This window comes from Oenanthe melanoleuca, chromosome 3 (genome assembly GCF_029582105.1).
Source record: "Oenanthe melanoleuca isolate GR-GAL-2019-014 chromosome 3, OMel1.0, whole genome shotgun sequence".
Taxonomy (NCBI): Eukaryota; Metazoa; Chordata; class Aves; order Passeriformes; family Muscicapidae; genus Oenanthe; species Oenanthe melanoleuca.
The window spans coordinates 14,759,915-14,904,093 of record NC_079336.1 but is presented as its reverse complement, the minus strand read 5'-3'; the positions used below and the strand labels follow the sequence as shown (position 1 = coordinate 14,904,093).

Here is a 144,179-nt window from a genome sequence, read left to right as displayed (position 1 = left end):
ATTACTATTTTCATATCAAAATCCCAGAGAAAGAGCTGGGGATTTAAAGCATATTATCAACATTATGGCAACATTTGTAGAACTTGGATGTAAGTAGAAAAGTGGTCACAGAGAAGACTTTGAAGGAATTATGTGAAACTTGGTCTGTGTGCACTGCTGGAATGCTTAATGCTCCTCCAACAAAGTTCCAGTTTAGTTTTACAAGCATGGCAGCCTTTGCACATTAGCACATGTTATGTGAAACACCACCCCACTCTCCCAAAATAGCAGCTCTAATGAGTTTCATGGTAGCCCTCCTGCTGATCAAACATGGGTTTATGAGCAGTACAAGGAGTGGATAGGGTGCCTGAGCCTGTGCATCAGCCCAAGTGCAGGCACACTGCAGAATGGCTTCTGCCCACACAGGCACTGTGTGCTGGCTCATGAACAGGGAGTCTCAAATACAGTCACACCACAGTTCATTAATAAGTTCAGATGAACTCAGACAACCTTTTGATATTGTTCAACAAAATCTTTCCAAAATGTAGTAATCTGGATACAGCTTTTTACTGGAAAACATAAGCTAAGACTCAATGGTACACAGATGACAAAGGCTAAGGCTCTGTCCTCCAGTGGACATACAGGAAAGGGACAAAAAGATTGAATGCTTTCCATGCTCTCCCTTCTTCCACTAAATGCACACAAGTCCCTCCAGAAGCCAGCAGTAAGCCTGGGCTCCACCTGAGGGCATCATCTTGACACAAGGACACACATTAGGTTTATATGCAGTACTCAACCCCTAAATGGGAATATTAATACTTATCTTCTATTCTTTAAGGCCCCTGTAACAGAGCACAGGAGCTGGGCAAAGCAGTATAGCTCATCAGAATATACCAATCATTGGTACAACTGGAACTTTGAAAACCTAAAGATAAATTTCACTGGCAAGGTGGATCACATTGCTTCTGTGGAAGCATGAAAATCAATCAACATGCTGTAACCCCAGCTCCTAACATATCATCAGACACAAACTAGTCTCCTATTCAAAACATCACTGTTTTTCCAGTGACAAGAAACACACACACAAACAGAGAGAGAAGTGCAATGACAAAAGAGTCACTTTGGTCCATGACCAGGGTGGAGGCACATGGCCATAGCCTATAACACACCTAAGAGAGATCCTGATAATTGTGACTACAGCAGAAATATCCCAAGCACACAGCTGTAAATCCAAGAGCCTTTATACCACAGAATCCAACATACTGCCACCACAGAAGGAAAGAGCTTTTCACATATGACATATTATACAAGAAGTAGTTCCCCATCAAGATACCCAGGCAGTCTGCAAATCACTCCCTGCCTACAGCTGCAGGGCCTTTGAAGCAGCAGACTGCTGGCCTTGAGCTGAGAGGATTGATTATACAGCCCAAGTTGGATATGACTGGCAAGGGTTTAAACTAGGCAAACCTACCACAGTAGGACAAAGAAATATTGCCTATCATATGTAGTTTTTAAGCTCTCCCCACCATCCAAAGAAGCTCAGCAAGGTGACCAGTTGCGTTCCCATCAAATTCCCCCACAAGATCTATTTCCCAAGAGGCAGGAACTAGGCTGAGTCACTATAGTCATGTCCCAGTTCATAAGATCTTGCCCTCCTTTCTGGGAGCACATTTACCCTGGTATGCATTTGCTCAGCCTCTCACTATCACACATACAATTAAGTTCAGCTTCTAAAAGTCCTACCTGTAATTGGAGCCATCTGCAACCTTTCTGACACATACTAATTGCCGTAATGATTTAAGTGCACTCAATTCACATTCTGCAATTGTTTTAAATAAAGGAATCTCTCGTACCTTTTCCCTGAGAAAAATCTGTTAATCTTTGCTGCTGACTTATCAAATCCTCCAGTCACCTGTTTGCCATCATTTTCATGAGCTGATAACGTGTTTATTAGAGCCATAATATGCAGGTGGAAGCATAAAGGTCTCATTTGGTGGAGCATGAATTCTGTCTCATACATCTGTATGGAAAAGCTTGGTTTCACCCTTCAGCTGTGCCTCAGAAGAGAATAAGCCCCAAAATAGTATCTTTTATTCTTTTCAAATTAAATATTAGCTCTTTTAAGCTAAGTACATATCTCAAAATACCATTTGGATGTGCAGGACAGGTTGGTTTTTGTTAAGCTCCAGATATCATCACTGCCTATGGTAAATCTATCTAGCCTTAGTTAATTTCCATTTAATTGTATTCTCCTTTTAATTATTTTTCATATATAAAAGCAAGTTCTGCAAAATAATAAAATGTCATGTGGATTCTATAAGGCTGGTTTAAGAGTGCTTCCCACAAACTATTTTAGTTTCCTGCAGAAGACCTGACCTGAGATATTGCAGAAAATACACTTCTGGCAGAATGAACCCAGTGTATCTTCAGAAGTTTTGCTTTCATTTCCATAGTGCTTGGGGGTTATGGTTGGGATTTCAGGATTTTGAGGGGGTTAGATATTTTAGGAGTGGAAGTGTCTGATTGTTTTTTAAGGCATGCTAGGGAAATCACTACAGTCTGTGCAATGGGTTTATCAGTCTACTTTTTCCAGCACTGTTACTCAGAGTGGACAACCAGATAGCAAATGGATGTTCTGCTGCAGCTGAGGTCACTGGCCCCTTGTCTGGCTTATGTGTGTATTGTACTGAATACACTTAGCTCCTGGGACAGCATATACTAAAACCCAGCTTTAAATGGGGTCTAACCCAGGTATCTGCTATCTCCAGAAAGACATTCATAACCCTTGCCTCATCTGTGAGATTCCAAAAAATGTATGGATCAGAATTGAAGTGAGGATGTTCTGCCAAATGTTTTTTAACTATCTAAAAGAGCAGAAAAATAAGTAAAAAAAGAAAATTATTCACCAGCCACTCAAGGAATCAAGACAGATTTTTTTCACATGAAAAAAATAAGCCTGAATCAAAAGAGAAAATGTTGAAGGAAGGAAAAAAATGTTGTAAACAAGAAGCAAAATGAAAATCTAAATTATGTTTGGGACAAACTTTCCAGGTACAAGAGGAATTTAATCAGAGTTAGGATTTCTTGAACTGGCTCTTGAAAATATAAAGTAGGGATCTAATTCTAGGACAGTATGTGGTTTACTATAAAACAAATCTAGCTTATAATAATTTCCTTCCACAATTCCCATGACTTGTGGCACAGACCCAAACCCTCTTCCATGATTCATGTCCAAACCTCCCAGGAGAGATGTGATGGCCAGATTGTTAGTTTTAGTGTATGAGTAGCTTGGGTGAAATGACAAATGCTAGCACTCAGTCATACTGTGGAGAAGCAATGACCACAGTTATGAGCAAAGGGCAGAGCTCCACTGGCAGTTTATTATTACATATGCAGAAAAAAGTTGTGTTTTTTTTAAGGTAAATAACATTTTCCTACCTAACTGGCCAGTCCTCAGGGACAATTTGTTAGTCATTCCACAGCATGAGCCAATTCCTCTTTTCCAGAGAGGAGAACAGAATGTCTCGGCAGATCCAGTAGTCTACCAGGCTGATGTTCCGAGGCGCCTTACAACTCCTAAAGTCTGCTTCTGTGCCCAGTAATCTCCTGAATCTGCATTTTACACAAACTCTGAGCCAGTGCTGACCATGCCCAGACTAACACCTCCTGGAATAGCCTTCCCTACCGCTGAAAACCTTGCCAGAGTAAATAATGTACCAGTTTGCTGATGCAGCCTATTCCAGAACTCCTCCTAGCTTTAACGTTTCCAAATAGTCCCTAAATGTAAAATACAGTTAATCTATGCCTCTGATTCATCAGATAATTCATTCCAAATTTTATGTTTGTTGTTAATTACCTCCTTTTTCTTCCTGTCTGCAGATTAATCACAGATCAATCCATCAAAACATGCAAAGAAACAAGTCCCAGCCTCATGGTCTTTGCTCACAACTCATTGCTCCTGATACAAGACTGATAATCACATGTTATTTCCTCCTTGTCCCGACTACGTGGTTGAAATTCTTGAATTGAGGAGAATACTGACAAGTATCAAATAATGTATGCACCTCTGACACAGCACTGAAGAAAAATAAAAAGGCATTTATACTAAAATTTGTGAGCATTCCAGATTCACTGTTTTTCCTAAATATACCTCTTAGATATCCCAGTATTTGAAAATGAGAAAGAACTCAGAGAATATAAAGAACAGAAAATTAAGAAATAAACAGAAAAAAACCCTTGCAACCTTTGACTGCAAAAGCTATCATTGGAGAGATCACATTATGCAGTTAGTTCTATATAACCACCTCACCTAAAACTTGTGGCAGTTAGAGATAATTCAACAGAGGAAAGCAGAAAGGCAGAAGTCTGCCTCAATGGGCCAGCAACATCCTTTTTTTTCTCTCAGAGCAGTTCCTACTTCGTGTGTGGTGTTCCACATGCCCATTGGACCATGAGCCCTAAGTAGGAGCACTAAGCCAGTTATTCCTGTTTTTGAAGGGGAAGTGAGGGGAGAGACAGGAGGAGGCGAAAATGGTGGTGACTGCTGGAGAAGCAGAATTTGAAGATCAAGATTTCCCAACTGAGATTAGAAGAAAAGATGACTGAAAAATGAACTATGTCTCCTTGGATATTTTCCGACAATTCCCAAAATTTATCTAAACAGCACAGGCCTTATCAGATAGAGTCACTGAGAGATGGATGTGAGCCAGCTGACAGCCATGTGAGCAAAGGAGGGCAAGGGACAAGCAACATGAAAGCTCAGGCTACTGCAGAGCAGGGAAAAGCATATGCTGCCATTTCCCAGGCTGCCCCTCAAGCATGGAGAAAGGAGAGGAATACCACGGAAACAAAGCAGGCCATGCCTGAACCCCTGGGTGATAAACATTTAAGGACAGGGTAGAAAAGAATTGCTTAGAGCCATTAGAAACACAGCAGTGCTGAGTTCAGCCTGGGCCAAGGCACTCCAGCCCAGTTTGCCAAACTTGGAAGTGGCTGCACACAAACCTAAGCAGCCTCTTACCTTCCTATCTGATGGGCTCTTAATGCAGTTCCTCCATCTCCCACGTGTGAACAGATGTAATGTTATGTTCTTACTTGCTATAGGATACCAGAGCTGTAATAGCAGTGTAAAGGCTGGAAAGAAATCTGGACAAGAACCTAAGATTAAAGAAAAATGTATTAATTGTCATTAATTAAAAAAAAAAACCTAAACAGAGTTGCTAGTTACTGTATTTACCATGTGAACTTCCCTTGAAAACAAACAACTTCTAGTCCCCTGAGGACTTTTCCAACAGTCACTGAAGATATCTAATAGAACAATATTTAAGAGACCTAATTATAAGAAAAAATAAACCTTGATAACCATCTCATCCCATGTACAGCTCAAATATGACTCAGAGTTTATTTTAATAATCCTCTCAGGTTAACACAGTACAGTCCAAGCTACACTGCAGCAATGCAGCTACTGAGACATCATGAAGAAGAGCTAGGAAGTCACCCACAACAGGATGCCTGACCAAAGAGAGGTGAAAGAGCAGAGATATGCTATGGAGGGCTGCAAATAGCAGCCTTGAGAAAGCAGGGCTTTGCATTGCAAACCCATATCATTATATCAATTTTGGCCACTTTGCTCTGATCACCTGTGTCAACAAGGCATTTCCTCTGTTCTGTACCTTGAGCCACATTGCTGCACCTGCCCTTGAGGGAGGAGTTATTGGATTAACCCAGCTTCCTCTTATCTGTGTTTACTCACCAAAATTACTCTGCAGAGAAAACTCCCTGAATCGTCCCAGCGCTGCAGTTTCACTCATATGCAAAAACTCAGATGTAGCATTAAACATGCAGGGCTTAAAAAAAAAAAAAAAAAAAAAAAAAAAAAATTAAAAATTAGAAAAAAAAAAAGTTACCTCATTGTGAGTAACCACCACAAGCCACGCTGGGTGAAGTCACTGGGGATTTTTCTTTCCAGCACGCCCACACCGCTGGGACTCTTTCAGAGGGACAGACACCTGCAGTGCTGCTGGGCAAAGGCAAACCTATTTTCCCCACTTTCCCTGAACCAGGGGAGAAGAAAGTGGGGAACCACCAGAACAGACAAGGAAACAGGTTCAGACATGTTACTTTTGCTGCTTGTGTTGGCCAATAGCAAAAAGAAAAAGAAAAAGAAAATTTAAAAAAAGTGGAGTCATAAGGAATTCTGCTTGCTAACACTAGAATTGGCTTTGCTCCAAACCCATGACCCTTACAACATGTTGCTTTAGGAGTGCTGGGCAAGCTGCTAGAGTCACTGAAGCAAGAGAGAGAAATCCCCAGATTTCCTACTGTGTGTAATTCTGCATAGTGTGAGCTAACCATAACCCCCCCTGAGATACCTCTTGGTTTTAGTCTCAAAATGGCCCCAAAAAAGATACACACACAAAAAAAAAAAAAAAAAAAAAATAGAACTGCACATTTATCTTTAAAGCAAGTAAATTCCAATAACCAAAGACAACAGGCTTCAGAAAACTTTGTCACTTAAAGCAGCCTTCCAATGCTGACCTGGGAATAAAACCTTGGAGCTGTGTGCCCAGTTGCTGAGATGGAGAGAGATACAGCTCCTAATGAGTCTTCCCACTGAACAATCGGCTTCTTCAAGGTGAGCAGAGATTTCAACTGAAGGATAAACAGGAAACTGTTAATGACAACCTTAAAAGGTTAGATAAGGAAACAGGTTCCAAAGTACCTTATATTTATCTACTTGGCTTTCACCTGCAGATACTTGTCGCCACTTACTGCCTCCTGTGCAGGCCAATAATGACCCACCATACTGCTTACAGAAGACTTCACAGTCAGTCATTTGTGTGAAAGAACTGTAAACTCATATCTACTTGGGAAAAATTGAAAATATTCTCCTTAAAGGCAAAGAAAACAGGCTACTTCTCTCACCTTTAAATGGTAATTTACATCTACTGAGACCATTCTCTAATAATATAAGCCTGTATTTAGTCAAAACCAGTGACTTGCATCTTAAACCCAGGAACCCCAAAAGAACTCCTTCAACACAGTTGCTGAACCTTTAACATACTGTTTTCTAAGGAACTGCATTTTTTCACAGCATCCTGAAGCTCAGGAAGCTATCCTCACAACATCAGGGCCAATTCAAAATTCAAAGACAAAACATACCGATTTAACTGATGCAAGTTAAAGTTGGATCTTGCTGCATTCTAAGCCCTTGTGCCACTTCTGCAGACAGACAAGCAAATCCTGGTCAAAACCAGCCTATACCCACAACTATGCCAAACTGCAGTTTCAAAGAAATATGCCACCATTTTGCAAAAGTGAGAAGGAGAGAAGGGTATCGGCACACTGAAATATTTTCTTAGCCTATCTTTCTAAGTACTTATAGCAGTGCTTCTGAAGTCCCCTTCTTCTGTCAAGTGGAAAATTTCTGAGATTCCAGAGGCCCACATGTGACTTGGCTAGAAAAATGCAAGGCCCAACCTTTTAGCACACAGGCCACCCACATGAACAGATCACTCACAGGACCTGGGATAAGAAGTCTGAACTCTCAAATAAATCAAGAGTTTGACCTTGGGTAGGTTTAGCAGAGCTTAGAATCAAATCTAGGGAGTCAAACACACATGAGTACCGTGGCCCTTTGCTGCTACAGCTTCCTGATAGGAGAAGACAATGATCAATGTTGAAGAATAACTCAGTTAACAGGAATGCAGAGCTCTGACAGAGGTGTATTGGAATACTAGACATTTTAAGTTGTAGGGGAGAAGAGATGGGAAAACACAATTTCTCACTAGAGGAAGGAAAATTAGGACAGAAATTAAAAAGAGTAATTGACAAATAGCATTCTCAAATATAACCTGCTAAGCTGAGAGGACCTCCATACATAGAATGTTTCTAAGGTGTTGTGATGACTTGGTACCACATTATCTTCTGGTCATTTGTGAGTTTACATAGCTGTAAGACAATAATTTTCCCCAATAAAATCATTCAGCAAGCAGGTTTCTAGTGATTCACTCGACTTCTAAAATAAACACTATCACAGCTGATTATAAGCACTTACCCGTGCTGTAACTGCTGTCATGTTCAGATACACAGGAGTATAACACTACCTTCAATAACAACACCAGAAAAATAACATTCATTTTCTAAGTCAAGCAAGGTCTTACTTTCAGCTTGAGGGCATTCAGCTGTCTGCCTGTAATATGGGAACTTTTCAATGTCATCTCCAGGCAAGCCCAATGTTCAGGAAAAGTTCTACAAATCAAAGCACAGACCATATGATTTTGATGACAACCCGCTCACCCAAAGAGAAAAGTGCAGGATGCATGCAGTCCCTTGCCTCTCCCCAGTCAAACCAATACCTTTATTTCCCCCTGCAATGGTTTATATACTGAAAAGAAAAATAACAATAGCTATTAACCATCTGCTTCTCACCCCATTACAACTAAAATGTGGTCAACTGAATAATTTACTTCTTTTTGCCCTGCCTGGGAGATAAGACTGGCGGGAAGGAAAATTATATTCCCAGCTCCTAGCACAGGAACAAATAAGGGACCTTCAGCAAATGAGAGAGAGATGAGAGAGAGAGATAAGGAGGCCCTTATTTTCTGGTAGAGATGGAAGTGGGGATACAGAAGCCAAGCAGAGAAGGCAAACCTGCAACCAGCAGGAATGTTTGAAGAAGTAGTAGATGGGAGAATAACCTGGAGAGAGCCCCTGGGTGAAAAACATGGTGCAGGGAGGTCTCAGTGCCATATTCAGGGCTGCAGAGTACACACCACAGGGCTGCAGAAAATCACCAGATTTTCAGTATTATCACAGTTTTCTGAAACTAGTTAACAGGGTCCCCTGACAACCTAAGAAGTTTTTTTGAGACAGATTTGGTGAAGTGAGGTGAAATAAATTCATGAGAGATGCTGGACTTCCTCTGAGTCATGAGGAGCACTGGAGAAGCAAAAAGAGATGGGGTAGGCAAAGGTACAAGCCTTGTCACACCTGGGGACAGCCAAGGAGCACAGTGTTGGTCTGCACGTACACTGAGGGCTGGTGCCTGCTGATAAAGAGGCAGCATTTTTACCTCAGGGCAGCCAACATGCATGTTGAGGTAAAATAACAGTGACAATGAGGCACTACAAGTTTTACCATGAGGTGACTTGCCAAGATGAGTATTGTACCCTGCCTGGGGTTGACCTGAGGGAGTTTACCTCTTGGCAAAACTAATGTGTGTTGCCTTTGCTGAGATTTCTTATTCAGACAGTTGACATGTACCTTTGTTACCCTGAGGAAAAACCACTCAGGTTTTTGTGACAGTGAAAATATGATGATTCACATCTTGGTGCCCTGTTCAAGAAACTGAAACCATTTTGCATTTGCTCTGGGTGTCATTAGTAATTTTTCTTCACTTACTTTCACTTAAAAGCATATAATTTGACCAATACACAGATGCATATGCTCACCACACTTCTGCAGATTTTGCAAAGAATTTTTTCATATACTGTGGATGTAATTTACTTTTCATTTCTGCACAGTGCCATGTTTCACCATGTCATTTTCTTGCAAACAGTTACGAGGAAATTAACACAACACAAATTAAATTTTTAACCAAAATCACTCTGGAGGAATAACCCATCTTCTTTTAATTAAAATAAACCTTATTGTTCAGCATTTAAAAAAAGAATTAGAAGGCAACATCCAGGTGAAAACCCTTTCATGCATATATAACTCATTATTCTGCTCATGTGCCAGCATCAGAACACACCAAATAAATTCATATTAAACTTTCCACAAACATTAATTATTGAGAAGAAAGCTAAATTCTTGCATGAGTATTATTAAAACATTATCAGAAGCTTCCACACTAAACTCACTGGGGATCAATTTCATACTCCTTGCATCCCTCCACACATATGCTGGGCAATAACTGTAAGCAATTTAAGGTAGGGAGGGATGGCCCTTCCTTGTTTAGGAAATGGTCAGTACTGTATATAACTTCACTCCTACTTCACTGTAAACAATAACCAGTGAAAATTAATAGCAGTCTTAATGGTTTATAAATCCTTTATAAAGGATTTTAGAGAGAGGTCTTTTAATTAAAGTAATCTTGGCCTCTCTATAGAAATATAGCATAGGAATTAGACTGCTTTTAATATGCCTCCTTCAATCAGGTGAGGTAGAACAGGCTGCTCCAGTTTTCTCTGACCCCCTTCCACACTCTCCAGACTTTTCCACAACTGGTGGATGCTCTCCCATTACAAAACTCTACAAGGCTGTGCATCTGCACACAGCAGTCAGAAACACGTGGTGTGCCTGCATTGAGCATTTTGTACTCAGTGGTAGATAAGCTCTCAGCGGCTGCCCCTGGCATTTCCCACCAGGATAAAAGAACACATCTGCAGGCACATCCTGGCCAAGATGTGACGTCTCACATTTGCCCTGCACCACCATTTCGGGTGCCTCTGCCCTTTGCATGATCACATCAGGACTTCAAGAATGTGGGAGACCTGTGCAGTTACATCAGTCTCCAGGAAGCTGGGTTAAATATCAGGCAGGAGTCAAGCAGGCACACATGAACATCTAGCTTTGGACTTAGATACTCCTCTCAACCCTCTCAAAAGACTAAAACTTCCAGGCTCCCAGCTACACGAACACTGGATATCTGTGCAGAAATAGTTCTGTAGTCACAACAACTGCAGTGATAACAAACACACAAACATAAAAAAAGACCTTCTTATCCATCTCCCAGAGCACTTCAAAGGTCAGAAGTGTTTTTCAACCTGATTAATTTGTTTTCACTATAGGACAAATTTATGGATTACATAGTTGCTCTGAATGTGCAAAAACAGTATTAGCAACCAATGCATTATATGATTGAGTTTCTTCTATTTCAGAGGTTTGGGTAATGCTTCCAACCTTTATTGTACTGATAGAAAGGTTAAAATATTAGTATCCTAGTGAAAGCTGAGATCCTCATTGCCATTACCTTCATTCAGGTGCTAGGAAAATGTCAAATATTACAAGAATAAAAGTGCAAATCACAAGGGAAAACAATCAACAATCCAAAGGAAGACCAAATCTGCCATGCCACACCAGGCCAACCACTCATGTCCAGAATCCCACTCCTAGCAGAAGCATTTAATCACTGCCTCAGATTTTGGGAAAGACAGTAACCCCATAATGCACCTGACCAATTACAAAATGCTGTATATGGATAAGGGAAAATCCTTCCTGATCCCTACAGAGACTAGCCAATGTGCTCAAATATGAGATTTAATTAAGCCTGTATTATTACTTCAAATGTTACAACCGTTCATAACGTTCTCTAGGCCCTTTTCAATCCAGCATGGCATTCACATTTCCAGCCTCCTGTGGCTCAGAAGTCCACCAGCTCAACCTCATGCTGTGAGGCACCTTCTGTGGATGAATGAAATTTACTGGCCCTTTTGCCTCATTTTCATAATACAACACCATGCCAGGCAGAAATCCATAGCTTTTTTGATAATGTTGCCCACCTCAGGCAGACACCTCCCAGTCCACATGGATGTTGGCTGGGTGATAGAGTAGGGGGGTTGAGAGAAGGAAAGGAAATCATTGAGAAGGTGCATCAGGATTAGGAGCACAATGCCTAGATATCCTGCGTTTGCCTGCATGTGCAAAATTACAGTTATATCTATAATGGTGCAATTATTAATAAAAAAACTATAATTAATTATATTACTGCTACTTTGGCCTCCCTTCTGGAACATCCTCTGCTTTCTGCCTCTGCAATCCCATAAAAATTTACTTTTAACATGTTGAAAGCAGCAGATAAGAGAGAAACAAAACCTCAGGTCCAACTATAAAGAGAAAAGGAAGGAAGGAAGAGGGAAGGCAACAAGTTAATAATTGTTCAGAATCAGAAGTCTACAGTAAAGAGGGAAATAGTTTTGTTCTGTTAAACAAACACCTTACTAATGACAGGGTCTCCTGCCCATTTCCCACAATCCTCTGGATAATTAAAAAAAAAAAAAAAAAAAAAAAAAAAAAAAAAAAAAAGGATTTGTAGATTCAGCCTGTGCCTTACATAAAGTAAATTCTGAAGAAAACTACTTGGAGGGGGAAGGAAAAAGGGGAACTTACAGGGAATCCAATTCAGAGAAGAAAATGTGTTTTTGGAAATTCTCCTCCCTAAAATCACACAGTGCCTCATTTTGGAAACTCCAGAGTAATACTTCAGCAGTCCTGGAGCAGAGTGGGAGCCCTGGCAGTGCCAGCTGACAATCTGCCCCAGCTGTGGCTGCAGCGCTGCAGAGCCAGAGGGGCCGGGAGGCCATCGGGGCTGGGGCTGGCTGCTGCAGCCACATCTGAACTGGAAACAGCTTTCTGCAGGGGAAACAGAAACCTCCAATGGAAGTTTTAGCTTTTTGAAGGAATTATGTGCCTTCCTGTAAATCTGTATGACTGCAAAGCAGCTTGTCAATGAAGCAGAGTGAGCTCAGTAGAAGTCCCCCAGCAGCAGAGCACTTGCCCAATGTGCAGGAGCTGAGGGAGATGGGCTTGTCCAGCTTGAAGAGATGGCTTTAGAAAAACAGCAGCCCCCAGTGCTTGTGAGGATAATCAGCGAGGAGACAGAGGCACGTTCTTCACAGTGGTACATAGTGAGAGGGCAGCAAGTGTAAGTTGCAAGTAGGGCTCAGACTGAATTTGAGGAAAAGATTTTTTCACAATAAATCAAGCAGTGAAATCAAGCAGGGGAACAGGGTGTCCAAAGAGGTTATGCAATCTTCATTCCTGGGGGTTTTCAATACCTGACTGGACAAAGCCCTGAGCAACCCGGTCTGATCTTTTAGCTGGCCCCATTTTTAGTAAAAGGTTTCACATCAGGCTGTCTAAGGTCCCTTCTACCGTAATCTTATGATCATTAAAACTCTCTGCCTGCTGCACCATACACAGATTTAAGAACTGACCCATTTTGAGCAGATGAACTCATTCAGATACAAACCACACCATCTCCTTGCATCTCCTTTAAATTGTGTTAGAAATCATTCAGTTTATCATCATCATCAGCGCCCATCTATTTGCAGTTTGTGTGAGTGGAGAGCTCATCAAGTAATTCAGTTATCTGACACTTGTTTATAAACCTTTCTACAGCATTTACAAATGCTGTGCAAACAGTGCACTAACGATAATGAATCAAGGCTCCTGCAACATCCAGACCACACCCTGCAGCCACCGATTCCCTGCAAGGCTTGGAGAGGCTCGATCCCATCCCTTCATCTCTTTTAGTTCTGTGTCTTTATGAATTGTATAACTGTGATGCTGAGGGACCTGTTTGCCCTCCAGCACGGTATTATTAAGCTTTACTATCATTACCTATCTAAAAGTTTTGATAAGTAAGCAGACTAAGTGCAGCAAACCCTTTTAGGTACTAATGCTTTTTTCCTGTTTATGTCACACTTGTGAAATCTGTCAATATCAAACAAGCATATAGTATCTAATGAAAGACTTTGACAAGCTCTCAGTAGTCTTGAGATCAGCCTCTGAAATGTGAGGACATTCAGCACACAACAGTAAATGCACTGGTCCTTATGGGTCCTGAGGTCATTAAAGCCCAACACAAAGTATATGAAGTCACTGCAAAGATTCTAATAAAACTTTACAGGCTTTGGCACAAGCAAACAGAGCAGATTGCTATGATTTTTGAGAGCTCCGTGATTTTCCCCTGTTTGGCAAAAGAAAATGTTAAGAATAGGAATCCAGGGAACAACAAAAGTATAGGATTCAAACTTTTCACTGTCCTATAACACAGTAACATCACACTCTTCAAAGTATTCATCTCTGCAACACCTCTGCAAGGTAAATACAGCACCCCTGTTTTACAGATTTGGATGTGAGGCACTGGAAAACTACGTGGTATGTTGCAAACTATACAATGAACAGAGAACTGAATCCAGGTCTCCCAAATCCCAGGCCATTATCTTGACCTGGTAGACATGGCTAACATATATTTTCTTACAAAAATTAAGGAGTTTTCATCCTCAGAACAGATCTGCAAAGATTTTCTAAAACACTTAAACTTCTCTCAATTTACCAAGATTTCAATTTTTCAAAATTTAGACAAACATTTGACTGAAATTTAACACAATAAGTGTTCAAAGTAGATCAGTTTTGAACACTGTGAAGTGGGATTACCTTGGAAGTTTTTAATTGCATGTGCTTTCCCTACCTTTTTATTTCTATTTTTGTACAAGAATAAACCATTGGTGGTTGAAAAGATGTAAAGACTGGGGTCCTGGTGTCTAGAAACTACAAGATTAGACAAGTAAAATCTACCACAACACCTGCTGCTCTTCTAGATGCCCCACACACAGCACTTTTAGCAAGAATACTGAGTCAAGAGATACCTAATTAGCACTTAGTCTGCATCTGACCTTCTGCATCTGACCCAGGTGCAGAAATTAATATGATAGCTGAAGTTTCAGTTTTCTAGCTTTCTGTTTTTGATGAAAAAACTGTTCTGTCAAGCAAGAGTTTAGTCGAAGTTGTTTTTTTTTTTTTGAGCAGTCCCATTGCCAAGTACTCTCAAGGCCCATTAATTCACCCAGTAAGGGCATTTAGTGGCTCTAAGTGCTCAATACTTTTGTACTTGACCCTCTGGGATCAACATAACATGATACTCAGAGGCAGAAAAGTAGTTCCAAGTAGCACAGAACCTAAAAGTGTTGATGCACATTCACTGGCAGATTTAACTGGGATGGATGAAGCATTCACCATTGCCAGCTGCTGCCTCCATCCCTCTTTTGGAAGCTACCATGGCAGGGAGGCTCTAGCAGAACAAGTATCCTCTATTGAGTCAGCAGGGCTCACAGCCTGAAGGAGCTCACAGGAGGACAGCAGGCTCTCAGCTCCCTGGCCAGGGTGCAGGCACTCATCACATCCCACTGGCCATGGCAGGGCACAGGGTGGGGAGGGCAGGGAGCTGGGAGCTGTTTCTGCTCCAGCTGCCTCTGACTGAACTCTCACCAAGCATGAGTCAACACCCAAAGCCGGTTAGCGGGCTGCAGATACAGCTCTGCTGGTTTATAAAAAGGAATGGCCCTATAAAAATAGTTAGGGCTCAAACCTTCAGCATGCACATCTGCTCTTTGAGACAGACTCTAAGGTCACTTTGAATCACAAAATGAAATACATGGCTAGTGAAATCCAAGAAAAATGACTGCCTTTCCCCTTGAGTCTGAACTTTTATCTGCTCATCTGAACATTTTGCAAAAAACAACAGAAAACCTATTACAAAGATTGCTGGTGCATGAAATGATTGAGAAATATTTGCAGTTTGAAAGCAGTTTCACTTCCTGCCTGATACCACAATGAAGCTTTTTAATAAAGTTAACATTGCTGTTATTTGTTTTACATCTATGTCCTTACTTTGTCTGTTTTATATTTCTTGAATACTTATGTTAAAAGAAAAAAAAAACCCACATCTCCTAAAGCCAGAAGTTCCTGAGTTTTCATTGTAAGTCACACTGCTGATAATGTAATAATGTTTCTAATAATAATACTTTATGCTTGTACTGTAGAGCAGCTTTCATCCAAATACTTCAATGCATCCTACCAATTTTAGCTAAGCTACCTAAATATAAGCATACCATTTAACAGCTGGGCAGCTTAAGAGATTTTGTGACCCTCTTTCCACAAGCATAAAGGCTGAGGAAGTGTATTATGGAGTCCTGAGTTAAAATACTTCAGGAACCATTAAACTATACTGCCTGTGCAGCACCTATTCACAGTAGTTAAGCTCCAGAGCTGATAGAATACTAATTAAATTAATTTTGTGGATGTTTGTGTGTTGTTATTTGTAAGGTTGTGTTCCAATATGCAGACAAGCTGTTAAATAGTAATAAAATGTATTTGTGAGTCGTGAAAGTAATGAATTTCAGCATGAATAACTAAAGTCTGTCCTACGGAATAGAAAACATAACAAAATGCTATCATATGTCCCCTACTATTATTATTGGTTACTTAAAATGTCTCAGCTGCCCACTCAAAACGTGAGCACTATAGTAATCTTGCAGGCTCTGTCTCTTTCTAGAAACTACTTGCACAATGTCCAGAATAAAAAAAGCTAAATTTGTTCATCACATTTTTAATCAATACAGTTAAATACAAACCCAAGTACCATTCTGACCCACAAAAGAGTTGCTACAGGGATGGCTGGCCAGTTGTTCTTGCTTTCCAAAGTCTCCTTTTCCAAAGGAGACTCTCTGGTTTCTTTGACAGCTTCTTCCAAGGTGGTGTAATTGGTAGTGATAGCATGGCCATTACCCTGTTAAAAATCACACAGCCAAACTTTGATAACAGAGTGATAACCCAGCCCATGCTCAAAGGTCATGTTTCTTGCATCTTTTTCTGAAGCCATCTGGGGGCACCTGTTGGCTGTTGGGCTCTGGGCCAGTTTTGCAGGATAATAGACATTCTTATGTAACTAAATAATGTGACATATATGTTAAAAGTCTACTTTTAAAATATTTTTCTTCCTATGTGGTGAGTTAAACATGCATATATAAACTAAAGGCTTTTATTTCTCTAGGGCTAAATGAGCTGCAAGACCAACACCAAAATATGACTATGGTTAGTGACAAATGTGGGAAATACGCAGTAACATAGGGTGTGAAGGGCAGGAAGCAAAGATGGTATCTGGGTGATTCATGTGTGCCTCCGTCTTTCAAACAAAAAATTTATTGCCCAGGGACAATCCCAGAATGAGCTGGTGTGAAACCATCATAATATGTAAATTCCTTCTGCCTAAGTAGACTTGTGTACTTTAGACCCTTCCAGTGCAGCACATTGGAAGGTTTATGCACCAGGACCTGAAACAACTGGAAATAGAAGAAATCCTAGAGAAAGGCTTTTTCTGATGTCAGGAGTTTTCCTTACCCTTGAGTTGTGGCAGCAGTGTGAGGCTTTCACCTTGCCCACTGCCCACCATGACACAGGGAAGGGCTGAAGGGCCAGCAAACACACAGGATTTGCAGCACGAGTTTCCAGGTGGGCACTGTCATTATGGGACCTGCAGAATCTCCAGTGCTTTGCAATTCTGCTTTTATCCTTCCTTCTTTCTTTAAGCACACTATTTCTTTTTGTTTCCTGATCCTGACTATGCACTCAAACCCCCAGAGATCATCAGGTCACCAGGGCAGGGCTGGGCTGGCAGTGTCCCTCTGTGCACACAGACTTGTGCATGCACCTGGCAGGACAACCACGTTTCAAGCAAGACACCAACACTGGACAACAATTTAAGTGGAATATATGAAAGGAAATGTGGAAATTGGAGGACAAATTTTCCTTGTTTCAGCAGGAAAAACAGGGTCAATTCATAACAAGGGACAAGATTTTATAATTTTGGAATTATCTTATCTGTATACTTTTTTCTGGCAATTTCCAGAATTTCTACTGTCTGCAAGAGTATCTTCTATACCCATACCCGTCATCCTTGCATTGCAATCCACTAACCTTACTCTTTCCCAATACCTTCATATCCACCACAGCTTCTTATGCCTGTATAAACTCCATACAGACCTACATACCTGGAACATACAGAACATACAAATCTATTTTCATTTTCAGGCATATAAAGGCAACCCTCCAATTCCCTGAACCTCCTATGTTCTTCAAATCCTCTTCTCTGCATTGCCCAAGATTTAGGGCAAACCCTTGTGTCTCCTTTTAAAAACAGATAAAGGCACAAACTGCAATGTTAAAAGTGCTGTGAATTTCATCTCTCCATACTTGTTTTCCACTACACCTGAGCACTTGTCAGTCAGGGTACTAGCTTGGCTTCTCTTTACTCCAGAGAGGTCAGGCTGTATTTCTTCATCCTCTTTGGCCAACATATAAAATATATATGCATCTATCATATGAAGAATATTGGGTGCTGTAATAAATTGCAGGTTACACAATAAAAACAATGACACATATCATAGGAATAACAATTGGCAAATATGCTGTCTCTCTTTTTATGGAGCATTTCAGATTTTGTCTGGGTTTTACTGCACTGCAAGAAACATTTGCTTTGTGTTAGGTTACTCTTCTCTTTTATTCTTCTTTAAAAAATCAATTAAGATTTGCTCTACAGTCACCAAATTTTTTGTTCTTATCTTATATACTGCTCCACAAATGCAGCAAGATTAACCAGCCAAGTGCAACTAAAGCAATCTTGGAAATAACAGGAATAAAGTGATATAGTCCCCAAGCCTTCCTTCAGTACACAAACAAAAAGTTGCTAAACAGTACAAGCCAGCCAACATGAAAATCTCTATCATTGTTCTCTTCTTGATCCTGATTTAAAAGGCAAAAAAAAATGCATAATATGGGAGAGAGGGAAAAAAGGCATAGACAAGTACAGTTATAAGGACAAAGAGAAATTTTCCTGTAGGGCATTGTATCAAATTTCCAAAGCTTTTTCTGGTGTATACCAAATGCCTCCTCATTGATTCAACTAACAGAGGATATAGCAGTCTATTGATCCTGTTAGCATAGCTGCAAGTTGTATGTAAGTACACAGGCACATATTAAACACATTTGTGGAAAAAAAAAAGTTGATTTTAGTACATCACCTCTCTCAACATGGCTATAGCAATGCTGCCAATTGTGCTGCAGTTTAATATAGATTTCCTATGGAAATTAATTCCACATGCTGAAGGCTTACTGGTTAATGCCAATGAGTCACTCATTTATCTGTTTTGCATTTATTGACTGTCAATGTCACAAAATAACCCCCACCTTCTCTTGTTATGAGACTGTGAATAGTAGCTCCTCATGTTTCCTCTATTCAGTAGTTTCCAATAAGTGCCTCATGCTTCTCAAGGAAATTTTACAGTGTACTCTGTCTTTTTATATAGACCTCCTAACTTGGATCATTACTCTCTTACTTAGTCTATTTTGTTTCATATGAAGTTACTGAGGCAATCAAAGATTTATAGTATAATTAGTAAGCTCCTAAATTGTAGAGTATATTGTTAATATTTTCCTTATCAATCTATTTCTTTGCAGATAAAAAACAGTTGTTAGGTGAAGACATGTAAACATCATTGCTAAAATGAGAGTGGATGTTGTATATTTGCTTTCTCCATGTGATCTCATGTAATTCTGTGGGGCTGACTGGGGCCTGTTAATGTTATAGTTTGGTTTGAGATGCAGTTTTGCAAGGAAAGCATTGTTAACCAAAGCTGTATCCTCTTACTCTGGTTTTTATTCTACTTTATTCTACTTCAGCAAGATTTCACCTGGGAGATTCACAGCTCAGAAACAGCCTGAAGTCATTGTCTCACATTAAGGAAGCATATCTAGGGAAACCAATTTCCCTTCTGTATTATCAGTGCTCTTCGTGTAAGTGATAATTATAGGTCAGGGCCTGATTCTCAGCTTACCACAACAATAGTGGAGCTATTAATGTCCACTGAATTTCTCTCAATACAATAGAGATTTCTAAACCCTGCAATCAATTAAGATAAATATTACAATTTTGTAAATAACCTTCTGAGGATCCTGGTGACCATATGTTTGAATCCTAACACGCATACTGGACATAAACAGCACATTATTTTCAAACAAATTATGAAATTGTTTTGTTAAAAGCAACATTTGGTAAAAAGTCTTTTAGTGAATTAATTTCTGCACTTAAGAAAAGCAAGAAAACAATTGTTTCCTGTAATTGGACAGTTTGATTAGAGGCAGGTGGTGTAGAGCTGAGAAAACTGGAGCCATGAAGCCAATTTTAACGTCAAGTACACTTCCTTTTCTTTAGGATCCAGAAGCATAACATGCAAATTGCTTCCCCAAAAAAAAAAAAATCAGTTTCTATTTATTATCCCTTCTGGTACACTATCCATAGTAAAAGTTTGCAGCTTGGAAAGAGTTGCATACTTGATGCTCATCATACACAAAAGATACAGGTATAAAAATAACAGAGACTTAAGAGAAAAAAAAAAAAGAAAAAAGTGTTTAAGATTTCCTTGAAAGGGTAGGCAAGACGTGGTGTGGTGGCAATGACCTTTTCTTGTAAACCCCAACTCAAACAACACACCCTCACTAATTATCAACTGTAGCTTTATTACTTTTACTACCAGTACTCTGAGGAGTCCCAGTGATGAACCACTGTTCTGGCCAACATATAAAGAAGTACCTTGGACTGCAATAGAATTAAACTTAATTTGGCACTTGCTGAAATCTCAGTGTGTATTAATCTCAATTACCACACAAGTAAATACAATAACCAGGTCTACTCACCCAGCCTCGGCCCACATTAAGCCAGACACCATATCTACTCAAGAAGAAGCTGAAGTCCTACCATGGGATGGGAAAGAGGTTGACCATTTTATATACAGCTGATTTCACGTACACAGAATACTGAACACTGAACTGAGATAGATTTAGTTTTCTTCTTCATAGCCCACTTCACACTGATCATTCATGAGAGTATGGTTGATCATTCATAAGAGTATGGTTTAAACAACTGCAGGATAAAAGCCCCAGGGACAAACTTGCTGCTGGTATAGACCAACATTGACCAGCATTTGGTGTAAGGGATAATTCTGCACAAAGGGAAGTTCCTGCTCAGAGGAGCTGCCAGTGCCAGCAGCCTGTCTGAGGCCGGCTCCCCGTGTGCTGAGGCGGGAGATGCTCACTGCTCCCGCTCTGCCCTGGGACAGAGGACGTGGCCCCATCCACCGCTGCGAGCGAGAGCTCTGCACATCCTGACAGAGCGAGAACAGGAAAAGGCCCCGCGCCGGGCCCGCGCGTGGGAGGAGGAAGCCGCCTTGGTTAGTGTCACCCGCGCCGCTGCAGCGGCTGCACACTCCCACTCCAACCACCTGCACCTCATCTGGACTGAGAGCTGTGCGAGCACACTCACCACCCACTGCCGGGAACGGGAGGCTGTGCAAATGGTGGCACTAAACCACTAAGCGTGCTGAGCAGCGTGCTGGCAGGAAGGAGCTTCTCAAGTGCAAGGCAAAACTTGCAAGGGCCACTCCCAGGCTTGTGAGCCTTCCCTGTCACACTGCTCACAGCTGGGCCCACTTCCCCCGCCTAGCCGTGACCGTGGGCTTGGGCAAAGCTTCATCCAGAAGTATCAGTGAGGTACCTTAGTGAAATGTGCACAGACCAGGGCAGAAGCATCAGCAGCGTGACCACAGGGAGGGCGGACACCTGTGCAGAATACAGGGGATGACTTAAAAACATGTGACAGGGCAGAATAAACCAGCCCAGCTGGTGCTGGAATGAGAGACAACACACATGGATATGTTGGTACTATTACAACAGCAATATTTTCACAAGGAAGATAAGTACTGAACAATATCTTTACTGTACCAGGCACAAACTTAGCTTCAATCAACATCAGCCATGCATGACCTCTTCTCCATCTATTCTTTCCCTCAACAAGGTATTTATTGCAGGCAACAGCAGGCATACTTGCAGGGCAAGTGACTTTTTGCATCAGTACTTGTACCTTTTAAATTAGGGTAACACGCTGTATATTATATCCCAAATATTTACAACTTAGTCTTAGTAATAACATAAGAGTAAGGGACAACAGAAATTCCAAGTGGTTGCTTAAAGCCAGAAAAAATGCTCTTTGTTAAAGAAAATCACTAATTCTGACAGACAGAAGTGAGGCTATATGAAATCTAGGAGTGTATACATGTCTCTTAACACACTTCACTGGTCAGTGCTAATAATTTGTTAGCTCCAGCTCAAAATATCATTTTTTTTCTTAGTTGTCCCAAAATTGTCCTTATTTTGCCATTTACTCTTCCAGAGCAGATCCAGCAAGATGATTATCAAGCCCAACATTGGTTCAGTAGTGACCAGACAAAAGAATTTTATATAATAGGAGGAGTCATTACCTGCAAGATGGGAAATTAAGCACTTTCTGACAATTCCTGGAGCTCATGCCTTCCTTGGCAAGTCTTTAAGACACCCACCAAGATTAAAGGAAAAGGAATTGTTCTGAACGTAACACTCTGGTTGCTGGTCTGGAAGAGGCTACCTAAAACTAGAAACCTGCTCCTCAGCACTGAATAAGTTTGATCATCCTGTGTTACATTTATAATATCCCCTTATTCCATAGGATTTGTAAATTTAATTTTAATCCCAATATCAATCCACCAAAATTCTTTCCATTTCCTCAGAGTTCAAAACAAAACAAATTCTCTTTGGTAGACACATTATTTCACAGGCAATCATGCTGACTATGGATAATCAAATCACACTATTTAAGCTCTCTCATTGTGCTCCTCTTCAGGTTTTCCAGCCTCCTCCATGTGGATGTTTTCACTTTTTATACTACAGTATTTATCTAAATGGTGCAGAAGCACAGGGATACACTGGACAAAACTGAATAAAGTCAACACAGATTTTAAAGATGTTTAGGCATTTAACTCCCCTGGCATTAGGAACAGGACATCTCACAAAACCTGGTTGTTAGAGTGGGACTGGAACAAAACTGCATTGGTTTGTGCAGCTGGAGTCTGATGGTCATGTTTGAAAATGGTTTTTATCACCGAATCAGAGAGAAAGAAGGCACAAATCAGCTGGACATAACATCAACAGCTATGCAAGGGAGGAGGAATTCCTGTCCTTATTTTGTTAAATCCTCAGCAATTCCAGTCTAACTAGGCCTAGTCCAGGAGCAACTGCTACTGAGAAATGCAGTCTCCTCCCTAACCTACTGCTTTCCACTTCAGGCACAAGACACCTCTCTCAGTTCATTGTGTTGCAACAAATTTTCTATAATACACACAATAATAACAACAAAAAGATTCTACTAAAACAAGACCCTCTAAGAAACACTGGCTCTCCTGGGAGAAGCTGAGAGAGCAAAGACACTATGACTGTTTTTATTGAAGGTGCTCAGATACTCCAGCAGTGAGAGTGATGCAGAAACACAAATTACATAGAAAACACCCGCTGACAAGGCTCTGATGTACTTGGATTCTCTCTAGGTCACCACTAACATTGCACACTCTTGCCAGTCCTCCAGCACCTCCCAGTTTTCTCATGTTTCCCCAATTGCCTCAGAATTCAGAGAAACTGGTTACCTAGGCATGGGTTATATCGACCTTGAGAAATTGAGTTTCCAGGCATTTCGATTTCATGATCACCTGTGCAGGTCTGATCCTGATCTTCTCTAGTAATTCTCTTTTCTCCCTTGGGAAATTTCTGCCATCTGTTCCTTTATTCTTTCCTGAAAATGGAGGCAAAAATATAGCTTTTAGCAACACCCTCAGTAAATGTGTTCACTTTCTCTCATAGACCATATCATCCCTTCCAGTAGCCTGTTACTCCAAATGTACTGCAAGCAAGTACATTTAATTGTATTTTAAAATGAGCAAAGGTTTCAATTACCAGTTTCATTCTTGCCCAGTGCATATATTTATTTCAAACACTTATGCATGTTTCCTTTCATTCACCATCTGTCTTATTTTATTTCCATTCATTCTTTCTGTTATGCATTGTCACCTAATGTAGAGCATTATAATGGAAGTCAGGTCTTCTAATTCAACTGCTTATCCCTCAAATTCATGGTGTGACCCTGTGTGTGTCATTAAGCCTTAATAGGCCTCATTTCCTACCTTTAAAAAGGATGTTGTCTGTTTGAACCATTACATAAAAATTGTTTAATTTAATCAGAGTAGCAATATTTTATAGATGTTAGGTACTATTTCCATTTCATGCCAATCATGCCACCCACATTAATAAACTCCTTTGTTCTTACTTCTGGGCTTACACATATGTCAGAATTTACTCTCAGGCTCTGGGTCTGCAATGAACAGGTAAATTTCAGAGTCTTGCTCCTGAACAATTTTCCCTTCTTGGCAACTTTCCTCCAAAAATTATTTATCCTTCATGAAAGCATGCAGAGAAAACATGTTAAAAAGGAACTGAATTTTTGACTGAACAATAGATAATGTAAGTAATTTAGTGCCCTATTCTGCTGATTGCTCTAATTTTTTACTAAGAGTATCTGAGTGAACATGTCCACTCAAAGCATTTTCAACACAATGCAATCAACACTGAAATGAGGAACAAGACCCTAGGAAAGATAATTTAGGTATGGACTCCATCTATTTATTTGTTGCTCAGAGAGATGCAGAAAGCCTGTAACACTCAAATAATGGTAATGAATTAAAAATTGACACTATGAGTTTTGCTTTGGTTTGTTTGGGGTTTTGTTAAAATTTGGTTTTTTAACTCCAGTATGATAAAACTCAAAACAGTTGGCAGAGATAGGCTACTCTTGTTTTACTTTTGAAGTGTGTCATTAATATTTAGCTTCCCAAATTCTAGTTTCTTTATCAAAGCAAAAGTAGCTTTCCTACTCAGAGTAACTCAACAAAATCACATTTGGTTACTGCCACTGGAAACTTTGCAGTCACAAGCCCAGGTGGCCTTCGTGCCTCAGGCAATAATTTGCTAACACCTTTAACATGTCAAGCCCCAGCTACATTCCTGACATGCTCTAAACTCTTCTAAACATCATTTGCACGTTACAACATTCGAGAAATATAGAATCAGACCCAAGGACAGCAGAGCATGTGTTGTACAATTTACTGGGGTAGAAACATCTCAATCATTTGTCCTTGCTTATTGGAGGTTATATCAGCTCTTCAGGTCTGGTAGCTCTAGCACAGAGAATTGCCTATCAGTTGATTTCTATTATAATGTCAGATACTGCTCTGGGCACCTTCAGTAACACACATGGGTGGGAGAAGTTTGTAAGTAGAAGAGTGTGGGGATTTTTGTTATTCCTTTGAAGTACTAAGGCTTGATCAATGGCTTGATCCTAGTCATTGAAAGGACTGGAGCAGAGTTGAGTGCCTATTTCATGTCTGGTATTTCTCTCCTCTGACCAGATAAAAAGGAATAGGGAAAAAACAACAGTCATGACACTTTACCTCAGTAAACCTGTAAGGCAAAATGACTCACATTTGGGCATTTAATGCTCCAGAGCAGGAGCAATCCATGAAACATTAAAGCTCTGAAAATTACGACAATTTCTCTAAGATGTACACCACCTCTTTTCTTTAGTGATTCCTGACTAGATTTTAAAAAGCTCATAGTTACTATATACACCTCTGCAGAAATGCAGTTACTTTTCTGTCCTGGCCCCTTAGATGTTTCCCCATAGCCAACATTCATGAGTTTTTTCTAGGAATTTGTTTGCTAAAATTTTCCTTCTTCCTACAACATCAAAGCACTCTATTTTTTTAGGTCACCTGGTGTCTCAAGTGCTCACCACTAGTTTCCTCCTGTCTGATTGTCTAAACCTCCTGCAGAGATCTCTGCCCACTAACCACGACTAAAGAGCAAGTAGGGGCTGCAGAAGATCTGACACCTCAGCAACTATTTTGTTTGTTTTCAAAGACTAAGTGACTATCTTTCATTCATCACCCAAAGATAATCATACACACTTACCAACCAAAAGAGTACTGCTACACAAATACCAGTGTTAGCATTACACAGATCGTTACATCTATTCAAGATGGATACCATTTATTTCCCTGTTGTCTTCTGCAGGCTTTAATATTTCCTCCATCCCTACAGGAGGATGTTTCCCCCTGTGCTCTGTTTCACAGCAGTACAGCACTTCCCAAGAGGTTATGGATTTATTTGGCAACATCAGGCTCTTCTATATCTTTTGCTCAAGTTCCTTACACCTAGAGCTCAGTCATCATCAGCCTGCTGTGACTTTCACTGCTCTGGCTGCTGCTCCACCTCCAGTCCACTTAGCAGGTTTCTGCTTCCCAAATGAGAAGTGCTGAGTAGCACAACTTGCTCAAACCTCTCACTTTTGCATTCATGCAACTTTGGAGGCCTTGTCCCAAGGCACATCTCCCTGCAGTGAAATGCACATGTTTTTAGACTCACATGTGGCAGACTCATCCCCCAGGAAAAAAAAAAAAAAAAGGAAAGGGTTTGTTTCACCTACAGACCTTACAGGCTCAGCTGATGCCCTGGTAGAGGAAGACATGTAGAATATGTATTGCTGCCATAAATTGTAGGTAGTTAAAAGAAAAAAGAACCCTGTGGAGATATCTGAAATCTAATCTCAGACAGGCAGCAATCTAAAATAAACTACAGCTGGTGTTTCAGCTTTGATTCTGCTGCCACCAAAGGCAAATGGCACAATTCCCATTGATTCCAATTAAATCATAGACTAGGTCCTCTTCTTACTCATCTTTCTTTTTTTGATGCCTCTATCTACTTTTCAGTTGTAAATTTCCCTGGAATACTGCTCTTAGGATCATTAAAAAAAAAAAAAAATCAGAGAAATCCATACAAGTGCAAATCTTGGTACTATTTTTTTTTTAGATAAAAAAAGAGGGAAGATTTTTAATTCTACCAGTTAATGGCATGGAAGAAAAAGCAGCATGGTTTTGTGCTAATGGTTTAGTTGGTTTCAGTTAGGGCTAGAATCTGTCCTAGGAACCAACATACCTTTCGTACATCTCCATACTTCAGAAAAAGGCACTCCTATGACAGTAAACACATAAATATGAGACTGCAAATGTTAACCATTTTGCAGTGAGATGGGTGTTTAATCCTTTTGCATCTAGCTTGACCTTGATATGCCTTAAAGCAGAACGTGCACACACTTGTTTTTAGGCTGCACTCACACACATGCACGGAGGAAGCTGTGGTGCTGTGCAACATCCCTGCATTGGTGCTGCCATTCTTGAGGGAGTTGCATTGCCACAAGTTATGCAGCTTTTTGCTTCTCTCACTGTTCTTACAAGGATAGCCAGAGGGTCTCCTGGTTTCCACTTCAATGGTGACACAGAGCATGACACTGACTCTGTGCTGTGGGCAGTTCAGCTGCAGCTGTTTTGAGACACTTGGGGGCAGTTTCAGGGTTGTCAGCTCCCACAGTCTGCTGGGCTCCTTGTCCTCTTTCCTGGAGTCTGCCCTTGAAACTCTGGCCTCAAAACACAGAGTCCTACAGTATTTTTAAGTGTGACTCATGACTTTTTGCCATGAAGGGCACATACAATTGCCTCCTTTCAACTTCCCTTAGTGCCTTTGCATGCAGCTGCACCTGCAGATGTTGAGGGAGGAGTGCCTGCACTCATCCACCCTAAAGCAGCTTCTTGTATGCAAAAGTCAGCACCCGCTTGCACAGGTGTCACTATTCCCAACGGGCGGGTGCAGAGGTTCTGCTTGATGGGGCTACATGTGTATAAGCAGCTGCCCCTTTGAGCAAACTAGTCTCTGAGCATCACATTTTAGCAGAGTAGCACAGCTTTTTCCATGTGTTCCATCCACAGAACATCTTTTGTAGTAGTTTTACAATGTTAGATATACAGATATCTATCTCGGACATTTTTTTCCACTTTCACTATCTGACCTTTGCAGTTATTTCACACAAAGCCCAGGGCTCAGTTAGCAGTTTCCAATAGCTGCTGCTTTGAGTGCTCAGCTCACAGAGGAAGAACCAGCCCAAACAAACACCAGGGCACAAGGGATGAGAAGTGCCCATCATCATTACCACCAGTCCTCCTCAGCTTTCCCCAGGGCCTGGGGGATGCACAGCCCCAGTACCATAAATGTGGCTGGGATGCTGGTAGGTCAGTTAAGGAACAAGCCACTCAGCCCTGTACCCCATCCCAAAATAATGTTCCCTCCTGACTTCACAGCATGCCAGGGTCATATAGCAACACAAAACCAAAAACTTTTGTAATTTAAATTAATCTTAAGACAGGTTTAAAAAATATATACCCACAAAAATGTCAAAGAACCCTCTCATTTTGCCTCAAAGACATCAAAAGAGGTTTGATCCTTCTCCAAACCAAAAGGTGAGAGCCCTGGCCCCCCAGCAGAGTCCCATCCTGGGATTCTGCAGGCAGAAGACCTTCTGCAAGCTGGCAACAAGTCTATTTCAGGCAGATCACCCAAAGCACCTTGCTGCTTTCAGAGCACTACAGAGGGAGCACGGATCCTCATTTCTCTTTAAACTCCATGGATCATTTAATAAAGAAATGACACCAGGTGAAGACCACACCATGGCAGGCCCAAGGGAATTTGCTCAGAAATGGCCTGAGACAGCTTCAGCACAAAGCTGCCCCAAGAAATCATCTCTGCAGGTACTTTTAACAACAATGCCTGTGACTCAGAGAGCACTCAGCAGAGAGCTCGAAGGTGGCTGAGCATCATTACCCCATTCAGATGGGGAAAACCAGACTCTCTGGGCTGAGTGATTTGCCTGTAGCCCCACAGCACCTGGCAGACCTCAGAGCAGGAACTGGGGCTAGGGCCATGGTGTGCTAATTCAGAGCACAGGGCCAGCACATCCCACCTGCCTCAGAGGGGTTACAGCCCACTTGCTCCTCTGCATGCATGAGGTGAGTGTAGTGTAACCCCACAAATTACTTTGCCTGGAGACAGGATGAAATATAAATTTAAGTGCCTATTATTGCCATTAAATGTGTACCACCAGCCTAGTCCCACCATATCAGTATGGAATACATGAGTACAATGCAAAACAGAATGTTAAAAATTAAAGTATAAGTGGCTGAATTCAGTAATGCCAATAGTTGCATTCAATAAAGTAGCATGTTAGTGATTATGGAATTTTGCTAGACACATTCTGAAGATAACATCTTATTTGTACAATGAATGGTTAGGCTAATCAGTGCAAGGGTTTAAATAGTCCTAAGTACATTAGCATAATCACTCATGAAGCACATGTAGTTTATAAATGAATTAACAGCTACAAATTAAAGAAGAAGTGTCTGCTTTTTAAAGCATCTGCCTTTTTTTTAAGGAGAAAAAAAGGAAAGTTGGGCATTCTGATTTTCAGATGCTCTCAGACTGTGCAGTGTGGAAATGCCTGCTTGCACCCTCCACTCCACAACAAGCTCAGCCCCCAGGAAAATCCAGGGGCAGCTCAAAGGCTGGGCTCTGTGCCTGGATGAAGCTTTGCAGACCCCAGGAACTCCCATCAGTTCTAACTTGTTCCAGTTCAAGATTTTTTACACCGTGTTAGGATTAAACTGTTTTAGATTTCTGAAGTGCTTGTACCTTCCCAGACTTTAGAAAAGGTGTATTTTTATTAATCAGATGATTTTACAGACCTACTGAGTCTTCTGAAGTGAGCAGGATGAATGGTTCCCACTCTGTTCTCCCTCATTCCTACACCTCCTTTTCATGTATTAAGCAAAGAAGGATGATTTCTTCATTTCTCCCTGAGGTCAGACATACCTCAGCCAACCTGACTTCCCATTTCCCTTGGAGATGAGGAAGAAAAGTGCCTACATGGCTGCTCTGCAGTCAGGGATGATGCCACCTTAAACCTATACTGAAGACATCCCAGCTGGAAAGACCCTCTCCAGCCTGCATTGAACATACAAAGGTGCGCATGTGATGGAGGTACAGATGTTCCCATTATCTGGTATAGGAACTGAAGGGGTAGGATTCTTACAAAAAGCAGCATAGGGAGGGGAATGAGAAATGGTCACTGAGAATGAGAGAGACAAAATTGGAATGAGGAGACAGAAACAAAACAAGGTTCTTCTCAACAGAACTGGTAGTGAAATGGAGGAGTTTGTCACCAAAGAACATTGTAAATAGTTTACAATAGAATATTGCAAATAGCATCGTTTCAAGATGCAGTTACACAAATTAACAGCACAGATATCCATTTGGGAATTAGACATAGACTTCAGTGACTTAAGAAAGCAGGAAACTGATAAGGAAATATTCCTGCTTTTGCCCTGTATTCCCCTCTCTAGGCATCAGATTGACCATTGCCAAAAGACAGCCAGACACCCATTTTATGTTCGTGTGTTTTTTCTCCAGAGTGGCACAGGTGGAAGTTAAGAACCACATTTTCCAAAAGACAAAGCATAGGGGAAACTTTTGCCCCAAGGAGGCAGGTTTGTCCCTTAGTCCCTTGCACAAGATCACTTGAACAAGCTCATTCTCCTCCTTCCTTAACACCCACCCCACAAAACACAGCAGCTGTGGGTGTGTTGGGGCTATGGTGAACACCTCTTGTCCCCTTGTTCTCCACCCCAGCCTGCACACAGCCCTGACAGAGGACACCAACAGGCTCATGAATGCTTCTCATGCTGCAGTTCCATTGTGGGCAATTGTCAGCTACTTGTGGCTAGAGTAAAAAAAAATTAGTAAACACATTTCTCTTTTGGTTATACTACTACTACTACTTTTTTTCCCTCTGGAAAAAAATACTAGTAAAGCATATTTAGCCTTTCATACGCACCAAGTCTTCAAAGGTGAATTTGAATTTGCCTTTTATTATGGATGGATTTTTTTTTATTTTTTTTTTAAATCTTCCTGACTGTCTGGGAACCACTGTAAGGCAGTAATCAGGAGCCTTGCACTAGAAGTCCAACCTTCTGGCCCAACTCCCTAGTAAATGTATAGCTATTTTCATCTTAGATTAAGGGCAGCCCAGCTACCTCTCACAGTGGGAAGTATTAAAAATACTTTCCTCAGTTCTCAGAAAGAGAATAATCTAAACTCTCAAACTAACTGAACTGAAAAAGAAAAAAGAAAAAAGAAAAAAAGAAAAAAAAAAAAAAAAAAGAGGAAGCCTTAGCGTGAAGAGCTATTATTATGTCTTCTCACATTTTGCTGTAGCTAAAAGCATGAGTTGTATATATAACTAATGCACCACCCACCCAAGCAAAAATACTTGCTTGAAAAAGTAAAGGCATGCCTGTCAGAACTCATCCTCTTCCATTCAGTCTCCATTGTATATTTTTGTTCCTGTGATAAATTAGCCCACTACTTCTCAGGTGATTCTGGCATTTCAAATTTGAAAATAGGACATGCTCAAGTAAAATCATACAGCAGCTTCACTAGCAGTCTGAACTCACAGGGAGCTCAACAGTACTCTGCAAAGCAAAACCGAAATATGAAGGTAATGGGGTGAAAGTTTGAGGCCTGCCCTCCACTTGCACTCACTCACACACATTAATGTTTCCATCCTGGCAGCTATAAACACTGTTTACCATCAAACACCTGCAACAGATTTCCAATACTCTCATGCTTGCAGTCCAGGTTTGCATGTCATCTGTTTTGTATGCTTGTACACCCTGAGACTGCCCTGGAGGGTTATGGTTTGTAGGTGGAGCTGCCTGGTCACAGCTTTCTTAGTGTTCTCATTTCTGTCTTTCTCCTTCAAAATTCTAAATGTCCTTCTCAGTACTGTCAGCACCAACTGGAGTTCTTTTTTTCATTAAGCATAGCTAACATCTACATCAGCCTAAGCTGTAGTAATTTTCTGGTTGCACAGGCAGACTTTCCAGCCAGTGAATAGGAACACAAAAAGATACAGAGACACCTCTCAGTCAGTCAAATGTGTCTTTGCACAAGCATCTTGCAATTTTAGCTCTAGAACCAGGCTTACATAGATAGAGAGGAAACCAAAGAGATTTTACTTTACCTTTTCATGAAAAGATAGAACAGTCTGTGACCAGCCATGCTTTTGGAAGGCAGTGGAGACAAATTCTTGTAATTTCCTTGAATTGTAAAACAGTGTTGAGAATTTCTAAGCAAGATTCAAAATATTTAGCTTTACAGGTGGTTTTACAAGGATATTCCAGTAGATCTTGTACCTCTGCTGTATACCATTACTAATGCCAGAATAAAGAACAGGTCTTCTCACTAGTTCTGCTGCTTTCAGAATCTCAAAACAAACTCAAGTTCACTGTAGTTGGCTCAGATCCTAGCTTTCACACAAAAGGAAATTATTATCCTGTAACATAATGTGCAGGAAAAGCCCTAATGCCGTGCATTATTCCTGGACTAGGTGACCTCTCCTGCCATCATATGTTTCTCCATCATGCCCTTATGATGCACCCTAATTACTCCTTAATAACCCATGATAGAAACCTGGGTAGAGTGGGATGAGGACATAATTTCCATAATTTCTCAAGTAACTGTTCCTCCAGTATATCTGACATCTAGGGCAATATTGCCTGGGTTTCAAGGGAGAGTTTTAATAAATATCTAGACTGAGTTAGCAAAGGTTTACAATTTGGGAGCAAGATGCTCCAGCAAGTACCATTATGTACATATTTTACAACTGGTAGCTGAGGTCAGCATTAGCACATAGACATAAATAACTGCTTGCATGCAAGGACATAATAAGACATTCCAGAAGATCTCTTCTAAGATGAACTATTTGAGTCTGCTCCCTAAGCACTGCAAGGTATAATTGCATGCAGGTATTCATGAAGTTCATGAAGTTCAAAGTTGTTCCAAGGCTTTGCTGGGTCACAAGAACTGATGGATGTGAAGATACAGTAGAATAAAACCCTGATGCAAGACTTGTGTACTGATTTGATCTAAAACCACAGACACAGCTCTGCTCAATATGGAAGAAATCACTGGGATTATTTCCTGAGTAGGGTTTTGCCATACAGAGCCTATGTTTCCCAGGCTTGGGGTGCACAGGAAGGCTCATGTACTACTGAGCCCTTCTGAAAAGTGGGGTATAGTTTTCCTAAGCTGGTTTTTCTGTTTGTTATAAGTTTAGGGCTTTTAAATCATGCTAATGTGTCTAGAGATTGCAATGGGAGTGTTTGAGAAATCCAAAAATAAAATAATGTAATGCAGCCAAATACTTAATTACCAACATGTGCATCTGTTGTCAAACCATACGCTAAGTGAGTGGCACTGCTCATTAGTTCTGCTTTCAGGAGCTACCAGGCGTTCGTGTCATCACTACCAAGAGTCTTCTGAGTCTGAATCATCCCCGGAAAGGACAGATTCTGTCACTCATGCACTCGCTGTTAACAAGAATGCTGATGGCGTAGCAGGTGTTTCCTCCACTTCTCTAAACCTGGAAAGGTTCTGGCACAGCTTCCCTCCAATTTTCCCTCTTCAGAAAGGAAAAACAATCTTTCTCTTCTGGCTCACATGAGCAGGCAGGCATGTTCCAATAACTCAGGTATTGGATACAATTGCTCCTATTCACTTTGTTGCCTACAATACTGTGTGATTATCATGCTCTGCTAGGTCCTCAGGAAAGAATGCTGGTTTATCCAGTCCCAGTCCAATCTCTTTTCATGCAATAAAACCCTAGCCCAGTGAAACAGAAAGGGGTCTGTGATGCACAGCAGTAAAAAAGGTCCACTTACTATTTAGCTGACCCATTAATTTGGCAGTGGGTTTGAAATGCTCTTCCAAAGTTGCTGACTGATAAGTCCTTTCAAACCTTTAAGGGCATCTGATATTCTGAAATGGACTTGGAAAACTTTCTGCGCTTTGTCCACATGAAGCAAATGCCAGCTGGGACCTAAAGAAAAGAGCAGAGCATTACTACCAGGAAAACAACACCAAAGAAAGCATAGAAAGGATCTGAGCAATCCCAAATATTGGTCTTACTTAGCCTGATAAGACATTACAGTAAAAGCTCTACATAGCTGGCTGCTCCAGCAGACACTGAATGTACATCCTGGTTTGCTCCTACAGTACTGAGGATCTAGGGCTGACTCACCCCATCTAGGGATTGCCCAGGATTGGGGCTGATCCCCATGGCTCATGCAGTCCATGCAGCCTCCTGTGGTTTCAGGTAGGCTGTAGGAGGGCACTGCTTGCCTCACACCTCACTCTGGTCACTGTCCTTTGGCAGCTATCCACCTGTCCTGGTGTGCAAGAGCTGAGCCAGCCCACCCTGAGGATGCAGCAGAGAATCAAGGAGCCACAGCTGGGCTCCATCCCAGATACAGCTTTGCTAATTTCCAATTACATCCCAGACTAGATCCACTCAGTTCTCCCCCTTTCTCTGAACCAGAAAGGCACAACTTAGGTCTCTTCCCTCACTTTTGAAATTTCTTTTGGCCTTTTAGAAAGTGTTTTTTATAAAGGAAAAACTCAGCAGTTAGCCAACACTGAATGTTGCCAAGGCCAAGCTCAGGTAGTGGCATTTGCAGGGGCACAGAAATTTGAGGTTGTCCCCTGGTTGCTGCTACAGAGCTGGAGAGGGCAGGAATTCCCCTTCCTTCCCTGTGCCCCACTTTTCTGTGGAACAAAACAGCCAAATCAAATCCTTCTCTTTTTTTCAAACAGCTGAAGATGGCCCAAGCACTCCTTTCCACTCATAATCAAATACACATTTTCTTTTTAGTACGGTGGCTCCCAAGAGCTAAAGTTCAAGCTGGAATATTGAAACACACAGTTTAAATCACCAGTAGGACACCTCTGGTGCTGACACTGATGTACCCAGCTTGGAGCTGTTCAGGGCTTGGACAGTACTGGCTCTCTGTGCTCCAGAATTCCCCTCTGCAAGCTTTCCTGTCCCTGCCAGCTGCAGCAACCAACACTGCCTACAGCAAATGTGTCACATATAGGTAGGTCACTAAATATCATGCCCAAATGCAACACAGGACCAGATGCCATTAAGAAAAAAAAATCATGTTGATGTAAGCACTATGCTTTTACTTCCCCAAGTCTGACAGGCCTCCTACACAGCCAGCAGCAAGTAGCTATTTCCCTTGTAATATCATCAGCTTCCAGTAATGTTCACTTGCCTGTTTTTAATACCCTCTATAGCCCTTCCTACCACCCTGTGATAAATACCTTCCCCTCCACCATTTCATAACTTTCCAGATCTTTTCCTCTCTCTCCCCACCACATCTGGCTTCTAGACCATTCTCCACTTCTTTCTGTTAGCATTTGCAAAGCTTATCTAGGGCTCAACAGACTTTTTTTCCCCTTCTTGGTGGTGGAGGGAGGAGGAGGGGGGACCTGCTGTTTAGCTGGCTTTGGCAAGCCTGGGCAGCTCTAGCTGAACTCCCCAGCCCTCTGCCAAGAACAGTCTAAAGAGGAGTACCAGAAACATCTTTTAATGTCATTTGTATTAATATTTTTGGAATTAGGCAGACTTGAAATTGCTTTAAAAACATTTAAAAACAGAGGAAAAGGGTTGGCAAGCACGTGAAGCTCAAACTGTATCACACACAGTACTGTCATAACAAAGTGGGTATAACACGAGTGTCCAGGCCATTTGTATCAAAGGACTATTTTTCCATCACTTTATTTAACAAAGATATTCTTAAAAGCAAGACTCTCAGGTTTTGAACAGAGGAAACCATTCCTGTCTTTGCTCATCCTAAGCAATGCACAACAACAGTTCAATGTATGACATGCTCTTGAGACGCAGACCCTGTTCCCTCAAGGTATATCCAAAAGGGGAAAAAGGCAGACCAGGCTGAAAAAGACCTTTGTGCCTTTGGCCTCTCCAGCTCCTTTCCTTAGTCACATTTTCTTCAAGCCAGCGAAGCAGGGTGAGCCTCAGAAAGGCCTTGGCTTGCTACTTACTCTCATCATCAGGCCCAAACAGTTCCTTAGAATTTCACTCTGTCTGCTTTAACCTTTCTTCTGTGATCATCAGAGATTTCCTCTGTACTCACTGGACCACCAGCTTTAACAACTTACAAGATCAGGCAAAGGATAGCATAACCAGCATTTTCAAGGAGAGTTATAGCCAGCCAGATTCCTGGCAACTTCCTTCCTTCTCAGTCTTTGGCTTCAGAGGGGTAGAGACAACACCAAGGAGTAGACTCAAAGATCACCTTCAGAGAAGCACAGTCAAGGTTTTAGGCTGGTTTTCTGATGTCCAAAGTAAATACAAATTATACAAATTAGGCATGAAAATTTCAGGTATAAAGGAACTGGAGACACTTGTCATATAGAAGTGGGGCTGGACAGGGAGAGGGGTTGTTAAGCCTTGGACCTGCATAGTTCACAACTCAATGCCACCTTCCTCTTCTTCATCCCACACACAGTGCAGCACAAAGGCTTCAGACAGTGCTGCCAGGATGTCACATAAGTACCCCAGTGAGAGAAAGCAGATGTCCCCAGGAACAGCAGTCTGCCAGTGGCCATCCTCAGCTTGGGTTTGTGTCTCCAACTTCATGACCTCAATGCCTGAACTTCAGTTTGGATACAGTCAGCAGGTCTACTTTGGGACAGTATCCACAGCAACTTGCAACCACATGTGAAAAGCCTCCTTACAATAACAAAACATAGGTTTAGAAGCATGAAAGAAAGCAAAATAATCTGTAGGAGTAATCTAGATATATATGCACACTTTAGGAGGGAAAACAGATAAGAATCTTTCAGGTGAATTAGAGGGCATGCACTTGCATAGGAATAATGCTTCTTGAGTCTACAGCAATTTTGTGATTAACATCTGCTTTCTTGGCCAAGGAATGCTGGTTTCTATTTTTCCACAGCCCAACCCTTGTTCCTAGCTTTTAGAGGGGTTTTTGCATTTCAGTTGTCTCAGTAGGATAAATCATACTCATTCCAACTCAGTTTGCATTTAATAAATTCCTCAGGCTCTTATTTTTCCCCTTAAATTTATTCTCTCATTTAAAAAATACAGGGAATTAAAAATTGCTAGATTTCTGCTAGACTTCTGATCATCCTTCTCAGTTGCTATTATCAATATGGATCACAGCATAATTCATTTTGTCACAAGCAGAAGAGGAGTCTTTGCATTTCACAATAATTTAGAAGTCCCCCAAAGCTTGAAGAGAAGTTATCGAAGTCTTTAAAATGTTTTGGCCTCATCTTGTGATGTCTCCTTTCTGAAGAGAACTTTTCTGAGGAGCTAGAGAAACTAAAAATTTTCCTTTTTTTTTTCTTTGCATCAAGGTGAACACCTTTCTCCTAAACAAAAACAAAAGCTGCCATACAACAAGTGTCATTTCTTGAAGGTTGGTTTGGGATAATGTAAAATTTGCCTTTGGCTTCTATGATGAAAGGCAGCCTAGTCCTGGAGATCAGTTAAGTGTGTGCCTCATTTACAAGTGTGACCTGATAATCTGCAGTACTGAAAAGCTTTTCTTTCTAGGAAGACAAGAAGGTTGTAGACTCAGAGTTTTCATACTTCATGGGAACTGGGAGAGCTTAAACATGCCTGACACAATCTGCACTTTCCCAGAAAGCAATGAGTTTTGTTTGGCAATTTAATTTCTTTCTGCCATATGCTAAACGTGACTATCATTTTACATTATTATAATATTTTGAGTTGGTTTGATATGCTGTACATTGTTCCTTCTGTAAAACACAATATATGCAGGAAATTTGATAAAGTAATTTTATGTCTTCTATTCATTGCTACTACTTTTGCTTGCTGACAAATTAAATTCCAGTCATCTGAGTCAGCCTCTTATTTTAGATCATTATTCCATTCTCCACATTTTGTCAAATAAATACACTTGTATGTGTAACTACACATAGAAACCTACAAACAATCTACATGACACTCACTTTGCAAATTAGAAGAAATTAGTTCTTCTAGAGCAAGTTACTTAGGTTTCACAATCACTTTCCATCCTACTTTTCAAAGCTGTATCATTACCAAACTTCTATTGCCTTCTGCATACAGAAGGTATTTTATTAGCTGAGACCCACTTCCTTGCTTCAAAGTTACTACAGCCAAAGAGCCTGGCTATGAGTGGGAAGTGGCAGCTCAGAGAATTGCCCTGGGAATGCATCCACATGATGGTCTGTACCAGCACAAGTGTGTGTGTGTGTACTGAGGCAGGGCAGTGACCCTTTTACTCTTCACACACTATCCAGCCAAGCAGCCAGCCTGCACTTCCCACCATGCCCAAGGACTGCACGGCTCCCTCTGCTCATCAAGCAGCCAGTGATGGGCTGGGTGATCTGTCCTGCTCCAGAAGGCAGCTCAGATCCTGGCAGTGCTGCTCTGAGACAAACAAATAACACAAATATCCAAGCCAAGAATTCCAGGAAGGGCTGAAGGAGCAGTAGGATGCAGCCAAGAGTCAGAGGCACATGGGCCACTGCACTAGGCAACCAAAGAGGGCCAGGGCATGGTCCCAAGCACTGGCACAGCATCACCTGCTGCTCCACCATCAGTGCTGTCCTTGGCACAGACTTGTTCCAGGCAACCAGCTCTCCCTCACACAATGCCTGGACCCTCTGAGCAATAACCAGGGACTATTCCCAACACACATTTTGGATGGGCCACCTTGTTAGGGTGGGAGAGGAAAAGAATTTATGCTCAAAAGCAGTGACAGTCCAGCTGGCCTTGTGGCCAGTGAGTAGTTCCCTGGCCTATTTTATCCACTAATGTAGAAGCAATCTTGAATACCACAATTCATTCAGCACAGAGAACTTGCCAGGATGGGAACTGCTCTTACTAGAACTGGCCCAACCACCCCAACATATCAAACTCAGCTTTTTTCTATTCTTTTGCTCCCTGAGACATTTCTGTAGAGTCTATCTAATCTCCCCTGTCTTCATGCATTGTCTGGGCTGGTTTTTAATTGACCAGAAAATTACATGACTGCATCTATTAGGCCAAAGCACTGTTTCACCTTGATGTGGCCCTCAAACAGAAATTGTAGATTGCATCTCCAAGCAGCAATCTTCTACCTTACAAAACCCTCCTCCTCTCTCATGGTCATTCTGCCTCTGAATCTAAGCTTCTCCTATTGGATTCAATTCCAAATACAATAAGTACAAAGATCAGCAAAGACAAGTTATAGGAAAGGTCCTGTTGAAAAGAAAAACAATTTCTGATTAAGGTAATGCTGCTTATTGATTCCTATTTTCAAAGACCTTTACAAACATAAAATAATTTTTACAATAACCAAGGGAGTTAAATATTTAAGCATTTCTATGCATCTTTTGCAGAAAAACAGGTGGTAAACAAGAGGACAAAATCATCTGCTAATTTAGGATTTCTTTGGTTTTTTGAGCCCTTCCATTCCAAACAAAACTGAAGTGTCTCCCATCACAGGCCACACAAAAACCACATCTTGTCACTTTTCCATGACACTATTTCACCGTTGTCCTGACAAGTTTCCACTACTTGACACGTGCAAAAATACAGAACAAGTTAGGCAACTGATGTCTCCAAGCTGATTTATCTTTCCCCAGGCTGTATCTTCTTACCTTTTATAAATGTAACTGATGTCATCAGATAACTTCTACAACAGGAATTGATGTCATTTTCTCACCTTTTGTAAATGTAACTAATGTCGTCAGATAACTTCTACAATAGAAGTTGCTTAATAAAACAGTACTTTGTGTTTTAAGCATTGCATAAGATTATGTCACACAAATAGATATGCATTAGGTAGTCAGAGAATATGTATTAGATAACAAGATTCATGTAAATTCTACTGTATAAAAGATGTAACATTTTGCCCTTTGTTGTGCTTGATTTGTGGAAACTTCCACCTTTCACCCTGCACAGAACAGTGTCTCCTTTCTAAACTAGACTCTGTGTTTAGAGAGCTCCTAAAATCAGCAACAAAAGGAACCAGGACAAGACACCATCAGGAACTGCAGGCACTCAGCCTACAGTTCAAACAACTGGGCAGCATTGCTTTTCACAGCTCAAGAGATTCACAGATCCAAGGGGAGAAAGGGCAAGCATGCACTAGAGCAGAAATCTGCCTGCTGCAAACCAGAGTACATCTGCATTAGGTAAAAGAATAGATGTGTATAAGCACTGAAAAAAGCAAGTGGCTGGACAAACACTGACCAATAAAGATGAGATAGGTTTCTGTGAATGCAGCCCAGGTGTTTTTTGTAAAACTGATCTCACAGGGACTTTCTTATAAAGTATCAAGGTGAAACAATGTTCAGCTTAAAATGGGTTTTAGCAAATGCTGATCAATCAGTTTTCCTGCTTGGGTGCTTATCATCCTCCCTTCCTGTGGCTGCAGTGATTCCTTCCACTGCTCTGCTACCCTGTCCAGAGTTCTGCTTAACTCTGCTGCTATACTTATCAGCCCTGATGCAGTCTGGTGTTTGCATCCAAATGAAGGTGACCAACACAAACTTTCTGCAGACCTTCCTTCCTTCCTTTCTTCCTTCCTTCCTTCCCAGAGCTGCAACCTTTCCTGTGCTGCACTCTCTTGCTCGCCCATGGCTTGAAACCATTAAGCACTAGTTGCAAACAAATGTGAATAAATTACAGTAATATTCAAATAAGGGGGGGAAGAAGAGGACTGACAGAGAGGGCGACTAGGAAATCAAGGAAGAAATGCTAATTAACTCAAATAGATTGATTTGCCCTGTTTGCTCAAAAAATTAATTACCAAAAAAATTGTAAATTAAGAATTAAAAGCTCACAATAAGAGGAGCCAAAAGGTTTTTCTCTGGAATCTATTATGAGTATCTGAAAAGGGACTGTGTCTAATTAGACATTATTTTGCATCAAGATGACCTCATATTATAATTAGAGATATGCTAAATTACTTGGAAATAATTACAATGATTGGATATCCTCCATGACTGCCAGTTTGGAAGCTTTCATGTTCACATTGATCCTACACACCTCAGTTTCTTTGGCTGGGAATTGGATCTTTAGAAGGTATCTAACATGCAAAAAAGCCATCATTCTTCAAAATCTCCATCAGGTGACAGATACTTTAAAAGACAAGAGAGATGTACAAATTTTAATGTAATAAAACCATGATCTAAACACGTGGCAGGTACTCAGCACTATTTGCACTGTTTCCTAAGAACAACATTCACAATGCAAACAAATGTTATTAATTTTTGTCTTTGAAACTAATATATCCACAAATACTTTGGGCTTCTAAAACATACTGCTCTAGGATATTGCATATTGCAAAAATGTTAGCCCAAGTTCTAACAAGTGTCAGTTGCAACTTCAGTCCTCTGGACTGGCTCAGTGAGTCAATCAAACTCCAACTACTTCAGTGGCTACAGAAAGGGAGGGAAGGCACGTCTAGCACCCTGGGTGGCAGACATGCTGGGTTGTGTGATGTGGGTAAGAAAATGCCAGTCATGCTAGAAAACACTCACAAAGAAGCTAGGTCAAAAAGGCAGGTGAATGGCAAGGCAAGAAACTGGAATAAGGTATGGAACAGCTACAGGAGATCCTCCTGTATTTCAGCATCTTTCCCATCCACGTGGAGATCTGGAAGGATAGAGCCACATGAGCTGAAGACACAGAGATAAAAGGGAGCCTGCAGACCCTGAAGTGGAGCCTGAGGAAAGGAACACTTCAAAGTTGCCCACAATGCTTTGAAAGGCACAAAGGATTAGGGCTCACACAGCTACATCAGCCCTTGCATGGGGGCAGCTGCAAATCTGTCTGGACAAAACAAATACAAAATCTCTCCAGAACAAAAGAGCATGCACTAGCCTTCATGTCAGTGTGACAGCCAGATGGGCAAGATGGGAAACTTTGTTTTTGTGGGAACAACTAAGGGTGTCATAGGCTGGGTGCAGCTGACATAACTGGTCTCAGGAAACATGATTACAACATGTCTTCCTTCTCAGTGTCCGCTTTTGAGACCGTTTCACAAGGCATGGATGTGGATCTTCCTGAAGGCAAGCATACAAAGATGGCCAGCACACAAAGAAAGGCAAGAAACTCCAGCAGACCAGCACTACCCAAATACTCAGTAGAAGGACAGGTGCACACAGCTCAGACCTGCAGAGGTACCTGGATGTCTGAGTATCCATTCTGTTCTGTGCCCTGCAATTTCAGTATGCAGAGTAAAAAGTCCTGTGATTTGTGCAGTTGTAAACCAGGCCAGCATGTGAGCTGGGAAGAGAAGGTGCATTTCCCACATCCAGCCACAGGTCTCTGAGTCTCAGCACTGACATGCGTGACTGGTGGCACAGCCCAGCCACCACAGCCTCATTCATTCCCAGATTGGCTCTGTACATCTTGGCTGCTGCAGAGGTTTAGAAACAATGCTTTTAATATTTTGTGGTATTGACTTACCCATTCATTGTGTAGTGACATTAGCACACATGAATAATCATAAAATAAAAAAAGGATAATTAATATTTAACTTTGCCAGAGGGATGTACTTAAGGGAGAAACCATGTTTTAGAAAGAGCAGCTGATATTTGTCAGCTGGAGAACAGGACTAATTAGATGCATCAGGCAGTGGTGACACGAAGTTGAAAAACAGCTTGTCAACTCTGAAATGACTTATAGCAAATGATTATATATAAAGATGCTTTGTTATACTTTCACACACAGGTGTGTTCCTCATTTTCCAAACACTTCCTGTGCCTTTTGTTCCTGTAGTAAAACAGGTGCAAAGCAGATTGCCCACTCATAGATATACCATAACTATGTTTTAGGTAGAGCAGATATGTAGTCCATTTCTTGTGCCCAAACCAACAAGGTGTTGAACATTGAAGTACCCTCATTCTCACTGATTTTGGTGGAAGATGGTCAACAGCTTATAGGATCAAAGGCTTGATTTCTGAACCACATAAGGAAAGTGATGTAGGGGATGAGGCAACAAACCAGGAGGCCAAATTCATGTCTGTTGTAATGTTGGTTGACTGCAGCCAGACAGTTCATTGATCACAGCAAAGGATTTGCCCCAGGGTGTTTTAATTTAAAACAGATTGACATTAATCTGAAGAACAAATCACCCAAATCCTAAACTCTGATCTGATGCAAGTCAGATGCAATATGACAGCAACTCAATCTCCTGGGCAGCAGAGCTGCTAGCTTCAACTTCATACCCATTTCCAAACGGTGCCTGTAAGGTCTCAAATGCTGCTGGAACAGGCCCAGCAAGGAATAATTTATCCAAGGTAGAGGTACATATCCTTCAGAACACACTAAACCTACCAGGAAAGTGAAGCTTCAAGGGGGAATGGAGTGCAGGTGCTGAGAAGGGGAAGGGGCCACTTAGGAAGTAAGTGCTTGATTAGTCAATGAGCAATGTTAATGCTGAGCAAACAAAACAGAAGCATAAATTCTGAGACACCAGTTAAACTGCAATCATTAAGTACTCTAAAAAGCTTATTAACTTACCTAGGAAATTGAACACAAACTAACTGTTTGAATTGAGCTGCTAAAACAATAAAAACATTTGAAATGTCCTGAAAGTAATTTGTTTAATGCAGTATTTGAGCTGTCACAAAAACAAAAGAATTTCTCTCCAGCCACAACAAAATCACACCAATACACACACTCTGGCACCAAAGAAGAATATTTAAAGCTGTATCTAGCACCTGTAATACATTGCTTGTATTTATAGTCCTGGTATGATTAGTTTCTAAAGAAAAATTATATCCACAGACAGCATGTTTTGTTCCTCCTCGTTACTCATATGCAAGAATGAAAGATCTATTACAACATACTCTTCCTTCCACCTGCTTTGATGAACTGCCTCAAAGCTCTCTGGGGAGACTGCTGCAAAGCCTGTGACTTTCAGCTGAGGCTCAGAAAGCAGATACTGGATTGCAAGAGCAGACTCAAAGGTCAGTTCAGAGCACACGGGCAGCAGATTGCAACTCCATTTCTAAAAGCAAAGGACACTGCTGTGGTACAGGTGATACCCCTCAAGCCTATACCCTCACAAAGGAAAAACTTAACAGATCTGCCTTTAGGGACAAATGTAAAAAGTTCAACTTGAAACTCTAACACCTGTTTCACAGAGACTTCTCCATATTGCATATTATTTAAAAATTGCAGTTCACCTCAGGACCATTTCTCACTAAGTCAGTTAATGATTTCTGCGTCTGCTCAATTTTCCTGAGAGTGTTTTGTTCTCCTCAGGTCGATGTAGCATGGCCATCATTGTGATATCTCAACACCTCCCTGCAGTGTGACAACCCACTTCCCTGATGTGCATCTGTCACACCTTGATCTTTTTTTTTTCTCTTCTCCTCCCATGGAGAAATCTTCATAGATGAAAATAAATATGAATATATTCCGTTCACTTTTCAAAAATAGCTATATAATGTATTTATCCTTTCATATATTATATATAACGTTTTTATAAAATGGTTATTGATGCTTGCTATTATCTGTACTTTCAGTACTGAAGACAGAGTTGAAGAAATGCATCTTAGCAAATAGCCAAGTTTCCCGTAGGTCATACATTTTACTGAAATTCATTCCACAGACTTGTGTAAGAACCTGAGAAATTTTAGCAAGCAAAAAAAGGGAAATATTCGCAATAGAGCCCCAGACAATCTATCAGGTGTTCATGCAACACATGTTGTAGATAAGCTCTGAGATCTCAAAGTGGACAAAGCAGATACCCAAACAGAGAGGAAGATAACATTGTGATTAACACTGAGCTTTGTACTCGGCACCAGAGGTGTGACCACCCTGATTTGCTGATGGCACTGACCTGGAGAAGCTGAATGCTTTGTCCTTTGCCACATGCCAGATCACTGCAGGGTTACAAACAGAAACTGGGGCATTAGGACAGAACCTGGTGGTCTAATTATGTGGTAACACAGACTTACATCTATCTGCAAGGAGAGGCAATTGACACACTTCCCATTGTGCTTTTTGCAAGCACACATGTAACTGCAACACTAAATGTGCAGCATCTACACATGGCTTTGAGTATTTCCTCAAATCTATTTTCCTTTAACCCTTTCTGCTGACTGTTGTTAATTACAGCTTTAGAGAGAAACCTATGAAAACACAGCAGTGTATTTCCTAGAGATACAGAGGTTTCAATATACACATCTGTACAGCATTCATCATTTTCCTGAACAGTCCTGCACAAAACAGCATTTCTGTCATTACATTTTTAATATAACAATTCCTATGGGAAACTGTTGATGAGGACTGGGATACAGATGAAGAGAAAGCAAAAAGATTGCAAGATGAAGGGCTGTTCTCAGTCCACAGATGAATGATGGTTCTTATCATTAAATACAGATGAATCGTAGATTCTGCCATTTTTAGTAAAAACTGCTAAACCAACAGGAAGGCTGGATTTGATGGAGGAGTTTTTTAAGTGATGAACTTTCTTGAGAATAAGAAAATGTTTCGGATTTCAGGTGTGGAAATCATCAAAGTCCATGGATACTTCTGACAACAACCAGAGCCAAATGGGCTGTTTTAGCTCCTTTTCCCATGACTGGATTGGCAGAGGAAGTCATGGAATATCTATAGATCACACCCACAGGGGGGTGGGGGAGGACTTTGACATAGGGACACAGGACCATCAGATATCAAAATGCTGTGGTAGCTTAGTCAGATTGAGCCATGGCAAAGCTATTCTACTGCCCCACAAACACTGTTCCAGGGCAATCTGTGCTGTCATGTACATCACTTGTGAGCAGGAGCACGTATCCTGAGAGTTTTCACAGTCCAGTTCACCATCAGTAACTCATTAACTCAAATGCCTGCAACTGTCTGCCCATGACATTATAGTCTGACCTTGGGAAAGCCACTCTCACCTGATTGTGTTAATCTATTAATTGCTCCCTGGCAGGTGCTGATCCTCCTTGTTATTTTCTGAAATGGAGATGTGGTGGATTCAGGCTTTACACAGCATTGTGCTTCAGATTTCCCATCAGAAAAGTGGAGATAATAACATTTACATACCTCAGCAGGTAGTTTGGATGCTTAATTAATCCTTTCAAAGCTTCTTACAATATAGATAAGAAGTAAAAAAAAATTAACTTTTAACATAATTTTTACTGTGTAATTAAAAAAGTACAAAAAGCTGTTTTTCCAAGCAATAAATAGCTATTTAAAAGAATTCAAAACTTATTAAACTATTCATTACTTTAGGACCTGGTGAAAAAAAGAAAGACCCTTTGAGTAGTTAATCTGACCTGGTGTTTAATTAGAACAAATTCAAAGTCAACAAATCATTCTGCTTAAAATAACATGATTTCTGCCATTTCTTTTTATGAAGTTCAGTCAAACTTCACATTTTATAGTTTAAGCCTTTGAATACCTGGGACCCTGGGAAATACTCCCTGTCAGCCTCACATGGAACACAGCCTCAAGAAGTGATGCTAAGGTACATGAAGGACAGGGAGGGAATTTGGGACAGCCAGTGCAGCTTCACCATGGGGCAGCCCTGCCTGACCTTCTGTGATGGAGTGACTGCATCAGTGGGCAAGGGAAGAGCTACAAATGTCATTTATCTCAATTTCTGTAAAGCCCTCCAACATCTTTCTCTCTATATTGGAGAGTTATGGATTCTCTGGGTAGAAATTTATCAGTAAATGTTAGATGGACAAGAAGGGGGTTGGACATTCACATTCAGAGGATTGTGGTCAACAGCTGAGTCCTGATGGACATTAGTGACCAGTGGTGTCCTCAGGGGTCCACACTGGGACTGGTATTTTCAATATCTGCATTAATGACACTAACAAAGGGATTGAGTGTAGACTCAGCAAATTTGCAGATGACACCAGGCTGAGTGGTTGACACACCTGAGGGATGGGCTGCCATCCAGAGGGACATGGACAAGCTCAAGAAGTGGATCTACAGGAATCTTATGAGGTTTAATAAGATCACCTGGGTTGTGTCAACCCTCAGTAACAATCTAGGCTGGGGGAACAGATGCAGAGAGCCCTGCTGAGAAGGACTTGGGGGTGCTGGTGGATGAGAGGCTGGACATGACCCAGCCATGTGCCCTTGCAGCCCAGAAAGCCAGAAGTGCCCTGAGCTGCATCCAAAGCAGCGTGGGCAGCAGGGCAGGGAGGGGATTCTGCCCCTCTGCTCTGCCCTGCCCTGCCCTGCTGAGACCCCACCTGCAGAGCTGCACCCAGCCCTGGGATCCCAGCACAGGAAGGACATGGAGCTGTTGGAGCAAGTCCAGAGGAGGCCACCAAGTTGCTCAGAGGGATGGAACACCTCTCCTATGAGGAAAGACTGAAATTATTGGAATTGCTCAGCCTGGAGAAGGGAAAGCTTCAGGATGACCTAATTGTGGCCTTCCAGTACCTGAAAGGAGCTTACAAGGAAGATGGAGAGGGGCTATTTAAGGGGGCATGTAGTGACAGGACAAGGGGAAATGGCTTCAAGCATAAGAAGAGTAGTTTTAGATTAGATATTAATAAGAAGTTCTTTATCATGAGGGTAGTTAGGTACTGGAGCAGATTGCCTGGAAAAGTTATAGATGCTCCACTCCTGGAAGTGTGCAAGGCCAGGTTAGAAGGGGCTCTGAGCAACCTGATCTATTCAAAGTTGTCCCTGATGATGGCAGGGAGGTGTAACTTGATGGTCTTTAAGGTCCCTTCCAATCCAAGCCATTCTTTGATACTATGACTCTGTGGACCCAACTTAACACGAGCCCACTTAGTGACAAAAGCTGCTTGCACCAGGCACTGTCACTGAGACACAGCACTATCAGCATTCCCATATGCAATGCAAGACATGGCATGGACCCTGGTAGGAGGTCATGAGGATCATTTGCTTGATTAGTCAAAGTTACACGAACTGGCTCAACTGGAATCCAGAATGGTTTATGTAACGCAAGGGGAAACAGTTTCAGGCTGTCTGTCCCAGGAAAGGCCATCATTCAGGTCCACACCTGAATTGCACATCAGCACCATCCAACAAGCCTTGGCCATGGTGAAGAGCACAGAAGGCACATGCAAGGTCCTTTGTGCCAGGAAAGGTAAGAGGGTGCCTGTGGAGGAGCAGAAGGACAGAGGCCATAATCAGCAGCACTGCCCTTCAATAGCAATAACTTATACAAGGTGTTTGTTGTTAATTATTAATATTTGAATATTATTTAACATTGTTAACAGTAACACTTCTGTAGGTATAGAGGCAGGACACAATTAAGGTACAAAAGGCTTTGATAAAATTTTGGGTTTTATCACACACATACGAGCACAAGCTATGGCTGTGTAGGACTGTGGATATGAGAGAACACTGTAAACATTTAACTTTAACAGAAAATATGGCAGGTGACTGTTGATGGAGTAGTAAAGAGGTTTAACCTTGTAATGCCTTACTGCATTGGTCTGAGTATTTGCAAACAGGATAAATGTTTTACTATCCCAAAAGATATACACAAGATCAAGCTGTTTTTCAGTGTATTTGTACTGTCAATGTTGGAGTGTCCAATAAGTTTAGTGATATTATAATGCAACAGAACTCCAGATGTCATGTTTACCAGTAGACTAAGTCAATTGAAATCCAACATGAAGCAGCTAATGATGGTTATAACACCACAATGCCTACAACATTAACTCAGTTTCAGAAATATTGCTGGTTCTCCTACAGGAGCAGTCAGCTTTGTCCACAATAATGTTTACACACCTTAGTAAAGAATTTCAAACCTGGATGTAGCTTACCTAGCCTTTATTCACATCCAACATAATCTTTCTGCTATCTCTCAGTGGCAGAAATCATGATTGAGAGAGGGCATAGAATGGAGAGAACCTTCTCCTGCTCTAGGAAAAAATCTCAGATAGTCCCATTTCTCCAGCCAGGTAGCAGGATTACAGAATCTATTTTGCTTTGGTTTTTAATCAAGCAGGTCTCAGCTCAAAATACCCCATAAATGTCCAGCAGAGCGTTAATAATACAGCCAATAAGTGAGTAGGGGATGCCTGTATGTGGAAATAAAAGCCCAACCTTGGTTTCAGGGGGTGAACACAACACCAACAAGTCCTGAGAAATCCACAACCCACCCCAGCAAAAGTCACCCTGTGAGTTTTTAGCCTTTACACCTTTGTTAAAAAAAAAATACAAAAACCTCCTGCTTTTCCCTGATGAAGTTTTCCATCTAGATTTCAAAGGTATAAAAGATTCCACAGGCTCATGGCACTGAATATTCATGGCCTATATATTTCTGATTAGCTATTATAATATATAAAAAATATTTTACTAATTTGACAGACTTTATTAGTACAGAGGTTAATTGCCTTCCTCTGACACATTTTCACTGCCTACATCTGTGTCACAGCATTATTTGCTTCATTAGTTTTTAAAGTGGAATAGCTAAAACTCAGGTTATTGAAATAATATTACTGTGCTTCTGCACCACACTATTCGCTTGCAATTCAGCTGATGAATCACCTATATTTCAAGGAGAGCTAGCCTTGCATTTGGAGGAATGCCAAGAAAACAGGTCAGTGTTATCAGCTGTAGGCACTGCTACCCCTTTTCATTTCCCTTGCCATCTTCCAAAAACAGTTATTTCCTGCAAGAAGGTATTAAGAGTTAAGATGACAGCAGCTGAAATATTCCTTTCTCTTTATTGGGAAGCTTTATTTCTTATTGCACCTATTTTTCAAGTTTGATTTGTGGTTTTAGCAAAATGCAAGTTTTGGCTAGAAATTCTGGTCTTTAGGCCATTACTCAGAGGAACACATGGTGCTGACTGAATGATTAAGTAGGAAAAGGATTAGTTGACACACACCAGCACCTACTGAGCAAAGGACAAAACAGAAACATAGGTTTCCTGCTGTGAAAATGTGCCTGTCCCAATGGAACATCTCTATCTTGCAGCCCATGTCTGAAAATGCCAGAGGATGTGTCTGAAGTGCTGATGTGATAGTCTGTGTGATACTGGCCCACAGCAAATGATGAGAGCACAAGACCATGGCTGCCCTAAGCAACCAAAATCCAATTAAGGCAGTAAGAGAAAGCAGATATACAGAGAGCAGAAGTAAAAGGTGAAACAACATGGGCATAACACTGCTTTTTTAATTTTTTAATGCTATGCTTGATCAGGAATTAGAGGATAAAATAAGAGCTACTGAGTATGCTATACCAGTAGTCTCTTCCTGCCCTCTGTTCCCATGTCCAATGAAGGCAAGAGTCATGTGCAGCACAGCTGCTGCCCAACTGGGGCTATGTCATACAAAAGGGATTGCTCTCACGCTGTGGATGAATGTGTGAGTCAGCCAGAGCATGTCCTTTCACTTTCTGTCCTAAATGTGCCTCTGTGCACAGTTCACTACCTAACTCAGACACACATTTGTTGGGTATCAAGTCCCACAAAAAATCACCTTTCACCACTGGTGATAAAATGCCTTTAAGCACTCTTGACTTTGCTCCCTTAATTGCCACAGCCCACCTTCATCCAACAATTTCTTCTCTCCTTCTTCTTCCTCACTGTGTTCCCTGTTTAATGTAAGAAGGATTCTATGAACATTTCCTGACCTTTTGTGCCTTCAGTAATGTGAGAGTTCAGAAGAAAAACATCTGGAGGAAAGCCCAGATGTAACAGCCTCAAAAAGTGCCTCCAACCATGCGTGTGGCTTGTCCTGCACGGCTCACGGATGGGTGCAGTGTCAGCACTGTGCTGGTCACATGTGCCCCGGGCCAGCATGTGGAAGGAGAGCCAGCCACAGCCAAGGGGGACAAGTCCCCTCACTCCTACACCCACTCTGCAGAGACTCAGCTCACTCCAGAGCAAACTGTGGATGCAGCAAGCCCATCCAGACTGGCTTCACCCCCAACAGCATGGAGGTGAGCTAGTCTGCAATAACTTGCTGACCAGACGAGGCTTATTCCCTGCTGCTGGTCACAGGGGTGAAATGAGCAACCCTGAAATGCCACCAGCCAGTGTGATGTCAGTGCTGTCATCCCAAGATATGCTGCAGCTGGCATGGCAGCCCTGAGCTGGTTTGTACAAGCTCACTGTGGCACAGACTAAGAGAATCCCAAGAGAGCAGCAGGGAGCTCCCTGCAATCACCTGCCCAGCTTTGTTCCCAGTTCTGAGCAGCTGAAACACAGCTACACATTGCTATGGCTACACTGGGTTTGATACCCAGCTCAGTGCTACCTTGAGCACAGCTAGAAGTGCACCTTCAGATTACAGGAGAAACCCAGCAGAAGCTGCCTTTCGACAGCAGCTGCTCCCTGTGCAGCTATTCCCCTGCACATCCCTTCCTCCACTTTCCACTCACTGCAGAACAAAACCACTGACTACTGTGCACATGGGCAAGAAACATAATTACACACACACTCACACACACACTATCTTGAGCCCTTCATAATTACATTTTAAATTGGTTTACTCAGAATCCTTTCAGCTAATCATTTTCACCCAACTCTAATCAACTCTAAGCACTAAAATAAATATACAGCATCTTTACCTGGTGTAGCCCCTCTCTTCTGCTTTAAGCCCTCACACTCCAGTTTGTTGGGCATTGGGAATTTGGATATGACCAGGTTTAGGTTCAACTTTCATTATGAGCAAGCACTAGGCTTTCATTCTAAGCCACCAAAATGCACTGGCAAAATTCACACGTGCAAACCAGTGGCTGTTTCTGTCTCTGTGGAATCCCACAAATATTTTCTTCGCTTTCAGTTCCCGTGCCTCTGGATAGCTCATAAATGTATGGCTGAAACAGAATGCAAAAACTTGATGATCCAAACAGATGCCTGAGTCTTATTCAAAATCAGTAACTGGATTACTTTCCCTTACAACTGAGTCTGAACCCAAGAAGCTCAGTCTGCATCAAGGGAAGCAGTTCACAGCTTCGTACTTGCTATGCAAAAGTTCTTACACACACAACTGTAAAATCTGCATTTTCATGAGCAAGTCAGCATTTCTTTGAGCTGTCTCTGGCCTACACTTGCCTGCCTGCAGCTTGCATACGCAGTTTAGGAAAGGAGGCTTAAAAATTCAATCCCAAGTATCATCAATTTAACTCACCAGAGCTGTGTACTCTTCTAGCTGCCTTTCATGACATGGCTACTTTCTCTCTCCTTTGCCTTTCAGTGTTGGCTGGAGCCAGGCAGCTGGTGTAAAACCTTGAGAACTGTGAAGGAGAAGGGCAGTCATTTTCCCTCAGCTCGTACACACCCTTACTCTCAGCAGCACAGCAGTGTGAATCTAGCTCTCAGCAATGCTTTAATAGCAAAGCTGAAGGTGTGAAGCTTCATTACTTTTAAAATATACTACTCAGTTCTGCATATTCACTGGTACACATTACACTCCATCTTAGAGCATAGTGCTGCTTTCCAGCCACCCAGCCCAGTGCTTTATTCTTACTTTATCCTTTCCCAGAACTCTGTAAGACAGCCTACTATTTTTAGCTTCTCTTTGTGGGTGGTGGGGAGAAACCAAGAGGTTAACTGCTTTGTTTGATGGCTCGGCATGGGCACCATCATCTACCCCCACAGGGCTGCCAAGGTCTAAACCCAGCAGGAGTGTCCTGGTCCTTAATGGCAATTTCTGAGGTTTTCACTGGTCTGGGGGAGGTGGGAGGAGAGGTGGATTACTGTGCTCCAGAGACAGAAAAACATGTCAGTATTTTAATCACTCGACAGAAAAATAAGCAAGGAGGAAATTAAGTTTCCAAAATACTTTTTTTTTTCTTTTTTTTAATCCACATCATGAGTTGCCTCACCTGCTACCAGCTGGCTCGCAGGGATTATTTGCCCTTGGGCTTTGCCTTCTCTTGCCACATGCCCTCCTCAAAGCAGCTGTGACCACATCATGCTCAGCACTGACTCACTCCCTGCCTCTCCACAGGACCTGAGCAAGATATTTGCCCTCAGTCAACTCTTGTTTATGGGTTCTGATACAAAAGACAAGTGTTCATGTGGCATACTGTATCTAGGAAAATGTCATGCTTCATACATTCAGTTATCAACCACTATGCCAAGTGCTTTATGTTATCTACAAAAAGCAGACTTCAGAGGGAAATGAACTACGGCAAATCAAAGTCTATTACTGGGAAAGAGAGGAGAGTTGTAAGCCAGGCTTGCAGCATTCTCCAGCTGCATAACTTTCTAAATAACTTTGCCCAGCTGAGGAGTCAATAAATGGGCACCCAGTTGCAATCAAAAATATCAATTCATGCACTGTTACCCAGAGGGGTTTTTCTAAGCCCCCAGGGCACAACTGCAGCAGACTGCAGCACACTAGGTCAGAGACAGCAACAAGAAGGGTGAAAAATGTCTCACACCTCCCCAGCAGCTGGGAGGGAAGCAATGAGAAAGACCCACTCATCCCACCAGTGTCTCCAGAGGCCACTGCCACCCACCTGCAAACTCAAAGCAGGGCAGCACAGGGCTGACCCTCCTGCCCCCAGGGCCAGGACTGAGTGCTGCTGCAAGGGACTGCCCAGCAGGACAGGGCTGTGTCGTGCACAGCCTCAGCCCTGATGCAATGAATTCGTTTCTCCCCACTGCTCTGTGAGTGTCCATCTCCCTTACAGATGCACACTGCAGTAGTGCCTGGACCAAAGCACTCCCTACCTGCAGAAACCCCCTACTCTCTGCAGTCTCCAGTTCTGCAACAGGTTTGAGCCCTGCATGGGGAGCAGAGGACAAACAGCCCCATCCACCAGTTAGCTCTGCACGAAGTCCATAGTCACCACTCAAAATACACCCCAGGTATTTTCATCATAGTACAAACCAGTTCATTCCTGATTCACAGGAATGAAAGAAATGGGACTCTTTTTTTCTGATCTTGTTTCTCAAAGACTAAGAGCCACTGAATAAAAGATGGCTGTGAAACATGCCAGCTCTTCTGGAATTGGAGAGAAGGGATATGAAATTCAGAAATTAAACCTTAACTCAATCTTTATAGCAGTTCATTTGTATTGGGTCAAGACAAAATCAGGAGCCCACATTCATTAAAACTTTGGTAGTTTGGACATTGGACTTGCATCTGGATCTGTCAGCGTGGGTGTACATATATCAGCAGTGAGGAAATTACCATAGGAAATTAAAGGCACCAACACACAAATCTGCAGCCAGTAAGAACAATAAAGAGGAACTGTTTAAATTTATCAGGAACAAACAAAATCCTAACAATGGGATAGCTCCACAGTTAGATAGGAATCTCAAAATTGTCAGTCATGATTCATAGAAGAAGAAATATTCAATAAATATTTCAGGTTTGTATTTGGAAACTAGTAGGATGATGTATTCTTATCTCATAGTGATAAGGAAACACTTTCTATTCCATCAGTTACTTAGGGGAAAGTTAAACAGCTGCTATCAAAACTGAACATTTTTCAATCAGCAGCACTTGGTAAGTTGCACCTCAGCATACCAAAGAAACATGCCAAAGAGTTTTCCAAAATGTTTGTGTTGATTTTTCACACATCTGGGACCACTGGAGAGCTTCCAGAAGACTGGCAAAAAGCTCTTGAGGCATTACTATTTACAGGGGGTACAAAAAGCAGGCTGGGCAACCACCACAGACTGACTAGCCTAACACTGATCCACAAGTGAAGAAGATTGATGTGAAGGATTAGTGAGAGAACAGTCTTTACATGACTGATACTACCCAGTGTAGCTCCTGGCCTGGAGATGACACAACTCAGCAAGTCCCCTCTGCCTCCATGTCTCATTTGCCTTGCACCTTCATCCTGCTCATATGGGCACTTGTGGGTCAGAAAAAGGCTTAAAAGATGGCAGTGTAATTAATAGTCATCAGCATGATTTCATGGAAAAGTCAAATGAGCTCGGTGTTGCTTTTTAGTGAAATTACCAGTTTAGCTGATAAAGATAGCTGTGTCTATGTCATGGGTTTCAACATCTGTGAGGCATTTAACTCAGTCCCACATGGCATTCTGATTAAAATAATTAGCACTATCCAGAATTAATGTACCTCTTATTAAATCGATTAAAAGCTGGTGAGCCAAAAGTGAGCCAAAGGCAATCCTAACTGAATCATCTCCATCTTCAGAAGATGTTTAATGGGATCCCCCAGAAACCTCTTAGCCCAGTGCTGCACACTATCCTTAGCAATTATTTGAAGAAAATAAAAAAATGTTGCTATTAAAAGATAGATCTCATTTCAAAATTGCTGGAACAATAAATGATGGAGAGAAAAATAGTTACACTGGCTGATCTGCATCACTAGGTCGAGTGGATTCACTGACACCTGAGTTTTAATAAGCCAATGCACCAATGCACCAGTGCCTTAAAATCTGCAACTCGCTCAGTACACGGCAGGAGCCGCGCAGCAGGAACAGAACGTCCTAATAGTAATTGCCATCTTAGCATTCTGTGGTGCTCAGTTGGACTGGATTTTTCCTGGGTATGTCTACTAAATTTACCAGCAGAGAAGGCAGCAACAGTGCTGGACATTGAACCCAGAGTATTCACACTTTATGGCTCTAGGACAGTGAGACAAAACTCTCCAGGAATCCTCAACATACTGCTGAGATTGTCAGGCTCCTTCAAAGGGTGTTTCAGAATTAAAACACCCTCCTCACCCCCAGCTATCATCATTAGGTTTCAGAATTAATATTGAATGGGAATGGATGGACACAATCCCTCCTGCCACTTTGCAGGAAGACATTTCTGCCTTGCTTCTCACTTGAGACATGTTGTGAACATTCAGTCTCTCAGAAGCTCAGCAGTGAATTCCACTTTGCAAGCCAGATTTCTTCTTCCCCTTGTTTTTCCATGTGATCTCTCTCAGCCTTTGGCCCAAGCACTCTTGTTTCCAGGCATGCAGTTAGTCTGCATGGCTGAATGGGACACCGACACAGCTTTATTCACACCTTCCCTGTGCTTAATCTTACAGAACCTACTACTGATCGTGTATGTCTGGGCTTAGCAAAATGCATACAAGAAATCTCAGGAACTCCCACGCTGTCCCATACCCCAGTATAAGGATCTATGACTTTTACTAAAAAAAAAAAAAAAAAAAAAAAAAAAAAAAGGAAATTATTTGGGCAAGTCTTTGAGCTCTTCTCCTTTTGCCATTTCAAAGCCATTCTCTTTTGATAGGCTGGAGCACCAGAGTCTCTCTAGCCAATTTCTGCTTTACTGAACATTCATCTCGGGGCTCACTCGGGTGCTCCTGGGAAGGGAGCTCCCATAGAGGGGAAGTCGGGAGGAAGGGTGGAGAACAAACTCTCAGTTAATAGCCCTGTGACTTGTTAATAGCTCCAGTGACTTGGTTCCTTCAGAACAGGTGCTTCCCAACACAGCTCCAACAGTAAACCTAAACCTGCCCTGACAGGAGCAAGAGGAGCAAGGGACACGTCCATGAACAGTGACCCTCCACAGCTGCTGCACGCGGCTGTGGCAATGGGGGCACTTCCAAACTGAGCTCAATACATGACCACAGTGCCATCAGCTCAGTCTCAGCTTGGATAACAAGCCATTTTACAAAAGGCTTAGGCAGAGGAATTATGTTCCTGTAAAACACCAAATTCTGGACTCAGAGCAGGGACTTGTGCCCTCAGCTGCTTTAACATCTCTGTGGGACTACTTGGCAAAGGAGGTAAGAAGAATACTAAATTCTGGGCTTGTGGGCTGATGAAATTAGTTATAATTTTTGCTAGAAACAATTTTGTGCTTTCAAAGCCTCATTCATAACACTGTAATGACATTAGAATGGAGATAAAACTGATACACCTGATAAATACAATGTGTGTTTCTGAAGAGTGAAATTCTTTAATTGCCATGACACTACATACGGATAAATCCTCTATACAAAACTCCAGAGCCTTTGCAGAGCCTCCATCCAAGAAATAATGCAGCACAAGGCTCAGCAAGCTCACCATTGCCTGTGTGCCTGGCAGAGCTGACTAAAAGACCAGTAGCAGCTGGCAGGAAATGGGTAAGAAAGCTGACCACAGATAAACTGTAGGATGCTGAAGAGTAGCAGAAGATATACTCTAGGAGAGGAAGCCAAGTTGCCAGGTCATACTGTAGTCTAGTGCATACAGTACATACAGTCTGCTACTGAAGTATGTGGCCGCCAGATAATGGTCAGGGGACACAGCTGTCAGGCAGCGATGAAGTAACTCCAAGGAGCCTGAAGCAGTGTGCTACAGCTGCGGATGTTTCTGTCGAGCAGGATAAAGCCTGCCTGTCTCAAGGGTACCATAGCAAAGGCAGTGTCATGTGAGCAGTACTAAATAATTAGGTCCATGATGCTTATTTAAATCAGCATTGATTGAAACAGGATACCAGCAAAAGCTCCTCAGAGCCGGGGCTGATCCGAGCTTACAGGGGAGCACACAAACACTGCATTGCCCAAATAAAACAACGTTTATGTTTCACACTCATTTTACAGGTAATGCTCCCGGCAGCGTCAGGGAGGGTTTTACTCTGTGCTGCAGCTTTGGGAAGTCAGTGGCTGTGGGTGGGGGATTTACCTCCACTTCAGCAGGAGCAGGACAGGGCCTCGGGTATCACTTAACATTGAAGGCTGTGCCCAGGCTGAGTGCTAGTGTATCTGCTGTGGAGATACTGAACTTTATTCATTATATGATGAAGGTAATTATGGGTCATTAACCTGCTGGGTAGGAAACAGTGCAGCATACTGAGGGGATCCAGGAGAAATGTGATGACAGAGCAGGGCATGTTTTGCTGGTTTTGCCAAACAGCCAGAAAGCGGCTGCTGGATCATACAGGGATCAAAGAGCAGGAGTTTAAAATACATCAAGTAATGGTTTATAAACGCTGGTTCTTAGTCATGCTGCTCTCTGGGAGGCATTTTCAGATGATCCATTGGCTGAAACCTTATTTCAGGCTCATGAAAGTAAAGGCAAAGAGCCTCATCCAGACCCACAGAAGTGTCTTTAACAACAGTTGCTCAATGAGAGGAGGCAGGACCCTGACAGGCAACACTGCCTTTAGACAGCTCTAGGAGACGCCCACGCTCCCCCCCGGTGCCCGAAGGAAGAATCAGCTCTGCTCCAGCTGTGCGGAGATGTTCAGCACGAGGGAGAGCCGCTGCAGCACCGCAGAGGGGCGAGGGGAGCCGGGCAGCCAGCGGCAGAAACTGCCCTTCATGCAGGCAGGGCCGAGGGGGGACTGATCACTTCTTCCTTCTCACCCTCCAGAACAAAAGGAATTGGCGCACTAACTGATTTGACATTTGCTTTGGTGGTTTGTTTTTTTTTTTTTTTAAATTCCAAGCGTTCTCTAAATAATGGGAACAACGGGGCTGTGCACCTGGGAAGGTCGTTGTGCATTTCTCTCCGATAGGCAGGATATCAGGGTTAGCTAAATATGAGTTCAGCTGCGGGACTGACTCACCGCTTGTTCCTGGAACTGTCTGAAGGAGGGGAGGATGCTGTGGGCAGGCTCTAACTGTATCATCTGGGTTAGGGCCGGTAGCAGATGGTCCTAAAAACACACTTCCATGTGGGTTTAAAATAGCGCAGCACCCACAATCAGCTGAATGGGGAAATGTGAAAAAGGCTTGTCACACAAGGAATGCTGCTGTGAAGATCTGCAGTCAGGAGGGGATCCAAAGTTTCGGCAGTATAGAAGTGCCCAAGGCTGTCTCCTCGCTCACATTGGCTCACGCCACTGCCGTGTCCCACCAGCCCTGGCAGGGGGGTTCTGGCCTTCCCATCATATTTCATGCAAGAGAACAAACTTTTTCCCCCCACCACAAAATTAAATGGGGGAACTTTCTCTTAAATCAGCTTTTCTAGTTAAGCAGCGCTCCCTGTCCACTGCATAAGCTTAAGCCCGAAAAACTGCACTGGAAAGAAAAAAAAAAAATAAAAAAAAGAATCCCTTGTCCTTTGTGAGTCAACCTACTGTAGTGCTGGTCAGCAGCGACAGCCCTAAATACTCTGAGTGTATGGTTACATCCTGCTGGCTGCTCTGATGCCACACACAGAGCAGAAGAGGTGGTGACAGGGGCGGAATTGGCAGAGGCTCCAAGGCGTCGAGCCGGCGGCTCTCCCGAGGAGGCTGAACCAGCCCGGCCCCAGCGGGAGCGGCCCAGGGAGCCTCGAGAGGTGCACCAGCCTCAGGTGAGCGCCCACAGCACACAGCAGCCCGAGCAGAGCTGTGGGAGACACGGCAGGACCTCCTCCTTGCCCCAGCCCGGCCGAGGCGGATCATGCAGCCCGCAGTGTTTGCCCGCGCACATCCCCCGAGCTCCCTCTCCAGCCAGCGCAGACCCCTTCGCACACACCTCCCGGGACCCTGCCAACTGATGTCTTCCTCTTAAACAGTGACTTGCTTCTCAGTGCTCATGTTAACTCCCAAAACTCCATGTGCCTGAGGGAATGGGATGAAAACTGAGGAGCTGTATTGCTATTGTGTGCCTGACTTTCTTAGGCTGATGGGCACAGAGATGCTGCAGAGAAAAGAATACCCTTCCATTCCCCCAGCCCTCCCCCTGTCCTCCCTGCTGTACGGGCTGATACTGGCAAAAGAACCCGATTCCTCTTCATTCCCCATATTTGTGTCTCTGTAGGTATGCAAATACACCAGCAAAAGTTTCTTGCTCCTTCCCCTCTTCCCCACCTCCTGCCTTTTTGCCATGCAAGCACCAAGAGCAATCTGGCCTGTAACCTTTAGAGGAAGAGAAATATCACAGGCACATCTGTTTTTACAGCTAATTGGCCACAGTTTTTGAAATGGGCAGAAGCAGCACAGATGAACAAAAAGAGTTCCCTGAGAAGCCCTGGCCACTGTGGGAGCCTGGCTGTGTAGCTATTAGAGCAGTTCATGGCACATCCCACTGACACCAGAAAAACACGTCGAGCTTTGCTTGTGATTGCACCAACTCCTGGTGAAAACAGGTCCAGTCCCCTTTGCTCTGCTGGAACTTGCATGAGTACACAGTAGTGCATTTCGTCCTCTGTTTAAAACATGTTTCGAAAGCAAAGATTTTCCTAGGCATTACCCTGTCTTAAAAAGCAAACACATGGTGTCTACACCTTGCACTTAGTTTTCAACATCTCCTGTAAACTGCTTTTAGCACTGCAAGAAGGCATTTCAGAATGCATTTTTTAAAATATTTTCTGTGTTTCACTTAACTGGCTTTTCATCAGCACAGAACTCTATTAGTACAACACTGGCTTGTTACCCACTTACTGCCAATACAATAAAGTCTGTAACAAGAGATGTTTTAGATGAAGATTATTTATTACTGCCAATAGTTGCAGAGAAAGTGCTCATTTGGGCAGAGTGGGCTGAGGGGAGGAAGGGCTGTTCTGGTTTTGGCTGCAGCCTTCACTCACTACTTTTTCCAGAAAGCATTAAGCTTCCCGCCTGCACTTGCAGTTCACATCCCACAGTTTTATCTAGGCTGAGCGATTTTAAGAGATTGGAAAGCTATTTGAGTTCACAGGGTTGCCCTTTTCACCCATGTCTTCACATTTTGGTTCTAGCCAGCAGCAGTAAAGGAGCTTCCCTTCACATTCATCACTACCCAGCCCTACGAAACCAACACAGTCACGCAGAAATGGTCACTTCTTCTGTTTAAACTGGAGTTGCACAAATTGGGCAGGGCACTTTCTAGATGTAGAGAAAGACACAAAGGCACAGTCTTAAAATATCTGAATAGCACTTCTGTTTCCAAGTGCACACAGAAGAAATTATCCAGAATCAATAAGATAATCTTTTTCCTTATTGCTTTTGCAAACTATATGCCCCTTTAACTGGAAATTATCACCTCCTCAGGATCCTGCTTAATTTTACTGCCTCTACATCTCTCCCCAAGAATTCAACACACAATAGTGAAATAGTGAGCCTAACATATGCTGCAGTCTGAGTACATAATATTTTGCAATAAATGTAAATTTTATATATATATATAAACAGAAAGAGAATGACTGTGAGAAAGAACAACGCTACCTACTTTCCATTCATGTTATGCAAACACCTTTCACATGTGTCTTTGCTCACTGAATGCAAACAGTGAGTATGCATACAGCTATGCCCACAAAGCACACATTCCTCATTAAAACCCATGCAACACATTTGTATCTGATCGACTTTTAAATCCTTCATCTTCCCACAACTACATCTTCCCCAGATATGCTTGTCCAAATCCTATTCACTTCTTCAGGCAGTCTGTTGCAGTCAGGGTCTTCTGCCTCCATTAGTGGAAAGCGTCCCTCCATCCCTGGGAATGTTACTGGCTTGAACACCAGGACTGGTCACATCCAGTTTTACACCATCAGCAGCAATGTGAAGAGATGATACATGGAGTTTGGTATCATGTAGGGGAATAGACCGTGCTTTCCAACAAGTCCGTGTTTTTATGGAAAATTAAGGCACACAAGGACATTAAAATGCTACATTTTCACATAGGGGAAAGTTTTTCTCAGATTATTTTTAGAAAGATTTACTGGTTTTAATTTTGGTAGTTAGATCCTAAAAAAGGAAGCATGGCACATGGCCTCTTAAAAAGTTGCAAAACCCACTCTCAATAAAATTTAATATGCCCTGACTTGGCTTTCCTTTAATGTGCACTGTGTGAAGTACAGTGGTATAACATTTTTAGCATCAATCATTTCAGCATACTTCTGAGTAATGCCACTACCTCACACCTCTGCAGATAGGACGTTTATTCAACAGTGCCACTTATTTTCTCTGCACTATGTGCATGTCTGCACACCCACATGTGTATCACTGGCTGCTTTTCCTTGGTCTCCAACATTACTGCCCAGTGGAGGAGCACTAAGTGCATGGAGATCAAGAGAACCATGCTGACACAAACTCACTTCAGCAGACCAGACTGTTATCCTAGCAAAACAGGAGCTCTGGTGAGTCCATGATACTATATTCTGTGGGTGAGCACTGTTGTGTCTGTGTGTATGTCTAGGTAAATTTCTCATCCACCAATCCTTGAGGAAAAAATGTGGCCAAATCTGCTGCTGCAGTGAACTGATGGAGTCCTGTGTAATTTGACAGAACTGTAACAGATTACACCCACTAAATGGTTGGCTCCAGGAAATAATTTTGCTGCCATAGTTATTATGTGAGAACAGCACTACTGTAGTTTGTATTATTTATTGCATATTTATGTCACTGGTGCAGTCAGAAGAGTGCAGCATAAAATGAGGAGGAGTAGGGCCACCTAGCTCAGTAAGTTCAGTCCCTCCAAAATCATATAAATAGATATTCTGTCCAGAATGGCCTGTAAACACTGTGAACATTTTCACTGTCACACCCACAGCCCCACGCCCCACCTGAAATAGATAAAAAGTGTAGTGTACTACAGGGAGCGTGAGACATGAAAGTGTCCATGTTCTGGGCCCCAGAAGTAACAGAAAATTTCCTCCCATCCCCTTAAAGAGTCCATTCAGGTACCACCATATATCCTGGATGCCACAAGGACCTTTGGTTTTGTGAAGTTAAAATGTGCACAACAAAGGAGTGCACCCATCATGGCTGAGTATTTATGCAAGTAGATAATGACTGGTAACACTTTGGCTAATAATATAGCCTTGAACTGCAAACCAAACTTTCTACAGGGTGGGTTAAATACCAAGACTGTACAGAAGAGGACTTCAGGAAGAAGCCCTTTTTAGTCAGTATGTCCCTTGCTGATCTTGTTAGTCAGCATGTCACTGCAAAACACATAAACAAGACCATATTCCCCACAGGCACAGCTATAAAGTAGCAAAGTGAAAACTACTGCTGGTTTAAAGCAAGGATCCCCATTTTCCTAAAGCTAGTCTTCCTCTAGGAAACATTTGTCATGAAACACAGAGACCCAGCACATTTGGGTTTTCAACAGGGACAATCAGATCAGTTTAGCTTTGAAGCTCTCATGTGAAATATTCACTATTTTCAAAGGAACAGGTTGATTTGAAAGCAGAATCAGACACTTCATATGTAATGATCCAGTTGTCACCTAAGACTGATTTTCCAAAACTGGACATGAATTGAACACAGGACATGGTTAAAATGAAGTTCGTAGAAAGAGAGCACGTGAAATCTACAGCCAAAATACATATGGCCTAATTTAAAAACAGGATTAAAGGAAATTCACAAAGTCATTTTGCTGCCAGATTTAATTAGTATGTTTAATATGTGAGATCACCTGAATGTACTTCTACTTGTTTTGTGTCCCATTAGGAGTTTCACAGGAGCAGTAATATGATTGAGTGGCCCCTGTGAGGGATGAAACTTAGGCTGCTTTGAAACAAATTGAATTAATTTGAAATGATTCTTTCCAGGTATGACATTCTTGGAAACAGATGTGGGGATAAGGAGGGAGGGAGGGCATCAAAAGTACAGATATATAGACCTAAAACTGTACCCACCTTTTTGTATAAACATCAGCACCTTTTTAAATATTTCCAGAAATATTGTAATGCTAGAAAGCCTGTTCCCATAAGATAACAATTGATGATACTCCACAGAATTAAGTTACCATTTAGATACTACGGTGACAAGGCTCCTCACCCATATTTTTCATCTCTATCACTTCTCTAAAATGTGAAAGTTGTGGAGACTGGGTCATGCGACCTTTTTTTTGGTAACATGTTAAAAGAGTAAATTTGTACCCAGATGTTTCATGGTGAGTGAAACAGGCCAGATTCCAGTTCACTGGCTGAGACAAGGCCATTGTGGAGGAAAGGGAGCCTTATTTTGAGTGGCATTCACAGCCCTTCCACTAGATTTCACTATTATTGATTGATTTTACATGGAAGTCACTCAGGGGTTTACATTGCTGAGTAGCAGTGCGAACTCCTAAATAAGATAGAGCAGATTTATACTGTTTCCCAAACAAATGGTATCATAAATGCTTTAAATAGTACAGTTACATAGCTAAAATACTACATAACAGCAGAGGAGGTGGAGGTAAGGGCAATAAGGATAGTATCAGGAGAAAAAATGTTCTGAGACTCAGAACATCTAAAATTTACACCCAACTCTGTAAGCTACAAGTGCTCAGCTCGCCTGAAAACAAGCCCATGCATATGCATTCTCATTTTAACCTACAAAAACATTTCAAAATCCAGGCCCTGATCTGGCAAGATGCTGAATGTTTTCCCTTTTCATCAGACAAGCCTCTAAAGAGATACTGAAGCGTGCATACTGTAGGAGCCGGAGCGCAGCCACAAAGGCTAATTTACCCAGCCAAAAAGCAGTCATTGCTGCCACTGCTATGCAGACATACCCACTGCCTTCAGCAAAACTTTAGTGAAGACTGAGGGCACTTGTCACTTCACAGGGAGCACTCAGTGTCTTCCAGGCTCACATTGGGTCTACATATGGATGAGCCGAATATTTTTCACTACAAACACTCTTCCCCTTCCAGGCCTCCTTCGCTTTCAGTTCTGAAGGGTGAATTCATTGAAAACATCTGCACTACTAGAAACATTCTGTGCTTTTTCCAAACCTCATCCCCATGGTGGCTCTGTAGTAATGGAGAATAGACAGAGCTGCATAACACGAGCCTGCAAGCAATGAACTCCTGAAGGGAGAGAATACCAAATGCTGGAGCTTTTCCTCCAGTACCTAGGCACTACCTGGGCTCTGCTCACCTTCTGCCCCTCTGCCATACAGCCAGAAGGTTTCCCCCTCTGCCATACAGCCAAAAGGCTGCCACATCCCACTCACCATTCTTACCTCCACAATATGAAACACAGCTTAAACAAATTCCACTTAGCAGTCTGTCATGTTGTCTTCTGCACACCTAGGAATTCTGCATGCTTCCTTCCCATGGTATTAAGGCCAGTTCTGGAACTGGTTTTGCGGTATTTTACATAATTGCTATCTCTCCTTCTTTTATCATTTTTCCTGATTTTCTTTAACTTTTCAGACTTGCAGCACTAAAGAAAGGGCTCTGTAACCATGTCCCAACAGCATGGTAGAGGCACAAATGGGACTGATCCTGTGTCATTCACAAGTAGCAGCAACGCACTGGGCTAAGACAGCAAGAGCATGTTTATGGCAGTAAACTTTAATGAGCCGCATGAAATCTTCAAACCAGGGAAAGGAAAAGATGTATTTTTGTTTGGGGAATAAGGGATGTGGACCAGCCTTCAGCAGGCCTACCAGGAAGGCATGTGTAAGGGCTTGCGTGGCCATCTGTTTCTCCTCCTTATCAGCACTCCAGTGCCAGCTGCCTCTGTGGCTGAGCCGTCCCACGAGCAGGTCCCCTGCCCGGTCCTGTGCTGCCTCTGTCTGCTACTCACTAATCCCACATAGCTCTACAAGCTGCTTCCTACCACCCTATTTGGCCCCACCCCACTGTAAACCCCATATAAATCACAGGGGGGAAGCTGGTGTCTCCCTCATGGTGCCTGCTAGCAGTGCTGCTCCTTTCCCTGAGCAGTGGCACACGAGTGGATGCTGCCCTGGCTTTACTTCCCGTGTTCTTCAGCCTGCTGAACCTCCATTTCCTGCAGTGCCACAGCAGTGTGCTCCAGGCCTGAACAACCATGGGATTTATGTTTGCTGACCTAGCACCCACATCCCAGTGCTGCCGTGCCCAAACTGCAATTAAAGCTGCAAACGCGGCCCAGAAGTTGATACCCCGGATAGACAGGCGAGATAAGGAGCTAATAGCAGATAGACAGGCTGATAGCGAGTCAGAAAGCTGCAGCCACCTGGGAGCCACGCACAGTGATGCAATCCAGCAGTGGCAGTTGCCAAAGCGCTCTGACAGCAGAGGCCAAGGGTGGCAGGAGCCCCAGGGGCGCCGGGAGGGGAGCAGGTCCATCTGCGCAGAGGTGTGAAAACAGCAGAGCCGCAGCCTGGCTCCCTTTGGGGCGGCTCGCAGCGCTGGCAGCACCGCGCTCCACTGAGCCTTGTGCTCAGAGACCATGAACAGCCGGGATTGAAAACGTATGTGTAACCTGGCTGAAGGACAGCAATCTGCTGGGGAAACAGAGGGGAAGGCAGGAGAGCGTGGTGGGCTGTGGATATCTGGAGGATACTGACCCCAGCAAGGCTGTGGAGGCCAAGTAAGAGAGCAAGAAATCATCTAGGATGCTAAGTTCTGCATTTCTGTTCCCTGAATGAAATGCTGGATGGAATTAGGAGAAGAACAATGAAACCCAGCCAGGCAGGACAGGCTGGCAGATGGCACTGGCACTTCATCTCCTTTGCATTCCAGCACCTCCGTAAGCAGGGTAACAGGGAGGAAGACATGGAAGTTGTTCCCACAGCTCACCCAAGGCACAGCAGCCAGACCTGGCCTTCTCAATTCACTTGCAAAGGTGGAGAGGATCCATCTCTATTGTAATATCTTTCAGCCCAGGAGGCATGGTCACAGACCAACCATGAACACAATTCAGAACAGAACAATGATGCCACTCCCCAAAGAATTACCCGTTGATCTAAGTGTATGAGAAGTAACAGCAGTTGGATGTAGTCTCTCCACCAGGGACTTAGAAATTTCCAGTGAGTTGCCACAGCACTTTCACTAGCTTTTCAGCCTTCTCTTTAGCTTCACTGCTTTCCAGCCAACAAATTAGTCTATACAAAAGCCAGCACTGAATGCAATTTTCACTTTAACCTACATGTTGAACTTCAATGTCTTCAGTGGACCTAGGGTTAGAGATGGACTGATGTAGTTTGCAGAATGGTCTTATAAACTCAAATCTGTCCCAGTTTATTACAGACTGTTGTTATTATAGGTCCAATAATAACAGCTTCATAATTTAACTGTTTGTATCCAAGCACAAGAGCTATTTCCTACTAGTTCCCAAATATGGCTACCAGCCCAGCAGGAGGTGCCTTTGCCACAGACCTCCACAGGAAGACCAAGGATGGTGCAGGACTGACAGCTGAATTACAGTGGGAAGTACTTGCTCTTAGTTCAGTGTTGACGGATCTAGCAGGGTAATGCAGCAAAGGTCACACCATTATCACCAACACTGGCTTCCAGAACTTCCCTTCCCTGGGCTGTCAACTGAACTAGTTATTAAAACCTCTGACTACCTCTTGGAGAAGAGTCAATAATCTGTACAGTTTTTTTCTTATTTTACTTTTAAGTGGTGATTTGTATTATGAAACAAGGTATGATCCCAGTGTCCTTGTGCTAGGTGCTGCAAAAAGTTTTTTGAGAATTTTTTTGCAAAGGGAACCTAAAAGCTAAAAACAAAAATATTTGGGAAAAAAATGAAATTAAGATGAGATGTTCTACCACTGTATCAAATCTCAACTCCTATTGAAGAATACGTTCTCACTTGAAGAAGTGATTACAGAGCCTACTGGAGTTTCTGTGGATTTTACTGAGACTGAACACTAGAAATATGAAATATTTGAAACAGACAAGCTAAAATTTCCTGACCAAACAGCCTAAACAATGTACAAATATGGATTTGAGTGAGATATGAATTCTGACTGGATCCAGTCCCGTGAAGGTCAACCCCATGTCATACAGTACAAAGCATAACTCTAAGATTAAAGAGAACTGAAAATAAGTCCTTGATCTACTGTGGTAATTTTCATTTACAGAGATGCAAAGTACAAATATTTATAAACAATATTCTTACAGAAATTGGAGGGTATTCTTCTTTTTCAAATAATTACTGTTTAAAGAAAATTTGAGCTCACTTAAAATGAGATGCAACATGTGAGTATGCATAGATTTGTTGGAGAAAATAAATTTTTTTTTAAAATAAAATTATAATTTGAATACCTCTGTCACTAATCCAAACAAATCTGCCCAGCAAGCTTGAAGGCAAACATGCAAGAAAGTCTCAGATAATGCAATGATGCAAGATGCAAAAGAATCTGCTTGGGTAAGATAGAAGATCACTATTTAACACCACTAAGACAACACCTCCAGGTCCTTTTATTTCAGTACTGAGCCAACCTGACCCCATTTAGCTCACGAAGTGTGTTGGAACCAGATGATGATGAAGGCAAGATAACTGGAGATTAAACTTTACAGATATTTCTGTTCCTGAAATTACTTCCCTTTCTATACTCTGCTAGTGGCTCTGGTTCACAAGTTTCTTATTCCCTCTTAATAAAGTTAAAAATAAGTCAACTGGCTAGGATTAGATCCTAAAATTTTGTTAATCTGTTGGAAGAAAGTAACATTAATGGTGCTTTTAAAGCCTCCAGAAGGTCACCAAGAGCTGCATGGAGCATGCTGTGACAGTGTTAAAAGGAAGGAATTCCAGTCCCAGTTTTTTCAGCCACCTTAAGTTCAGAGATAAAGAAGGAATCATATACCTGCAAAATGCAAATGAGGAAGGGGATGTGATGGACTGCAGGGCATAGGTAGTTACTCAACTGTATACACAATAAGTAAGAAAAGCTTATGAGAAGAGTGGAAGGGGTGCTTTAGAAGTGCAAGGAAATGCAGCTACAAACCCACGGAGCTATTGGTGCTGTCTGCATGCTTGTAGGGTGAGTGTTATTTTGAGGAGGTGAGGAATGCAAGGCAGGGGGTCTGTGGTCTATGGTTTGTTTTCCCATCAATACATATGTCTGACTTGGAGTAAAAGATTAACGAGACAGCTAGCAAATGTCCTAGGAGACAAATGGGTAAAAGGCTGTTTGTACATGTCAGTTGAGGGAGGGCTCATTCTCGTCTCTCAGTCTCTGAATGAATCTGCTAGGATGCACACCTGCACCAGGAAGACTTCCTTGACAAGGTAACCCTTTCCTCTGCAGAACACATGAGCATATCAGCATATAGCTTACCTTACACATGCATTCTTTCAGTCAATGTGGTTTGGAAAGAACCTTCCACCTACTTTTTTTCTGCATGTGACGTACATTACTGTATGTTGCAGAAAAGCCCCAGGTAAAGTAAATGGAAACTCTATCCAGAAGCTATGCACCTGGTGTTTTTGCATTTCCCAACAGATATTACAGTTGCTGGAATGATGTGTGAATCTTCTACAACACCTCCTATTGACATTTTATTTTAGGTGTGGCATGAGAGAGATCTGAGATATTGATACTAATGACCCACAGCCTGTTGCTAAAGAGAAGGAAGAAAGGAAGTGAAGGAATTTGTAGTTTAAAAAAAAAGAAAAAGAGGGGGGGAAAGCCAAACTATAAAACCCCACAAATATTTACATCCTACTACTTTTGACAGCAAACATTCTATTACAGACTGGAAACACCTCAAACAGGCATGCTGACACTAATATTTCCAGGATGGTCATGGTGGTGGGAAGAACTACTAGACTGTCACTAAAGCTCACCTTTTCTAGGTATTAAAAACTCTGTTGTGTTTTCCTGTCCTGTTGGCAATCTGGTGATTCCCTGAGAGTTGATGGTGTAATGGTGTTGGCCTGAGTCCCACTGCAAGGAATGCAGTGGCGCCCAGTCAACCACCAGTACTAACCACAATCTCCCTGCAGATCTTAACTAACCTGGCAGCTCAGCTTTGTGTAGTAATGCCACAAAAAATGGGAGCACCTTTTCCTTCCCTCACTATCCTCCTTTTTTTGGTCTTTTTGCTCTTTTCTGGAAAAGTCTGAGAGAGTTAAGCAGATTCCCTAAGGAGAGAAGTGACCCACCACTTTTAACACTGTCACAACCTTCAACATGTCTTATGTTCTGATTTCTGCTTTACCTGAAACCTGTCAAGTGTGAGTCACATTCATTTCCCTTATGCCATGATAGCGAGGAATGCTGATATGTGGGAACTCACAAAAAAGCATGAGGGAGCTGATGTTCACCTCTTAAACCTGATGAAATTTGCTGGTGAATCACAGGGTAAGAACTTGACCTCACCCATGAAGTTTCGTGAAGATTAAAAGAACTTCCTTGTACCTCCTTGCTGTGCCTCTGACTACCAGATTTGTTGTCTGGAGATGAGCAGTTAAACCACTCCACTAAGCTCAAGGAGAATGAGTTCAAGTCTTGTCAAGGGCAATCTTTGACAGCCCAGCTCAAAATAACATAAGCTATCCCTTTTGATGAGTCAAGAACAGCCAGTCCCTCTCTTGAACACATCAGACAGATGTGGTTGGCTGAGGAAAGGAACATACTGAACCATCCCTGGCCCTTTCATATAAGTGACATTGGATATATTTTGGTGTGAGAAGTTTGAAGCTTTTAATGAGAGGGTGATGTTGCAGGAAATTAGTCCTCAAGCAATGTTTCTTTTATCTCACTTAAGTCCGACAGCATGCAAGCAAGCACAGGATAAGCTTATCCAAAAAAGGCTGAGAAATGTTAGACAACTATAAGACCATCTACAACTGCCCTTATATATCATCAGCAACTGAAAAGCAGGGAAAGGAAACACCATGCAATGAACATGCTTTGCTATGAACTGAACAGCCGTCTGTAGGCAAGGTCCTTAGTCACCTGGGGATTAAAATGGTCCTAAATACTTGAGCTTTCTTTACACTCCTGACTGCAGCTCTTGGACTGAGGATCTGGCCCATAGTCACTGCCAGGGTGCTGTGTCCCTCCTCCCTAAGAGTGCTGCCAGAATGCAGGAAATAAGACATATGTTGGTCCATCCTGTACTGTACTCTTACTTCTATTTTTTTCCTTCTTTGCAGCTGCAAAATACAACTGAGCAAGTTAAATTCCACTTCCCTTGAACACGGAAGCCAGCAGTGCATTTTGTCACATGGTCACATCAGCAGACCACAACAACAAGCTCAGTCACCTGGTGAAACAATCCACACAGAGATTTGGAAGGAAAATTTCCTTCGGGCAGGTGACTCTGGACATCTGGCAGTCCTCTACTCCTGTTCTGAGAGCAACACCCACGTTGTAGGGCATGCTGCCAGAACTGCACCCACCTGGGATGAAAGGGAGCACCAAATCCAGAAGGGATGATTAGCATTCACTGATGTTGTTCAGGACACAAGTACCTGGGAACATGCTAATTCCCCTTAGGTGTTCAGTACTGCACTGAAAAGTCAGGGAACTAAGAAAGTTAATCAGGTCAGAGCCAGGCTTGCATATGCTTTCTCCACAGGAATTACAAACTATTTGACAAATATTCAGATTGGGTAATTGCTACCCAGACTACTAAGGATATGCAGCCCAAAAGAAGATAATTGCTTAGAGGTTCTGATAGATTGCATCACTCTCTGCCAAAGTATATGACAGAATGAGAATTATCAACACATAATGTAAGGATACAAGCGTGTGCATACAGCAGAGCTGAACCCATCATGGCTGGCTGGAGCAGAAAAAACATAAACCCCAGACTGTTCATAGAAAGCAATAATTTGATCCTGAACTCTACAAGCATTTGTGGAATCCAGAGGTCCCCTGAAATAACCTTCCCTTTCTTAGGACACGGGGACAAGCATTTATCGCTGCTCTCTCTAAAATGTCAGTTTGACCACAGCTAATTTTCCCCCACATTCTAGCTATGACATCATTGTTCTACCAGCATACAAGTTTAGTCTCACACTGCCATATATTTTATGACCAAATGCAACTTGGAGCAGAGCCTGTACTGTCCATCAAGGGTGCTGCTGTGTGATTAAAAAAATCCATCATTCATTTGGCTTAACTATAAAGCTTTGGTGAAAATTGGGCTACTTCTGAGAAAAAATCTTTAGGTACTAGTAAGATTAGGAAATAGAAAGACTAGGCATCCAAAATGCTACAACCTAATGTATGTGAGAGTATGATATTCCTGAAGCATTTCAGAGGCACATTTCTTCACTGCAACCAAACAGCAATATAATCCAGAGAAGAGAAGAAATATTTATTCAATTTTTCACTATTCCAGTCAGTCATGCACACAGTACTGACTCAGGAGCAAACAGGGAACTTAGAAATCTAATTGTACATCTCCCACGGGGAATCATTACAACAGGCCTTAAGCAGGAGGGATGGATAGGTGGGGGTAGATCTGGCAGCAGGGGAAACAGTGCTGGCAGAAAAGACCCCCATAACAACAGGTACAATCTACACACACAGCCTTCAGACTGAGGCTTTTAAGGAGAAAACTGATAGCCCATATTAAAAGTAACTAAGGAAGACATGGTACAAATATAATAAGGAAGGAGAGCACATTGAATATCCAGTGCAGGCCCCACTTTTGTTTGCCATTAGGAGATTATACTCCTTCTTGTTTTCTTTCATTTATAACTGAAATAGTTAATTTTAGACATTACTTCAAACAAGCAAATAAACCCAAAACTATATCTCTGAGAAAACTGGAAGATGACAATATTAGTAGGGCTTATTCAAGGTATATAACTAGCCATAGATGAAATACTAATTAAAGGTTGCATTCAGTACCTCCAGAAAATGACTATTCAGCACAACAAGAGTGCTTTGCCTAATTGTGCAGCATAATTTTACTTTACTATGCATAGTAAAACAGCCCAAATTTCCGTGTAAAAAGACCACAGAGTTTTAGTGATGGGCTGAAACTTAGGAAAGGCATGTGTGTATTAGTATGTGGCTTCAGAAAATATTCAAATCACTTCAGTAACACTGTGTTTGTCTTCTGTATGAGATAATGGACAGTCAACAGCCTTTCTTTCATTGTTGGGTAGATCATCAAATTAGTGTCTAAATTAAGGACCTGATTAATCTGTATCAAATAACTTGTCAATAAAAGTAAAATCATTGCAAATTTAACATAATCACATTTTGAGGGGTGGGGGGTGTTGGGATTTTTTTTTCTTATTACCATTAAGAATAGGGATTTTTATCAATGTCCAAATCACAGCTCCCTTAAACTGGGAGGTTTCCAAAATTCTGATTTTGTACCATGCCTCTCTCTCCTACATATAAAAAAATTGCTTCTTTATCTATTGTGAAAATATCTTTTTTCTTGAGACAGGAACTACAAATTCCGCTCCTCCCATTCACACCAAAAAGAACATTACTCCCTAAACAGCTTCACTTAATCCAAAACAAACAGCAAGATATCTAAAATATCCTTTAGTTTACTCAGGGATGTCAAGAGACAGAGTACCTCCTTCTTGGAACAAAGGAAGGAGAGAGGGTGGATTCAAAAGGGCTGTAATCAAAAGGGTCTAACTCTTCTCCAAGTACCATGGTCAAATTTACGACTGTTTCCACAGAAGAAAAAATGTGTCAAAAGGACATCCTGGGTTGGAATGTGGCAGAATTGATTCCCACAAGCCCAGGAATGTTGCTGGTTTACATGATAGAGCTGTTAATCTTATAATAAAGTAACTTTTGAATATATTTTGCACTCAGTGATGAGCTCTACTAGCAGTGACCCCAGTGTGAGCAGCCCTCCCCAGTAACAGGGCTGTGGAAATATTGCTGGAGGCAGGTCTTGCGTTGCTTTCTTTTGTCTCTCCACTTAAGCTTTGCAGAAAGATACTACCAGAAGCACAGAAAGGCCATAAAACTGAAAACATCATTTTAAATCAAAAGGCTTTTAGTGGTTGTCTTAAAGGGCTATCTGTGTTCCCAATAGTGACTATAGCAATTACATGATGAAAACATCTAGGCAGGTGCATAATTTAAAAAGAAAAAGGACATCCTCCCCCTTTAGGAGAGGTCAGGCTTTTTATTCCAGTAGGTCTGTTTGGCTAACAAAGGAGAAAAAATGAGGACAGAGTGAAAGGAAGAGTGGAGCAGGATAGAAAAAAGATGAGATGAGAGAAAAGAATGGGCAGCAGAAAAAACAGCCGGGAAGGAGGATGAAAGAGAAGGATGACATCTGACTGGGACAAGGGGTGAACCACAAACCTAGTCATTGCCAGTGTCCAGGACAAAAATAACTCCTTTGTCCAGCAGCATCAGGGCAGCTGCCAGTGCAGCAGGACAGCATCCCCCCCTGCACTGCTCTGCCCAGCACATCCCCAACCCACTTCCAGATCTGCCCCTTTCCCTGTGCTGTGTGGCAAAACTCAATGTGCTCTCGCAGTCCCTGTGGTTGTGGTTAGGAAACTGCCGCATGATGGGTCTCAATAGAAAAAGTATTTTAATACAAGAAAAACAGGAAACTCTAGCACGTTTTGAGTCTAATTCAATTTCGGTTCCGTGATTCCTTTATTTTCTATGGACAAAAGGCATGTAACAAAATTATGAACTGGGACGTGAAGAAAGCAGAACTGTGCACATGACAGATAAAACTGGCTCATTATGTGAAAACTGAAGCCATGCAAAATGAAAATGCAGAGCAGATTAGAGCACCTCTCATCCAAAAACCAGTTAGGACCAGTCAAGCACATCCCAGCACCTGGACAGAGTTTGAGCAGAACATACATGAACTGGCACAGGTCACAGTTTCACAGGAGGCGACCAGGCTATGAAGAAATGCAAATATTCCTTCTTCATTTTAAGCTGAAAGCCACCTTTGGTTTAGGAATCTTCAGAGACAAGGTACAAGGTACCGATTCAATATCAGCAGCCTCACACTCTCTTTGCAATATCATCAGTGCATTTTAGTGCTAATGTACTAAAGCATGACACTAGCTAAAGATAACCACATTCTATTGAGAAACATAACAATAGAAATAATGGAATAAGCACTTCATGCAATTTGCTAGGAATGTAGTTTGGACACCAACAGCCAAAACAAACTAAAATGGCAAATGCAAGGACTCTATTTTGAAAAGATCTGCAAACAGACTCAGCAGCTTTACAGGGGGTCATATTTTCCACAAGGATAAACTGTCCTTGAACAATATTTTCAGTGTTGTGGGTATTAACCTGCTTTCTTTTCATATGGATTGTTCTCACCTACACTCCTTTTCCTTGAGCAAATATTTACTGTGACCAATAAAATTCTGCTCTCCATTTACGAGTTAAATAGCATTGCATTCCCACACGCTGCTTTATATATGTATGCTTTATATACAGTGAGCATACGTGCCCACAGAAAATGACATCTCCAAACGACGTCTGGTGGAATTATTTTTAAGCAATCATATTCACTGTAGATTTCAGTCCTGATTCATCAATACATTTAATTCGCTGTGGTATTAGCTCTGTGAGCAAGAGGAATGAAACATTCAGCTCAAGGAAGAAGGTGACATGTTTCACCAGCGATAAAGCATTACTGTGAGTATGTGAAAGAGTGATGCCTGATGCATTGCTCATAAGCATGAGAGTAAACACATCATCTGCACAGGGAACTAGTGACATGTCTAATTTCAAGAAAGCAACGAAAAGTATTTTTAGTGAATTATTCATACACTTCTAAATGTGCTCAAGGTTTTTACCAGGTCAGAGTTAAAGTGGACAAATTACAGCCAGCAGGATGCCAGCATTTTGTAGATGATAAGCATGCTGGACTACTACCTACTACTGTTATTCATTCATTATTCACCTATTATTATTTGCTGCTCATTGTCTTGAAAATTTCAGTAAACAAGTCAGAAATTGAAAAAATCCTTAGATGTGAACCACAAATATCCAGCACAAACTATGTATGAAGAAAAAGAGTGAAAATTTCACAGGTTAGCATATATAAATGGAACATATCATCCAAGCCTCTTTTCTTTTCTACCTAAGGGACAGACCCTCAGCACACCAGGGTCCCACCAGCATCTGTGCTGTGTTTATATAGCTTTGGGGAAGTCAGGGGCTCTGCTCCACATGCAGGTCCTTTTTGCTGAATTCCCCTCCAGGGGCGCAGGGGTGAAGAGGAACACATCTCTCATGAACACCTGCAACCAGCAGTTCCTTCCTCAGACACTTAAATAGATTTTCCTCACCCTACAGTAAAACAAGATACAGGCTGTTCCCCTTCATACACCCCAAAAAATAAGCAGTTGTACTAACAAGAAAGAAGGTGAGAGCTGCAGTAGGTTAATCTGGGATGGAAAAGTAGAGCTATGCTGGACTTGGGTTTAATTTGGAAATCCCAGTCACTGTGCAGCGCCCCCCAAATTAGACTGAGGTTCAGACTGCATAGCATGCCTAAGCTCTATCACAGGCACACTGATATACCTCATTTAGAACTGTTCCTGTTCTTACAGATCTCTCTCAAGTCTTCTGAGACTCGTGGTATCTGACAAAGTTCAATACTGCACCCAATTATTGTTTGACTTATTCATCAATGACCTGGATGAAGGGGAAGAAGCCTCCTCAGCAAGTTCCCTGATGACACAAAGCTGTGAGGAGTGGCCAGTACCCCAGAACACCATGCATCCCTTCAGAAGGACCCAACAGGTTGGAGAGAGGAGCAGAGAGGAACAGTTTCAAATCTAACAAAGGCAAATGCAGGGTCCTGCACCAGGGGGGGAATAACTCTGGGCACCAGCACAGGCTGGGGCTGACCTGCTGGGATGCAAGTGCCAAGAGCATGGACCAGGCTCTTCTCAGCAATAGGACAAGAGGCAACAGGCAGAAACTGATGCACAGGAAATTCCCCCTCAATGAGGAGGAACTTCTTTAGTGTGCAGGTGACTGAGCACTGGAACAGGTTGTCCAGAGAGGTTATGGAGTCTCCCTCACTGGAGATATTCAAGAACTGTCTGGATGCAATTCTGTGCAATGTGCTCTAGGGTGGCACAAGCTTTAGGAGGGAGGTTGGACCTGATGACCCACTGTGATCCCTTCCAATCCAACCCACCTGTGATTCTGATCTTTACAAAAGAGGCTCAGTGGCCACAGACTGAGAGAGCCAATTGGATGTCTCTTGGTGGAGAAAGAGGTGCACCCACACAGGCAGCCACATGGATAGATTGTGTATGCTCCCTAACAATTTGACTAGGATCAGGCCTAACTTGGTTTAGGGCCTGTCTAAGCCTGATGTTTGAAATTATTAACATAGGCATGCATGCTTGTTTTCTATTTTATACATGCATTTGGTTTTTGTCAAGACAACTAGACTTCAGGACAAGTGATAGCCACAAGGCAACCAACCATCAAGCTGAGCCAAATGACAAGGAAAGCACCAACTTCCCTGTGGGTGCAAGGAGGAGTAATATATCAGCACAGTGCCTTGTTGAAAGCAGAAGAGGGTGAGAATTCCTGTCCAGAAAAGAGATGTCCGTCCAGCATGAGGAAGGACAGGTTAAACAGCCCATGCTGCCTGCTCTGTACTAGGAGATGCACTCGGTACAAGCCCTCAGTGCCAAAGGCCAGTGAAGCATTAAGCAGAGAGAAAATGAAGTCAACCACCAACATGCTGCAAACAGCAGAAACTATTGGTTTTGGCACACCTGCAAAGTGTATATGCCTGGGCTGCCTGGAATAGCAAGAGAAGCAAAATCCAGGCCTGCCAGGATTGTTAGTGAGAGGGAGGGGTGAGATGATGCTGCACTGCTGGGCAGAAAAAAATTATATGATCCCATGTCTTCTCAAAGGAAATCCTGATGGTCTCCTGATAATCTTGAGGTGGAGGATTTCAGATCCACCAGGCCAATTGGAGTATCACTTAGGTTGGAAGAGACCCTTATCACCAAATCCAGCCATAAACCTAACACTACCTAGCCCACCACTAAACCATGTCCCTAAGTGCCACATTACACATCTTTTAAATACCACTAGGGATGGTGACTCAACCACTTCCCTGGGTAGCCTGTTCCAATGCTAAACAATCTATTTGGTGAAGAAATCTTTCGTAACAGCCAATCTAAACATCCCCTGGTGCAACTTGAGGCCATTTCCTCTTGTCCTATCACTTGTTACTTGGGAGAAGAGACCAACTCCCACCTCAGTACAACCTCCTCTCAGATATTTGTGGCGTGTGATAAGGTCTCCCCTGAGCCTCCTCTTCTCCAGACTAAACAACCCCAATTCCCACAGTTGGTCCTCATAGGACTTGTTCACTAGACCCTTCACCAGATATGAGACAGTCATATCACAATGCTGAGGAGACTTTCTTGTTCACCAAGTTGATTGTTTGTACAGTATTTTTTTCTCTTAGCAGCAAGCATGTTCTATACTAACATCTGCTTGACAATCTGATATTTGAAAGCTGTGTCATCTGTAACCTTATGTCTCATTTGAGCAAATTTATCTTCTGTCATACACTAAAGATCTTTGCTTTTACTTTAAGATTACCTTATTTTCAAATTTGTAAACCCTGCTTTACAGGGAAAACATCCTTTCATCTCTTATTTGTCCACTATCAAGCATTTAGCAACAAGAGCATAGAACAAGTCACACTCTTCTGCACACCATGAAATAAAAACAAGAATGTCTCTCTTTTAAATAGTCCCTAATTAAGCCACAGTGCTGATTTCAGGGGCTTTTCCAGTACTTCTGAGAAGAGACAATAGGCTTAGTTAGACAGCAGTGGCAAACAGCCAGTGTGCAGGTGAGAGAAGAAAGGGACCCTTAACTTCATCTCTACCCAACATTCCCATGTGCTTGACTCCTTTCAACCTCTATAAATAAGATTTCTCTGATTTTCTTAAAACAGATGCTACTGGGAATAACTAGGAAGTCATTAAGCACTGTAAATAACTAAAATAGATAAAATTATTGTTAAAATAATTGTGATTTGTGATGCATGAGCTTTGCTATGCTGGGTATGTTAAATTAATAAATTGCAAAATTGATTTGGCCACAAAAGGTCTTCCAGTCAACCATGCAAATTAGCACAGTTCTGTTGAAATGCATTATATTTCAACACTGCTTCTAATCAGAGGATCTCAAAATATATTTGTGATCCATAATTAATAAGACATATTTCCTTGAGCCATGCAAGTATGATTATATATACTGCAGCAGTCTCATTGCACTTCACAACTGTAGCACTGTACTATTGCATGAGTGGGCTCATATAATAGCAACAAGCTCTGACCATTGCCTTGCTTCTGGTTTACCAGTGTGTTAGGTATGTGAACATGTGCATATCCATGTGTTGCCATCACTATTCTTTCCCTCCCTGTGCAGGTACAAAATATACAAGTTGGTGGAAGGACATTAAATTTGCAACAGTTTTTTTCTCAGATGCCTATTTCTTGCAATTTTCCAGTGGGATCCTCCAAAGGAGAAGCAGCAACAGAAGTGAAAAGGGAATGTGTTTGTGTACTCATGTGGATGCATGAGTGACAAATCAGAGCATCACACAGCAGAATCACATAGCATCTGAGAAGCAGATAGGTAAGCCTAAAATTTGCTATTCAAAAACTGCATACCTAATTTTTCTTGCTAATCACACAGAAAAATATTCATGGTGAAAGAGATTTAAAAATGCAATTTAGTTTTAACCATGTATTCTTATTTAAAGACTAGAAGAAAAGCATAATTTTCCAGATGTGACCAGACACCAGGAGATTTAACTTTCCCACAGTTGCATTTTAAGTCTGTGCTCACACTGGCAATTGCATCCACTCAAATTGCTATTAATTCTGCTTACTACATCAGTGCCTAAGAACTACTGCAAGTGTAGTTCCTTCACTCTCTGTGCACACAGAGCTGCTGGCAGGCCCTGCCTGGAGTCTCACAGCCAAAACAAAAAATGGAGGAAAGGCTGGAGGAAAGGCAGTACCACAATCAGCAAATTGTGCAGGCTTTAGATAAAGTGGGGTGTGTAGAACTGAAAGAAACAAGTGACTGATGAGGAAAGATTTAAGGAGAAATAGGTCAGGAGAGATGAAGATAAACCAGAACAGACAAAGAGCAAAAATGAAGTGAAAGGACTGCAGGGAGTGGTAAGATGCAGAAAAGAGAGACAGAGGTTCAGCGAAAGAGGATGGGGGGCAGAAAATGCTCCAGAAGTGCAGCAAGCTCTCACAGCATCTAACAGTCCCTATTTCAGCAACTCTGGTAGCTGTTCCTCTCTGTGGTTCAGGGGAGGCATCACTTGTGTCCTAACATCCTCTGAGCAAAAGAGCTCCCTACCCAACCCTGCACTGCGGGAAGGGGGAGGGATGGGCACTGACCAGAGCCCATCTACTTCCCCATCTCCTCCCAGCCAGCTCAGCCCTGGCTGCCTCTGCAGCTGCTCTGCCAGCTAAAGGGCTCGGCCACAAGGCAAACCACAAGCCCAAACTTCTTCTCCTGCTAGCTGGCTCACCACTTGTATCTCACATAACAGGCCTGCTCTGGGCATTGAACACTCCTGCTTCTTTTCCATATCCATAACATTTCTCTCCAGGTTCAGATGGGCAGAAATATATATGCAATAGATGAGAGAGGAGGAGAGGAAAGAGGAGAAAAGATGGAGCTTTCTGACTCATCACCCAGATGGCTTTTTAGCCAAGTGTACTGACAAACATGCAATACTGCTAAAAGCTGTTTCTATTAAACCCAACTGAATTTGTACGACAGACTTCAATCTTTATTATTTTTTTGTGAAAGCTGTCAAAATCCCCAGATTTCAAAGTCTTCTGTACCTAATGGTTATGTCATGCACCCCTTTCCTGCAGACAAAAGGACATGGACACACAGCAGATCACAGTTTATGATAGGTGCGAACAGAATATGGAGGCACTGGTGCTTACCTCCAAATCCCTATCCCATGTGGGAGGACATGGAATTCAAGGGGATGGATGTACAACCATTTCCCATGGTATCTTGCCAGTCCTCTGCCCCTGAGTCTATTATGATTAATGCTGATCCACCACCTGGCGCCTGTGTTGGCCGTTCATACTCTTTTTTTATGTCAAGTAACCATAGCATGTGTAATAGATCTCCACCCACATTTTTGAAGAGTTCTGGGATTTCTAGAAAGATGAAGCAAAGTTAACTGGGCCCCAGACTGTACCATGTAACCAAGTTCCCTGTGGATCTACTTTCTGCTGACGGGCTTGTAGCAAAGGCTTTGTCTCCCTTGAGGGTATATTAGGAGCAGCAAGAAATGAGTTACAGCAGGGTCACTTCTCAACAGGCAGCAGGTAAGAGAAGATATTTTCTTCCCCTAAGCCACTCTGAATCCTGTTCAGAGGCAAGTTTCTCTCCAAAATCCTTCAGACATTGCGGCACAGTTCACTACCTCTAAAAGGTTGACCTTCAAACAAGAATATCGAATTTAGGGCAACAGGTTTCTGAAACATTTCAAACAGTTTCTTGTGAGTCATCATTAAAATGGCCATTTGTGGGTAAGAACAAAATCCTGAGCAAAGGTTACCCCTCAAATGCTTTTGAAAAGCCATATGCTGTGTTAAACAAAACCATTACAACACAAGCTGCAACCTATTTCCAACATCCAGAGCCAGAGATCATATAAAACTATCAGATTAGATTTGTATTGTAAAGTTTCTACTAAAATAAAGTCATGCCTGATAACACTGATATACTACACCCTATACATAGGTAAATCAATATTATCATTACCCCCCAGAGTGCAATATTCAAGCTAAGTTTGGTAATTAAAGCAGACTGCATTTAACAGAATATCAGAAATATTTATGACGTCTTTAAACAATTGCAAGCCTGAAAGCTAGAGCCCTGATTATTCAAAGTACAAAAGCAGGATTTTGACAGCACTCCATGGAAAGAGAATTTTCTTTCTCCATTTGGCACACTACCATCAGATCCCTTGCAATCCACCCCACAGTAAATATCCAGGCCACGTACAACACACGTACACTCCGGCAGGCACCCAAAGCTTCGGCTGTTGCAAACTTCCATTGCTTGCTTGACTTCAGCACAACTCTGCAGCACCTGAGGATCTGGCCCAGGGAACATATTCCATTAGAAACCGAAAAGCACCAGTTTTAATGTGCTTTGACAGGTTAATAAGGTTGGTGTTGTTTTTTAAGTTGACATCCTTTAGTTCATGAGAAGTCTTCAGCATTTTTATATAACAACAACCATCTTAAGCTCATCTGCAAAGTTTCAGGCCAATGCCAACAGAGACGACTGCCAGGCACTGATGTTTGGGGCTTACAAGTTATTACATTTCAGTCACCAAACTAATGGCCTAGAATCTCCTCTGAGATTTCAAACTTCACCCTTCAGAAATGCAGATTATGAGCAGGGACTGAGACTATGGCCGCAACCAAGAGAGAGCCCAGCTTCACAAGCAGCCCCATGAATTCTCACACCTCCATCCTCACCACACTTTCCCAGATAAGATGCTTTACTTTCATGTTGGCACTGCTGGGAATGTGATGAGCAGGCTCTGGTTTAATAACAGAGTATTCTTGTCTTTCTGTCCAATCACTGCAGTGGGTAGGTCAATAGGATCAGAAGTTTAGTGAAGTTTACAAAGTAAAATCTGCTATTAATACAGTCTGGGTGGTTTGGGTTTTATTTTACCAGACTAGTTCATAAGAAGACTCACCTACTCATCTGTTCATTCTCAAGAAACGTAAACTCCTTAATTCATTGCACATTTAATTGGAAAACCCAGGGCCCTGTGATGTATCCCGAGCCCTACCACCCAAGGAAGCACTGCAATTTGATGACACATTAAACTGTCACTAGTGGAAGCAACTTCTAGGTATAAACATTAAAAATTTTTACAAGCAATGGTCAATTGTTTGTTGAAGAAACTGCTGTTAGAGGGTCCCCCTTCAACTGGTTGCTACCATCCCCTTACCAGTAGCTGCCTACATGCAGAGCTCCTCTTCATTCCTATTACAAATGCTAGCAGGTTAATTTAACACAAGAAAAGCCCTTTACTTTAATCTGGCTGACATTAGCCTGAAGCAGACTCTCACTGTCTCTTTCCACATGGCTTTTGGGGCAATGGCATTACAAAAAAAAGAAAAAAGGTTGGTAACCAGCAACAAAAAGGAAAGCACATCTGAAACCAGTGTGCTGATCTACAGTGAATGTCTACCACATCCTAAAACACAAAACATCAGTCAAAGATGAAATCTGCAGGCAAAACCAATCTTTGCATGCCAGTGCCTCTCCTTTGAAAGAGATTAAAGAAAAAAGTAATTGCAGTGAAAAACTACTCCTTTACCTAAACAAAATCTGGGGAAATTCTAGGAACACATACCTTGGAGAAAAAGAATACATTCTGGAAATTATTAACAACTAGCTGACTTCCCTTATGGTAATGTTAGAATTTGAAGCTAAGGAAAAAGACATTGAATTTCAGCAGATAGATCTCAATTTCCCTTCTTTAGTGCTCAGACCTGAATGTTAACATTATAGCAAATTTTGGGCACAGCAACTTTTTTCCTTGATTTTTATTTCTTTCCTGTGAAACTTGAAAGTGTTTATATCTTTTTTAATTTCAGTCTGCTTTATGTTCTTCAAATTTTATTTTTCTGTATAACTGCCCAAAATGCTGAGTGTTATGGTGATTTACACAAATTTCAAACTCAGTTTCCAAGGCTTTCTTCTGGAAAATGCCAATTTCCTCTAAAACACTCATTTTTTATGGAAAAAAATTTGAGCTTCTTCTCTTTTCTCAGGATCTCATTTCAAAATTGCAGTGATTTGTCACCTTTTCATCCAAATCTTGGAATATAATTCAAGATGATTTTCCAATTAGCCAGATCTTGGAGTGGAGGAGGAGGCACTTCTGTGGAGTTTGCATTGGTCTGTAGGTTCCCCCTCTAGCTGTTTATGAAAATAATCCCTTAATAATGGCAAGGAAAGGAAAGGAGGAAAAGGAGGCTTGAAAGAGTGGGGATACCCAGTAGGAAATAAAGACCTGTGCCAAGAATTTGAGATTTCCATTCCACTCTGTCCTTATTGTCGGCAAATCTCAAAACAAATATAAATAGTGCCACTTAGCACTAATATAACTGACTTCTTCATGTTCCCCCATCCTTCTTTTGTTAATATTAGTCCTGTGGAAAATGAAACCTGGTAACTTCAGATCAGCCTAGGCATGGAAACCAGTGCTGCATGATGCAGACAAGGAGGACCTCCCTGATTCCAAACAGTCTGAAAACCCAAGTGGGACCAGCACAACACAGCCAGTCCCTGGACCAAGTCCCCCACGCCCCTTCCCAGATGTCCCTCCCCAGGACTTGCCTATTCCCTGCTGCTGCAAACCTGGGTCTTTTCACACCAGAATACAGCACTCATGCCAAATTGTGAAGTGGTTTTACGAGGTGGAAAGGCACCAGCTAAGGGCTAAAGAAAGGCCAATAAACTCCTCTAACTTGTAAGAAAATAGCAGATTTAAACCCAGGTCAACTGAGGTGAAGGGCAAGTGCATTAATCGCCGGTATTAACAGGGCTCTGTGTGCCTGCAGCAGCCCTCAATTGGAAAAGACAGTACATCTTCCTGTAAATAAGACAAATAAACAGCAGCTACAACAACAAATCTTCCCCCAATTTCTTTTACTTTTCATTAAATGAGTAATCTGACTTTTATTAAGTCCTCTTCAAAGGCCGTGCAGGCCACTCTCTCCTAGCTGTGCCTGTTTACACCACATGTATACTCCAAGATGTACATCACAGCCTGGATGCCTAGAAAGGAACCTCAGCCAGTTTTGTTCTTAAGTGATAATCGAAGAAATCCTCTGTCACGTGTTGCAGCAGTGTGAGTTGGCCATACCAGGACGAAGAGTCATGCAGATGTTACCCAAATGCTTCCATTAACTTAATCTTCCTCAGAAGAGCCCTTCTGCTGCCAAGTACTTAAGAGTGTCACTTGGGATTTAGATGCCATTTTTGTTCACTACTGAAGACTGGTCATGTGTAGGAATCTGCAGCCTTGATAATAGGGTTTACAGAACACCATGAAAATAGATTACTGACTGCTGAAAACATTTTTAAAAGACAATGTTACCTTTTTTACTAGCCTTAAGTGCTTTCTGGCATGGAAGACTTATCTGTTGTTTACTCCAGTATGTTTTCTAGAATGTCAGCTTAGAACAAAATAAGGATCATCATAATAATTAGCTAAGATGCTGACAATATGAATCAAGAGTCGAGATCACTAAATGTTTTCATCCGCATAATTCTAAAAAACAAAACTGCATTTCTGTGATCAGAAAATGCATCAAAGCTTTTCAATTGTCCTAGCATATGCTGTTATCTCAGTAATGAAACCAGTTTTGCTTTTTTCCTTTTTTAACTCAGTTGTTATGTGGGAAGATGTAGTAGTATAAAATAGCAGGAAATAGTATGAGTAAATTTAACTTGAAAAGTTTAGTATGTGTTTTAGAGAAAAGATTAACAAGTCCTATTTTTTTCAACTGTCTTTTCATCTCTGTTTTTTTCATCTTGCATTTGCTTCAGCCAAGCAATTCCAACAGTTCAGAAGGACAGATGTTCCATCTCATTCTATTCCCAGACAAGTCACTCTGTAAAATTACATTTCTTTTGAAACATTAGTACAACAGTTTAAAGACCATCAGAAGTTTTAAAGGCAAATTGCAGAGGAATAATCAGCAATGTGTTTGGATCTAGTTTCTGTACTGGATTTTTTTTTTTCAGTTGCACTACCACTCCTCAGTGAGACAGTTTCAAATTTGTTTTCCACCTTGTGGTTCTTCCTGGTTTGCATCTATATAGTACCACAAACCTCAGTGCAACCTGAGCAGAGTATATGTATTTGTGATATTGAAGGGTGATGTGTCTGGGGATGTGTTCAGTGAACCAAGGCATACTAATACACATCACAAGGAGAAAAAAATGATTTAAAATACACTACTTTGCTGACTGGCTAATCAAAATCTACTCAATAAGGACATTCAGATCACACAGCTGCATTTCATATCATCACTGTTAATCTGCTTGTGCTGATGCATTTCTACAACAAGGCCAGAGAGGTAGAAACCTTTGATTGATGCTCTCAGGAACCACACACCTGCACTGTCTCTTCCTGAACAGATTAGTGATGGCACAAGAATTAAATACAAAATCTCAAGAAAAGCAAATTAGCATTTAAAAACAGTCACTTGACAAAGAAAGCCAGAAATCACTCCATGTGGGTGCATTGGTATTATTGCTTTAGCTGGGATCACAGGGACTCTTTTGAATCAAACCTACCAATCGTCCCCATTTACTGCCCTTGGGCTCACACTGCAGAGTGGCCTCAGAGCTAAAGGAGAAGGAAATGTTCCTGAGACCCCCTATTTATTCAAGAGATTGCTGACATTCAGTCCAGGGGACTAGACTAGCATCAGCCTGAAGCATCCTCCTGAAATGTACTCAGCGAGGGTACCAGGTCCAGAGGACCGACAGCTCCTTCCTGCCAGGGTGCTGCTCTGCACTGCTGATGTGGGCACAGTCTGTGCTGTGTCACGTGGAAGGCACATCCCTGTGAGGGCCTGAATCTCCAAGTTCTTCTCCAGGTATGAACACTGATGCTTGTAAAATGGAAATAATGCCTTACATGCATCTTACATGGTTTAATCAAGACCAAGAACTTCACAAAGTTCAAGGCTTGTGCATCCTTCTATTCTGTTACCAAGATCCACCATTTGATAGATGATAGATGAGCTCAGCCTGAAATACTCAGCTCAAGGCAGCTCACACAGCCCAGGTTCATCCACCTTCCCATAGCAGATGCTGCTGGTTCAAGGCACATTGAAGATCTGGACTCCCAGCTTTTGAACTTCAGCTAGAGATAGTGGCAAGGAACTTTCATATTTGGGTTTTTTTTCCTTTATTTGTAGCTATTTTGGAGTTAATCACCTAAGGTTACTGTCAATGGAAAAAAACTGGACCCTTCAGGGTATTGCCCTGTTGTGATCTGAACCCCACTTTTATGGAAGGACAGCTGACTATAAAAATAACCAGGTGCAACAGTGGAAAATTCCTGACATCCTAATGTCAATAGGAATTTCAACTAATGAAGTGAGGTTTCAAGGCAATTGTGGATATCCTTTAGTTACTTAGCACTATTTACAGCAGCAGTTTGCCTACTCCCTCTGGCAGGAATTAAAAAGGAAAAAATAAAAAAGATGCTCAGGTTTTAGTGCAGAAATAGAAAATTGTATTGTGTTAAGCTCCCTGAAAGCAAGGCAAGATGGCACTCAGTGAAGAGTCTATTAGGTCAAATCCAATTATTTAGTAACTCCAAAGAGGTCAATGGAATTGCAGCACAGCTGAATTTGGTCCAGCACTGCAAGTTAAGAAAATTGAGCTAAATTCTGCCCAAGGAATATGCACTGAAGGCAGACTACACATTTAACAGACAGGGGAAAAAAATGAGCTTACACCACACACAGGATCAAGTCATGCTTGCTCTGGCAGTGCAAATCTTTTACCAAATGCAATGGACTTACTTCTCTAATTTGAAGAAGTGAGATTTGGATCTTTCTTTTTACAGTTACATATAAGAATGTGATCACATTAGGAAGATTTTCTGTCATCACTTCTCCTTCAATTACAAAACAGAATGCGGAGGGTAGGGGATGTTATGAAATCACAGTATTGGACTGAATCCCAAAACAAGGATTATATTAAATAAAAAGGGGAATTCAAACTTGTTTCATGAGTGTGGTGCTTCAGTTTTACTTAGATAATTCTAACAAAACTAATATTCATGTCTGATTTACAAATGTGCACATACCAAATATGGGATGGAAGATCTTAGGAGCTTTTCTGGAAAAATGTGGAAAATGCATGCTCCCTAGCAAAAGAAAAATCTGTTTTTATTATTATATGACTAATCTTATTTACCTAATATTGGTACAATAATGGACTAATATAACCTGTAACTCTAATCACACAAATAGCCCCTTTTTCACTTATTTCAGTGAGTCAGACTTCTCTTTCTACTAAAGCAGTAGAAAGCAAACTTTCATCTAATATTATCATACATTAGTTACAACCAATGCTCTGTGCTTAGAAACTGTAAAACTACTTTCTTTATCATTAAATGTAATATAGCTTAGAACTTTCAGAATCCTTTAGGTATTCCTAGGACTTTGTGTAACTGGGAATGCAAATTGGGATCCTCATATCTATTCAGCTGCCCAGTTCTTGAATTCCATTGAACAAGGTGCTTACCTACTTCTGAGGATGCAAACCCCAGTTTCCCACAAAAACAATCCATCAATATCTCACAGAAAGAGGATACTAATATGAGCTTTTCAGGCTGAGCCCTGAATGAAAAATGTGAGAAGGACTTAAAGAAAAAATTTCCTGCGCAATGATAGCAGTTTAGCTTTCAGTATCATCTGCTTTTTAAATTTTCAGACACTAGAAGGACTAAAATATCACATAAATGTTACATTTTAAAAAAGGAAAGTCCTGGAAGTAACAGAAATAAATGGAGTTCTCAGTGGCAAATTCTGCACCCTTTCCGTGGGAGTCAGCCTGAGGAAGTGGGAGTAGAATCACACTAATTGGTAACAAAGTCATTTGGTTCACTCCTAGACTGGTACTAATTTCATTATTACACTATACAGAAATGTATAATTATTTACAAATAATTTCACAAATAAATTGCCTGAATTTACTCATGAATAAATCAGGCCAAAGTTAGGTTTTGCTCCTGAAACAGCATTTTTCAGCAGCTTATAAAGGCTCAGAGTTTAAAAGAGGGGCCGATGCAAACAGTGCCTCTGCACGTTGTGCTGATCTTCGGTGCGAATTGGTTTAACGCTCACGATACACAGCACACAAAAACTCATATGGGCTGAACATTGCAAGGCTGCCAATTTAATTTGAAATGACTTGACAGAAAATCTCTAGGCCACCAAATGCTATTATAAAGCACTGTATTCTCATTAAAGGTCTGAGCCCTTTTTTTTCTCCCTGAGGGCAGGCTCCTCGTGAGGCTGTCCCTCTGGCATAACATGTGATAGAGCTAATCTGTCTTCACTTGGACAGCACTGTGGATATGCAAACCCAGGTGGCACTAATAGGTTTACAGTAATAACTATGGAATTGGATACAGTATGTTACACTGTGAGAAATTCCCACAGATCAATTTTTGTGGTGAAGGTTAACCAACAGACATAGAGCCATAATATTCTTTTTTCATGGGTCTGTTAACAATTTTATGGTTTTAAAAATAAAAGGAGAAACTCTCTCATATTTGGACAGAATATAAATATTTAACTTTTCAAACATATCTACAATATATGTGCATAAAAAATGCTCTCTTGGAAACACAACTTCTGTTGTCAGTTATTGCAGCACAAACCTGGAGGAATTCCATTGGCTTCAAAGAAAGATACTGCTATAAGTGAGAGCAGAATATGCCCCCAAAATACATGTAACATAAGATTGTGTCATACCATTTTGTTCATACATTTTAGTGGCAGTATTGTAACTTTATTATTAGAAACTACAATGAGAATAAAATTACCTGCATAATCATAATGCATGCAATATACAGTTGAAAATACCCTTGTTGTAGCAAAGCATTATAGCCAGAGACACAAAATTGTGATCTGACTATTTGTGGTCATTAGAGATCCCATGGTACTCTTTGTAAGATTAGGGGTTTTAATCTCAGGGTGCTGGCCAAATTCCAGCAAGGGTAATTACATTCTCTCTACCTAAATTCCCCACATTCACCCAAAGTGGTTGCATTTCCATGGTGCATGAAGTGTTGTTTGCACGCAGACTTTAAAATTCTGTACCTGTTAAGTGTGAAAGGTGTTATTAAACATGTGATACCCTTGTTAAAATTAGGTTAAAGTACATTCATTCCGGAAAATAGAAAGGGCCATCTGTCAATCAACTGCAACATTTAATGCACTGATTAAAAACATCATTTCAGCTCAAGAGGAACTCCTGTATTGTGGTATGTTATAGTCTTTGCAGTCATAAATTCCATACCCCTGTTAGCTACCACAGATGGAACATATTGAGAAGTTAAACACACAGCACTGGTGACTGAAGAGGATGTATACAACCACACTGCAAATTCACCCAGCTTGTCAGCCCCCAAACAGCACTATTACCAGCTCAAGCCAGAGCATCTGTCTCACTTGAGACTAACAAAGAGATCTCCTAAAGGCAGTATAATCATCTAGGAGGGGGAGTTTGGAAATTGAAAACAAAGCCAGACAAAAGAAGTACATTTCTCAATACACAGCCACCTGAGCACTGCCAAGGCAGGGTACCTGTTTACCTGCACACAGGATGATGGGCAACTGCCTCCACAGGCAATTTATTACTCCCTCAGATGATTCAGGTAGTGCCTCCTACTGCAACACCTACTCATCCTCACTAGTAAGCAAAGACATATGGGAAGAGGGATGATGTACTCTGCAGCACTGCGAGATGGTTTTCCAGCCCAGAATGCCACCTCATGTGTGCCTTGTGCCTATGATTTTGTCAGCCATTTTGGTTCATCTTCCACAGAAAGAAATGGACTGGAAGCAAAATGGCAAAGTATCACAAGAAAAAATAGTCATGAAAAATATTTCCAAGCCTTCCTTTCACCAGCATCTCTTTGGTACATTTTTGACAGTCAGATTTTCAGTAAGAAACTTGATATTCCTCAAGCACAGAATGAAATCATCAGAGTTTCATATACTTAATTCTATATACTTAATTATTAAGGAGTAAAACAACCTTTCAGGATTGTTCTAATAATTGATCCAGTGAGTCATGGGCCACGTCTGGGGATGCTCAGTCTAGCAGAAGGGCATCTTCATTTGGACTGACTGTTGCACTGAACCAAGTCATGTACAATTCAATAACTTTTCAGAGTCTACCCTGGTGAAATCAGACTTAAATATCTCTCTGTCTGTCTGTCTGTCTGTCTATCTATAGATAGACACTTAAAATATACTTAACAAACAAATCACTTGTGTTGAGAATCACCATGTGCAATATTGACACTAAGTGCAGTTGGAAGTAGGAAATCACTGATTTTCAATTAATATTGATTGTTATTAGGCAGACACTGTTGTACTGAATTAGCACAAAATTATCTGATGCATGAAAAAATACCATTAATCAAGGTAATACTAAATGAACTTAACTGCAAACTTTAAACAGTTTTTCTCATTTGTTTGAGCCTTCCACATCAATCTACACAACCTACTTACACAAGATACAGTTTATTGCAAAGATGAATGTTTTCTTCTGTATTTATAAAAATGTCTCACGTGTGGGCCTTCACATCAGAAAAAGACTTTATACAGCAGTTTCTCCTAAAAGGTTGTTTGACAACTGATACCATGCAAGTGCACTGCCAACCCTTTTTTCCCCTGGAGAAAAGTGGAGGTATTTCAGACACGACATCTGATAATAATTTCAATAGCCTGTCTTTTTAATTTTGAATCTTCAGATTACCATACTATATGAGCATCCTTTTTGTTTTGATGTGAGATCATATTCAACCTGTATACAGCTAACTTAGGGATCACAACCAGTGCAGTCTCAAAGTTCAAGAGACCAGCATTCCTTCAGATCACACATAATCCAGAGCTTTCAGACCCAACTCTGTAGGCACTCAATGAAGAGAACTTAAATTAGAGTCATGGAATACAATACTCTGTATTTCTGTTTATGCTTTGCATTGCACAGACATATTAAAATATGAACTAAGCCTATACAACATAGGCATCTCTGTCAGGTATACAGTTGGAATAAAGTCTCCCTTTGATCTATGTCTTGCCAATAAGGACAACACAATAAACAAATGAATGAACAGAGTGATGAACAGAAATAAACTGAAATGCTGACTTGTCCAAAACCCCAAAGAAAGGTAAAAATGATTCTCAGTTCTATCAGGCTCTGGTTTGGTATCTTACTTCTATGATGGCTTCTTACCATATGTGCTTCCAAAGACACAGATTTCTCAATGGTTTATTGACCAGGGCCTTCAATTATAGCAATATCTTTGAGCAACAGAGGAAAACAAAATTATTTTCCATCAAAATATTTAAACAATAAAATTTCAGTAATTTTTCCTACTTTACCTCTGAGGAAAAGGCCTAGCTGAATCTTCCAGCTTTAGAGGAAGGTCTGAGTGAGTTTAAAGCCAATTAATAAATTAATTAATTAATAAATTGGCAGTTTCTGAAATGGTTACCACATTTTAAGTTTCCCACATCTAAACTCAGCCTTTTATCTCAATTCTTCCTTTTTCAGTGAAATTTCAGTGAAATCTGTTCCTACAATATCACATCATCCACCTCTGAATTTTCTTTATTTCAAACAGAACTCTTTTCTCAAAAAAGTTATCCAGTCTTCTTTCTTACAGACTCTCAAAACTACAAGTAACTCAGTTTTATTCTTCACCAACTCATATTAATCTTTTCTCCATCCCCAGACATTAGCAGTCCTCATTTTCCCATTGTGCAACCCACATTCCCCAATACAAATCACACCACTAAAATCACTGCTCTGCTTTGTTCTCTACCAGCTTATCTCCCTCGACTACTCCCTTCTCTCCCTCTATCATATCTGTCAAACAGCACAAGTTTCCCAACCTCTCTTCCCTCCTTCCAAGCTATCTCTGAATTGCCCCATGTGAATCCTACTCATGTTCTCATCTTTCTGCCCCTCTCTTTTAGGCTTTGCTCTCTCTTTTGTTATTCACCAAGTTACTTTTCTCCTCTTTTGTCATTCACTTGCAGTACATTTCTCCCATGATGTATCTTAACCATAATACTACAGAGAGATTTTTAAATCTCCATTAATAAGAAATGTGGATATTGGACCTATGTATTTCACACAGCTCAGTACCCATTCTCTCACTTAGCCAAGTCTATTGTGGCTCCATGGGCAGTAGCATTTTCCCCTTGTATATCTGTACAGTACCAAGTGCTCTCCTGGAGCTCAGCATATAATAAAGCAGTTGTGTCTCTTAAAGGAACTAGATAACACAGTAATAATGATCATAAGCATATGCAGTAACTTTTCTCCAGATGGATCCCAAAGCACTCTATACCATTTGCCAATTAACAGTACAAAATGAAGTATTTACATAGGAATAATTTCACCCATGAACAATGGCATAATGCCAGCCATGCCTTAATTGCATGAAGTTACACAATACAAATTTAAGACAGGAAGTGAAGACTCACGTCATATTTTCAGGGAAAATTAAGGCTGGAGTATCATAATTACCAAAACTAGTAGTAAAATGCAAAGAAATTTACAATAAAATTAATTACACTTATTTCCAGAATTTTGGGAACATCCTGACAATTTTTATCTGGTCAATGACTAGAATGGTTAAACCCAACTCAAACTCTGAACACTTTCAAAGATTGCTGCAATTAAAAAAACACCCAAACAAAAAACCAAAAACCACCCAAAAACTGGTGTACTCCTGAATAACTTTACTAAAAACTGAAAACTAGCCAGGACCTGAGACTTCTTCAACAATTGTTGTAGTGATTTCACTCATCATAAACTGGGACTTCGGATGACAGGAAATACCATGTTGTGGAAATTTAAAAAAACCCAATTTAATTGTTCATTCACATATCCAGAGTCAATTTTTAATTTAAATTAATTAGATTAATAAAATCTGAAGTAATTCCTGCTTATTTTTTTCTACACGTTGAAAAAGTCACAGGTAAGTTTACCACTAATATTTAAACCAAGGTTCCATAAGTAAATGTAACACTTAGTTCTCAAAAGACTTTGAATTGGGTGAAGTCCTGGCATTGGTCAAATAATTTAGAATGTTTTCACTAATTTTAACAGTCAGATTTTTACTCACAGTCCATGGGATAGAGGAGTGTATAATGAAAAAATATTTTGAATAAATTACTCAATGATTGCTCAAAATTTATGAATAATTTATTCGGAAAAGAGTATTCAATCATACATGAAGCTCGTTAAAGAGGGGCAAATATATTTCTGAGTCATTTATTCAACAATTAATGGAAAAAAACTATTCACAAATGTCATTCAAATAAGCTCTAGACTATAGTAACTTGATTTCCAATTGACTCAGTATGGCTTTTAGAAAAGTTCCAAGTTTTCCTGCACACCAAGCTTGCTCTCATTATTTGAGATCCCCTTGTTTGCAATTTTCCCTCTCCCCCAGAAAAATAACATCTTTTTTCCAGTACCACCACCACTATTGCAGGCCTGACTGGCTTTGACTGCAAGCCCAGTACTCAAGTCTTATGAAGTTTTCTTTCCCAGAAGCCTGAAGTAAATAAAAATGATCATGTATCTATAAATATTTATATATGTTTGAATTTCTGAATATATCTACTAAGTGGGGAGCAGAGAAGAAATCCACCTCAAAACAAGGGCATGAGACAGAGGAAACACAGGAGAGGTGAGGCAAGAGTTGGCAGCTGCATTCCTTCAAAGCCTCTCTTCCAGCCATGTCCATGCTTGGACACACGAGCCTGGAGTGATCCAGGAGCAGAGAGGATTTCCCGCCTCAAGCCACAACAGAACTCACTGCAACCACTGGAGAAGTAGGCTGCTCTTGAAAAGAAATCCTGGCATTTGGAGTAATTATGCTTTCTTAACTACAGAAATCTTAAATGCAGGAAATTCATGTTGTTATCATTGTTTTTCCAATATGCATTTAAAATGTAGCATTGTAAACACTGGCTGGTGTTTCTGCCTCAATAGGATTTTCCCAGTGCTTTGAGCACAGCATAATGGAGTGCACTCATCTTTCAACAACTTGGCACCTTTATTTTCAAATGCAACTTAAACAATAAAGGTCAGATTTAAAGACACAGCAAGACAAACAGCTCTGCCTTACTCTATTTTTTTTAATGTTATTTGCTAGCATTTAATGAGAATTGTCAAGGCACTGCAAATCACCAACAGTAAACAGGAATGAACTGCTAAGAAGAATTTACCTGAAAAGGAGGGAGAGGTAGAAGGGCTGTATGATGCTCTGATAAATATGAATAAGAACTCTTTGTACACAATGTGTGCAGAAATTGGTGACTTATTTATTTTGCTCTGGGTAAGAACAAAGGCAAAGTGAAAAAAGCTGAAAGGATCAGAGTGCAAGGCTGTATAATAGATATTTCAAAGCAAAACAGCCACTATTTTTCAACAAGATCTGCTTGAAAATAATGGCTCATAGAATTAGGTACAATATTTTCTTAATTTAGAATTTTATAATACAATCTGATTTGGCATCTAGAATATATAATCATCACCAGAATGTAAATCTATAATCCTCCAGACATCTATTCTACTTACTCTTTTTGATGCTATTTTTTCTTGACTCTAAGAAATTGTACCACACCAAGTATTACTTTAATTAATAAAGGTTAAGCATAGCTGAGTGCTGCTTAGCAAAATCTTTTTTACCTGAATAAATAACTGCCTGGAAATTATGAATACACACAGCAATGTGCATGCTTTCATTTCTGCATAATATACATCCATTAACTCCCATTAGAGTTGTGTGCCCTGTATCATGTACCCTGTATCAACTCAAAGAGATTGATTTAACAGAGCATAATTTTGAAGGCAAGTTTTGAATCCTTGGACTGCTTGTTGGCCTATACCAAAGAACCCAGCTCTGGAGCTGGAAAGAAGATAAAAAGGACGTGATGTGGTTTACGGTGCAAGCCACTCCTTCATTTATCCATCCAAGTCACACCTGAAGCTGCACAGTGCCAAGGACAAGACACCAGTGCAGGTGCAGCCTTTCAGAGGAGATGTACAGCCCTGTGTCAGCCTACATGAAACCAGCAGAAGGATGAGGTCATGGCTGGGAACAAAAGAAGCAATTTGGGGAACCTGCTGATCAGTGAACAGCCCTGGGGCTTAGCACAGGCTTGGCAGGATCTCCAGTCCTCTGACCTCGCTGATTAGCAAGATGGGAGAAGGGAGGAGAGGGAAGCAGTTTGTAAGGAAGATGAAAGAGCAATTGAATCCTGACAAAAACAACCTTCCTGAGACCCCTGTGTCTAATGTCAGCAGTTAATTTGCATTTTCACATTTAATTTGGACACTGCTGGACGAAAGCCTCCTAGGCACAACCTGTCATCATGATGGTTTAAATGGTGTTAAAGTGGGATACATTTGTCCAGTAGACTACATATTAAACTGCCATCATCCCCTCTTTATGCTTGTAGCACTAGACTGAGATTGCTTCTTGACATTTATTTCAAGCAGCAGCCTTGCCACACATTACAGCATTCATGCCACTGACCATTTAACAACCAACACTCTGAAAGAAAAGAAAAGAAGCCTCTTTCTTTTTCCCTCCCCTGTCCAGCAGAACAATGCTCAGGTCCCATCCATTCTCCGTGGAAATGACCCTTCTGTAAATATCCAGTTACCTAATATTTACTGCACTGGCACAGAGTCCCAAAGGTAAACTTGAAAAGAGGTGAGTTCAGTCCTCATAAACAACAAACCAAGAAATGCTCCAGGAACAGCAGGCATGTAGGATTGGTTAGCTGCAGCAGGGCTACAAACAACACCCTTCTTGACACTGCTTTACTTCTTCAGGACTCTGCTCGCTAATAAAACTGCAAAAGGATTAACCAAGGAGTTTCACAGAAATCGCCACAAAATGTCTTAGCATTTTAAAGCAGAAAACCCTTGGCATCGATTTTACAGATGACATACTGAAAAGGTTGGGGTTTTTTGTTGCTTTTTTTTTCTTTCTGTTAAAGAAAATAGGATTAGAGGTAGAGGCTTTTATATACCACCACTTCTGAGACATATGTTCTGCTCTCCCACCAGTTATGAAGTGATTACCGGAGTGGCACAAACAGATTTTTTTAACAAAGTAAAGGTGTGATTTTCTCAGGTTCTGTGAGAACATGCACACTTATTTTTACCAACCCAATCTGTTTTCCAGTAGTTTAATGTCCGCAGGGTTTATAAGGCTATCTTAGGTGTTGGAATCATTGCAGTTTGCAGGGTGCTACCTGACTATGGAAGTTTAAAGAAAAAGACACAGAGGAAGCAGAAATTATGTAAGACTCAAAGTTACTTGGGGACCAATTTAAATATACAAAAAAATTGACCTTTTTTTGTTGTTTGCCCATATACAGTACTCTAAAGCCTGAAAGACTTCATATCATGAATACTTGCTTAGTTTTAGAAACCTCGCTGAAAATTTATCCCTATATAATTAACATATGCAGCCTGACTTTTAAAAGTATTATTTTTACCCCACAAAAAGGAATTTGATCTTATAAACGCTTACCACCAGGAACAGCAACTCCCATGTGGAAAGTGGGACTTGATTTCTTGCACTTTGTCTATTTAAGCTGGCCATAAAGGCATACCAAAGGCACAACTGAAGAGATCTGATTTTATATCTAATCACACCAATTTTTCAGTATATAAAAACCCAAGAAAAGGAGGTTTCACTACAGGGCAGTGTAAAGAAAGCATTCACACCTGAATTGGACTGCTCATCTATTCCAGATTCTCAGCCAAAAATCTATAAACATACCAACAGAAAGCAATGCTCCTCCAAGAGGCTCTTAAAGCTAAATTTTGGTCTGTTACACTGGGACAAATTTAGAATAACCACTTCAAATGCAGTGAAGATACTCAGGACCAGAGGAAGTGAGAACAAAATTTGGTAGGGACTGTACAGGGAAGTAGTCAGTTAACATTTAATCCTTGGTGAAAATCTTCACGGTTGAGTTTCCATAAAAGAATTTACACTGGTTTAAGAACCAATTTATCTGAAAAACCTTTGATGGATATATTTCAGGCTACCATACAGCATCTTAACTCATAATTTAGCAATAGAATCTAGACTGTACATTTCCAACCTGGTTGAAATCTATGCATTTGAATTCCAGCAAAGTTTTGATGCTATTGTAAGTATAAAACTTCTGAAAAAAAAAACAAAGAACCTCCTTTTCTGAATCACTGAAACTTTACAGGTGGATAAAAGTCTTACATAGGACAATATCCTTTCAGTATTTTCTGCTCAAATGGCTTTACTTTGTCAGTACTCTTAAGACAAGAGGGCTGTAGGGTATTTTGCTGGCACAAGATAGCTCAGCCCTCCCAATCAAAATTTGTCAGAAAAACAGAAAAATTCCTCCTTAGCTCTACACTGAGGGGTTGGACAGTAAGGTCAAAGTCATTAGTCCCTGACAAAAGCATTAGCAGGTCCCACCAAGCATGCTGGGTAGGATTTGTTGTTGCTGTTGCTCATTACTTTGGATGAAAAGTACCCCCTCCTTGAAAACTGGGGTTTTCAGTGCAGCCTCACATGACTCAACCTGGGCACATTTGCAGGAGCAGAGCTATTGTTCTCACTGCAGCACAGGTGCTGGAGACCCTTTGGCAGGGATGCTCCCTGCACTTGGGCCCCTTTGAAATGCAGCCTTCATTAAATCAGAAGTTTAACTGTAAAGTTGAAAGGAAAATGGAAACTTGGAAAAACTCTATACATGAAAACTTAGAGAACAGGTGATCCTTTTGTAGGAAGTACCCAGAGATAGCCCTGGTCATTTCATTTAGACCTCTTACAATGCCAAAGGCACTTATGACACTCAAGTTGTTCTTACAGCTTTGTTTTGCCCTGCTTGCCCATTACAGTATTTCCCACTGATGGAAAGCTCCTCAGGGATGGAATTGGTGATGTTTCACTCAGGTTTTTTCACATAAGTTATCTCCTCTTACCCCACTCTTTTATTTCCTGTTGGCTGTACCAAATTTGTATCAGACAAAGCTATGAACAGATAGACATTCCCATTTTAAAATTTGCTGTGTATACTGTTTTATCCCAAACCTACACAACAAGCCCCTCAAACACCTTCCATGAATTATAACATGGTATTTTTATTTACTTTTACTATCTGCTCATTACCAAAACAAAAACAAAATCCCCCACACAACAGAAATAAAAGTACAATAATCTATGGCAATGCAAAATATAAGTATCTGCTTTAGATACACAGAGGCAAAGAAATTAAAAGAGATTTAACTCTGAGCTAATGCTTCATCCCTAATTCATTCTCTTGTACCCATATATGGAACACTCAGCACAATGAATCTGTGAAAAGACACATTAATGTGTTGTGGAACTGCTGTACAATAAATAGATGGGGAATTTAACTTACATTAACAGTGTTAATGTAACTGATCAGAGACTGGGTCAGAGATTTCAGTGATGAGTAATGCCAGGCAAAAAAAAAATTATATTTTAATGCAGACTTTCCTTAGGTTTTTTGCTTTTATTCATACCTCAAATACTTTTGAGGAAGAAGGCTTCAGCTGAGGCATCCTGTACAAGGCAGTGAATGTTTGACAGCAGTCAGTACTTCGTGATTTAACTGCACTGGTATTCCTTAAAAGTTAGAGATCATATGTCACAAACCAATGTCAGGGTCTGAACCTCTTCTCTTAAAGATTACTAAAAATTACTAAATCCCATTTGCAACGGGAAGAACATACTAGTCTAATATTGCATAGTATGTTTGTACTCAAAACATATTCACAAGGTCTCATAATCCTATATTCTAACGAAGTAAAAATACCTTACACAGTATTAACTTTAAATTGAACAGAAACTCATGCTCTGTGATAAGATTCTTTCCAAGAAGAAAAGCTTGCTTTTCAAAGTTCTTCCTGCCTCAAGCTTGCTTTTTTAGATTTGCTATGAAATGAAACAAGATTTTTGAAGAGTGGAGATTTGGAAAAAATACAGAAACGATGTAATCTTTCCACTGTAAATACCCATGCTAAACTGACAAAGGAAAGTAGAAGGTGTATGCAAAATCACTGCAAATAAATTGCTACATGTGCTGTATCTCGTAGAACTGCTGAACAGTTTTTATTACATTTTTGTTCATTGGAGATTGCTATAGAGATCTCTGCATTGCAAGTAGCCACACCATTTTAGTGCTTTGCTGTTTCAGAAGAGCAGATTTTCTTGATTAATAACAAAAGGTTTTGTTGGGATCAGAGCTGTTTCCCACCATCTCTATGCAAACCCGGCAACACAAACTGTGTACATTAGCATTTCAAGGAGCCTCCTATTAATGATGGCAAGAAAAGCTTCTCTCGGTGGGTAAAATCCATTTTGTCCTCTCTTGTGACATCTGTTCTAACTTTTAAAGCCAGAAAGGAAACTAGATAATGCCAGAGAGTCTTTTGATTTACTGTATTGGCACTTGTGATGATGCTTCAGACTATAAAAGCATGTAACCCTAGTGGACATACATGACTGTGTAAATGTGAACATCTGCATATTCCCACAACATAGGGTGAATTGAACAAGTAATTCCAAAGTTCTTTGTTAAACTTTTAACTATATATTTTTTTTTTTCAAGATTTCATAATTATACTTTCAATTACTTCTACACCATACAAAATTCAACATTTTAAATTGTATTTTTATGTAAATGTTTACTGCTACATATGTTTTTTTAATTAATTTCATTTCCCCAAAGCTTTTCTTTTTCTTACATTTCTGTGAGTGAAGACATTTAAGCAAATAGAATTGGAGGTACTGAAACATGGTTAAAAAAATAAAACCCCAAACAGTGTAGAACAAGAAAACGTAAACTAAACCCTGCAGATTTCTTACCTCTTTACACCATCTGTGCAGTATTGCTCTTAGGCCTTTTACATTGGTCATCCTGGGAACAAAGCTGAAGGCAGATTCCAGCAGTTTTTCCATTCACTATTCATTCAGAGGTTCATCAGCTCCATATGGATCCAGCCAACTGCTGTGTTAAATCAGAGCCTTTTCCCAGAATTGACATGGTAATGAAGTCATGGTATTGCTCACAGAAAAGGCCTCCATAGGTATTTTCCTCTCTAACAAATCCAGCCTTTTCACCCCATTCACTCCCTAAAATTATCTCATAACATTACAACATCTGTGAACTGGGTTTTTGCCTTTTAATGTCTAGCATGTTTTATTACATGACTATGCATTACGTACTGGTTAACAAGACTCCTACACAACCAAGGAAATAAACTTGCACTCTTCCCAGCTCAGATTGTTTCATCCCCTTTTAATTTATACCTACTATATTTATTTTTCTGCAGATAGAGCTGTCCAAACTATTGATATACAAGATGAACTGTAATTCTTTTTTATTTCTATCAGAAACTGGCTTCAGAAATATTCCAGAATGAAAAACTGTTTAACCACAAAATAGTAAATCCATCAATACAAAAAATTGCTAAAGATAGTTTACATTAATGACAAGTATGTTCTAAAAGTTTCCTTCAGTTCATCATATGTTTGAGCTTTGCTTTAACAACAACAGTTTAAGATTTTTTAAGGAATAAATATAAGAAAGTTTATTTCTGCAATCCTTCATCTGCAATAAATATGTAGATACTGCCTTGATATGAGAACACAAGGTAGCTTTATTGGAAAACTATGTCTTTCTTGTAGCAGTAAAGTACTTGAACAAATATGTTCTATAAACTGGGTATCATTACAGATGTGTATGTGTGTCCAAGGTTAGCCATGTGCTGACTGAAGAGATTAGTCTCTTACAGTTTTTGAGATGGTCTGTCAATATATGTTTCTGGTCTGCATGTATGCTGATTTTTTTTTTTTTTTTTTTTTTTTTTTTAGTAAGTTAACACTGTGTCCTGGTAAATTCTGGTGTTTTGGATTGGAAAGCAGAAAGCTGCAGAAAGATAAAGCACACACACTTCCCCTTCTGCACCCCAGCATAACATCCATCCCAGTGCCTCAGCCAGAGGGAAGCAGTATGGCCTACAAACAGACAGTGGGGGCATGGGACAAGTGACCAAAAGCTCTTCTTAGAGAAACTGTCTGTGGTATCCCTCCTGAGTACTCTTCACAGTCCTGGTCCCAGCACCTCAAGGCAGATATGGTAGAGTTACTGCTTGTCTGCTTGTGCAGATAGGGACAGCTAAACAATCAAAGGGATAGAATAGTTGCTCTAAAAAATAAGTGACTAAATATTAGAGCTTCCATTTGATGAGGAGCTAGCTGAGAGAGGTAATATAAGTAAAGTTTCTAGAATCACAAAGCAGAAATCATCAGCACCTTTTGCAATTCTATAACTAGGGGTCACTTGATGAAATTAGTAAATGATTGATTTAAAGGAAATAAAAGCAGTTCTTTACAAAGCACCTACTCAACTTCTGGAGCCTGCTGATGCAGAAGGGTGAGGAGGGAAACTGCAGGTGTAGGATCATTAAAAATGAGATAACTTGATGGACCATGAGTCCATAAGCAGATGCTGAAAGGGCTAAGCAGGGCTACAGTCTAACATCCCTAACACAACTGCTCCAGATGTGGGAAGGAAGTGAAGAAGAATGAATTGCAGAAAGTGATCAGGCTAGTATGGTCTCCCTAAATAACATTTCCTGTTTCTGCTTTCAGAGACACAACACCTGGGCAGCTGGACACTGGTCTGACTCAACTAGTGTCATTGCAAAGGTCTTTTTTACATTTTGTGAGTGTCATTCAGCCACCACTCAGATCCTAGAGCTTAGTGTTCATTCTACTGAAACAATGACTGCCACACTCTGCCAAAACTGGCATCAACCAAATCTGCTATTCAAAGTAAAGCATCTCAAGGTAGATGGAGCATAAGACCAAGTCATAGAGAACAAGGAACTGCTTTGAAGCAGAAACTCAGAGATATCTTATTTTTATCTGACACAAAAATTTCATAGTGTCTCCAGTATCAGAAGACACATTTTTTCAGTGAGTGACAATTAATGGTTGTTCTATGGGAGGGCTCCAACTGGATATAACAGACTACATGTAGTCACTGACAGCATGTGTGTTGGATTAGTTCCTGGAAAAAAGTATCCTTGTCTGCACTTACTGCAGTGAGGTGCACCATCATGATTCTTGAGATGTATGTTACTAACTCAGAAAAAGAGCAACAAAAACTACTGGTAGAACACTTATGCTCTTTATGTGTTAATTGACTTATTATTAGTGGAATTAGCCAAACAAACACCTTTAATCCTGACATATTTAAGTCTGTGATGTTTAAGAATACAAAGGTCCAAGTCTGAAGATATTCCTTCTATACTTGTAATTCCAGAGGGCTAGAGAGCTGTAAGTACAGTGACAGCTCCACCAGCACAGTTACTCAGAAACATTACTCAGGGTGCATCCAAGCCTGACCTGGGATAAATGCCAACAGTCCCAAGAAGAATAAAGAAGCACTTGATATACATGACCAACATCCTTAAAATACTTCTGGCAATTGGGGAAAAAAACTTGCTGCTTGTATAAAAATAGAAAGAAATGAAGAATAAATAACATCTGTAAAGAAACACTGCACAAGAAAAACATATGGAACTTCTATAGTAGATTATGCAAAAGAATACCCTTTACACAATAAATTTGTTTTACCTATCCATGAAAACCAGCTGCTGAGTCAGAGTCAGCCCACTCCATTTGTTCATTCTTTGGCTTTCAAGTTAACTAAAGTTTCTAGCACCTAACACAATGCTAACTGCTGATGCAGGACATATAGAGCAAGGACCAATACCACTCTATCTACAGCCCCCTCTGGTCCCTCTGAATTCAGACAGGACTTCATCTTGAGAAGTGATACCCGGCCTTGATGCAACAACTGCTGCAAGAAAAATGTGGAACTGAGAGCAACGCCCAGGCAAGTTTCAAGTCCTGGTAAGTAAACCCTGCTGTAGCACACACCAAAAGGATGGTTTCTACAAGGTCTTCTGCTTCCCTTTGGCACCAGGCAGTTACGAAGAGCAAAGTAATCACTATCCTCAAGAAATCACACACACAGTCTCCACAGCTCTGTATGTCTCCTCCTTTCCAGGCAGCAGTTTCCAAGCTGGTTAAAGCCAAGCGGTCCTGCATAGCAGAGAGCTGAGGTGTTGACTGGCCCCTTGGAAAGCAGGGGAGGGCAGGAGGAGGGGACACAAATCCCCAGCGCTGGTGAGGAAGATGCACTTGCTGTCTCTGAGGACAAATGCTAAAGAAGTTGGCCATTCTCTGTGTTTGGACACCTACTGACAACTGATCTCATCCTTTCTTGGAAAAAGCTTTTTAACTATTCAGTGCACTTTAGACCTCTTTATTCACAAATAGCTATTTCAAAGTAGCCTGGGGCATGGATGTATGGCATTGTGTTGCAATTGCCTCCACAACATTTGCAAAGGGATTGTTTATCTGTTAGGTATTATGCATCTCCCCCAGTTGCTTCTTCCTAGAGGCTACAATGAAGAACAATGCAATCGTGCTTGAAAGTCTTTTAACCCAATATACAAACAACCACCTCTCTGAACAGCTCACACAATGTATTTACAAAATTACTACACCCAATATTCCAAGATTTTGATGTAGTATCTCCTTGTCTGCCACTTACCTATAAACCTGTGGAGAAGTATGCCAAAGGTTATGCTGATAGAGGGAAAAGACTGGTGGTTTGAAATGGGACACTTGCACCTGGTCAGAATGGTGTTCATTCCTTGGTCAGTGCTGCTCAGCCCTATTCTCCATTGCTCTGACTGCCAGAAGATAAGGAGGAACTAAAGAAGATAAACCTGTCCCCTCAGCCAAGACTTGCAGGTGAAAACCTTCATTCTAGCTCCATCTTGCACGCCTGTAACAGTGTTTTCCACTGCAGCTTCTGTATGAGAACAAGCTGTTTGATTCAGTGACACTACATGAGACAGGAAAAAAATTCTCTTTGCTCCTCAATTACATTTATTAGATCTGTAACAAATGAAAGCAAATGAAAACATAATTTTGTTGGAATAAGAACCACAGGAGTTTATAAAGAAAGGCAGAATCCTTTGCAGCCTTGTTCACTGCATCCTATCCTGGATGAAACAGCACCTACTTCACATCTACTCAGGGATTTGACGCAGCAAGATAATCAGTTAATTCCAGTAACACTAATGAGCTGGAAAAAAATCTCCAACATGAAGAACAGCTTTACTAGCCACTCAGAAGAGAGGCTGCCTTAATACAGAAGTTTGCTGCCAACCCAGGGGCCTGCATTTGGGATGTCACAAAGAGCCTCCATGCCTGGCAAAAGCTGAGGATTCATGTAGGATCAATTGAAGCTGCAACAGGTTCCAAAATATCAGAAGGGACTTCACGTCCCTCTGAAAGATATTGAGAGGATCTGGGGCTCAGGTAGTGTTCTCTTTTCTCCTCCCAGTAGGGCACTGGGGCCCAGGCAGAGTGACAGAAGTGCACAGGATGAAGGGCTGGCAATAAGACTGGTGCCATGCTCAGAGATTTGGGTTCTGTGATCTGGAGCTGGGCATGCCAACAGCAGATGGGGCACACCTGCTCAGGTGGGGCAAGAGCATTTTGGGGAGCAAGCTGGTGGGACTTACTAGCCAGGGCTTTAAACTAGATGCAGTGAGGAAGGGGATGCTCTACCAGGTGTCAGTAAGGAACCAGGAAACAACAGGCCTAAAGCAGGGGAACACCTACAAATCATCCCAAAGGAATTGGAGAGGGCTCCTCCCAAAAGATGAGGAGATCAACAGCCTGGTTACATGAACACATGCAGCATGGGTAACAAGCAGGATGAGCTGGAAACCATGGTGCAATTAGAAAACTACAACCTAATTGCTATCACAGAAGCATGGTGGGATGTTTGTCATGTCTGACTGAAACATGGCAACCAAGGCCCACAAGCCTTTCAGAAGAGACAGGCTGGGAAGGGGGGCCAGGCGTTTGCACCGTGTTAAGGAGGGGATAGATTGTGAAGAGCTGCTGCTGAGTTACAGCCATGAACAGGTTGAGAGCTTGTGGGTAAAAATCTAGGACAGGACCAACAAAGGACACCTGGTAACGGGGGTCTACTCTAGCCCATCTGATCAGGAGAAGCCTGTTGAAGAGGTGTTTTTGCTTCACATACAGGAACCATCACATTTGCAAGTTCTCATCCTGATGGGTGATTTCACCACCTGGACATCTGCTAGGAAAGCAATACAGCAGGAGACTGCTGGAGTGTGTAGAGCACAGCACAGGTGTTGGACAAGGCAGCCAGGGCTGAGGCATTACTGGACCTGGTGCTCACCAATGTGGATGAGCTCACAAAGGGAATTAAGATTGGAGGCAGCCTGAGCTGTGGTGACCATGCTCCAGCCTGGTGAGGAGCAAAGCCAAGACCCTGAAGCCTGCAAGAGCAAACTTCCAGCTGTTTAAAGAATTGGTGAATGAGATCCCTGGGTAACTGGCCTTAAGGACACACAGGCTAAACAGAACTGGCAGCTCTTTAAGGCCATTTTTCTCATAATATTAGAGCTCTCAATCCCAGTGTGCAAGAAATCAAGCAAGGCAGGACAGAAACCAGCACAGCTGAGCAAGGATCTGCTTCTCAAACCGAGGAGTAAGAAAAAAATGCACAGGCAGTGGATGCAGGGACGGATCACCTGGAGAGAATACAGATTTTCCCAGCTAGAAGTATCTGGGTTTTGAGAAACAAAAGCCCAGAATATGAAGGAGATTGTGCTGCTGTTTCCAGTGGAGGAACGAGGAAAGATGGTTCAGAGTCTTCAGTCCTCAACATTTTCTAAAGTATAGACAACCAATTTACAGAATGTTCAACATCATATTAATCACATGTGTAAGTTTAGGGCCACAACATGATAAAAACACTGATTTTTTTTTATTTTTTTTTCTCCATAGCTCATAGTGTTCAACTCTGATCTGATAAAACCAGCAGATATTTTTGCCTTTTTCTTTCAAAGGGCGAACATGTTCTTTTACTCTCCCCTCAAAGACTCCTTTGACGTTTCACCTCTCTTGGTTTTTTTTTTTAGCTTCCAACAACAGCCACTTAGGGATTCTTAGAAATCAATGGTAAATGTGCAACATTTCTAATTTTTATCTCACTATTTTCAATCCTTCCTGCCTACTGCTGGTGGGGCTTGGGGCTTTTTTGTCATTTCTGTGCAAGTATTTTCAGCTTCTCCCTCATCTGTTCCATTCTGGAATGGCTGCTGTCCTTGCCACTTCTTTACATTTTTGCTTTCCACTTGAAGTTTGCATTTAGTATATACTTCATCCACACTGTTTCAAATCAAACCACTACCTGCCACTTTAGTTTGCATTGACTAACATGCATCCTCCCTACTAATTTCTGCCTCTACACTTAATCCATCACAACCACAGAAGACCCTTGAAATTTAGATTGCAGATAATTTGTAGGATTATAATCCACAGATACATAAATCAATAAAGAAATCTAGTTCAACCAAAGACCACCCATACTTCCCAAGCTAAAAATTAAACACCAAAGTAGTAAAATATTTCACTGGTTACTTCTGCATTTATCTTCTAGGTGTCTTTTTTGGCCCTCCATAAGAGCAGTACAGATAAGCATTAGGGCACAGAAAAAGAACACATCCATAAAATAAGATGCTCATTAACAGTAAATTTCAGCATCCAGATTCCTTGCTGATATGCCAAGAAAATCAAGATGAAGGACTGGCAGGAATTTCAGGCCTGCTGTATATACTCTTCTGTAATTTCTTTTAAGATGAGGTGGGAGAAAATGTGTTTAGTTGTTTGTAAGACTCTTTAAAAAGAAGCAAAGTTTTCTTTGAACTTCACAAACTTGCCAGTATTTTAGCTCAGGGCTGTTATATTGAACTGCTTGTTAAGTGCAGCAGGAACAATCTGTTGCACTATTAATTTAAGAGATCTATATACCTTCACTACTAATGATGCTGGCATTAAGAAAAGAGGGAGTGCATCCTTCATAAGACCTGATCCTGCAGTGAACTTCATGTTGGCAGGTTATGCATCAGTCAGGAACTTGCAGCTGGACCAAGTACCAAGTTCCTACTTTCTTTTCTTTATAGTTTGTTTACAGCTTAATTTCATGTCAATTTAGAAACTTCAGGGGATCACCAACTGATCATTGAGTTCAGTCAGAGGTGTGTCAGCAAGACATTTGAGTTCATTTGCATTTAGCTTATTTAGCCACATTAACTGCAGCCATAGCAAGTCCAGGTACCTGTGGAGGGCTGCTCACTAAAGGTAGAAACAACAGAAACAGAAAAACAAACAAAAGATTTCAATAAACAAAGCATCTGAGAACCTGCAGGGTGTTATACAGCACTGGAGCAGGTGCACAGTTGGATATGCATTGGCCTCCATCCCTGTGCTGGGTGTGCAGGCCACTCTGGAAAGGCATAGTATAGCAAAAAAATCACAATTATATAGGGTGGAAATTAGCTGCTGGAATAAGAGAAATAGTTTCAGTGTTTATCTGTTGGTGTCAGTTTTTAAATTCATGGTCAGTGACTGCTGAGCCTTGGAACTGACTCAGAGGCAGACATAGTTTGGGACTCTAGAGACTGAGCTTACTGGTTAGATGTTCACTGACTACAACTGGTGTCATTTGAGGTGCCAAGAAGATGAAGGCAGGCTCTCCTCAGTGGTGCCAACAGGAAGACAATGGGCAGAAACAGATGTACAGGAAGTTCCACCTGAACATGAGGAGGAACAGCCCTCCTGCACAAGTGACTGGAACAGGTTGCCCAGAGAGGCTGTGGATCTCCCTCACCAGAGATACTCAAGAACAATCTGGACACAAATCATCTAGGATGACCCTGCAGGAGCAGGGAGGTTGGAACAGAGCCCTTCCAACCTGACTCATTCTGTGATTCTGTGGTGTGTCTCATCCAAATTCCAAAATCCTGCTCCTGAACAAACAAATCTGCAAGACTCCGTTTTAATCATTTGGGCTTTGTGAGAGAGGGAAATATAAAAACATACTTCCTACCACTGACAAGAAACACCCTGTGTGATTGCAGTGCAAGGGATGGACTGAAGGATACAGAAGGTCTTATGGATGTTTGGGGAGAACAGAAAGGTGCATTCTAGAAAAGCAGACAAAAACAGCAAACCAAATTTGCTGGGCTCCAGCAAAAGCCTACAACCTTGTCACAGATACTCATAAATAAAGGAAGCCTTTGAAATGTATGTTACATGCAGCAGGTTATTGCTGATGAGCCTCAAATGGGGGAGCAGTGACAGATTAGGCAGCTTCTCTTCTAGTTAGAAACACACCTCAACTGGTTTTGGGCAAAAAAACTCCCCAGTTCTGTTTCTCATTGGAATTGACTCCTCACAATTAAGGCTAATCCTTAATCTGATGTTTACTCAGTTTACTGCTTTTCTGCATTCTGCATTGTCCACATCTGGCATTACACTTTGTATTTATTTTAGTCAATATACATTTATTCATCAGCTGTGTTTGTTCTAGCTGTGGTTGAGATGGCAATTTCATTCTAAGTCTCTGCATACATCAATGGATACATTACCTTTCAGCTGAACTTTCTCATGCTTGTTCTCAAGCCAGAACTTGCATATTTTTCCTGAAAGTTAGAAGTAAACATGCACTCCTTTCCAAACCTCTCATATTTAAATGTGAGAACACAACATTTTAACAAAATGCTTTTCATATAGAGGTTTTTTTTTTTTATTTCTCTTTTTGAGTCTTTCAATTTTAAAGCAACTCTGAAGTTATAGGAACAAGTGTTTCTTCAAATGCTATCACAAATGTGAGAAATGCACAAGACTGTCTAGGAAAGGTAAGGTTTATAAGGAAAAGGAGCACCACCACTCATTTGTGCATGAACTCCAAGGAGAGTGAAGCATGTGACTGTGAGAAAGTTTGAGTCACATTTGCATACAAATAGTTAAAGAGCACTCAAATGAGTCATGAAAATTCACTCTGTTTCTAAAAATGAGTGGAAATGCTAATGCAATGGTAAGGCTGAGATTTCAACTGATGATAAGCAAAAATATTTACTGTTCTGGTTTCAAAGAGACTCTAACTTCTGCTCATTATTCCTACCTACTACAAGAGCCCATGCAGCATTCATTCAATTCAGATCTTGCCAATATTGCTCTACATGCATTTTTTTATTATATGGGTATTTTTTTAAGGGAGGGTGGATATTTTTATTTTGTGCAATACCACATTATTTTTCCTGCATTAATCATGAAGTATGTTATATCACAAGGGGTAATAATGATATCTTATGAAGAAATCATAAATACACTTTAATTCTGTGCCCTGGTAAAAACAGAATGGTCTAGGATGGTCTAATGAGTTGTTCAGGAAAGCAAGGAAGGTGTCAGCACTGAGATTTGTGCAAAAAGAAAGATGGGAGGGGAAAAGAGATACCCCTTTTTTGGAAGAAGGTGTGGGTGTTTACTTGCAGAGCTGTGTAAAGGCAGTATTAGAGGATGATGGAAAGTCAGTTAGGATGAGTAGTTTTCTGTCACTACAATGACAAAAAAATTTCATAAAGTTAAAAAGATGTGAGTGCTGTCCATGTCCAGGGCCCAGGAGACAAAGGCTTACCACAGCTTGAGGAGATCACTCTATATTTACAGGCATTTATAAAAGCCAAGGTAATGCAGCAAAGAGCAGAAAGTACAAAGGATTATTCTTTCTCCAGTACCAAGTGGAGCAGCTGAACAACTCAGAAAGATGACTCTGACAACCCTGCTCCCATCCCAGCTACCATCAGCACCCATCCACACCACAGGTAACACTTGTATTGCTCCAGGGGAATACATCACGTGAGGACTACGGGAACGAAGTACTGCCTGACTTTTGCATCTGTCATCCTCACAAGCTGCCTGGTTTTAAAACATTAGCAAAAATGGCAAGGTAACAGCTTGTGTTTGTTCTGTCATCCCCCCACTTCAAGACCCCTGACGCACTGAGAGACAGACTGCGGGTCAGGTTCTGCTCTGCCCTGTTCTTTCTGTCGTTATTTACACCTGAACAAACTGAGTGGAAAACATGCAAAATGGTACCATTTTGTTTTGATAGTGTTTTACCCTCACTTCACAGGGGTGAGAATGAATAGACAGGGTGCAAGGCAGTGGAGAATCAGGGATTCTGTATATTAAAAAACAGTGCAGACAGCCGCAGAAAGTGTCAAACACCATACAAAAGGACTGCTCATGCATTCATGCTCAGCATCTGTGATCTGGACAGTATAAACAGAAGTCACTGTCTTTGGGCTGTGCAGATTTTACAGGGTTTTGTTTATATAATTTAAAAATCAGCAGACCTGCAGGGCTGAATGTCGCAGGATGCTTTGCAAACAGCAATCTCACCGTTTCAGAAGCTTCTGGAGCTTACAAGAGGAATTCCCTCATTATTGATAGATGGCGAAGGCTATTGTCAGATGACAGATACTGGCTCTCTGCCATATGATGCTGGAGCCCACAACATTAATTAAAAACCCTAAAACAACTTGAAGAATTGCCTGTCTGATTAGCTAGGATGCCTTCCCCTTCCATATGGAGTTGGGCAAGTAATATCAACTAGGAGGGAAGATTTTCTGCCACTATGAATGATTAAGATCTGTGGCTTCATGTGCAAGAAAGCCACCTCCCCAAAAGAGATCTTCAATGCTTTACAGCCCAGATGTGCTAACAAAGCCTGGAAGGATGGACTCTGCCTTGGTCCCTCAGCCAGGCACAGGAGCTGAATTTGCAGATGTGCAAGAGCCAGGAAGGATGGGAGCAGCACGGTGGCTAAAAGCAAACTGGGCCAGTTGGGAGTGAAGGAGAGGGAAGGTACCAACTAACAGAGCCAAGAGCTGCTCTGTCCATGTCAGCTTCCACTGACAGCTGATGGTTACTAAAATGGCATCATGGCCTTGCTGTCCCCAGCAGGGAAGGGGATGACAGCAGATACACAGTAGGAATAACCTGAATAATGTTTTCACACAGGCTGCCTAGAAAACAACTGAACTTCCACTCTGCCCAGCTCCTGTCAGCAAAGCCCCACTGATAGGAGGGGTGGAGTGCAACTTAAAGAGTCATTTGGAAGTGAGTGGCTGGAAAGAGTTCTCCAGACCTTTGTCCCACAAATAAAGGATAGGACACAGGAAAATGTGAAGATATGTGTGCAGTAAAAGGATGAACATGTGGTACAGGCCAGCATCACTACCAGAGCAAAGGCCATGTTCAGCTATGCAGTAAGTTAATAGTGCTAAAGAGTGGATCAAGAGTCCAAAAAAAGAGCAAGAGTTTTTTTTGCCTGGAGCACAGAGGATGATAGGTGAAGTTAGTGGTTGTAGATGCAGGTTTTCCTCTTTAAACACCTGGGTTTGTGAACTGATGGCATTTTTTGTTGTTTGGAAGTCTCCCTCATACTGCAAGCACTCTTCAGAGCTATTAAGTTGAACAGCCACTAGTTAAAGCACTTAAAGATGGGCTCTGACAGGTTTCCCAAGCTGCTTCAGAAATGTATTTGGCAAATAAATTCCTCCTCATCTGCTAATTTCAGACTTTTAAAATAATTTAGCTCTCAAGTACATAACACAATGTTATTATCTTGTTCTTTACAATCTGAGGGCAGAATCTATTTAGAACGTGAGCAGGCTGGCTATGTGCAAGTGACAAGCTTTAGATAAAATTCACTTGCCAACCCAGAGCAGTGAAACAAATTCCTCTCTGCTCTCACAGGCACCTGTTACACTAGCCAAGAACCAGCCACATCCCACATACACATTCACAAACACACCTGAAGCTGAATCCAAAGCTGTGACCCGACAGGGAGAGTCTTCCTGGGTCTCACTGGATTTGCACCAGGCCCCACAGGTGTAAAGCATGAAGACTACAGAGTCTCCATCAAAGGAGTTTCCAGTGCCTGTTTCATGTCTTACCCACAGCCACCCCCATAACAGCTGATTCACACAGACAGCCTGCTTATTCTATACAGGAATGTACATTTGCAGCTTATATACATGCACTTCACTCCACAAAACATTACCAAAATAGCAGAAAAGAGAGAAATTGGCACACTCCAGACTGCTCCTTAAAACAATTCTGTAAGGTGTGTTGCTGCTCTCAGTACAGAGCAGAGAGTGTCATGTCCCCAGGTAGCCATGCCTTTATATGGTTTAAAAAAGGAGCATCTGCACTACAGCAAAGTAAAACACCCAGTCAATAAAAAATTACCAAAAACTTTCCCACTAAATTTTTTCCTTAATAGAATCTATAAAAGCACTTCTGAAAACAAAGCAGAAGCTCACATAAAAAGAAATACAATCATGCTTAAGAAGAAAACCAAAATTATTCTCCTGAAGATTTTCTCAGGAAATTCTCAGAGAAGTGGTCTGATGCTTACAAGGTCTGTCAAAACCAAGGCTTTATATCCCATTCTTTCCAGTTCAGACTGCAATTCAGAATTTCCATTGCACCAGGTGAATGTCCCAAATGACCATTTCTGGAGTGTTTCTTGTCAGGGGGTTATAAGAACCTCACTGGATCAACCCAGAACCTATGTCTCCCATAATCTAGCAAATTGATTTAACCAGGGCTAAAATCACCACAGTTTATCTCACAAGCTGTCCTGACAGGAGACAGAAATACAAGAAACTTCTTCAGAAGCATTCACTTTCTGGATAGTGTTGCTTATTTTAGCTTGACATTTCAAATGAAAGAAATCTAAATTGATGAAGAAACCTGAAACTTGGATTCTCCCTCTCCTGTTCCCCTTTAATCCTTAGACTTCCTTGTTCCTGCTCCAAGTCCTCCTCCAGCTGTAACTGGTACTTTCTCTGGTCTCTGGCAGTCACCCTACTGTCACTGCACCACCTTGTGATTTCCCAGCTGGAGAGCAGAAGGTAGAATCTATGGGCCCTGAAAAACTGGAAAGGACACCAGAACACCTATAATTACAATTATTACTTCTGCCACCCCATAATCTTTTCCCACATTTATTAGAATATATTCTTTACTACCCTCAAAAGGGATATTTCCCTTTAAAAAAAGAAAAAAAAAAAAAAAACAGTTATCTTTAAACCAATGGTAATATGTGAAGCAGCTGGTCAGAAAATGTACTGGCTACTAACTCTAGTTCTGGCTGCCAAACTTGTGATCGATGGGACCTGTTACTTCAGTGGTGTTTTTGTCATAATTTAGATCTTTAAGGACAATTCCCATTGGATTAAGGACTTCCCATGTGATAAACAGTCTCCTGACACAGCTCTGCTCTAAATGACTTGTCCATCAGCTCACATAAAAAAAACTTTGTGGCAGAGACATGGATCAAGTCCTCCAGGACATAATTCATCTGTTTTAAGGAGCATCTTCCTTCTTTGTGTACCTTCTACTAGAGCTGAGGTAAGGCTTCCACAGAAAACCACCTCCCTCCCCATGTAAGCCCCACCCATGCCACAAAGGAATACTGAGCCCTGCTGGTGTAGATTGTACAGCTGGTATAGATTGTAACAGGCAGAATAACAACAGGCAGAAATGCACAAAACTCACAACTATGAGCATCTAGCATGAGCAAGTGGAGAACTGTCAAGAAAATCTGAGAACCAACCCTGACACGAGACATCCATCAAGGCCAGGGTGTCTAGTTAAACAATATGCTGTCTGAGCTAAGGACAGCTGGACTCAAAAATCAAGACAGTATCAAGGATAGAGTTAGGCTTTTAGACCACTGTATTAGGTAGAAATAAGTCATCACAGAAGCAGCGATTTTCTCAATTGTGTAAACTGAGTCTTTAAAGACAGACTTAGATGCAGACATCAACCAGACACATGCCATAAATCAAGTGAGGTGAATCCCATCTCCGGAGCCAAGAGACCTGTGAAAAGGAATCAGGAACACAAAACTATCACTAATGAAGTGAAAACAAGCAGAGTGATAAGGCAGGAAGAAAAGAAACTGCTAAAAGTCCAAATTCTGATTGTTCAATGGAGAACAGCTGAGAAGCTCAGCTAGGTATAAACGAGCTGTATTTTTCTGGCTCAAAGTGTTTCAACAAGTTTGTGCATCCTTTTCATATTTTCAGATCTCTTGTCTCTGCTGTAAACAATAGCTCGAGGCCTTAAATTAATTTTAGTCCATTCCAAATTATTTTATGTTGCCAAATTTAAACATATAACCTCAGTATTTTGATAAAAGAAGTAGAAGAGTTTCTCAACCATGTGTTTTGGAAAAGCTGAAGGCATTCAGATTTATGGAGTGATTGACATGAACATTGTGGTGGCATCACTTCCAATTGTATTTGTAGCTAAAAACTCATCAGGAGAACATATCGCTGAAATTTTGCCAATCTGGATACTTATTTTCCACAATTGTTTCTACAATGTAAAATTTGCAAAATGACTGTACAACAAGCCTTTGGTGACCTTTAACTAAAATTGTCTTTCCCTGGAATCATCCATTTGAAAAGAGTATGTGTGCACCAAACTCAGACCAGCATAGAAAACACTTGCACTCCAGTAACTGATAAGAAAGCTGGGTGACCTTTTGCTGATCTCTGATGAAACAATTAAGTACATAGTTGGGATTTATGATGTAGTACACCACAGCACTATTCCACATTATCAAAAATTTGAAAACTACAGCTTTTTGAAACTGAAAATTACAGGCTAATCTCTTCAGAGCTATCATTAAAGGTGATATTTTTAAAGACATCCAATCTCCAGTTTTAGAAGCTAGAGACAAATTTTTCTGGGTATCCAAGTGTATAAAATGCAGTATACACTTAGTCCATTTTCTATAGTATTTCACTTTCTTTGATTTAAATACAGAGCCTTTCAGCTTTCTTTTTGTAGCTTTGTAATATCTTCAAACAATTTTTATGCATATTTTACACATCTAGCTCCTCCCTTAGAAGTAGTACATCATGCTTCAAGTCAGACCATCCACAAAAGAAGTGCACAAAATGACATATAATAGTTCCACACTTACATTTCTGACACCTGGCACCAGGATCCACAAGCTCAGACTAGGGACACACATGGCCACAAGTGTTTAAGCTCTACAGGCTCAGCAAGACTTCATCCCAAGACATTTCACCCCAGCTATCCACGTCCAGCCTTCCAATGGAAGGAATGACCACGATGCAGAGACAGAACTCAACTAACCTTGACTACATACCCAAATTTTAAAGACTAAATTCGGGTATGATGAATCAGAAAAATTAGTCATCCACAGTGGAATCCACCTCGCCTGGCATCTCTAAGTGAGGCTTCTGGCTGAAATTGCTTGTCTGGCTCCTGCTGAGAACTGATGGCGAGCAACGGCCCCCAGCGAGGAGATTGACTGCATCCTGAGAGAGGTGTCAGATGGGCACAGAATGAATCACTCCCTGCAGGTGTCTCTTGTTCTCTCGTCCCACTGACTATAGAGAGATGAGACATAAAACCTCTAAATAGCTGAGATAAGGTGAGATGAACCTCACCCTCAAGAATGGGTGAGTCTGCCAGTCCAGCAGGCCCAGACTTCGGGCTTCTTGCCATCCAGGAGATGCCTTTACCCCTGAGCTACAGTGTTAGGCTCCCTCTTGTTTATAATGCCTCTGGCCCTCTGAAATTTGCATCTGTTTCTTTACTGTGGCAAGCTTGAACAGGATGGGTGGGTGTCCTCCACCTTAGCCTTATCTCTGGTCGTTAGGGTTGCTTTGCAAGCAGGAGGGAGTTTATATCACCTCTGATGAGGAGAACATTGAATCTGCATCACTCACTTCCAGGACAAGTGCTCTCATGAGAAAAATTGCTTATGAGAAAGCAGCAGTTCCTTTCCTTCTTTGCCCCTGAACTTTCCAGCAGCTCCAGCTGCTGCACCTTGTGCTAAGCTCCATGCTGTCAGAGTGCATTTAACCATGATCCTGCACACACCTCCTGGCCCAGGCCTCTCCAGAGATTCAGACACCTATTTTGTGTGTCCCAGGTGGGTTTAGGCAGGCGACAGTCACTAACAAAGTCAGCTTAACCTAGATAATGCTCATTCTGGGCCAATAAAGCAGCAAAGTTTTAACAGCCTAGGAAACTTCACTAGAACTCACGTGGTTCAACAGGACTCGTGAGGGTGCATGTGCATTTGGGATGTGGTGCACATATTCTGTTAAACTCCACTTCCAGGACCCAAACCCTGAGTGAAATTAGGCTTTCCTGACCATACTTTTTTTTTCTGTACGTTAGTTAAAAAGGACTGAGAATGCTGTGTGTCCTGTGTTGACATAACCTATAACAATAGCTTTGGAAAAGTTAAATTAGTACTGCCTGCTTAATATTACAAAGCTTTCCACCATTGAACTGAGGTATTCTTCCTGAAGACAACAGGAAGGCCAGATTGACCAACAATTAGATGCCAGTTGCAGAACAGACTCAATTTCTCCTCTATGTACATGAACCATTATTAATATTGAGAAAAAACAAAATACACACAGCATGCTACGTAAACATGCTTATACTTGAAATTATCATGATTTTACAATTTGGAGGGTGGAGTGGGGTGCATGTGCTTAAAACCATAACTGGAACAGATTTGCAAAATCTTCTCCCATCAAGCCAATCCCCAATTCCTCCTTTTTTTTCAGTGAAATTAAGCCAAGTGTTTTGTGATCTTATTCCCACAGGCCTGTACCTAAAGATCAAAATTAGGCCAAAGTGGGAGGCGCACGGGAGCTGGACCAACCAGCTAGATAATTAACAAAAGAATAAGCCCATTTTTAACTCCTTGGTTTATTCCTTATTGCATGTGAGGTACTGTCAGTAATCTCCTGCCTGGCCCCTTCTCCCTTTTTTATCCTGAATAGATTTTCCAGAGAATTGGTGGGGAGTGCAAAATCTGCAACATTTTAGACCTACATCAATTTAAAGGTAGAAAAGCTACATTAGATGAAAACCACCTGCTACATAAGCCGTGCACTAATAAGTGAACTTGCTTGATCCCAAATTTTAGCACAACCATGCTAAGTTAGAGAGCCACCTAAATGGTTCACTATAAACATTTAAAGAGGACAATATGTAACTTAATTTAAAAATAGATGTTGCATTAATAAAATAGTTAAAGATTTTTCTAAAGAAATGTATTTGGCTTTGAATAAAAACATAAGAGTTAATACATGGATCTAATACACCTTGTACCAGTAGAACTTACTATGCCAGAGAGATGCTGCTCTCAGAAAGATTTCATGGCAATTTTCTTCAAGTAGAATCAGGTAAGCAATAGCCCTTTGCAGATAGCAGTTTGTGTAGCAAAGCCTTCAGGGCACTGGTCCTACTTACAAAAAAAGAGAAATAAACATTAGAACTAAAGCATCTGAATTTGGATTTGGTATAAATGTTGCAGCAAAACCATGCAATTCACATGGAAACACCCATCTATGCAGGGTAATGCTGGAAAATACAGTTTGAGTAAAAGTCATTTTACTACACAGCAGCAGTTTAGGAATATGATCATAAAATGATACACATGTCAAAAGAGAATCCAAACAAAGGCCTGCCTTTCCTATTGTCCAAAATGGAGATGTCTCAAAAGAATGAAAAAAACACTTATGTTTTCCAAAATACTTCCAAAGCATCCAAACATCACACGGGTTGGGATTAACAGCAGCAGATGAGGGATGCTTAAAAGCGGGGATGAAGGGAATGATGCTGTGTGAAAGCAACATTATTCAAAAGCACAATGAGAAAGAGGAAAAGAGATCTTCAAAGTTGGTGGATCTGTGGCATTTGCAAATAGGGCTCAGAAGAGAATGGAGTTTGGAAATGGGTCTCAGAGATGTACCCATACATTCCTTGGAGCAGCACCCGGAGGGTTTCGGCGCGGGGTGGGTGGAAATGGTGGGCAGGGCATTCTGGAGCCCAGTAAAGGAGCTGGAGGCGAGGGAGCTGCGGTGCCAGCCCCTCTGCCAGGGGCAGCACGGGGGCGCCGGGCAGCAGGATCGTGCTGCCAGCAGCACAGCTGTGCGCGGTCTGCGCAGCAGGGACGTGTCACCCTGCTGCCGCTGCGGGCTGCCCACGCACACGGGGCCCCGCTCCCAGCCGGGCACAGCAGCGCTGTCCCACGGGCGGCAGCCGCGCTCCGCCGGGCCGAGCCGGGGCCGGGGGACCCCGGGGGACACACCGGGACACCGGGACGCGCGCGAGGCGTGGGACAGTGGCCGCAGCCGCGCCCTGCCAGCCGGGTCTGCAGCGCTGGGGACGGGGCACGGGGAGGGGCTGCTGCCGGCTTGGTGGGAAACAGGGAGAAGTAGAAGGAAAATTAAAAAAAAAAAAAAAAAAAAAAAAAAAGTCCCTTCCCCCAAGGCAGCTGCGGAGTGTGCTGAAACCCCCTTTTAGGCACAATCAGCCCCGAGCATCTGGGCAAGGATGAGGTGGGTGCAAAGTGCACGGGGAGGAAATGTGTCAGCTGCAGCATCCGAGAGCAGCGGAGCAAGCTCAGACGGGAAATGAGCTTGCGAAGTGCACCCGACAAGATGATCGCGGGGATAAGTTGCTTCTATGGAAACTGCAGCCGATGAACCAAAAAACAGTTTGATGGCAAAGTTTTAGCAGGAGCCGGCTCATGCCTGGTTTCAGCTACATTCCCCACCCCCTGAAGAAGAAAAAAAAAAAAAAAAAAAAAGAAGAAGAAGAAAAAGCTGCACAATGTGTTTCTTGTTATGGACAGAAAGAAAAAAAAAAAAAAAAAAAAAAAGAGAGAAAAAAAAATAAAAGGGAAAAAAAAAGGGAAAAAAATGAGGACACAGGTTTTTTCCTGTATGGGCTACATCATATTAAGCTGTAAGTTTAGTTCTGGACAAACAATCTCTTGTTGCATCTCTGGGATGGAGGTTAATGAATTCCCACAGATGATGTTGGCCAAACAGTGGTCGGCTTGTGACTTGATTTCCAGCATCATGATGTGAGGGGATCAGTATAGAAAAGCACTTTGAAGGGAAGAGGCTGCCTACAGCAGGATTGTTTCTACAAGCTAATTGTACTGAGTGCAGCTGCACAAAGCTGGATCAACAGTAATAGAAGGCGGCGCAGACTTCCTGACGCCAGCCCCGCAGAGCTCCCACCAACAGCCTGGCAATTCCAGATTGTTTTCCAGACCTTATCTCTCCCCCAAGTTTTTTTTTTCTTCTTCTTCTTTCGCCTTTTTTTTTTTTTTTTTTTTTTTTAATTTTGTGACCGGAACAAAAGTAACAGGAAAATCCTTTGTGAAAGTAGAAATGCTGTTACAGATCGGTGCCTTTCGCAGAAGTTGTAACTAAATATTTTGCATACATTACTCTTTCTCCCGCTCAAAAAAAAAAAACCAAAAAAAAAAAAAAAAAAAAAAAAAAACCCAAACTTCTACAACTTTTCTTTGAATGAATTGGAAACGTGAGGCAAACAAAAGGGAGCGGGTAGTTAAAAGCGGCCGAGTTTAGCGAGATATTTTACCTGGTACATTGAAAACTCCTGTATCAAAACATATTTGGACACCCCGCTTGGACAGGCTGGATGGTGTCAATGACTTGGAACCAGGCCAATTTTAACAGATTTTTTTTTTTTTTTTTTTTTTTTTTAGTCTGGTTTGATGGCTTAAATACGCGGCAATTAAAGCTATTTACATTATTACTGGATGTTTTAGATAGATTTCATTAGAGGCAGGGGACGGGGCCGCGGAGGAACGTGCCGGTCCCCGAGGGGGGCGGCGGCGCAGCCCCGCAGGCTCTGCCCGGAGCCCCTCGCCCCTCGCACGCCCCGGCGCAGCCTGGCCGGGGGTGACTGCGTGACCCTGGCGCGGCGCTGGGAAGACCTTCAGAGGCCAAAGAATAGGCAGTCTTCAACAAAAGCATGAAAACACACTATTTTGAGGGGGAAGGGGTGCGGCAGGACCGAACCCCCCACTCTCTATCCTACATCGGAGCCTGGGAAGCGCAGCCCGCTCCTTCCCTCCCGGGTCGCAGCCGGGACCTGGGGGGCGAGCGGCGCCAGCACCTTTCCCCCCTTCGTCCACCCCCGATTTTCCCCGTTTTGCTCTCGCCTCTCTCCCTTCTGCGGGCGCCCCCCCCCCGCCTTCCCACATTCCCTCGTCCTCCCCCCGCGGCATGGCGGGGCGTCCGGCGGCGGCCCCCGCTGCAGGTGCGCCCGGGAGGGGGAAGCGGGGCCGGGCCGCCGCCGCGGGCGCAGCCCCGGTCGCCATGGCAGCCGCCTGAGCGGCGCCGCCGGGCCCGGGCGGCGCGGGCGGGGGGGGCGGCGGCGAGGGGCTGATGTCACGGGGCTGGCGCCGCGCAGTCCGGGCCGGCCCCGGGCGCGGGGCGGGGCGCGGGGGCGCGGGGGGGAGCGGCGCCCCCGGGGCGGCCGCGCTCCCGCTCCGCTGCGCGCCCCCAGCGCCGGCCGGGCGGGGGGAGCCGCGCACCCGCGGAGCGCAGCCCCGCGCTCGGGAGCCCGAGGGCGCTTTGTGCGGGGCTTGCAGTGGCGGCGGTTCCTCACAGATGTATGCGGCGCTGGGAACCGGCTGTAAAAGTGCCGGATGAAAACTGAGGCGGACACACGGCCCCGAGGCACTCGGAGCTGCCTGGGACGGGTCCTGGAAAAGCCCCCGAGGAGCAGCTCGCAGCTTTCCCCCACCACTGGTTTCGGGCTCCCCCTGCCCCGGGCAGCGGGACCGCCGGGGCTGCGACAGCGCTCCCGGGGCCCGTGTCAGAGCGCAGGAGCTCCCAGAGCTGGCGAGCCGCTGCCAAAGCTTTCAGTGCTAAAACAGCAGAATTGAGGGAATGAAACGTTTAGGGAAAGCCACTTCAGCCCTCTCTTAGGGGAAGCGCAGCCTGGCTGCTCGCGGGCTCTCCTTCGCGTGCAAAAAGCGCACATGACAGTCATTTGATGACACAGAAAATAGCCAGGTCAGCCTCTCCACACAACTTCCCGGTGTTCCAAAAAGCCTGCTAAGCCCTTGGTGTGGAAAACCTAAAGCAATAATACGGGGTTCCGTACAGCGCCCGGCCGGCCGGTGCTGCTCCGCTGCCCAAGGACGACAAGCAGTGATGGGAGAAGAATGAGCATAGTTACACTGGTTATTATTACACCAAAACCACTCAACATTTCTTCCACTGGTGCCTTCCACTGGTGCAGGCAGGACCAAAACCTGTGGCCTCAAGTCAAGCACCACCACCAATTGGTATCTTAGAGATGTAAGCGTTGAAGTCGCCTTAAGTCGTGATTTTGAGTCGTTAATTGGCAGGGTGTTTTTTATTTATTTATTTTATTATTATTATTTTATTATTATTTACTCTCCGAAACTGCACTTGAACAGTGTACTTGTCTTCTATCAGATTGAATGTCGAGATTCACTTTCACCCTTCGTGTTTCAAAACGTGTTGAATTGTGTTCCTGTCAGCCTCGGCACCGCCTCCAGTCCACCCCGGAGAACAGCCCCGGGGCAAACACCCTGGTGTGACAGTCACCAAAGTGCCCTGTTAAAAGAATAGCCAACCACCAGCTCAGGAATGCCACGTTAATTGGAAAAAAAACCGATGTGGCTCTTCCCAGCTTTGTCTCCAAGTGTCCGTAATGTTCCTCTCACACAGCCCCGACCCCCTTCGTGTAGCTATGCAACAACTGCGCAGATAAATCCAGTATTTGTCTGCTTTTAATATTTATGATTGGCAGCACAATCCTCACTGATTTTATGGATGTATGCGTTTACTACGGTTTTGTTTGTAATGAACACTAACGCGTTTTAAGCATCTGTATAGTTTTACAATTAGAGAATTGCTGCGATTTGTGCAGAAATTAATTTCTATTAGTCATGTATATAAGTTTACGCTTTTGTAAGTTGAACTTTCCTTAGGTAGTGTGTGGAATGGAAGGTGGAAGCTCTGTCCGATTGTTACACAGCCGGTAGTATAGGCAAAATATAGGAAAAAATAATGGAACTAAACTTAAATTAAAAAAAAAAAAAAAAAAAATCAAAGTCACTTCTCCAGCTCAACAAAACAAAACAGAAAAACCCCGAAAACTTTTTCCTCTGGCATGTTTCTGTAAGATATCTCACTGGCTGCGACCAAAAGCTGCTAAAAGTACAGCGTGTAGTAAGCATTTGCATTTGTCACCAGAAACAATCTATGCATAATTAATGGCAGTACTGTGTCACGAGCACTGATAGGGCGCAGATGAGCAGCCTTTCAAGGGTAATACATGTAAATGCACTTCCAATATGCAGATTTGCTTAATGATCTCCAATTAATAGTATCATCTGAAGTAGCCCTGTTCTCAGGAAGCAGGGCGCTAGGAGTGACGCCTGCCTGGCTGGTGGGGTGCTTAATGTCCTGTTCTCACCAGGACAGAAAGTTGCCGTGGGGTTTATAGGTTTATTTTATCTTTAATCTCGATTTATTTCATCCCTGCTCACAGTCGCAGCCTACAGCGCTGGCTGCAAACCCGGCCATAGACTTTCGCTGCCGTGTGCTAAACGGGGACATGCGAACACCGTCGGGATGGGATGCTTCCATCCGCGGTGACCCGGGAAAGCTCAGCCCTTGCTGCGGGGGGGACCTGCGCAACCCGCACCGCGCTCCTGGCGAGCCCGTGCAGAGACAGGGGTGCGGCGGAGGGCAGCCAGGGAAGGAGAGGGGGCACGGAGGGAAGGAGCACGGAGCGATGCCGAGGGGCACGGAGGGAGAGGGGCACGGAGCGATGCCGCGGGGTACAGAGGGAGAGGGGCACGGAGCGATGCCCGAGGGGCACGGAGGGAGAGGGGCACGGAGCGATGCCCGGGGGGCACGGAGCGATGCCGGGGGGTACAGAGGGAGAGGGGCACGGAGCGATGCCCGAGGGGCACGGAGCGATGCCGGGGGATACGGAGGGAGAGGGGCACGGAGCGATGCCCGGGGGGCGGGCGGGAGCGCGCCGCTGCCGCCCCGGGCCCCGCGCAGCTCCGCACTATTTACTCCCTCAGCTGTGCGCGCGGCCACGCCCCCCGCCGCCATTGGCTGCCCGGGCGGAAGGCCCCACCAGTGAGGGCGCCCCGCGCTGATGGACGTGCCGGCGGCCGCCAATAGCAGCGAGCGCGGGCCGGGCCCGGCGGCCGCCGCTGTATAAGACCGGCCGCGCAGCGCCGGCCCTCAGTGCGAGCTCCGGCAGCGCCAGAGCGGCAGCACAGCGCTCCGCACGCTCCAGCCCACCCGCCAAAACCGCGCTCTCCGTTCGCTTGCCAGCATGAAAGCCTTCAGCCCGGTGCGGTCCGTCAGGAAAACCGGCCTCTCGGAGCACAACCTGGGCATCTCTCGGAGCAAGACCCCCGTGGATGACCCCATGAGCCTGCTGTACAACATGAACGACTGCTACTCCAAGCTGAAGGAGCTGGTGCCCAGCATCCCGCAGAACAAGAAAGTGAGCAAGATGGAAATCTTGCAGCACGTCATCGACTACATCCTGGACCTGCAGATCGCCTTGGACTCGCACCCCAGCATCGTCAGCCTGCACCACCAGAGACCCGGGCAGAACCCTTCCTCCAGAACTCCTCTGACCACGCTCAACACAGACATCAGCATCCTCTCGCTACAGGTGAGTGCCTGCCCCTGGCCTGGCTCGGGGCGCTGGGGCGGTGACAGTGCCCGCGGGGCGCTCCCGGAGCGCCGCGGGGACAATCCGCTCCCGCCGCCCGGGGAGCGCTCGGACATGTCGCCCTTACCCTGCTCTTCTTCTCTCGCAGGCGTCCGAGTTCCCCTCAGAGCTCATGTCGAGCGACAGCAAAGCACTTTGTGGCTGAATCAAACGGTGAGTGCGGTGTGCCTTTTTCCTAAACTTCGGGTAAAAACTGCCTCCCCGGGGAATGGGAGGCGTGATAGCAAGTGCTAAAAATAGCTCCTAAAAGTTGATTAGGAGATGCCTTTGTAATCAGTAAGAAATGAGACTAATAACTGAGTCTTGAGGTCCTAAGTGTGTGTGTGTCGCTAAGGTTCACCCAGCAGCACAGGCTCCTCTGATCCTGCTCGCTGCTTAATGCAAATTCTTATCTGTTCTTGGAGCCCTAATTTCCTGGGCCAAAGTGGCTGATTAAGTTGGGAATCTTGGCACAATTCCTTGAATTCTGTGATGTGGGATTGTCTGCGCTATCAGTTAAATAAGTGACTGCTTTTAATCAAATAATTGCTCTAAGAGGCAGACTGGCGCCTCTGAACATTGCGTTTACAGAGATCTAAATAAAGATTGGACTGAGAATCCTCGTTCTAGCCTTTCCCTTGAGTGTATGTTATTTTTATGTTCAATTTGTGCTCTTGAGAGCGAGTATGTGAGCGTGTATGTGTTGCATCTGGACGCCAGGGTTTGCCCAATCTCTGAGTGTTTGGTTAAATGTTCAAACTGTGGCTTCCTCTCTGGCGCCAGTCTGTCCGGATCTCTGCCCTGTTAGCATTTTCCTAAATATGCCTCTTTTCAATCTCTTGCAGGTGTTCCACTGATGAGAGGTTTTTTTTTTTTTCCTTTTGCACAAGAAAATGTCTACAGGATTTTTTTTTTTTTTTGAGGTGCTGAATTTATTTTTCAGCTGTATCTGGAGGGGGAAATCCACGTTCAAGTAAAAGGACCTTTTAAAATGAATAAAGAAGAAAAAAAATCAAGATTGATCTTTATCCCCACCCCATTTTTCAACTTGGACTGAACCTAGTTATTTATGAAGAGACTCTTAAATACCCTTTCCCTAGTTGGAAGGCTTCCTTTATATACTATTCCCAACGTGGGGAGCGAAACAAAAATCTCACAAGGAGTTGCCCATTTTAAAGCAGACTTTGCCTTTTTTTTCAAAGGTGGAGCGTGAGTACCAGAAGGATCCAGTGTTCAGTTTTTTAGGAAAGTCTGTGGTCAGAAATTACCTTTTTGAACACAAACCTAGGACTGAATGCTGTGTATATATTTATATATAAATATATATATATATGAGTGAAACCTTGTGAACTCTTTAATTAGAGTTTTCTTGTATAGTGGCAGAAATATACATTTCTGCAAAAAGTGTAATGATGTACTTAATCATGCTAAACTTTTTATAAAAGTTTAGTTGTAAACTTAACCCTTTTTATACAAAATAAATCAAGTGTGTTTATTGAACTGATTGCTTGCTTTATTCTTTGGGGACCAACTGTTTGCTGGCTTTGATTTGTGTTGTTTTTGTTGTTTTTTTTTAATACTTATACATTGTTATGAATTTATTAAAATTCAAATATGTAGAGGCTATAAAGAATAAAATTACCTGAAGTGAATAATTCTTGTAACTTGGAAAATCTTATTTGAGTGTATTTTGCAATCTTCTAATAGAAGTCATCTGCCTGTAAACAGTGTGAAAGAAACTAGACAAGGAATTTATTACACTAGGGATGCTATTGACAAAAGTGCTTGGAAATGTACAAAAGCAGTTAATCCTGAGGCATTCCCATGGAGTATTGCCCTTTTTCTTCCCTCCCACCCCTCTGAATGATTCAGTTCGGGATAGTAATGGCCCAGATCTGTTAATTTGTGCTCAGAATAATCACTCGGAATTAAGGGTTGTGGGTGGTTATTAGTGCCCCAACTATTAAATTTCTCTAAAAAGGCTTTGAATGGGAAAGTTGGTGATGCGTTAACATGGGATCTAGAATGATGAAGTGACTGTTGCCTTTCCTCACTGGAATTTTCATGCTTCCATGCAATATTTCAATGAAATGGGCTTTCTAATCAGTTGCAGCAGCTTCTCCATATGACTAAGATACTGAGAATTGAGTTAAATCGCTGTTGTGTTACTGATTAAACTTTGGCTGCTCCTACAGGGACTCTCTCCATAAGAATTAAATTAGGTTTGAAATAGGAATCTAAATTCCTGAAAGCCAGAAACTGCTTATTTCTTCTTTCTCTTTTGCCCTCAGAAACGATGCAATATCCCTTATTATTCCAGGGACACTTACTGTACCCTATGGAACCACTGTTCATTAAATATGCGTCGCTGTCATAAGACAGTGGATGTGGGAACTGTGCCTTATCAGATGACATTCTAATTTAAGCGCACGCATAAACTTCCCCGAAATGGGAAGTTAAATTGTGGGTCCTACTTGGGAATTTAAGAGAGTCACTTGTAAGCTGAAAGAAAGAAACTTCACTGGTGCTTAGGTAAGTACAGCTCTGGCAGGCGCTACGCTTGGGGCCCGAGGGAGCGTGTTTAGGGTTTCTGCGCTCTGGGGACTCTTAGTGTGAAAGGCAGGAGCCTCACCTGGGGCCAGTAACACTTTCCCTAGCGAACAGGTGGGTGGGTGGTGCTCTGGGGCAGCAGCAGCTGCCTTTCCTTGCCCTTGACACCAAATCCGTTCACGTAGGCTGGGAGAAAGCCAGCTCTGATCTCTTAATACTGACGCTGCCCTGCCCAAGCAGGAGCGCGCCCTCTCAGAGGATCAATGCAATCAGAAGACGAGCAGGGTTAGCAAAAGCTGGGCCGGGCCGGGGGGTGGGGAGGGAAGGACAGGGCGCAGAGCTGATCTGCATCTCCCCGTGGCCAGCCCCGCCGGGATTAGGGAAAGCTCCGTGCGGCGCGCACCGGCTGTGCCTCCTGTGGCCGAACCTCGCTACTGTCTCAGCCCCGGAGCGCAGGGCTTATTCCAGCTCCGTGCGAGCAGCCTTTAACCCTGACAGCCCAGCACTGAAATACCTCATTGCCGCAGCTCAGCACGCCTCAGTCTCTAAAATACTCTTTTACCGTCTGTTTTATTCAACTCTTAGCAGCAGCGTACTCGGGGCTGTAATCAGAGTATTGAGATCTTCAGAACCAGTAATAATCCAATGCAATCGCCACCAAATTTCACCGTCAAAACTTATTTTTCACCCTGCTGCTCATTTTGGGGTGAAGCAACAGTAAGTTACTTTAAACCCACAGTTCACTTTCTAAAATGAAAGAGCTGCAACGGTCAGATCACTGTAATTATTTTAAGATCAACCCCTTTAGAAACTACAGCGTTTACACTTTGATATTTTTAAGCTACAGGATGATTAACACACTTGTAGAATGAAACTGGTTTCCTTATCATGCATAGCCAAAAGAGAAATTCACAATTTACAAGGCGTGGGGAGCTGAGCAGGAAAACAAACAAACATGTTTTTAAGAATGTAAATTAAAAAAGGAAAACATTTTTCCTCTTTCAGAATTAACTAATTCCTCGACTTGACAATGCAATCCTACGATCAGAACTGGGAGCTCAAACTAGGTCCTTCCTTAAAGAGTCACTGTTTGTTTTTGTTCTTAAGATTTTGTCATTCAAAGATAAACAGCAAGGTCAAAGCTGAGTGCCTAAAGCCTTAACACTAATTCTTTAGGTTTCCTTGAAGACGTGGGATTTCTTTATTTTATACCATTGTCATTGTCCCTCCAGAACACATGAGAAAAATCTGTGGCATTTTCACCATCTTCCCTGGCCCATTCACTCTCTCTGTACACAGCTGTTGTCCATAGTCCTGTTAACTGAGTAGCTGAACACAATAGATCAAGATGACCTGCAGCCAAGTATAATAGCAGCAAAATAGTTTTCGTGACAGTCATATTTAAACTCTGCAATTTGTTTTTGAGTAGGCTATGCATGGAAGTTGCAAATGCACCTATGGACACTTTCACACCGGGGTGGGTGGGAAACAGAGATAAAAGAGGATTCTCTCATCTAGAAGAGACGTTTTCAAACCTGGCTTTTCTTGTGTATCGCCCTCAATAACCCATGGCCCAGCTCCCAATCTTATCGCAGTCAGAAATCGCCAGGCTCACACCCACGGGCGGCAGGAGTCCCTCCAGCCCATCTCCAGGTAAGGGAGACGCAGAGAGCAGGCTGGGGTTTGTTTACTCACCCCCGGGCAAACAGCACTGTGTCTATCGCACCGAAACCATCCGGGAGCCACTTGCAGACCCGGTGCCAATATTTTGACAGCAACATGACCGAGGGCGCTGCCGGGGAGCGGGCAGGCCGTAGCTCGGGCGGTGCGTGGAGGGCCAGTGCCACCCTCCGGGCCGGGCGCGCACGGCACCGCCGCCAGCGCCGCCCGCTCGGCTCGGCCCGGCCCGGCTCGGCTCGGCTCGGCCCGGCCCGGCTCGGCTCGGCTCGGCCCGGCTCGGCTTGGCTCTGCTCGGCCCGGCTCGGCTCGGCTCGGCCCGGCCCGGCTCGGCTCGGCTCGGCCCGGCTCGGCTTGGCTCTGCTCGGCCCGGCTCGGCTTGGCTCGGCCCGGCCCGGCTCGGCTCGGCTCTGCTCGGCCCGGCTCGGCTCGGCCCGGCTCGGCTTGGCCCGGCTCGGCTTGGCTCGGCCCGGCCCGGCTCGGCTCGGCTCGGCTCTGCTCGGCCCGGCTCGGCTCGGCTCCGCAGCATCGCCTCCTCCGCGCCCCGGCGAGCGCCGCTCCTGCCCATCCAGCTCCCACCTTCCCAAGGAGCGACGCGCCTCGGAAAAACCTACAGAGCAATCTGCTTTGAAACACCAAATACTTTGCTCGTAACGCAATGGGAAAAGCACCGTTTGATAGAACTGATTTGTATTTGACTTTGGGAAGTAAAACACGTTCTCTAAACAGTCTAGTGCGTGTTAAGGATTCTTCTATAGAACACTTTGCAGTCTGGATCAATTAATGCAATATGGGAAAGAGATAAAATTCTGATTTGCTAATGAGAATTAGCTGCGGGTAAAAATCTCTTCCTGTGTTTATCACTGCCCTTGCTTAATGACAAGAAATTATTTACACAGCTTTTACTTGAAGCTGTAAAGAGGGATAGCAGAATTCAACTGTTGCATGGCAAAAGAAAACACTAACATTGAATTTTGTTCAGAAAAAGGTTTTCACAAATGCACTTTGTAAAACTCCTGTTTTGCAAAAGGATCAGTATTTTCCGATTCTACAGATAAATGAAAATGTCGGATCTTTGAAATCAAATTTGTTTTACCCACATTACCATATTCCTCTCTCAAACAGCCATTACATTATCCTAGTTCTAAAGTGTAGGAGCCAAATGCAAACTGTATTTCAATAAAATAAGCTGATACTGCAACAGCCACTGAATGTGTGAGCCACAAGCTAAGGTAAATCGAAGGAGAAAACAAAGGACAAAATGAACAAATGCAATTGCTTTTAGAGTCACTCATGGTAGCTGAGAGGAATTTATACTTCAGTTAATTGCTTGTCTTGAAAAAAAATTTTTTGAAGTGTGGTCCCTGCACTGGGCAAAAACTATAAATAGGGCCAAACGGAGAAAAATTAATTGTACAGGAAGTGTTGCAGTGGACTTACTTACTGCTGTTAGCTGCACTAGAAGACAGTACTTTACTTGCTGTTTCACAAGAACACGATGAATGGATAGATGAAATGACATAAGGCCTATCCAGATTTGAAACAATTAAACTAACTGCATTACTCGCAAAAAAGAGTATGTTTTTATAATTTCTAGTAAGTATCACCACAAATTAAACCCTGTCTGTGACTAACAGTTTCATGAATAGATCAGGTATTTCTCCATAAAACTAACAGCCTGAAATGGCTCTTAAGTTTTACTACTGATGGCAGAACTTCAAAAGCTCACACACAGTTGTTTGTGGGTTTCTTTTTTTTTCTTCTCTTTTTAAGAACTGGACTCTAAACCTGCTGAATTTTTCTTTCATTTGAAAGAGAATAAATTATTTGGATACTTACCATCTTGCATCTGAGCAGACACAGGACCAGCAGAATTGCCTCACTAAAGCCCACCTCTTGCTAACAGCTGCAGTACCTGATGCTGATGGAAGAGTGCAAGATCAGCTTTGGGTGTACTCCCTCCATGTGATCTCAGCATATCACAAGGTCCTACAACAGCTTTCCTCATATTTTTGGCATGGGGGTTCTCTTTGATGCAATCTTTCTCAATACAGAACTTGCATATTCTATTGGAGTTACACCTGTCACCTTTTTTTTGCTTATCTTGAGAAGAGACGTAGTGCCCTGAAGGGGGAAGAGAGGCAGAAAGAAAAAAGAAGGGCAGAAGTAACATAAGACTAAGTATCTCCTCCATATTAGACTGTAAAAGATCAAAGCAGCATATCTGGCCTTTAAAAAACAATGAGGTTGAAGTTTGAGTTGTGTTTTCAGTCTTGTGCAAGTTTCTTTCACCTGGAGTGGAGAGCCCAACCTTCATCCCAGATGGACTCTCACTCAGGCACCCCACAGAACTGAGCTGGGTTGGATACCAGCAGCCCAGGGAAATTCAGTGTCTTAGAAAAACTTGATCAATATCCTTCAGCCATATTTTCTGTCAACCTCATTGCCCATCCACAAGCTCATTGTAAACTTTTAGAAATAGGTGCAGTACTTGAAGAGAAGGACTGTGATAATAGTATACTGTAAACCAATGTAGAGAGCAGAGAATAGGGAATTGGTGCTCAACAACAGATGCTGATGCTGCTGCTATTTCTGCTTTGTTCAGGCCAGAAGCTTCACACCCAGCTGTAACTTATTCATGCCTCTAGAAAAGAGTCTCACACAGCATCAGAAAGACACACAGACTTACCTCAGTGGAACGGGGAGGAAATGTTTCTCATGGACATTGTTACGCAGAAGGTTAACTGCTAGAGATTCTTATTTTCCATTCATTAAGGGTAGAAGAGGTTTGCTTCAGGAAAAAGAGTAAGTAAAACAAAATCAAAAAACCCACAAAAGTCAAAACAAACAAAAACCCAAACAAAACAAAAACAAACAACCCCCTCCCTAAAAAATCCCAAAAATGAAAACAGACTAAGAATATGAACATGTAAGTATTTTTATAGTTCAGATTCAGTGTCTACATGAGTTAACATAGAGGAATAAAGTGATGGGCAGGCTGTTTCAGGAAGACTGGTCAAGCACCATAGCTACATTTCACAACTTCTTGGAAAAGTATCTTCCTAGTGCTTTTGTATTTCTCCCCATAAGTATATGAGAACACAGTGCCACTGCTAGGGGTTTGCTTGGGTTAAAAAAATTGTGTAAAATACATTAAGTAAACCTCCCATTAGTACTTTCCAAAAGATGCAACAGTTAGAAGCTGAGCTAATCATATGCCAAATCTATAAACTCAGTCTAGCTCTTGTTAGAAAGATGGTTTACAGCACATAGATATTTCCACCCAGAAGATATGAAGGTGTTACACATGTGGATACATTTTTCAATAATCCCTACTAATTCCTATTTTGCTCTTATTATCATATGGTTGCACTTACTACTCTTTCAGAAAACGCTGGAAGTGTTGGTTGGACCTCATCCTATAAGTATCAAGACATTACAATAGCTATAAATTCTAAATTCCACTGTAAATCTGATTCTTCAGTCATTCAAATTTTAAGAGTTCCTTGGAGATTTAATATTTTGGCTGAATTACTTTAATTCATGAACCTAAGTTTAAAAGTTTAATTTAGAAGAAAAAGCTATGCTTAGAGTTAAAAAGGGTAGAAATTTGGACCCGTGTAGTAAACATATACATAAAAATTGTGTGTTACGTACACACCACATCCAGGAAATTAGCAGTGTATTGACAGCATGAAAACAATTCTCCTAATCTGAATATCTGACACAGAGCATCACTAATATTTAATGGTATGTTGTTTTTTGGCAGCTTCGAATACTTACTATTATTTTTATTTCTATTTTACAGGGCTTTGAGGCAAGCAGTATTTTCAAAAAAGAGAAAAGAAAGGGGGCTGAACTGTACTTGTAAGGTGAAAGGGAGCACTTCTGGAGAGATATCCAAAGGCAGAAACTTTCTGGACTATGGCAGTCCTGAAAGGAAACAGATTTGTTAGTTTTGAGCTTAAAAATAACCAAAATTTTTTAAATAGAAAAATAAACTCAGAAGCCAGGGATCAATGTGAGAAAACAAAGGAGGTACTTTAGGATTTATTGGTCTTCCACTGAAAAATATGATGCAACAACACCTTGCCAATGGAAATGTGACTACAAGTGGAAGAATGAGACAAGGGGGATATGCAGAACAAAAAGAATAAGTGATATCATGTACTCATACACATACACACACAAGAAAATTCTAAAGAAAATTATTCTGCCAGGGGAAGGGAAGAAAAGTAGGTTTCCTGCAAAGAATTGTAGGTAATGAAAACATGGAAAACACAATGAATGAGGTCAAAAAGTAGTGTCCATGTAAGAAAGAGGGAGAACAGAAACTATATTTGTAATGTAGAAAGTGGATGCAGTCACAAATTCTACAATAAAAAAGCAGAGCTGTTAGAACAAAAATATGTAAAACTTACTTGTCTTGTGAACTTAGGAAGGGGGTAGACAGATTTATTCTTTAGCCTAAGAAAGAGCTAAAAATCCCTCTTCTAATTCTACAGTGTTTGCAAATACAAAATGCTAGTTACAGCCGGTCTTGCACCTCAATAGAATAACAATTATTTTTTTCCCTTGCATTTTGGATATTATTCACACTGCATAACCTATGGAAAACAAAGCATTTTAGTACTTGATAACTATAGCTCCCATAACAGACTAAATTAAACATTTTCTAGGGAAAAAGAAAAGTATTTCTTTATTTATTTCTTATTTTGCAGGTTCAATTGCTAGGAAAATTATGAATGAACCACCTTTGGTAACACAACTCCTGCCAAGCATACAGTAACAACAAAATATTATCATAGCAAGCATGTAATTCACTAAAAGCAGGGTAAACAAAAAAGTAGGTCAGCTTTGAGAACTTTTTTTTTTTTAAATTCCATATTGGGATTTAATAGACAGTATTATTTCTTATTAAATCTTGTGTATTTATAACACTTATGACCTCACATATGATTTCAGGGAGTTACCAATAAACATTTAAATAAGTAATGAAGAGCATTTTTTATATTGTTTACATTAGGAATAAAAAGTGGGGGTTTCTCCTTCAGAACTGAATACAGCAAAGGATAAAAAGGACAATGATTATGTAAAAAGTAATAGACATGGTGAACAGAGTTTAGTAAATGACAGAGGAAAGAAGGACTGACACTAAAACCAATAGTTCTGTGATACAAATTTTTCCATCAATCAGATTTTCCAATGAAAGTCGTTCACTAAGAAACAATAACAGCAGGTTCTTTTGATATAGAAGTTTCAGGCTTAAAAAGGAAAAACAGCTCTGTAAGTGCTATTTTTGAGGGCATTAATTGGTGCAGTAACTAAAAGGTTAGAGAAGGAATGGATGTTGTCCTGGAGTGATCCAGCATTTTTCCAATCCAAAAATGATACCTCTGTAGTACAAGTGGGAATTGTGACTGCAGTATATGAGCAAGATCTAAGCAAACTTTCATTCTCTTGAGCTGGGTACCAACACCAAAGAAGATTGTCCAGTGTAGAATCCAGCCATGGAAGACACATAAGGCTGTACTGACCTAAATCTTTGCAACCTGACTGCTCCTGATGCTTCAAACAGCTTTGTCAGTCATCCTCATCATCTGCATGAGCTGACATAAAGGCATGAGACTGAAATACAGACATTCCCAGAAACAAATGCCTAAGGACTTCAGTGGAAGTATTATGTGATATACTCAATTACTGGATATGTGCCCTTATCTTTGAGACAGTGTCACATGGGACCTAAAGGTAAATGTAAGGTAACTGTATGGCAATTTGATGTAATCATCACAGAAAAAGGTCCCAAAAGAAGTACACTTCCAAAAAAATCTTCAGAGAGAGATGCCTCTCAGCAACTGAATGTTTTGCTGAAGAGGTATTTATAGACATTCTTCTGTTTTCTGGAGAGAAATAAAAGGGCTTTATAAATGTAGTAAATTTCAAGTTTTAAAAGTATTAGTTTACTATCTCTTAGTCTCTGAACTATTGCTGAAATGTATTTTTAATCTTTTTTTAAAATAAACTGATGGCTTCCACAGCTTTCTTAAGCATTTAATTACAAGTCAGGAAAGAAAGTTAATTTCATTAGATTCTTATAGAGTTGGTGAATGATTTAAGGTGTCCATGAAACACTTATAAGCCACAAAAACTTCTTACTTTTCCCTTCAAAGTTCTGGCATTTAAGCAGCTCAAACCAGTAATTTATCAGCTGTTGAAGGTGATGAAACAGGGCTTCACTGATGTGGGGGGAAATATGATCTTGTGGTTAAGACTTTGAACTAGGAGCTATAAGACAGCTCTTAGCCCAAATTTCCCACAGACTTTGTATGCAATCTCTGCAAGTCATTTCACTCCTTCATGTTTCTATCCATCTGTAAAAATGGGAAATATCATTCTTCCTCTCAGGAATTCTTATGAACTAGCATGTCTCATGCTGGGCTACCTTTGCAGTACTATCAATGGGAGCATCTTGGGCACTAAAATTGGTCATTCATCATGTGAAATTGTACCTGCCACACACTCAAACGATTGCCAGTCATGACTTGGGAGTTACATGGCCCAGAAACCTTCCCAGAGTATCATTATGCTTTACAGAGCATCAATATCAATATCAACAGGAGAGATTCCATGGCAATAAGCCAAAGAATGGTCCTTATCCTGCTGGAAGTATTAATGTAGGTTTGAGCCCTGGGTCTGTTTATACCACTAAGAAAAAAGAGCCAAGGAGAAAGCATAAACACTGGGCAGCCACAGATCTCTGGGTGAAATAAAAGCAGTTTCTTTGGCCTGAATGCAAATCAGGTAACATGATTTTATGTCAAGTATTTGAATTCTTCCAAGAGCCATACATTTAATTATCCATGTTAATAATATTGTAACATGAATGCAGACATCCAACATGACAATAGGCTGGGCATGAGGTCACTGTGTAAAATACAAGAGTCATACTTGTGACTGGAAATCTGACCATAAAGCGGATGAACAAGGAGCAATTAATCTGATATGCAAAATATACTGGTTTGCTCCTCCATTTGAATTGACACCACTGCACCCCCTACAACTGGAATGGTCTGGGTTATTGTTATCTTTGCCTCCAACCAGCTGTGTGTTGCCTGGCTCTTTCTATTTCAAAGCAGGACCTTTTGCATTTGAACTTCTATTCATGGACCTGCTCCAAGGGGGAATTTGGCAACTTTTTATCTTTCATGGGTATTTACATTGAGGCCTATTTCATCAGTGAATTTCCCAGGAGCATATATAGTTTGGCACAGGCTGTTTTTCCTTTGGGAGTCCCATCAGTGCTGAATGCAGTGACAGCTGATGTTTGAAACAAATTTCTGTGCATTTTGCAATGTAAAACCAAAAAGTGCAAACCAGAGCGGCAAGGGATCATTTTATGATCTGTTCATTTATAATACTCTCAAACACTCCCAGTGAATTCCACAACCTATCATCACTAATATTGCTTCAGTAGAAAGTTTTTCTTTTCAGAATACTGGGGAGGGGTTTCCACCACAAATTAGAAGCTGATTAATTTCTGCTTCACTGATGCAGCTTGTAATCTTTTTATAACAATATTTTACATCTGAAGAAATCACATCCATTCAACCTTCATCTAAATCCAACTCTTCCAATATTATATACCAGTAAAATCATATTTTCTATATGTTTTTGCCATTCTCCTCCATTACTTATTAAAGTTGCTCAGGCCTGGACACAGTACACCTTCAGCAGCAGGACATACCTCTCCTGGATTGGATAAGATTCCAATTAATTCACCCATCAGACATTTCCCTTCTTACCCTTAAACTTCCACAGTATCATTTATCTTCTTAGCTTACTACTGGTTTAGTAGCCACACTAAAACTCCATTGTCCTCTGCAGTATTTCAGTGGTTTATAATCAATTTTATATTTGTGGATTTGATTTCACTTTTGTAAGTGCAATACTTTATACTTCCCTTTACTGAATGGTATCATGTTAATTTACAGTCTTGTGTGTATCAATAATTCTGTCCTTTGAGATAAGGCAGGTTCAGACAGTAGCAAACTCTGAGATTCCACCAATAAGGTTGCTAATGGAGGAACTGAACAAGAACAGACCAGAGCCCCATGTGACCCTACTTTGACATGAGATAACTGATATCACTCCAGGTTTACCTTTTCCAGCAGTCTGCTTTCACTCCATTGCATGATTTGCTTAAGCTTCAATGATGAAAGTCTTACTGCAGTCAAACATATCACATCTGCTGTATCCATCTTCTGCAGGCTGGTTACTCAGACACAGGAGGAAATTGGAGCAATTTGATAAGGGTCATTCCTGAAAACTTAATATTAACTTTCAAACTCGCAGTTTAAACACCTGATGAATAATAAAAGCTTGATAAATAAAGTTCTTCCAGATGTCAAAGTAAAGATAGTTCCCCAGGCCTCCCTTTTTGCCTTGAATATGATTCCAGACACTCCCTCCTATCTTCTAGTAGCTGTAGCTCCATGATACATCTTTCTCTCCATTTCTCCAAGAAAATTTATCATGGTTTATAGATTGTCTTGAATGGATCCATAATTTCAATAGAAAGCACTGCTTGGCCATACTGACTTGAAGCAGTCACTGAAAGAAAAATAAGTTTGCTTAGATTACTATCTGGGCAAAAACTCTTGGCATGCTAGACAGGTCTAAGTGTTCAGAACCTCTCATTTCTGATCTCAAAAATTTTTGGTTTTTAAAAAAGTTATTGATTTCTTAGTATTGCAGAAATCTCCATAATAATTTAGCTTCAAAAGATAACAGGAGAGGAGAAAAATATACAAGCCAAATAGTTATGTAGATTCAATTTATCTTGGATTTTTTTTTGTTTCTGCTTGTTTCTTTTCAGACAGCATTAAAAAGAAGATCTTACAACAGCTAAACATGAATGAATTTTGAAGATGCTTTCTTCAGTATTTTCAAATCCAGATAATTCTAAGATATCTGAATTGAATTCATTTCAGTGCTACATAGCATCAACATGAAAGATTTTAATGACCATCCTCAGTAATTTCTTCCTGAAATCTCTCTTCTTTAGCAGTGATTGAGTTTCTTAGAAGTGTTGTTCATTTACATATTTATATTGTAATTGCACATGTTCCCAGGCAGTTAAGAATTTTCAACCTTTGCACTACCCACGGCGTGTGTTCACACCACATCCTCACACATATTTGAGATACAGGTGCTGCGTCATCTCAGCCCTGGCTCTGCTACAGAACTCAGAGTTCCCAGAAAGACTTGCCCTTTGGTGCAACTTATGAATATTTTTTTCTCCATTTTTAAATGTATATTTAAACATCTCTGTGCATTACTTTCAGTGACCTGGAAAGAGGTGTCAGAGTCCTCATTTTAAGACTGACAGATCAATCCTAGCAGCTCAGCAGCAACCCCCAGATTCCTGTGTGGTGCCATAAGTCTTGCTGAATATCAGCTCAAAACCTGTTGGCTCTGCTCTCAGCAGAGAAGAGCTTCACAGCTATCTGCAGTGGAGACTCTCAAGGGTTGCCAGAGTTCTGATAAATTTCACCACTTTGGGCAAGTTTCACAATAGACATGTCATAAATCATCATCCTGTTTAGCAGCATTTATAGATAGTGTTGCTTTGCTACTAACGTAGTCCTGACTTGATCCTGTGAAGACAAAATCACTCCCTCTTATCATCTTGGTCATGAAGGAATGGTCTAGGAATGGGAGCCTATATAAAACAACATTCCCTAGTTAAAAGAGAAATGCTTGGGAAGAGGGAAAGCTATAGGACTTCACTTTATTTTAAAAAGTGACAGTGGCAGTGACAGTCCTAAGTGCGGATTTCACTTGCTCTCCAAACGATGTTACTGGAGACACAATCATGAATGGCGATGTAAACTCCACTGAGGCTCTGTCCTGCAGTCCTAGCCCTGATCATTACCTGGTTTGTTTCTGTTGTTCTTCCACACTGGAAACAATTTAATTCAACCTAGAGAACCTTTGAGAACACTGAGTTGAACGTGTGTACAAAAGTAATCTGCATTTTTTCTGAAAGTCCAAATAATTTCAAGGATGAGAATAAAATAACTGTCCCCATCCTATACTGGAAAATTACAGAAGTGTGACTACTTTCATGAATTTGAATTTTAAGCATAAATACCTCCTCTTGCAACCTAGGATGAATCACCATTGTATTTTTTGCTTGAGAGTAAAGGGTCTGTGCAGATAAATTAGTTCTATGGATCTCAGTTTTGTGAAGAACCACCAGGTGCTTAAAGAAATTACTGTACAAAGAGACCTGAAATTTGATGTGAAGACAAAAAAATAAAAATTACTAAACACTGTAGCCATGGATAACAAAATTAAAGACTCTGGTTCATATTAGCATATAAAAAGATCTGATGAAGCTGAGCTAGTCTGTTATCAGATGGAAGAGAGGCAGAAGGTAGCACAGATGGTGAAAACAGGGGAAATTATTCATGGTTTCTCGTCACACCTTGAAAGAAGCTACTGAAAAGACGATGTTGAAAATTAAGACCAGAAGGCATCCTGGAACAACAAAACCTCGAAACCCTCCTTTATATTCCAAAGGTGTAAATATGTCCTGAGGTTAAATAGGCTTATGGTTTGATGATTTGTCTTTTATAGAAAATGAAAAAAAAAAATCAAGATTTCTTTTTATCTTTCAGAGGAAAAATATCTGAACACCAAAGGTTGACAACTTGAGTCTTTAAACAAATGTAGAACCATTCAGATTCTTCAGATTACTTGAAAGCAAGTGCTAAAATGTCCTGCACATAACACTATTTGCAGTGCCATTCAGACCTGCATCATCAAGCATAACTTAGAGAACCATGAGGAAAATTAACCCTTCCTGAGTGCAACTATAAAATTCTTCTAGAATCTTAACAGATACTTAGAATGCAGATGACCTGACAACTGTCCTTATCCTATGAGCAATCATTGCCTCATTATTTACCAGGAACAATTGCAAGGAAACAAAGAAGTAGATGCTCCCCCCACTAAATGAAGTCCGAAGGTTTTTTCCATTGGCATATATAAATTAGTGCACTTTTTTAGACGTGTCCACAATACCATCCACAATAAAGATAATCAGATAAAATGTATTTAAAAAACAATTTTGTGGACTGTGGATTTGTATAGCATGTGAATTCTAGAGGACCTGAGGAAGAAGATGGAGAGAAGTGAGATAAAAATTTATTGCAGAACAGAGCCTACTAAGTTGTAAAACCTTTCTGGGGTAAAAAAACCCCACCAATTAAATATCCTCATCCAAGCAAAAAACAACACCACCACTGCAGTACAACAGCATTTTCTGCCATTGCTGAAGTGGAAAGATTTGCAGAGTACAGCAGTTCTGAGGTTATCATGAAAAAGTTTGGGAAGGTAAGTCATACTGTCAGCAAATAAAGCCCCGACTACCAGTCAGGTGTTGAGGCAGAACTGAAACAGTTCCAAGTACTCAATGTTTTCATGCACCAAACACAGCGAGTGGGGGCAAGAAAGGACAGGAGCATGCCCAGCAAAAAGGGAAAGCAAATACATACCCAATCCCAAATGACTGGCATGCCTAAAGCTAGAATCATTCAAAGCTAGAATCTCAGGTTTTGCCAAAAGGAGAGTACCAGAAACAGGCTGTAAGGTTTATAGTCAAATAGGGAACATAAGGAGAATGGGGGAAAAAAAATGCTGGATAATGAGAAAAAGTCAACTTAATAGTAATCTTCAGTTTAGATTTCAGGACTTACTGTTTCAATGAAGGTAAAATAAAGGTGGTCTCTCAACAAAAGTCAATTCTAACTGGCAGATGAAAGCTCAGGACTCTCCTAAAAAATACATATAGTTCTGTATTCTACCGCTGCTGAGGTGGGAAAGGATTTTCGGTGTCCAAAATGAACCTAGGGAAGTTTTGCTGCCTCTCAAAAGTATTATAATAAATGAGGAAGATTTGATGGTACCGCAATACGTAAACATATTCAAGAATATGGATTGCTTTTAGCCAGGCACAAACTATCACATTATTTCAGAAGAAATATTCAAAGCAAAAAAAGTTTAAATCTCTGCTGATTGCTTCCCTGTGGTTTAATTAGTGAGGCAAGGCAGTAAGGCATCACAAAATTTCCATTTTAGTTTAACTGTTCCCCACAGTCAGTATTTTATGCCTTTGTTTTTATTTCTAGGTTCCAGGGACATATACAAACTATTCAAACTTTTTCCTTTGTTTTCTACCATGAGAAATCCTGGGCACAAAGAAAAATCTTATAATGGACCACTAGCATTCCTTTCCTCCCCTTCTCTTTCATAAACAATAAACTTATTGTATTCCAGTAATGATACACAGACACTCTGGTTTACTCACAAAGATAATTCTGCAATCCAGGTTACTTCTGTACGAAGAAACGAGGATATGAAATTTCAGTACTCAGATCTGAAACATGAAAGAACCCTGAACACTGTGCTGTGTAATGGCAGCTCTAAGAATTCACATAACAAAAAGTATGTTTCGTTGCTGGAATCTCATCTTTAAAAGAAACATACAGCAACTCTCTGTGAGAGACTGAAATGGTTAATGGCTTAAACACTGTAAAATCATCAGAGGACTTCTGCCCACTCTAGCAAACTGCAAAGATGTTCATCTGCGACCAGCGCCACCCACCCCACCTCGATTATGCCTAGTGACTGGAGTTTGGAAAGTGATAGGGGCTTGAGATAAGATAAAGGGGGTGCTATTGTCCAGTCATCCCAGGTCTGGGAGAAGAATGTATGCACAAGTGATCCTGGAGAGAGACTGGAATGCTGATAGCTCCAACATTCAGGGGCAGGCTGGCAATGAGCAAAGTGCCAGGTGCAGAGGGCGAGCACCTCTGCAGGCTACAGCTCGTGTTGAACAAGACAAGGAGAGAGGCAAACCCCGAGGCTCGGGGATCTGTCCCGTCCTCACTGTGAATTCAGCTGCGGTAACTCCCTTGCCGGGCAAGTACTGGGACATTCGCACTCAGCCTGAAGGTTTTCATCTCTGCTGATGGGCCATAATGGACTCTGCTGGGCTGGCATAGACAGCTAATAGACAGCTCTAAAGTCTTAGAAGGTGTCAAAGGCTTCCGAAGAGTCCCGTGAACTGCAACCTTAATCCACAATCATCATCCAGTGTGAAACTCCCCACCCTAGGAGAGGCACCTGGGCGTTCCTATTCCCACCTGAACCGGAGTTGATAAAACTCAGTAGGTGTAGTGTTTTAGGGAATTCTGTGTGACTTCACCCACCACCTGATGGTCTGCAGCCACCACTTTGACCAACAGACATCATAATTGCAACTACCAACTGTTGTAAGGATGCCTGTTGGTAGTGAGAATTTTCTAACCTTGTCCCTTCCTTATACATTTTCAAAGCGTATATTGTCATATTAATATAGATAATAACAACCAAAATGGCTACATATGTGCTGTCCATTGCAACCAAATTGTCCTGCAATACACCCTATATATATTTAGAAACACCAACCATTCACTCTAAGCTGCCCCAAGGCATCCATTAACAAGAATTTGCATTACCCTTGGCTTACTGGGGGTGGGTTGCAACACTGTCAATTAACCTTTTGCTACATAAAGTGTCACACAATCTCTCACCTGTCTTTTGTTTCCTCCAAAATACTTTGTTCTTCTAAAATATCCCAGAGATTTTTTTCCTTCCCCTTAGAAGGTGACCCAAAGATAACAAAAAACTAGGAGAAGAAAATTGGCCAACGGAATTTCCTTTAGAAGTTTATCCACTGTCACCATCACAACAATTTGGGGAAAAGAACACCACCTGTTAATGCTTTTTAAAGCCCAAACATTTGGTGTTGTCAGTATCAGTTTTCTTAAACAACTACAATCACTCGTGACTGCAAAAAACATTGCTGAGAACCCTGTACCTCTGTTTTACTTCATGGAAGACAGCGAGGGCATAAATTTCTAAACCAAAACTTCACCAAAATATTAAGCATATCACAGGAGTCAGACCCACACATGAAAATATAAATGTAAGATTCAAAGCCTGGAAACACAGCGTGGTATTATTTATACTACGAATTTTTTCGAGCACTCATTTTCCCTTTTTTTTCTTTTGTTTGTTACAATTCAGAAACCTGTGAGAGTATGTCGATCTTATGAAACTGTTCTGTATTCCCAAGGAGAAAGATTCTAAGTAAAATTTTTGCATACCCTGCCCTTAACCTAATGAAACAGGCCTTTAAGAAAGATAACTGAAATCTAGAAAATACAATGCACAAGGCTGCCAGAAAACAGCGTGTAAGTTTAGCAGAGTCTTTCCAGTCTTCTCGGTTTAACTGGAATTGGACTTTTGCTCAAATTCTCCTCACTATAGCTCCTATACAGCACAAAAAAGACCAAAATCCCAAAAGCAGTCTTTATCTCACACCAAATACTACATTGTTTTTCTCTTTTGTGTCTGAAAATTCACTAACCGGTATGAACACTTCTATTTTACCACTATTGCAGTTTTCATTTATGAGACCTCAAATATTCAGGTATTATTTTTGGCATTATTTTTCTTTGGCAATTTCTTAGTAATGTGTTTAGAAACTTAAATAAACCTGTAACAGATAATAAACCTGATCAAAATGATCAAAGCCACAGGGTGAAACATGCTGAACTGTGGCTGCTCTGCTTGTGTTATCCTGTAGGTGCACAAAGAACTTCCCATATTCTTACAGCGAGGTCCAGAAAGCTTCCCATGAGAGCTGCACATGTCAAAAAGAAGCTTTGTGGATTCTGCTGACAGAAGTGAACAGTTGAGCCCCAGACCACAAGAGAAACCACCTATTTTCAGCATTCTGTATAAACCCATGTTATGTGTGTCTCAGGAAAATTTCCCAAAGATTACATAAATTTAAAAAAGGCGAAGAAATAATTTAAAAAACCCAGTATTTGAAAAGAAAATTAAGAAATATAAGGTCTAAAAACTTACCAACATCCTGTACCTATTCTGCTGTGCAGCCAAAGTCACAAGTGATCAGATACCCCGGAGTGACCAGGACAGGCACAAACTGGAAACTTTTTTCCAGATCTCTAAGAATTTTACCAGACCATCATTTTGTTGCAAGTTTTACAAGTGAAATGTAAGAACTTCCCTCTCTCACTTCCTCAGAAACTGCAATCCTGGAAAAGGCTGGCAAATAGCCACAAGAGGCTCATATAAAACCTGGAATGTTACTTGCATCCAATTTTTCCTTCCAAAAGTGGTTTATTTTCACCCTACCATGCAACCTTATCCAGGCATCATAACATGAGGACAAGCCAAACTGTGCTCTTAAGATTCAGTTAGACAAAGTAGTCATGGTTTCAAGTTCCTTTATGTTCAGTCATCCAAAATTAGAGTGGATACATAAACTATCATTACAAGAGTTCTGGAAAGCGGTGAGTACCAGAAATAAGTTTGAAGTTGTCTTATTGTTTTATACATTTCATTCATTTCCATTTTCCATGGAACTCTTGGGTTCCATGATTCCCACAAGTCACAGAGCTAACATTAAACATTTCAACACTGGAAATTGTTTATGGTTTCTTAACTCAAAAAATTGTGCAACTATGCAAGCAAGTAGCCATAGAAACTGCGGTAGAGAAAGAAAAAAACAAGTTTCAGCTAGGAAACTGCAGTGTATTTTTAATTCTTGCAAATGTTATTCCATTATATTCTACATGTGAAAAAAACATTAAATATTTACAGTAACCAACATATATTTCTGTTACATACTGAAGGACACTTACTACTCTGTTGTATTAAGTATTCCGTTTCCTTCTTTGTTTTCTCCTCTCTCTCTTTTATCACACTACCACAGTTTCTTCTGTTGGTTTATGAACACCTGCATTTAAAAAAACTTAAAAGAAAAATTCACTCTGTCTAGTTATTTTTATGCAAGTAGATTCTGAGAGTCAGTTATATTTACTGTCCTGTTAAAAGCCAGCTTTTATGGCATGCTGTTCTTAAACTGGCTATGAAGCATTCATATTCCCCAATTCTAGGAACTTTGCTAGGAAGGCATTAAATAAAAAGTCCATGAAGATATTTGATGATGTAAACTTCAGCCTTACTTCAGCATTACTATATAGTGCCCTGTGTGGCATGGATCAACATATCCAAAGGAAGAATTGCATTAAGTTGTGTGCCATCTTACACAGCCACTTTCTAATAACTATTGCTTCCTAGTGATGGTAAGCAATTCCACTGGTATTAGTGAACACAAGACAGAAACACTGAAAAGTGTTCCATTCAACCACCTCTTTCATCCCAATGCTGGTATTTTATGAAGACTTGAGGAATAAAATTTTCAAGAAGAAAAACACCTCAAAACCATATGACAATTGGTCATTCATCTATTTGGAGGACTTAAGACAAAATGATTCAAAATAATTGGTATCTTTTGTCAATACTGTATGTCTGAATGGAGAAGGCTACCCTTGTCTTTTCTTACAAAACAATGATTATAAATATCTTTCTGTCAAAAGCTTTTACATCCCAAAAATGTCTGAGAGCAGAGTAATGTACTCTTATTTTTAAGACTAAGAACCCAGCCCAAAAAACTGTTCCCAAAGATTTGGCAAAGTATTACAAAGCTACACAGGCTTTGGGGACTTCCTATTTTGTTTTGGTTTTGGTTGAACTATTAATCTAATAGTACACACAAGTTTCCAGTACTTCTGTAATGCTCTGGTGAGTAAATTTTAATTCAACTAAATAACATACCAACCAAATCCAGAAATGTACAGATCACATGTCCCGTCCTGGAA

At 41.7% G+C, this 144,179-nt stretch overlaps 1 protein-coding gene and 1 long non-coding RNA gene across 2 annotated transcripts; one reads left to right on the top strand and one right to left on the bottom strand.

Moving 5' to 3' along the window:
• Positions 1–31,418: 31,418 nt before the first annotated feature.
• On the bottom strand, positions 31,419–116,833 carry LOC130251576 (uncharacterized). Its single transcript, XR_008840182.1, has 3 exons — positions 116,729–116,833; positions 33,117–33,274; positions 31,419–31,493 (listed from the first exon to the last, which is right to left on the bottom strand). It is a non-coding gene; the product is annotated as an uncharacterized LOC130251576 (long non-coding RNA).
• A 5,836-nt stretch (positions 116,834–122,669) lies between these two features.
• Positions 122,670–124,650, top strand: ID2 (inhibitor of DNA binding 2). The gene is made up of 3 exons (XM_056488301.1): positions 122,670–123,111; positions 123,260–123,324; positions 123,996–124,650. Exons 1-2 carry the CDS (start codon positions 122,764–122,766, stop codon positions 123,314–123,316), a joined length of 405 nt encoding a protein of 134 aa, XP_056344276.1. The 5' UTR covers positions 122,670–122,763; the 3' UTR covers positions 123,317–123,324; positions 123,996–124,650.
• Positions 124,651–144,179: the final 19,529 nt, after the last annotated feature.

What these genes read in the sequence shown, in the direction of transcription:
- ID2 (XM_056488301.1), top strand. Translation starts at nt 122,764, where the DNA reads ATGAAAGCCTTCAGCCCGGTGCGGTCCGTCAGGAAAACCGGCCTCTCG. An exon ending in TCAGCATCCTCTCGCTACAG is followed by an intron (nt 123,112 to 123,259) that starts GTGAGTGCCTGC and finishes CTTCTCTCGCAG; the next exon opens with GCGTCCGAGTTCCCCTCAGA.